Source organism: Grus americana, chromosome Z, assembly GCF_028858705.1.
Source record: "Grus americana isolate bGruAme1 chromosome Z, bGruAme1.mat, whole genome shotgun sequence".
Taxonomy (NCBI): Eukaryota; Metazoa; Chordata; class Aves; order Gruiformes; family Gruidae; genus Grus; species Grus americana.
Genome location: NC_072891.1, coordinates 86,733,321 through 86,859,878, shown reverse-complemented (window position 1 = coordinate 86,859,878; position 126,558 = coordinate 86,733,321). Strand labels below are relative to the sequence as shown.

At 45.1% G+C, this 126,558-nt stretch overlaps 2 protein-coding genes across 9 annotated transcripts; one reads left to right on the top strand and one right to left on the bottom strand.

Moving 5' to 3' along the window:
• Positions 1 to 8,514: 8,514 nt before the first annotated feature.
• On the top strand, positions 8,515 to 24,750 carry ERAP1 (endoplasmic reticulum aminopeptidase 1). The gene is made up of 18 exons (XM_054809627.1): positions 8,515 to 9,430; positions 10,021 to 10,159; positions 11,476 to 11,610; positions 12,182 to 12,302; positions 12,651 to 12,805; positions 12,952 to 13,065; positions 13,813 to 13,944; positions 14,456 to 14,587; positions 14,736 to 14,819; positions 15,243 to 15,400; positions 15,886 to 15,965; positions 16,258 to 16,441; positions 18,550 to 18,706; positions 18,797 to 18,981; positions 20,257 to 20,418; positions 21,346 to 21,486; positions 21,594 to 21,675; positions 22,928 to 24,750. Exons 1-18 carry the CDS (start codon positions 8,931 to 8,933, stop codon positions 23,072 to 23,074), a joined length of 2,808 nt encoding a protein of 935 aa, XP_054665602.1. The 5' UTR covers positions 8,515 to 8,930; the 3' UTR covers positions 23,075 to 24,750.
• Positions 24,751 to 25,529: 779 nt separating this feature from the next.
• CAST (calpastatin) lies at positions 25,530 to 85,508 on the bottom strand. Of its 8 annotated transcripts, none has more exons than XM_054809855.1 (30): positions 85,289 to 85,508; positions 80,168 to 80,233; positions 69,723 to 69,794; positions 52,533 to 52,592; positions 48,772 to 48,822; positions 48,375 to 48,431; positions 48,047 to 48,163; positions 47,000 to 47,095; positions 46,402 to 46,503; positions 45,545 to 45,625; positions 45,396 to 45,449; positions 44,724 to 44,816; positions 44,481 to 44,576; positions 43,937 to 44,035; positions 42,693 to 42,776; positions 41,646 to 41,693; positions 39,030 to 39,134; positions 38,630 to 38,731; positions 37,844 to 37,945; positions 36,723 to 36,806; positions 35,924 to 35,971; positions 35,659 to 35,754; positions 35,009 to 35,107; positions 33,700 to 33,801; positions 32,254 to 32,346; positions 31,352 to 31,405; positions 30,838 to 30,927; positions 29,129 to 29,208; positions 27,959 to 28,022; positions 25,530 to 26,908 (listed from the first exon to the last, which is right to left on the bottom strand). In XM_054809855.1, the coding sequence occupies exons 1-29, from the start codon at positions 85,337 to 85,339 to the stop codon at positions 27,965 to 27,967; spliced, it is 2,340 nt and encodes a 779-aa protein (XP_054665830.1). In that variant the 5' UTR covers positions 85,340 to 85,508; the 3' UTR covers positions 25,530 to 26,908; positions 27,959 to 27,964. The 8 variants fall into 8 exon arrangements, with proteins under 8 accessions (XP_054665830.1, XP_054665832.1, XP_054665831.1 ...); XM_054809857.1 differs by having other exon boundaries at positions 29,129 to 29,203; XM_054809856.1 differs by having other exon boundaries at positions 52,533 to 52,589; positions 85,289 to 85,499.
• Between the last annotated feature and the right edge of the window lie 41,050 nt (positions 85,509 to 126,558).

The following is a 126,558-nucleotide window of genomic DNA, read 5'->3' as shown; positions in this document are numbered from 1 at the left end:
GCAGGCAAACCTCGCTGGGCCTGCCAGCCCCAGCCATTACCTGACAGGCCAGGTCATGCGGAGCAAGGCTGCGTTTGTGCCTTGCATTGGCTCCCTGCACCCCACCACCCACGAGGAAGGGGATCGTGCAGGAGGCCCTTCCTCTCCAAGGGAGAAATGCTGGGGGAGACAAAGACGACTGAAGAGGCTCTCACCTAGTCAGTACAGTGATACCAGTGTGGTAGGTCTCAGGGCTCATGAGCATGTCCCAGGCACTGTGCCTCCTGATGTCTTCAACCAGGGCAGCACCACCCAGAGAATGGAACAGAGCTTGCATGGTGCTTACCACGCTCCTGCACGCAGAGCAAATTGTGGTCAAACGTGGAGCCCTGGCTCTGGGCCTGGGGCAGAGACCAGGGAGCATGGACAGAGCACCTGAGGAGGTGGACTGGAGGATGCTGGGCCTCCCTGTGCCAAGTGTCAGAGCTGCAGCAGCCCTGCTGTGTCCCCTTCAAGCCGAGGGAGATCTGGAAGACCACTGCCATGAAGAGCTTGTTGAAGAGTAACCACATTTGCTGGAGGGCACCAGGAAGATCTCCTGCATGGCACAGGCTACCTGCAGAAAACACGCAGGGAGCATTCTCACTGCAGAGATGTCCCTGCAGCATTGCCCAGGCCTGGGGGGGCTCAGGTGCTGTGCTCAGCTGAGGGAGGTGCCAGGGCAGAACCCGTGGTGGGTCTCAGAGCTTGGCTCCCATTTGTAGCACAGGCACGTGAAGCTTCGCGGTCTAGAGGGAACAGCCCAGCCAGTGCCATGGGTCCTGCCCGGCCCCGCAGCCTGCTCTGGCCAGGCAGCTGCCCTGCCCCAGGCTTCCTGGCTGCTGAGCAGGCAGGAGGCAGCGGGGAGAGTGGAGGACCACTGAAGGAAGCAGGGGCAGGCTGCCTGCCTGTGTGCCACAGGGCCAAGTGGTGCGCCCTGGGGAGGTCCAAGTTTGGGGGAAGATGGAGAGGAGGAGGGGCTGGAGAGAGACGCGTGGCCCCGGGCAGGGCGAGCAGGCCTCATCGAGACACTCACAGCCAGGAAATGGCGGCAGCAGCAGTATTCTCTCATGAAGCTGTGCTTCTTGGCGTCTTGCTGCTGGGCAAGCAGCAGCATCTTCAGCATGCTGTCCACGAGGCAGGGCTCAAAGGCCAACATGCTGCACATGGCCTTGGTAGTGCTGCAGAGCCAGAGCACACTGTCAGTAGGGCCACCTTGGCCACCACCCTTTCTGCCTGGGCAGGCCCCAGGGGTCCTGAGCTGCGCCTGAGGCTGACGGGCCACATACCTGACACAGTGCAGGGAAGCCTGCAGCAGGCCAGTGGTCACCTCCTCATGGGACAAGTGGGCCACTTGGAGAAGGGTCCTCCCCAGGATGTCCCAGAGCAGCCTCTGGCTGATGCACACCACCTGCAAATGGATGTTCCCCACAACCTCGTCCACCTGGCAGAGGCAGGGGAGTGGAGTGGGGTGGAGCGCAGCCATAGTCCCAGCAGCCACAAAGAACTGCTTCCTTCCCATCACTCTTTGCTAGCTTCAAAGGCTGCTTGTGAGGTGCTTCCAAACCCTGGAATCGGGGTGGGGGGAACAGCCCCCAGAGTGCACGCACACAGAGCAATCTGGCTGTGTGCTGCCTACCTTGGTCAGGTCCGAGCACGAGTCTCTCAAGACCACCTCCAGCATGTAGGCAACCGGCTGGGGGTCAGAGACCCTTGGGTGCACCATGTTCCTCACAACCATGAGGATGAAGTCGCTCCTCTCAGTCTGGAGGAGGAAGGTTCGAAATATCTGAGGGAGAGAGAGAGGGAAGGGGTGTCACACTGAGTGCCGGCGGGACACAGCTGAACAGCGGGGCCGGCTCTGGAGAAACCCAGGGCAGCGCTGGTCCCCTGCCACAGGACAGGTGCCAACAGCTGAGGCTGGTCTGGGGTGATTGCAGCCATGGGAGTGTGGAGAGGGAGCTGCCCTGTTGACTGAAGGAAGGGGGCAAGGGGACAGGGTCATGGTGCACTGGCTCTGCCGGCAACCAGAGCTTGCTGGTGGCCAGGATGGCCGGAGCTGCTGCGTGGGCAATCAGTTAAAGCCTTTGGCTACTCACTGTGGAGAGGTGGTGGGATCCTACAGCCTGATTGGCAGGAGGCTGTGCCATCCCCCCCCCCTCGATGGCTGATGCGCTGCTTCATCTGAGTGTCCTGCCAGCCCCATGGCCAAGACACCCAGCAAAGGAGGAGCTCATTACTATTGCTTCATCAGTGGGATCCTTGGGCCAGAAGGTGCTAGCGCTTTCCTTCTCCATTCGTAGCTCTGGATCCTCACATGCTGCCTGGCAGCCTGGGCAGGAGGGGAAAGAGACAGTGAGTGGCAGGAACAGAGAGCTGGTGACAGCAGGGGAGGGCATCAAGGAGAGGTCTGTGCCTGCCTCTCTGTTCTGTGGGAGCCAGAGATGTGCCAGGGTGGCAGTGCGCCCATTTCCATGGAGAGGAGGCAAAACTGCCTCTTAGGCTGCAGAAGGGCAGGAGAGTTTGGTTCGGCTTTCTGCTTGGGAGGAGAGAAGCCCGGGGGTGCCACTGCCACAGGCTCTCCAGCCCAAGGGTTCTCAGGTGAGGCCCCAAGCCGCTGCTGCAAGGCAGGCTGCCTGGGCCCCAGGGTTGGTGCAGCATGGCTGCACTCCTGCTCCAGCTTCAAAGGAGTTTGCTGCTCCTTCCTCTAGCAGAGGAGGGGGGCCAAGATGGTGCAGCGCCTTGCCTGGGCCCTTGTGACTGGAAGGCCCCAGCCCACCACAGCGTCTCTTACTCTGTCGCAGCAGAATGAACCTATGGAAGACGTGTAGTGCCTCCGCAGCAGCGCAGCTGATCTCCTGGTACTTCTCAGCACAGGACACGGTGAGGCGCCCTATCAGCTGCCCCAGGAATTTCAGAGGCTTCTCTTTGGAGAAGGGGTTGCCTTCTCTGAAGGCCTGTGGGAGAGAGGAAGGAGCAGTAACAGGGCCAAGCTGCGGCAGATGGGACAAAAGCCCTAACCTCCGAGACCGGGTCCTGGGCTGAGCACAACATGAGCCAGAGCTCTGGAGGGCTCTGCCCTGCACTGCACCCCATGGAGACCCAGCCTGAAGCAGCCATGTCAGGGCAAGGAGCATGCTGCCTCCTTGTGAAGGGAGCCCTGGAAGGGTTTTGCCTTCTCTCCCCGTGAGCCCATGGGACTGGGCTGCCTGGAGGATGTTTGAGCCCCTGAGTCTGCTGGTCCTCCACACCCGCATTTAGCTGATGGAACCCTGCGACTCCCCACCTCCACAAAAGGGTGCAGCTACGTGCCCTCCCCTCCTGCCAGATCCTTCTGGTGGGCTGGCACCACCCTGCCCAGCTCTACACAGCACGGGAAGGGAGGGCCTGCGGGGCTGCAGCAGGAGCCCTGGGGCCAGTAGGCTGGGGAAGAGGCCGGGAGTGGGCAGTGGCAGCGGGGGAAGGGCCTGAGAGCCCTGCAGGCCCTCAGCTCTGAAGCGGCTGGGCAGCAACCCAGGGGAGGGAGGGCTGCCAGAGCCAGGCCTGCAAAATGCTCCCATGGCCTGGGACAGAGCTGGCTCCCAAGACAAAAGGCATGGGAGAGAGCAGCTCCCAGAGACAGGGGGGAGAGACACTGGCACAGGGCTGAGCCCTGGTAAATCCCATGCCCTGCACCCAGGCTTCTCTCACAGGGAGCCCAGAGCTACCGGCTACTCTGGGGCACGAGGAAGGGGCGAGGGGTCCTGAGAGGTCATCTGCATTGCAGGCCCCTTACCACCAGCACTGAAGAGGGCATCAGGATCTGGCTCAGGCTGACAATCCTCCCCACAGCACTCCAGTGCCTGTCCACTTCCCGGGACACCATGAAGGGCAGCAGGACCTGAGAAGGGAAAAGCTGTTGGTGTGCCTTGGGAAATGATGGTGGGTCCCAGAGCAGTGGCTTTGCCAAGTGCCTGGCAGGGTTTACACAACGTGCCGCCAAGGCTTCCCCTGAATAGGAGGAAGGCCTGGGAACAGGGTCTGGCTGCCTTGTGACCTTGGGGACTGTTGCCAACAGTTGGTGACCTGCTGCTGTCAGGGAAGTAGCGGGATCCCACTCCCCCAGCCACCTCTGCCCCTTTCCACACAATCCTCCAAAAATGGCCACGTCCCCTCTCCAGGAGGACAGGAACCTCCATGGCGGCCTGCACCAGGGAGGCTGGGCTGCAGCCCGTGGCGAGGCCAGAAGAAGATGGCTTCAGAGCTGGGCTCCCCTAGCACCCTGGCCACATCCCAGCAGATCTCGACCCTGCTGTGATCTGGGGAGGAGAGCGTGAATGGGGCAGGCAGTGAGGGCAGTGGCTCAGCAGTGCCAGCTGCCAGAGCAGGGGGCCTGGGAAGGACACTCAGAGTCCTGCCACTGCTTTGGTTCTGGGCTGGGGGTGTGCATGCTCCAGAAGGTCATGTCTCTTTAGGGTCAGGCAAGGAAGGGAGCTCTGCTTGTGGAAAACACTTGACCTTCAAGATGTTCTCCCCTCTCAGGATGCTGGATATTGGCAAAGCACCATGCATCACCACCTCCAGCCCGCTGTCCAGAGTTTTCAGGATCTGTAAGGGGATACAGCAGGTTGCACGTTTGCCCCAGCCCTTCTTCCTTGCAGGAAGTTAGCTTGAATGCCTTCCCCCTGAGGGGGGCTTCAGCTGCCTTCTGGTGCTCGCGAGAGGCCTCAGGGTCTCCTTGATCTTCTTTCTTCTCCTGTTGTCTTCCAGCAGCCAAAGCCAACTGGGAAAACCTACACAGAGACTGACTGGCAGGCTCTTTGTAGCTCACCCCATGCTTACCTGAGCATTGAGCGAAGCATGTTGGCTGCCCATCTTCTTTTCTGAAGGAAAACAGAGGATGCTGTGGATGCAGGGGTAGAGGTGCTGGTCCAACAGGTCTTCACTGTCTTCACTGCAGGGAGAGAAGGTCCCAGTTGGATGCTGGGGCTTCCACATCCAGGAAGGTGGCTGCAGACGTCGGAGCTGGCAGTCCCCAGGGTGGTACCCATATGAGGTGGGGAAGGGATGTGTGGAGGCACCTCCTCCCTCCCTTGTGCTGCTGAGCCAGGGACAGAGGGCAGTCCTGGCCAATGAAGCCTGAACCCCTTTCTGTCTCTAGCCTCTCCACTCAGGGGAAAAGCCAAGAGGAACTGAGGAGCCCTGGAAAACCCTCTGCCCTCCCATCTGGCCCACCGATGAGCCAAGCGTGAGGGACAGCAGACGCCTGAATATAGTGCCACCAGGGTCCTGCCAGGATGGGAGATGCCTGGTTCCATGAGGCCCATGCCCTGGGGAGGCCCTGGCCCGGCCAGGGTCTGGGGCAGGTACCTCAATGCAGTGATGGCGAGCATGGCTTACTGCCACATCATTGCATCTACGCTGCGAGGGAGCTCCTTTTGCCACAGTACCTGGAGAGGGAGAACACAGCCGGGATGGGGCACAGGAGCTGCCACTGCCCAGCACCAGTCTGCAGGTTGGGCAGAGCCCTGCTGCCCCCGGGCCAGCACTGGCACCCAGAGTGGCCCATCACTCTGCAGTGGCCACATGGCAGGCACGGCTGTTCCCACGGAGGCCTGTCGCACCATCTTCCTGGGCACAGACGCCAAGTACTGTCCTTACCGCTGAGCCAGTGCTCGGCCAGCTTTGCTCCCTCCCTCAGCCCCACTGAGGGTGCCCTCAGCCCCACTTTCTCCACCAGCTCACATGCTGATCTGAAACCAGGCAGGTACCTGCCCTGCCACCAGGCTGTGCAGAGCGTGTGGATGGAGGCCAGAAACCTCACCTTCGAGGCCTCTTCCTGACAGTTGGGGAGAAGAGAGGGGGAGGGTGAGGGGGGCAGAGGCATGGCCAGTAGGAGCAGGGGCTCAAGGGCCCGCAGTGACAGCACGGGGGGCTGGGACGGAAGCAGCTCTGCACAGCCAGCAGCCCTCCAAGAGCCCACACACAGGCAGCAGACACAGCAGCACCCAGCTGGGAGCTGCAGGCAGAGCCTGGCTGACAAAGTCTGCAGTTACCCTTTTGGTGCTGTTGAGAAAGGCCAAGAAGTAGTCATAGACTTCCTTCTCCTCGCCCTCTAGCTGGCAGACGGAGACAGTAGGAGCTGCACCTGATTAAGAACAAGAGCAAGGAGAGCTGTAGGCAGGGGCAGGAGTTAGAGGGAAGAGAGGGGCCCTCTCTTGAGCCATGCGCCCGCAGCCCTGCAAGCAGCAAGCCCTGGGCCAGGGTGCCAATGCCCCATCTCCCCCAGGATGCCGCTGGCAGCAGGGTGAGAAAGGTCCCAGTGCTGCAACACCACTGCCTCCTGCCAGCCCACCTGCTTCTCCCTGCCCTGCTGTCTGCCTGGAAGCAGGAGGTGGTCCCCTGGGGTCCTGTGGATACCCATTCATGTCAGGGATTCTGGGGAAATGCTCTTCACCTCTTCCGCGTGTATGATGGGGCTGGCAGCGCTCAGGTCCTCACTGTGCAGCTCATGTTGCCTGGGGCTTTCTGACCGCTGATGGTCCTCAGCAGCCACCCCAGCCCTTTCATCCTGTGCCACCCTGTGTGCACAGCTCCTGTGGGGGGAATCACATGTCATCCCGCGGGACAGAGGAGAGGGGTGAGGGTGGGGAGGGGGCTGCCCACAGCGAGCAGCCCTACCCGGTGCTGCCTGGCTGGAGCAGGGAGGTGGTGGGGTGGAGGAGCTGGGCAGGGTCAGGGGGTATCTCCTGCAGGATGCCATTTTCCTACAGGCAGTCCCCACCCGCCCACCCTGGCCCCGATGCCCGCTCTCCTGCCCCCAGCCACCTCCAGAAGGGCCCAACTGCTGGGTCTGGGTTCCCTGGGGTCCCTTGTGGTGCTTGGCCCAGCCCCACATTCTTACCCAGTGGGGACAGGGGAGCCTTGGGGAAACACCCCAGCCCTGGGGCCATGATGTTTCAGGGCTCGCAGGGAAACAGGTCCTCTGCGCACAGGCAGTCCTGTACAAGCAGCTCGGCTCATGTCCTTGTCTCATGAGAGTTCTGGCCACCATGGGGCTGCTGGGCCGGTGGTGGGCATTTCTACCTGCCACAAGGGTAGATCCTAAAAGGCCCTATTGCTACCCACCCCTCAGCTGGGAGGAGCAGGGCATCTCCTGCCCCCCTTTGTGACCCTGGCTCTCCCAGGGAAGCTGACCTGCCGCTGGCTCTGGCCACAGCCTCCGGTCTCTCTGCACGCTTCCCTTGCCACAGGCGAGACTCCCCAGCTCTGGTGCTCCCCCTTCAGCCGGAGACCTGAAACCTGGCCATGTGGCTGATGGGCTTCCTCTTGCACCCTGCCCATGACCCATAGAAATATGTCCTGATCCCTGCGGTGGGCAGGGACATCTTTCATTAGATCAGGTTGCTCAGAGCCTCATCCAACCTGCCCTTGAATGTTTCCAGGCACAGGGCAACCTGTTCTAGTATCTCACCACTCTCATGGTAAAGAATTTCTTCCTCATATCTACTCTAAATAGACCCTCCTTTAGTTCAAAACTGTTGCCCATTGTTACGTGTCCTGGTCACGGCAGGGATGGAGTTAATTTCTTTCCTAGCAGTGGGTGTAGTGCTGTGTTTGGGATTTAGGATGAGAATAATGCTGATAATACACTGATGTTTTTAGTTGTTGCCAAGCAGCCAAGGACTTTTTTCATGCACACCCCCCTCTCCCCAAGAAATGAGGCAGGACAACTGGTGGCAGCCACCATGGAGAAGGCTAAGGTGCTGAACTTTTTTTCCCCTCAGTTTTCACTGGCAATCTCTCTTCGCACATCTGTCAAGTCCCTGAACCTCAGGGCAGGGACTAGGGAATGAAGTCCCTCCCATCAGAGGAGAGGATCGGGTTTGAGACCACCTGAGGAACCTGAACATATGCAGGTGTTTACTGGTATTTCTGACATTCGCTTGTGCCAGTAGCATTTGTGCTGAGTGGGGACAGGGCAAGGTAAGTCTCAGGTTTGTTCCCTGTCACACCACATGAATCCCACAGGATGATCCTTGCGGGCGTGAGAATGGCTGCGCTGGCGATTTTATGATGAACTCGTAGGCTTTATTTCTGAGCTTGTTTACAATAAAATTGACCAATTGGATACAAATATACTGCCTTACATCTGATGAGGTATTCCTCCAAATCCCACTGTGTTCAAAGCCTGTTCTTCAGCATCCAAGACTTTACAGGAATGATGCTGCATGTTAAGAAAAAGATTAAGGAAGAAAACATCTCTAAAAGTTTCTGTGATGCACTAGAATCGAATGTTTTAAACTTCTCAGAGCAGCAAGCAACATGTTCCCGTTACTGCTATTGCCTTGAGCAGAACAAGCAGTGACACTGAGGCCTAGAACATGTGGGGGGCTTACTTGCCTTTTACTCCTCTACTAGGAGAAAGGAACTACACTGCAGCTTTAACAAACACGCTTCTGTGTAGCGGTTGGCCAATCCATAGAGATATTCCGAACCAGCATGCACATGGATGTCGCCACATCCAGTGCCACTGACCTCCTGCCCCGGCGGCTCCGGGTCAGTAACGGGGCGGCAGTGCTTGACCCAGTCCGCTTAAAAGAGCCTCGAAGGGCCGGGGGGCAGGGGCTGCCTGCACGGGGGGCGCCGGCCTGGAGCGCTCGGCCTGGCTCCCCCGGCCTGGCTCCCCCGCGGGCCGCCCTCAGCGCGGGGCCGGGCGCGGCGGGCGAGGGGCCTGTGCTTTCGCTTTCGCTTCGCTCCCGCCCGGCGACAGGCGGTTGGCGGCCGCGGCAGCAGCGCTGAGGCCGGCGGGGCCGCGGGCCGGCGGCAGGGACTGGGCGGGTGAGGGGGTACGCGGGGCCGTGCCCGGCGGGGGGATTCCTGCGCGTTCTTCCCGTCCCCGGCGGGCGGTTGCCGGCAGCCGCCGGTCGGAAATGGCAGCGCTGCCCCGGGCCGCGCCATTTCCAGGCCCGTCCCCGGCCGCGGCGGCGGGGCTGCTGGCGCTGCTGAGCGTGGCCGTGGCGCTCGGCGCTGACCGCGGCGGCGGCAGCCGGTTTCCCTGGGACGCGGTGAGGCTCCCCCAGGACGTCATCCCGCTGCATTACCACCTCCTCATCCATCCGAACCTCACCACCCTGACCTTCGCTGGGACCGCCGCCATAGAGGTTACGGTCACTCGGCAGACCAGCGCGGTCGTCCTGCACAGCAAGCGCCTGCACATCACCAGGGCTGCCATCGAGGCTGGCAGCGCGCGCTTGGCACAGGAGGTGCAGGTGCTGGAGCACCATCCCCTCGAGCAGGTGGCACTCCTTGCCGCCCAGCCGCTGCGGGCCGGGCAGAACTACACTCTGAGCATCCAGTACCTCGCCAATCTCTCCGAGTCCTTCCATGGCTTTTATAAGAGCACCTACAGGACCCAGGAAGGAGAACTCAGGTAATGCTTTTTGACATGCAAACGTTTTTGGTAGTACTGTTGTCCCAAATCAGGCTTCTTCACCCAGCGTGCAAAGAGCCAATTAACACACAGAGCTGAGATGCTTTATTTCGTGTCTGCACAGGGATGGGTGCTGGGTGGTCACTCCACAGAGCTAGCACGCCTCGGTTTTGTACACATTTCAAGAGTGGAAGGTTAACTTTACAAAAGATTGTGATTGGATAAAGTTCTCATGTTATACGGCACGTAGGGCATGTGCGAGGGCTTGGGGCATGCATCTTAAACCATTATCACATTAACGAGTGTCTAAGGTAGGTTACTTTCAGGCAGCTTGTTTCAGCAGTTGGTGGGTCGGCTGATGCTTCTCTTACCTTAGTTCCATGTTTTAATTACAACTGTAAGTCTTCAAGGCCCCTCTGTTGGCCCCTATCAATTCCTGGCATTCCTTTACAGTCCTCCTTTGGCCGTTTGTTATCAGCACCAGTAGTTTCTTTGTAAATGTGCAGTTACTCTGTTTTCACACATCGAGGGGGTGAACACTGCGTGTTTGAAGGTGTGCGACCAAAACCCTTTTTTTTTTCCCCACTTAGAACGCTTGTAGCGACGCAGTTTGAGCCAACAGCAGCGCGAATGGCCTTCCCATGCTTCGATGAACCAGCCTTCAAAGCCAGGTTTTCAATTACGATTCGGAGGGAACCAAAGCACCTCGCGCTGTCCAATATGCCAATTGTAGGTGGATACTTTTAACGATGTGCTGTTGAGTGGTGGTCTTTGAAACAAGAAAGGAAAAGGAGAACAGAATTTCCAAGCAATGGCTGTTTTTGGGAATGGTGACCTGAACATTACCTTGGTTCTTTTATGTGCATGGTGCTGTTGCTGGTAGTCTTGAGACAAGGTTAGAAAGGAATGAAGAAAATAATGCATGGTGTGGGTTCCTGCTTCTCAGCAGAGGTGTGAGAATGATGAGCACAACATAGTCTACATAATCTTACAAAATGCTTTCCATGCTGATCTTAGATTTTAAGATTAATGATGAAATATATATAAATAAATACACGATTCATGTGTATTAACTTAATTGTCAGATAAGCAGGATCTTCTCTGTGACAGAAAAAAATACTTTGGACTTCAAAAAAAGGCAGAAAGGGAGGAAACTCTTTACTGTGATAGGCAGAAATCCTTCCCTGTGAGGGTGCTGAGGCCCTGGCACAGGCTGCCCAGAGAAGCTGTGGCTGCCCCTGGCTCCCTGGCAGGGTTCAAGGCCAGGTTGGATGGGGCTTTGGGCAAGCTGGGCTAGTGGAGGGTGTCCCATGAACACACACACACATACACGCCCGCTTATTCTTGGGCGTGCTTCCTCCTTCAGGCTCAACCCTAGGTGTCTCACAACAGAGTCTCCGGCGTCAGATTTTGTAAAATAATTAATTTAATTGAGAGGTGCAGCAGCAAGATCAGCCCGGGCTGGGCACCTCCAAAGAGTGGGACCCAGGACCGAGAAATCCCGGGACAATTACACCCTCGGGTCCCACATGCCCGCCCCTCACGCGCTGTCCGCGCGTCCCTTAGTCCAGTGGTGATTTTTGGTCTGGGGTCTCCGAACTTCTAGTTGGAGTCTTCTTCTGTGTCCAGGCAGGCTGGCTCTTATCTTGCAGATTTGCAGTCTGAGCCGAAGGTTGGAGCCTCCTTATCTTCTGGTCCTTGTGCACCCGCCCGCGCTGGCAGAACATGGAGAACTGGAGTCCCAGACTTGGAAGAACACTACCTAAACATTAGTGTGATATCAAAATACTTTTCCATACTGAAAGACTAAACACTGCACTCTACCAGCTGCTAGGAAAATTACCAAGAAAAACAATTCTACGGTGGTCTGAAGACTTCAGCAACTCTAGCTACTCATGCTAAGTTAAGCTAAGCAAACAGCACAAATCACACCGTATTATAATCCTAAGAAATTTATTCTAATTAAAGCTTACATATTTATGCAAAACAACTAATATCTCTCAATAGGTAATGCTACTGGGTGATGAGCTGTGCTCATTTTTTAGGTGAAGTCTGTGAATTTAACTCCCTGGCTTGTTGAGGACCATTTTGCTACCACTGTCAAGATGAGTACATACCTCGTGGCCTTTATCGTTTCGGATTTTAAATCCATCAGCAAAATAACCAGTCGTGGAGTTAAGGTAAATCTGTCATTTTCTAAGAGTTTGTTTTTTTTTTTTTATTTAAGTCTGTATGAATACATAATGGTTAACTTTTCAGTTAAATCATTGGATTTATATATCTCAGCATTTTACAGAAATGAAAGGAGAGAAAGAAATTGGTTTTGTAATTGGATGATTAGTTTGCATTCTGAGCTTTATTAGTTTCAAAAGTTTTTTGGCTTGCCTTTCGTATGCATTATATGCATTGGTAATGTAGTTGGTTTCATGTAATTAAAGGCAAATGAAATGTTTTCGTGGGCAATCAGCACTAAAATGAACCTGTGTCAGTTGAACGACTCTGACACTGGTAGGGGTGGAAATAGTAGAAGACTTTGTAGGGGCATAGCGGTCCTGGTGGGTAAGTTTTAAAACTTGCATTCCTAATTCTGATAATATTTTTCTGCAAATGTTTTAATAACTCCTGTATGAGAAGCATTAGGTACGTGCTCTAGTGTCCCTTTTTTGCGGTCATTTAAGTAACTGTGATAAAGAACAACTCCTGTGAGCTTTCGGTGCTGGCGCTGATGTGCTGCCTGCTCGTCTGCTGCAGATTTCTGTGTACACGGTGCCAGACAAGATCGACCAGGCTGGTTACGCCTTGGATGCGGCGGTGAAGCTTTTAGACTTCTATGAGGATTATTTCAGCATTCCATATCCTTTACCTAAACAAGGTAAGTGTTAAATAATTTGGTGTATTTGAGAACGTTGTTAATCTCAGAGAGTGAAATAGCACAAAATCGGTAATTTAGAGTATTAAGAGAGGGCCACGTCTGACGCTCAGGCTTTTAAAGTGGCTGCTTCACAGAACTTAAGGACAGATTGAGAAGCTCCACTGGGAACTGGAGATCCTTGTCTTCTGTACAGAACTTTTTTTTTTTTAAGTATGTTTTTGTGATTATATTTAAGAGAGCCCTTAGAAGTACATGTGGCTGTGTGGGAGCAGTCATCAAGTGGGTTGGGTGTGTGAGCAAGCTCTTTATTGAGTAAAATGGTTTTAATTATTTTAACGCTTTTTCTAGATTTAGCAGCTATTCCTGATTTTCAGTCTGGTGCTATGGAAAACTGGGGACTGACCACGTACCGGGAATCTGCATTGTTGTATGACCCCAAAAAGTCCTCAGCATCCTCTAAACTTTGGATCACTATGGTAATAGCCCATGAGCTGGCTCATCAGGTGAGACTTGGGGAGGAATAAGGAATTCGGACAGGCCTGCGGGGGAGTTGGGTCGATGGATCCTGTGTGGGTAGAGGGATCTTGGAGCTGTAAGCTGAAAATAGCTGCTTCAGAAGCGGTTTGTTTGGTTTGTTTTTTTCCCCCAGTGGTTTGGCAACCTCGTTACCATGGAGTGGTGGAATGACCTGTGGCTGAACGAAGGGTTTGCAAAGTTTATGGAGTTCCTGTCAGTCAGCGTTACCCATCCGGAGCTGAGAGTTGTAAGCAGCTGTTACTGTATTTTTATTTTAGAACTGCCTTCTAAATCCATTAATTAGTAAGGATAAAAATCAAGCAGATTTGTGCTGTGAACCACCTTTAATTTTCTGTTTGAGAGGATGATCTGATGTTACCTCTGAAGGGTAGGAATGTTGATTTAACTGTATGTAAATATTTTCAGGAATTTGTGATAGAAGCTAATGATTGTGGTAAAAGCCTATTCTCTTTTTAAGACATTTAGACTTGCAAAAGTGTAAAGAAATTGTTTTATCTTATTTCATCAAATCAGGTCAGACTTGAAAACACTAGAATCCTTCCACTAGCTTTAGCAGAAGTCGGATAAATGAAATTTTCTACCAAAATGAGATGAATAATGCATCTGGGCAGAATTCTGCCATAGCACTCCAGGGGCATGATAATAGGGAAATTCACCGGTTTTTGGTTGGGTTTTTTTTAATTTGTTTTATAGTTACTGACCACTCTGTCATCAAACTGTTGGAATGTGTGGAAGTCTTTTTGGAATTATTTTTAAGTCTCACTAGACTGAATATTTAAGTTAGTTTAGAACTCATTTGGCTGTCGTTATTGCTGTTTTGGGGTCTTTTATACTCTGGAATGAAAAGACAGGTATGTTTTGCTGTCTTTGTATGATTTAAAGATAATGTGGAATGGACGGAAACGTGAACAAGTAGGGATCCATGGTCGCTGAGCAAAACAGAGTGGTAATCTTTGGTTTTGCCTCCTATTAGGAAGACAGTTTCTTAAGGAGATGTTTTGATGCCATGGAAGTGGATGCATTAAATTCTTCACATCCTGTATCTACTCCTGTGGAAGATCCAGCTCAAATTTTAGAAATGTTTGATGATGTTTCTTATGAGAAGGTAAAATACATAACTGGTATTTATTTCAGTTGTACTCCTTGTACTATACAATTGTATTTTACTGGTTTCACCCCTAACACATGGTCTTAATGGGTTTATGACTTGAACAATTCCTTGTCCAAAACACCTGGCTGGATTCAAATCGCAGTTGCCTTTTCCGTTTCTAAACTTTATTTCTTCTACCTCTTCTGTATGAATTTAGTCTTAAACCATTTCTTTAGGTTCTTAACCCGGGGTGGGGGGAGGTTTCACTGGAGCATTGTATGGTTCTGGCTTCTACAGTAATTAAACAAAGAATAACATAACTTACTCAATCAGTGATATTTGTAAGAATAATGATCACCAAAAAAAAATGAAGTACTCTTTCAATATATGTAAAAACATAATTATTTTTTCATGAGAGACATACAAAAGTGAACTGTTGTGTAGATTAGTGGCATGCTGAAATTTTTCTGACACAAGCATCTTGCCAGGAGTAGTTTTGTAAATACTTTGTCATTCTTTTTTTCAGGGATCTTGTATATTAAATATGCTGAGGGACTACCTGACTGCTGATGTGTTTAAAGCTGGACTTGTGCAGTACCTGCAGAAATATAGCTATCAGAATACAAAAAACGAAGATTTGTGGAACAGCATGGCAAATGCAAGTATTCCTTATTCACTTACTTTTTTGAAATTTCATAACTTCTCATGAATAACATCTCTCTCTAATATATTATTCAAGACTGTGACCAGTACTTAGGATTATGACATCAAAGAGAGATGACCAAAACATTTTTTTTCCCTTTCAGATTTGCCCTACAGTAGGTACTGACAAAAATGAACTACAAGCTGATGGTTTTTGCAGGACAAGCCAACAGTCATCTTCAAATGCAGTAAGCATCTAGCTTTTTACCCATCAGTATTTAGGAGTTCGACACGTATCTGCACCCTCTCACATTACTGTTCTGTGCCAGGGCATTGATACGTGCACCTTCCAAAAGTGTTTTTTGTCACTGGAGCACAGTTCTAGGGAGGGCGTATGTTTCTTCAGTTCCACTGGAAATCTGTTTTCTCTGAGATTGGACAGAAATCCTGCTCCTGTGCCCAGGGCTGGCTGAGAAACAGCAGTACTTAAAGAGATGTCATTAGCTATAGGAAAGTGTCCACAAGAAAACCAGCTGGAGATGTCACGATATCCAGTTTCAACATACCTGTGTAGAGCTTACAAATGCCCAGCAGCATTTAGCGTTCTTACTCTACTGTCAGCGTACTCCCATTTTCCTCATGTGTCATCTTTTTCCCTCGCTGAAAACCAGCATTGGACTCAAAGAGAGACTCTTGACGTGAAGGCGATGATGGACACTTGGACACTGCAAAAAGGTTTTCCCCTGGTCACTGTCACGGTGAGAGGGAAGAATGTCCACCTGCAGCAGGAGCGCTACGTGAAGGGAGTGGATTCTCCTTCATCCACAGGGTAAACAAAACAGGGAAACCTCGGCATGTGAACCGCAGTGCTCTCCTACGGCAAACAGTGACGTGCTATAGGAGCTTTTACTGTTGTTTGCGAAGGAACGCTCCCTGAGCGGTGTGGCTGCGAGCCTTTCCCTGTGTAGCTCAGGACCAGTACTACTGCTGTCGCTGCACCCTGCCTGCTTGCCCGGGGTCCCAGTAGTGCCGAGCTGCACGGCCGGGCGAGCTGGGCGAGCCCGCGCTGGAGATGCACTGGTGGAATAAGCGGGAGAGTTCACGTTGTTGCGGCTTCAGTGCCAGTGGTGCACCAGGCAAACGAAACGAAAGGCCGCCAGATGCATCTGGCTCTGCGCTGGGGCCGGAGGTGTAGCGCATCCCGTTGCTGTTCCTGTGTGGGCAAAAGATACCGCTCGGCGGTTAGACTGGGAGAAGTTGGAGAAGCTTTTGCAAAGTTCTTTTGTTAAACAAAGCCCTTCTCTTTTGCAATAGGTACTTGTGGCACATTCCACTAACCTACATCACCAGTAAATCTGACACTGTTCAGAGATTTTTGATGACAACTAAAGCAGGTAATTTCTTTGACTAATTAGGCAATTAATTTATTCAAAGTTTGTTTGCAAGCCTTTTAGTTTTGCAGGGTTTTTTTTTCAGAATGGGGCACTGGAACTACTAGTACCAGAGAAGCAGAGAAGCAAATTTTTGTCAGCTCAATAATATCACTATAATTATCTCTTAATATATTCAGAAACGGTGTTTCGGTGTACTTTAAATCACAGAAATGAGAGGAACAGTATTATTGGGTATAGTACTAGGATGTGTTTGAATCAGTAAGAAAGAAAGGAGTTATGTTTTTGTTTCCAGATGTCATTATCCTTCCGGAAGAGGTGGAATGGATTAAATTCAATGTGGACATGAATGGCTATTACATTGTGCACTATAAAGATGATGGATGGGATCGTCTGATTAACCTTGTGAAACAGAACCATACAGTGATTAGCAGCAATGACAGAGCAAGTCTCATTAACAATGTATTCCAGCTCGTGAGGTAAGGCCGCCTGTCCTAGTCTGAAAAAAACACAAACTCTGTATTTCTGAGTGTATACCACTGAGGAAGGAAGAGTTGCTAATGTATATAGTATTGATTGAATTGGTTAAATAGACCGAGACCATATTCTTTTCTTGCTTACAGCAGTGTAAACCCAAGTTTTCTCTTGATTGCAGTGGATCTATCTAATTTATCTAGTGAAACATGTCATGTTCAATAAAGACATGCTAATGGAAGGATGCCAATGTGACATGATGGACTAGGATAGTATTTTTGCACCTAAAAAGATATTGGTGCTATTTCTTGGTTAGAAACAAGGCTCTGACAGTCATGAAGATGTGACGTGATTATGATTATGATTAGTCTTCATTCTGTGGATGTGCCAGACAAGGTTTTGTCTTAGAGGTGCTTCGCAGACACTTGTGCATCGCCTGGCGCAGAGACTAAAAAACCGACAGCTGTGGCTCCTGCTCTGAGTGTACGGTGTTCAAGAAAGAGGGTAGTGGGGAGACATGGACGATAATTAAGGTCATAGGAATTTGAGGTGGCAGCTCACAAGGCGATGTCAGCAGGGCTAGTCAACGTTTTCACTTGGACAGCAGAAGAAAGGTCTTTCTACTTTGAAAAGAGAAGAGTGAAGAAAGATTGCTCAGCATGTTCAAGGAGCTCAGAGAGGAAAGGAAGAAGGGACAATTAGAGGTGCAAATTGGGTTAAGCAGGGTTCGTTTTATGATGAGTGACTAGAACATACTTGTATTGTGAGGCAGAAGATGCAGGTGGATAAGGACAAAATGAGAACGTGTGCAGGGGGCCGACATGGAAAGGAAGCAGGAAAAAAGTTTCACAGAAGGATGAAAAAATGAACAGGGAGAGTGAGAAAAGACGACTGGCATTTTCTCTGTTTGCTCTTGGAAGAATATCCTGGCAGAGGTAGAAGAGAGTTTGCAAAGTCGGGTAACAACAGCAGAAAAGCAGTTGGGGGTCGTAGCTTTGGAGTTCCTGCAGGCCAAATATCTACACGCTGAACTGGAAAGGTGCTACCGAGGAAATGATCCCAGGTGTTGGGTTCCTCCTGTACGTCGGGTTTGTAGAGCTGTCCCGATCCAATATTGGGGAGGTTTCGATACGATCCCAAGAGCGAGATTAAGACACAAACGAGGTCAAATGCCGTATGCCAGAAACAGTTTTTATTATGAAAAGAGTAAAAAAAAAAGAAAGGTAAAGGTAACCGATAAGAGCGATAGGACAGGGCGGAAAAGAAAGGCAGAAAACCAAGCAAGACTCTGGGATAGAATTGCAAGAATAGTCACTGCCACGGATCCACGGCGTCTCGGTGGAGGGGTCCAAGTCTCTCGTTCTGCGATGGCGGATGAAGACGCGGGTCCACAGCATCCCGTGGACGAAGGCGCGGCGCGGGTCCACAGCGTCTCGGCTCGGAGGTCCAGCTCGGGAGAGTCCAAATCTCTTGTTCTGTGGCGGTGGGCGAAGGCGCGCCATCCTCATCTTGGCAGTCCCCTTTTATACTGGTGGCGGTCTTCACGATGGCACATACGACACGGCTCCCATGTTCCTCCACACGCGTACACGCAGTTCCAGCCCCGTTCTTCACGCGACCGTTACCTGACTCTGTGGTGCATGACCCGGCAAGGCGTTTTTTCGCAGCTTGAAAGTCTTGATGACTGGGCAATCGTCCTTACGACCCGGCAATCGTCCTTATCGTCCTTATCGCACTCAGTAGCTGGAGGGGTTTCCCGCTTGAGCAAGGCGATCTTTGAGAGCAAAAGCAATAGTGGGGAGAGGGCAGGAGGGAGAGGCTGTGCTGGGATAACCTTGGCACGTGAGAGGTGGGGGAGAAAAGTCCATCTTTCTAAATCATTCTCTTATGGTCCATTTCTTAGTTCAAAGATTAAATATTAGGTTTCACAGCTTATGTAGCTGCCTGACCACATTTCACTTCAAGAAGCAAAGTTAAAAGGGATTTGGAAATACCATTAAGGCTTTCCTATTTGTATACTTTTCTGAAAAACATTTGGCTTGGATTTTGCTTTTAAGTTTGCCTTTTAAGTTTAATTATAACTTGTTTTATCCCCTCTCTTCTACTTCCTTAGAATAAAAAGATTGTCAATTTCCAAAGCTTTTGATTTAACTTTATACCTGAAACATGAAAGACAAATCATGCCTGTACTCCAAGGTATGCATGAGCTGATTCCTATATACAGGCTCATGGAGAGGAGGGATATGGATGGTACAGAAAAACAGTTACAGGTAACATTTTAAATATCCAGAACTTTCTAACTCTGCCTGTACCCTGTAAAACACACTTTAAAATACATCTCTGTTGTTACCTTCTTTTAGGAGTATATAGTCAATCTGTTTAAAGACCTGATTGAGAAGCAGTCTTGGAGTGATGAAGGCTCAGTGTCAGAGAGATTGCTTAGGCACTCGCTCCTGCTGTTTGCCTGCGTGCACAGGTACCAGCCGTGCGTGGACAAAGCCAAAGGATATTTTACAGAATGGCAGAAGTCCAATGGAACCTTGAGGTCTGTTCTCTAACTATTACTATTTTTTCTCATATTCTGCTTAAATTACACTAGAGTTAATTTACGAAAAAGGCTAAACTTCAATCCTTTCAACACTGTGAAGTTGAACCTTCTTAGTTTTGCATCTTATACTTTAGCTTCCCAGCACCTTCACAGTTTGGTGCGGCATATGTGCCCAAACTAGCACATAGCTCATGTGGTACTCCACAGCTTGGGTTGTTAAAGATGTTCTGAAAAGTGAAAATGGCACGTAGTCCCTCTGTCACCGAAATCGGGGAATAAACGTCGTAACACCAATGTAGTGTTAAAAGGCAGGCGTTCTTTATTGCAGCGCTGGATGCACGGGGGACAGCTCCACCCAACGTGCATGCCAGGTAATCACCAATACACCGGTTATGTAGCATCAAAACATACATATTCATCGTTTTTCTCGGAAAGGGCAGTCCTGTGATCATCATTTCTTAGAATCCATGTCCATATTCTCCTCCCCGTCACGCATGCTCAGTGATTTGAGTCGGTGGTCCTCAAGGGTCTCTGGTGGTCGTCAGTGGTCTTGCACCCGTGTCCGCTGCGTGACCCTCTTCTTGCAGGCATGCGCGGTATCCTTGCTGTGGATGCACCTGTCCATACCAACTTACTTCATAAGATTAATATCTCCAAACCTATTGTTCAGTTTGGTAGGGACTGTACATGGGACATAGCAGCATTGTACCTTGCCATGGTCAGTGAGCTTCATGACCTATTACCTTGGTTACAAACTAATTATCTCAACCTGATCCTATAGTTTCTGTTTCACGGCCCCTATCCCACGGTTACACCTCGTTTATATGTCTGAAGATTGACCTAGACCTGCTGTAAAAAACTACTCTTTATGAACTTCACCTAATTGCTGTTTCTCATCATGACCTAAGAACTCCCTAAAACACCCTCCAGAATGTCTCTGAGAAATTGTTCTGGGCGGGCAAAGACCACCATATCGGTATCTGGGCATAACCATGAAAGGAATATACAAAAATGAAGGAAAAAAAAAAAAAAGGAATGATGAGTCCAGAATTTCTGGAAGTCATTTCCAAGGCAGGAACAATACTGAGATACAGCCTGAGATATTTAACTGTTTCCCAGCCACAGGGACCACTTTCTAATACACCTGAGGGACCAGTATTTTTCAATAAATTGTCTGCTACACTAATTGACATGTGACGGTGACATGGTTGTGTTTCTACATGGATTCCTAAACACAACCTGGAGAGTGACTTGGTATTCAACTTCTTGTAGCTTGCCAGCAGACGTGAAGACAGCAGTGTATGTAGTTGGAGCACAAACTTCCGAAGGTTGGGATTGCCTCCTTAGTAAATACAGACTGCCCTTGTTCAATGTAGAGAGAAACAACATTGAATTAGCTCTCAGCCTCAGCAGAAGTAAAGACAAACTTCAGTGGTAAGTAGTTACACAGGAGCAGAAATGTGTTTGGGGGGAATTTACGAACATTGAAACAGGAAATAGAATTATTCAGGGTCTTGTTTCATAGCTTTTGAATTTCATGATGTATAAAATGCTTTACAGAGTTAGTGTGGTCGGAGGAAGTGGCTGCACCTTTTCATTTCTGTGTTTGGGTGTCAGGAGTCAATGCGCTGAGAATTTGCAGTAGCAAATTAGGACAAAATACAATAAAACAGCTACTCAGATACCTTGTCTTTGCTTGTCAGACACTTCTTTATTTAACTTAGTAGTTACTTTGATTATAGGTACATATGCTGTACATTTCTCATAAAAAATGAGGTTTCCTGCTTTTAAGAGAGCTGAGCAGCACTGAGGTTTTCAGGCGTTCACTTCAAACTGCATTCTGTGACCATGATTTCTGCCATCTGAGGTGTGAGAGCATGGGACACTGATTCAGCTGCGTTCAGATGTCACTGGAGACATACTTCAGCTGTTTCATAATGTTGTTATTTATTCCCTGCGTTGCACTGCTGGTTGGACACCGTAGTCATGAGCAGCACTTGCAGGCCTGAACTTTCCACTGACACTTGGTGTAGAACAAAAACTTTTCTTACAGGGAGAGCAGTGAGGTTCATATTGCTTTGGAAATTTTGAGTAGGAGCAAAATGTAGCCTCATTTTTATCCTTTATGTTCAGAATGCAGGCCTGCCAAGTAACTGTTAATTGTGAAAGTAACAGAAACGGGGAAGACGGATGTGGCCAAGGAGTGCGTTGTGAAAAGCTGGAAGTAATAGGGCAGAAACAATGTGTCAGGACCTGTCGAAATGTGACCTTGCAACCGTAGTACCAAATACTAAGGGAATAGTAATTTGTCAGCTTTATCTACTGGTCTAAACAGCTTCCATTTCTGTTATTGCTTCTTAGGTTAATGGATCAAGGTCTGCGTGGTGACATCATAAGAACTCAGGATCTTCCATCTATTACTATACATGTTGCCAGAAACCCATCTGGCTATCATCTAGCTTGGAAGTTTTTAAAAGAAAATTGGGAGAAACTTGTAGAAAAGTAAGGAACATAAGTTGTTTTACTGCTTTCTCTACCCAATTGTACTTTAAAACTCTACTTTCTACAAAAGTAGACATTTTCTGAGTGTAAGTGATTCTTTTTGCCAGATTTGAACTCGGTTCGAATTCCCTAGCAGGCATTGTCACTGGAGTGACAAGTCGGTACTCGACAAGGTCACACCTTGCAGAGGTAAGCCATTCCGATTCTGGTTTTAAAAAATAGTTGTAGCATAACTGAAGTGAAAATTTGGATTAAATATTAACATGGTAAAAGCGTGACCAGTTATGAAGCATCAGGGTAACATCTTCCCTTTTTCTTGAAAAAAGATTATAGCGGTGATGCCTTAGATTATTCAAGGGAGAGCAGTAAGTCCAGGGCAAGGAGAAGGATGTTCTTTGTTTAAGCAGTGGGTGCAGAGTGTGAATGTTTGTCTGCTGAAGCATTCATGGTTTACCTGCCTCTATTGATATTTTCTACCCACTCTGGAAAGTAGTGAGGAAAAAAAAAAGTAGGTCTTTTCTTGAAGCAGATGGAAGAAAAATGGTGAAGGACTGAGAAATAAAGCACTGTTCTACATTTTTTGTTGTGGGGAAAGTTCTCCATGCTCCTGGATGTCATGTATGATAATCATTTTGTCTACTTATTCCACAATCTCTGTCGATGGTAAAAACCCCAGACTGGTCAATGTGCAGATTTAATGGCATTCTTGACAGTATCTTTTCAGAAGCTGCTACTTTTCTTGCCAGTTTAAAATTTTCTGCTTCAGGGCAAAACACAGGCCTATGTAATGCAACCATGTTAAATGTAAAATGAAGGAATATAGTTCTCAATCTTCATTTTGAATGTGGTGGACTCTCTTAGTGTGTCAATAGCAGCGTCTTGGCCAGTGGTGGCAGGGACGTTTCTGCATCCTGCCCAGAAATGTGGCTGCATCCTCGTTGGAGTCCGTGGGACGTATGCGTGAATCACTGGACATGGACTGAGTCAGCATAAGGTTGAGAGAGAAAATCCAGCAACTCCCTCCCTTGTATCTTATTTCTGTCTTTCTTGTACTTTGTACAAGTATTTGCATCTTGTATTGTACTCATCAAAGTGAAGTCTCCAAAAAATGATGCATTTAATTTATACAGTACGTACAGTCACTCTGTCCCACAAGGGTTTGTTGAATGAGCAGGAACTGGACAGATCCCCCCACAAGACATGGCAGCTCCTTCAACTGTGTTTTTTTATAATTCAATTTGAAATGTAATCTTCCTCAGCTTGTGAGATCCAGGAACTGTGAAACCTTTTTAAAAAAAACTGTTCTTGGGGTGGAGGGTGTGGGGAAGGCGGGTGGGAGACCCAAGGCCACGTTTGAAGGTCACAGATTTCTTGCTGGTCTTTCTGTGCAAGAGACATTGCTGCCTCTTCAGCAACTGCTCTTTCATGTTTTTGTCAACAGGTGAAAGAATTCTTCAGTTCTCTGGAGGAAAAAAGCGCACAGCTTCGTTGTGTCCAGCAAGCTCTTGAAACCATTGAGGACAATATACAGTGGATGGATAGAAATTTTGAGGAAGTCAAAACATGGTTGCAAAACAACCATCTGTAAATCAATGCACCTTGCTTATGTTTGTCAGAAATAACTGAAAAGCACTCAAAAGCTATGAAAATTCAGGGCTGGGGGGACAGCACATTCTATAAATTAGTTTCTTTGGAAGGAGCCATGAGGCAGCTTAATGCTGCTGCTCAGTGTTCTTCTCCCACGGTTGTGGTTTGCTGGAACGGGACCAGACTGTTCACCGACTGCTTCCACCAGGTCACAACCGTGGGAGAAAAGGAACGCTGTGCAGTGAACCGAGGCGTCGGGGAGGCTGACGATGAGAAATCTGGAAGGTACTGGGACACAACCAGCGGGAAGGATTCCACCTGCAGTCCTGCCCCTGCCTGCGTCCTCCCTGCGAAGGTGCAACTGGCAGCGGTTAACAGGAGTGCACTGAGGCTCTGCAGCAAAGCCATCATGGCACGTGGCTTCCTCCTCATGGTTCATGTTTCCAGGAGAGTAATTTTTACAAACATGTACCTCAGATCAAGCATCATATAATTAAAACCCCCCAAGTATCAGCTGTAATTAAAATTGTGTCCGCCAAAGTACAGGCGGCGAGGCCTCTCTGTGCAAGCTGTGCCGAGGTCTCGGGGCCGGAGGCGGCTGCGGCGCTGTGGATGCTGCGTGGTGCCGCGTCCCTCCGCTTCCATCCCTTCTCCCGGGAGTTCTGCCCGATCCCTTTTGCTGCCAGCGCTTTGCCTGCACTGGAAATACTCTTGCGCTTTTAGGTAACATTCAGGAAATCAGTACGTACATTTTGCATACAAAAAAAAGAAAGGTCAGTGAATTTCACTTTAGATGATTAACCATCAGTTTGTTTTAGCAGGAATTTCTGCTTCTAATGATCCCTTTTTCACCTAGTTAAAGGGCAATTGTTGTCACATGTACTCACTGACATTTAAAAGGACAATCATTCATAATGGTCTCTTAGCTGTAGGGTAGTGATAAGAATTGTAGGCTAATTGCTCTAAGGAGAGGAATTATTAATACCACATGCTGGGAAGGGACAGTTCCTTACAAAAGTCAAGTTTACATCTTGGAGGTGGGTTGTTTTTTTTTTTCTTAATAGACAGTTGTGAATGGCCTTCTCTGTTTACCTGCAGACAACTTTTATTTCAGTACTGAACTTTAAAATCAAAACAATCCAACTAATTACCACATGTGCTGAAACACACTTGATTTCTTTGCTCTTACAACCATGTCGTTGACATGATTCCGTAGTGTTTGCTTCCTCTTCAGCTCTGGCGTGTCTCAGTTTCCTCACCGATATGCCGAAGCGACCAGAAACTTGAAGAAAGATAAAGGCTTAGGGAAAAATGGATAATCTGGAACTTTTGACTGTGCCTTGCTTGCTCTTCTCTCCTCTAGAAATGACACCTGCCCAAGAATTTGAAACCTACTTCAGTGGGGTTCAGGAGGGCGGGTCAGTTCCGCTACTGAGGCGAAAAGCTTTGCCCCGATGCTGCTGAAAATACCGTTTCCTTTTGCTCGCCGTATCTTTTTCTATATGAGGCAACTTGTACCTCTTCACGCATTTAGGGAATGGGGATCCTGAGCAGGCTGTGTACCACATATGCAGCATTTTCTGGTTTTTTCAGGTATTGTTGACTGTTGCTTCCTTTGAAATGTTTGTAGAAATTGAGAGGCAATTTAACGAAAAATAAAATTTGTTTACATGATTCTAGATAGAGTACTTCATTTGTGTCACTTTGCACATTCATTTTGCTGTTGTGAGCAGTAATTTGCTTTGCTGCTTTCTGCTTTAACTGCTTCATTTTCAGTTTCTCAGCTTTGGGGAGAATTAAGTAGTATTTCTAGTACACCACATGCCCCTTCTCGCTCTGCTCTTCCTCTCCCCACCTTTTTTTTTAATTGAGGAAGCACCAATTAAATACATGGTATGTATCCGGATGCATCACAGCCCTCTACGGACAAAGAGAGCATGACGGACTGGTATGTCAGTGTGTCATTTCAGCACAATAAATGTCTTGGAGCTGTGTGAACTGACACTTGCACACTCAGACACACGTGTGCTGTGACGGAAGCGTGCTCACAAAACCCGAAGCACCAGGACTGAGCTGCTTGTTGGTGCAGTGCAGGGATGCTGGGCAGGGCTTGCACGCTTCATTCAAACACAGTGTTTCTTCTGTCACCTGATAACGTCTGTTAATCATTTGTGTATCGTACCTCTCAGCAAAAATCCTAACTGCAATTTTTCAGCAATAATCACTCTGTTTCTGAAAACTCTTGTGCTTACGCCTTAATCTCTTAGCTGCTTCCCTACACAATGGGAGTCCACAAGTTAAACTTGGTCCTAGTTAATTGTGATTCAGCTTTGAAAACCAAAGGAAAGGGGAAAAAACCCGTAGCTGCATCTTGATCAGATTGTGAGGGCCTTCATGAAGCATCACTGACAAGTACTTTGCAGGTTGTTTTTTTTTTATAAACACGTTATATTCAGTTTTAATTTGCCCACGTTTGGGGGTTCTTTATTGTTTCAAGGATTTCTTTGGCATTCCAATAGCTATTCAGATAACAGTGGTAATAAATGCAAAGTTACAAACATCATAATGCATTCTTAAAAACTTTATTAGTGTGACACAGGTTTTCAGTACAGACTGCGAAGTACAGTCAGAAGTCTAAATATCCCCAACTTAAATCTCCGGGCTGTCTCTGTCTGCAACGCTACATACTAGAGTCAGATTTTGGTATTGGTACAAACGTTGGTATGACCTTCCTCTGCAAGCTAATGGTGAAGCAGTACGTGTGTAAGGACATGCAAACAGATGTTCTGCAAGTTACGGAGACAGAGGAAAACATGCGGAGGCACTTGGCCACCTCAGTTGCGACAGCCCTGTCTGCAGCAGACTTACTAGAGGTGCCTGCTCGTGCCTGTTCTCTTGCAGAGCAGCTGAGTAAGAGATTGTTCCTTGCAGCAATAACTTCTGCCCCATTCTGCATTCCCTGCCAGGAGTGCGAGGAACAGAAGCAAGGACTAGAAACAGTGCAAAATTTAAAAAAAAAAAAAGAGTCCACCTGTTGACCTGAACTTCTCTTTGCTCTCTGCTAAGGCTCATGTACCTTCTTTATTTCCCCTTCTGTGATGGTAATGGTGTCAGTGTTACACCAGGATTTGTATTCGTTCAGTCCAGGAGACTCCTGAAATTATGAGATAACAGTACACATACAACAGGAAATTTAAAAAAAAAAAAAAAAAGTCTAAAATCCTTATCTGCTGTGGTTTTCTTGTTCTAACTACAGTTAAGGCAGCATCCAAAAACTGTTTTATTACTAAATGCGCTTGATGAAGCGGTTAATCCCCAGATTCTTGTTCTTCAGCTACCCACAGCTTACCTATGGTTTCTTACCAGGAACTGGCTTGAGGAAAGACTGCACAGCCAGGCTGAGGATAACTAAAGCTCATTATATTCCAGAATACTTAATACATTCACCGCAACGTTACAAATGCTAGCACATACAAATTCTTCTGAAGTTTACAGGCACTACGTGGAGATTATGTGCAAAAGTTTGCAGATTTTTTTTTTGGCATTGCTATTCATTTATGAAATATATTTCTTGCAAATATAGAGCATTCTTTCCCTCTGAAAACTGAAGAAAAATACAAAAAAGTAGAAGTATATGAGTATAATAAAAAGAATGGCTACGGAAACAAAAAAAACCCAACACCCTAGTCTACTACTGGAAAAAAAGAAAATGTGAAAAAAGTCCAGCCATCAAAAAACACCCAGAATAACCACATGCTTTTTGCATCAGATTTTGTTCTTCAGGAATTATTATCCTCCAACAGAAAGAAGATACTTTACATGATGTGTCAAGGTCCTGGGGAGGGAAGAAAAAGAAAAAAAGTTAAGGGTGCTTATTTCTTTAACTTGGAAAAAATTCACAAAGTAAATCTGGGAAGAAGTATCAGAAACATAAGTCTCTAGTGACAGAAATAAATTCTGGAAGACTTAACGTCACAAGAGATGAGGCGCTGTTTGAAAGTGATACTGCAGTGAGGGGAGCCGTCCACTGCAGGTACGCAGTAACGATATGTCTCCACCCTGCCCATTTGAAGTCGGTTGCCAAATCTGCACAGGGGATTTCTCTGCGTATAATTGCTCGTATCTCAGGAGCCAGCGCCGCGGACAGCCCTGCTGCCAGAGCTGGCCACACGTGGGTGGATGAAGCCGGTGCTGGACGTGCCCTTGCCACTTTCCTCCACACCCCGGGAAACACTCCAGCCTCAACCACTTGTATCGAGCATCAAAGTGTAGTTACGTGAATACTTCCGTGAACTAATGATGATGAGGAAAGGCTCCAATTACTCTTGCATTAAGGGTGTGACCAAGCTAGGCACAAAGAAGTAGGGGTGTCAGGAGAGCAGGAGCACAGGAGGCAGCAGTACCTGTGCCAGGGAAGCCCAGGACACAGCACTGAAACCTGCCAGACCTGCCTGCTTGGCTCAGGGGCCTTTTGTATCCCTTCTGCACGCTGTTCCAAAATTAGCCTGGTGCAGAAATAATGACATAAGCTCACTGTCCTAAAGATAAAAACAACCAGTTGAGATGTGCTTGGTCTTCATTACTCTGTAAAAAGGTCTCACTAGGGAAGCAGTGTGTCATGCCTTGGAATCTTTAGTGACGTGAACCTAAAGGAATTACATGAAGTAATTCTGTACAAACTGTATGGACAAAGACTGTGAAAGAAATGTAAGGCCTTTTCTGCCCAGCAACGCTGAAGTTCAAAGTCATTCCAAGTGTTGTGTCTAACAGCGTCTCTAACCGTGTCTTGGTTCAGTTAAAAGACTGTCAACAAAACTTAGCTTTAATAACACTAGCATGAGTTTTCTTAGAGGTAGTTCATAGAATAGAGAGGAAGAAATCTCACCCAATGTTAACGTTTAGCTTGTTTTCTGCTTCTCAGATTTGCTGCTGGAGGACTGTCCCCTTGCCTAAAGACCAAGAGAAGCATGAGATAGTAATAAACTGTCAACTAAGCTAAAATCTGAAATAAAATAGTGACAGATACTCATTGGAAGTCAGAGGTCAGACATAAATACGGTCTGCACTTGAAATACAGCAAGTTTAGCAACAGTATTTTTAACTTCTGTTGGGTATATATATTTCCATTTTTCCACCATCATTTACTTTGTTTCAGATAAAGAGGGGTGTAGCTGACCTCTTCATATCCTATTCCTCAACATCCTTTTACCCATGCTAGTGACCCAGTCACAACTCAGAACATTAAAGAATATGTCCTTCTGAAGAGGAGTTAGAGACCCCCCCCCAATTTTAGATCGAAAATTGTAAGACAGTTCTGTTGTTAGACAAAAGGCGTGTGTGGCAATTTCATAACAAAGAAAAATCCCATCGCTTGAAATGTGAAACATAAAATTTCCAGAGCAGATGTTACCATCTGATTCAGGCATCTACCTGCACATATTCTGTGAAAGAACGACGTGATGGGAAAAGTTTCACCCTTACCTAAATCCATTTTCTGTATTTCTAGATTTTTTTTTTGTTTGTTGTAAATATAGGAACAACTGCCTTCGTTCTCTCACTAGACTAATTCTGCATATTATTTATGACTATATGTATGTTTCCTTCATTTTTTTGAAGAAATTATGATAATAACTTGAGAAACAGGCATGTGGTTGAAGTAGTACAATCTGATCACTTTTAGAATGCTGCTATTTAAAACTGTCAATAAAAGAGGGAAGTGATGGGGATCCTGAGGTAGCTATAGGCATGTGAAGTGTGACTCTTAGATCAGCAAATATGGAACGAGAAGCCTGTGGAACACGCACTGAGCCTCCAGCAGAAGACCACACCCTCTCTGAAACATATTTTAGCCCCATTATTGAAAATTTCCCTTGAAATAGGCAGGTGCTTTTCTCCTATGTACATGCTTACAAAAATGGATTGTTCCACCTATTGATGTAAAATTCTCCCCAAAGTAATATCCATGTAATATGAATCCAAAACGCAGTTGGCCATCTTTCACGTTTACAGTGTATGGTAACCACGACTGTTCATATTATAATATGTATGTTTCTACCTTTTTAGGGTCTTTGGGTTTTCCTTTGTCCTTTGGGGTTGGTTTAGTGGTGATGGTTTCCTTTCCACTTTTGTCCTACACTCCAAAGAAAAAAAATAATTACAGTTACAAACAGCATAGAGAACTGATGGCTCCTACTTTGACAACTGCCATAACACATTATTTTAAATGTGTTTGGTAAGGTGGGAGAGTGTTCAACACAGGACACGTGCATGTAATTACTGCCCTTAGCCCACAGCAAGCTGTAATCCAGAGCGTTGTTTAATACTGCGGAGATCAGGGCACCAGAAAGCACACACAGAAAAAAAACCTGGTATATATGGACAGATTTTGTACGTGCTACAAAGCAATCATGTTGCAGCAGAAGATTTAGCTGCAAAGTTCACAACCAAATAAAAAAACCCCTGCACTTAAAACACCAATAGTGGGCCTTAAGCCGTCAGAGGATTTGGTGTCAGGGTAAGTGCTTGGGGAAGCGCTGCAGGGTCAGAAGAGCCATTTGGAAACACAGCCATTTCCTCCCAGGAATTACATCTGATCTGAACTTCAGTTCCAATCCTGCTTCTTATCTGCCCCTCAGGAGAGGAACAAACATAGCACACAAGCACTGATCACCATAATCAACATTTTAAGTATGGAAAAACTTGTAATTCACTCTTGGTAACTGCAGGTGAGGGACCAGGGCACAGGATAGAACACATCACTTACAGGATAAGAGAGGAAATGGCTAACAAGAGGGAGTTACTGGTTCTTAACCAGTTTGAGCACTGGTAGTAAACAAAAGGAGCCCACGATTTTTGCAGTGATATCCCAGTAGCTGCCCCAGAGCACCCTTAGGCTCCTCTGCCAAGGCGGCACGTAAGGTGACTGCAGTGGTACGGTGGATGTCTTCGAGCCAGGCAAGACCTCTCCCTCCGCCTTAGCTCAAGGTCACAAACAGCAGGTTAAGAGCAAGCAGAAAGCACGTCTGACTGATGGGGACTCCTCACACGTGGACCAAATCTCAGTCCCCTTCTCCATGCTCTTTTCCAGCACAACCATCCTTTCTCAAACACCACCCTTGTGTTGGTGACCTCCAGGTTTATGCAGCTTCCATTGCTACTTCATTTCATACAGCTTCACGTGTGCAGCGCTGTGCTGGGAAAAGTCTGACAGCTGTTTGTCAGCTGTGTTTCAGATGATTATATGACAAATAAAAGCTCCGTTTCTCATTATAAGACCTCTCTGTTCCATTCCTTTTTCACCTTTCCTGTCAGCTCTACTATTTTCCCTAAAAAGTCTAAAATTCCTTTCTGCTCCTAACATTTCTCTCTGCAAAATCCTCTTGAACTGTTTCTCAGTTCCAGCCTACACCTATCGCTAGGTAGTGCATGCAAACATTGAAGAAATATTTCTCTGCCTCTCTACGTTTTTTGGACACACTAATCTGTACAAAAACTGTTACCAGAATTCTCTGCTTAACTTACTTCTCCAAGTCTGTCTTACCTCTGTAAAAGACTCTAAATACCATAAACCTTCCTTCTTCCAAATATTTAGTGCACAGAAAGATGCATCAAACATCCATCCTGTAAGACACTACATCTGGACAGCATCTTCCAAAGGGGCTAAGCTCTCAACCTAAACTGAGCTACTGCAAAGAAAAGTGAGAAACTGTCACAGAATAGTCAAATCCTGTTTATTTTGCAAGTTATTAGCAGAAAATGTCCTACCTTTGAGCGCTGTGGTGTGGCAGGAGCCTTTGCGCAAGTGTCGAAGTCACCTGATAGGGCATCGATAGCTGCAGAGTCATCTGTAGGCTTCTGCAATAATTTTAATTCTGAAGTTACACAATATGCAATACTTCCCACAGTCAAATTCATGTTTCAGGAGTTTATGTCTGCTTTAATGATCCCCTTCTTAAAAAAAACCCCCACCATACCTGAGTTCTACACATATATTAGAACAGAGATGTCTATCTGAGGTTTCCAAGATACACAATTTCTTTGGGTACTGGACCTGAACATTCACAGTGTAGCTGTGCATAAAAACTGTATTTATTGTGAAGAGTTACTCTTCAGAAGTTTTACTGTCTGCACTGTTACTATTACCTACTGCATTCAATAGCATTTTTGAGACTTTGCAGTGAATCACACCTTGAGCCTACAATGACACTACTTCAAAAAAAAAAAAAAATGTGAGCACACAGCATGAAAAAAACCACAGAAAAAAATACCTAAATGTTACCTTTTGTTCTTTGTGTTTCACATCATCCTTTGCTGTTGGCTTTACTGGTTTACCCTTGGGAAGAAGAAAGATTACATCCTCATTTTGAACCGCTCAGATTACTTTTAAGATACAAGTCCTAACATATGACATCGGGAGTTTACAGATTACCAAGAAAGATGCACCATTCCGAACTGATTTCTTTATTTCTCATGCTATGTATTCAAAATCAGTTCACGATGTTTTTTCACGGTTAATTTGACTGCCTCTCAGATACCATCTTTCCTTCTTTGTAGTCCACTGGAAAAACAGTTTCCTGACCCAAAAAAAGATCAAATCACTGTCAGAGCAGCCACATGCTCCAGCGAATGGCAGTTTTACAGGGCTTTAGGTATACCACCAAGGTAATACTGCTATATACACTCTGTCCCCAAACCTGGAACAAAACTACTTGGCATGAATAAGCATTATTACCCACATTTTGCAAGTATCTGCTGTTTAAAAGCAGACTATACATCTTAGCTGTTTAAAGGGAGATGGCCCTATTTTTTTCACCTGGTTTTCTGGAGGACCAAAACCACTGAGCCAGTGTAACTGAATCTACACTGCTAAATCTCCAGGATTTTGATTGCTACTGGGTGGTTCAAAGTGATTTATTTTTTTCAGATTGTCCAATTTAAAAAAAACCAAACACACCTAAAATTTGTTTTCTTTTCTTTTTTGAATTAAATGCATGCAAGGACATACAGACTTACCCTAAGTATAGAATATTTACATGTTTAACTTTAATACATAAATATAGTACATGCATTTACTCATTTTTTCAGCTTCCCTGTTCTCCATCTAATTCCGAAGATGACAGACTGGCTCATATGCACAAATTTCTGGTGTTGCAAATAAGAACTAATGAAGTTTTTCCTTACCTGCTCACCTGACTCCAGAAGTTTTTGATAGTCAGGTGGGATAGTATCATCTCTTTCTCCAAGTTTGTCTCTGTGTTCAGCTTTAGCCTTTTCCTGAAACCATTTAATTTTTTTAACAGCTTTAATACTTATATTAGAAATATCAGCAAACAATAAGTCAGAGTAATCATTAAACTTAGGACAGATGCCTTTTTTAAATTTCCAATTTTAAAACTACTAGAAAAAACTCCATATACTTCCCTATGAAGTGTGTTTCAGGCCTGAAAGTTTTACATTTACTAGCACTCTATAAGAGCACATATTTAATAAGTTAAACATATACATACACAGCAGCATCCCAACATTTAAAAAAGTTAACTCCAATGTTCAGTTCTGCTTTTCAACAATACGACTAAAAGGAGTCATTCCATGCTTCTGCATCAAATCTCATCCACCCACTGTAGATTTAACCTAAAACTGACAGTTCTGCAATGTTGTACCTGCGAATGCATCTGAGCTACCTGTAGCAGAACCCAGGGCACTTATCCACCTCCCACCCAAAGTGAACAAGAGTGGGCCACACTTCTCAGCACACTTAGGAGCCAGAGTCAGTTTCAAACCCAACACAACCAGAAGACAGAGCACCACAAGCTCCTGAAAACTGCATCAAGGAGGGGAAGCATTTCTTCCTCTATGTTTATTTTTCACTTTATTCTGCTTTGATTTCTGGCAAACATACCAGAAACATGCCAAACAAAACACCTGGTTTACACACAAGTATGTTTTTATGCATATTGTTTAAGATTATTTTTGTATTTGTTAATGCAGACATTTTAATGCAACTAATTTTCTTATTAGCAGAAAGGCCTTTAAACGATGATGAATGACTGAATGAAGACAAAATAAGCAGAAATAGCAAGTTAAAAAAATGGGACTGATTAAATGAACTTGATATTTGTGGGATTATAATAGTCAAAGTTTGACAAAAAGGCGGCCACAAAATTAACTGTAGAAACAGAGCCCAGAGAAGACACCTGAAAAATAATTAGAATAATGACAAGAAAAGGTAGTGAAATCAATTATTGCAAATTCCCATAATATTGCAACACTTACCTCCAAGTGGCTACAGTATATTAACTAATTCAACATTTTTCACAAAAAACACAAGTAACACAGCTGATTGAAGAGTGCATGCTTAGAAGAGAAAAACATTTACGTGAACTGGTTGATATGCCTACATGTAGGACAACAGAAGAGTATGTTGTTTTTTTCTAGTAACCTTACTCCTACATCTGAAAATCACATGCCATATACTCCTACGAGTACGTAAGAAATATTACAGTACACCATTTAAAAAAAAAATCTCTAAGAAATAAGGTAAGTATCTGAGTTGGTTTCATTTTGGTTTTTTTCCTCTGTTTCTTCTTCCCCCCAAGATCGCACAAGTTTCAGAATGTCTTTTGTTACCTTTACTTTATCCACAACTGGTTTGTTCTCATCAGGGTCTGGTTCCCTCTGTCCCAGGGAATCTGACAGGAGATCCAAGGCTTCATCCATCTCTTTTCCTCCCTAACAAAGTATAAACACATTCGTGAACACAAATGAGCTGTAGAAATAATGTAATTCATCAAGCTAATATAAGTACTGACTAATGAACTGTCAGCTTCAGTGAACAATGAACAATCATCTCTCCCTTTGTAATTACAATGTAGTGCAATAGCTGGGGGAAAAAAAACCACAGAATATTTAGACCTACAGAAAACTTAATTGTAAGAAGAGGTTACGAAATTTGTTTTAACGGCTTTTTTTTTTCCTAACACATAAGCCTAGCTGACGTAATGAGAACAGTTCTATGAAAGGATTGTTTTTTTGTAATTGCCATTCATTTTGCAAACATCGTTATCACTGCAGATTAGCTGCTAAGGAAGTGTCAATCCAAATTAAAGCTTATTAACATTTTATCTTCAAAATATGTATGGTCTTTTGCTAATTCACACCATTTTTATTCAAACACTGGTTAGGAAAAAAAGCCCTTAAAACCAACCAAAACCCAGGTGGGAGGAGCTGTATATTCCCCTTTCAGATTAGGCTGGAAACACCAGAGGGAGCTCCCACTGCACAGACCAAAGTGGAGAAGAGAAAGGAGGAGGCGTGCGATGCTACCACCAAACCCAAGGAAGGGAAGTCCTCCTGGTATTACAAGGAGGTCACGGCACTGCCTGTCCTAACCTTGAACTCCTCCTTTTACAGGCTTAACAGATGACTTGGCCACTATGGTAATGACTACGCTATTATTCCTTTAAATGTCCTCATTACCTAACTGGGAAAAGAAAGGTGTGGTTCGGCTAAACGCCCAAGCCTAAAAATGGAACCACTTGCCTGTGGGTAACTACCCGCATTGACCCACAGAAAGGGAATGCACACATCCCCTGACGCCCTCAGTAACTCCGGAAGAATCAGCACATGACCAGGCGCTTCCTTTTCCAAGCGCAGGTGAGCAGGCTTCAAAGGCAGGTGGAAATACAACAGTGCGTGGAACTCGGACAAAGCAGACACACCAGTCTTCGCAACTCATTGAACTTGAAAGTGTCCAGAAACTCACACTTTGTTTTTTCCCAGAGTGAACATTTTCTTTCCCCCCAACAGCCAGTGTTAGCAATAAATTATTTAACTTTGCAACAGTGTATACTGGTAAAACTGGCCAGATCATGTTCCCATCTCTCTTCATCAATCAGTTCTTATTTTGAGGTAAGGATCTACAGAAGAGGCTGCTTACTGAGGTAGAAGCCAGAGGAGCTGCTGAGTGCACTGAGGAAACCGTAGCAGCAGAGATAACATCTGAGGAATCTGCGGGCTTTTTACCCTCCTTGGTTTTCTGAAACAAGATGCAGCATCATGACTTAACACAGTGGACTAAAATTATAAAAATAAGCATCAAATTCCATGCATCTGAAATACAATGCCCATACAGTTTATTTCTAGGACTTTATTCTTCTTAGAAGCTCTAGTTATTTCAGATTGAAACCCCTTCCTGAGAAGCGCCGTGCAACTTCTGCATCTCAGTTTGTTCACATTCAATCTTCCATCCCAACTACTGGTTTAAACCCTGGCATAGCTTAAGTCAGAGGCAGGAGCTAAGATTTCACCAAGCCCATCTATATTCCCAAGCAGCACTTTTTAAAAAATCTCAACTGCAAAGCATTACATGTGCAAGCAACTGGTAAAAACACATGACAACCACCTTACCTAGTTTTTTCTTACTATGAAAGTCTGTCCTGCTCTCCTATTAATTTATTGCAAAAAATATTTAAAATTTTTATTTATTGTATTTATAGAAAGTTTACATAAACTTAAGGGAAACAAAATATCAAGATTATTGAAACAATTTGAAAATAAAACAGATTTTCGGAAATCAAATATACTCACCTTTACTACAGTTGCTGTAGGTAATGGTGCAGATGGGGATGGAGAACAGGAAAACCCTTCTGTCAAACCCTCTAAAAGTTCATTTTCACTCATAGGCTATCATTAAAAAGAAAAAAAAAAGAGAGACTTTTAAGCCTTTTCATCTATTAAAAAGGGCAACATAGTCTACCTACATTTTTAAACTGAAGACTGGGAAACCTTACTGACATTTGAGTAAGTAATTCAAGAATGAACTGAACAGTATCTGAATATTCACTTTTTTTACCTGGGACTTTTCTTCAGGTTTTGGTAAGAGTGGTTTTCCATCTTTATCCTACAAAAGAAAGAACACCTTATATTAAACCAAGCAGTCCTCAAATGATCATGCAATACAAGTACTCTGACAGCATTCACTGAACAACAGTATTGCACAAGAAAATGATCTAACTAGTAACCTCTAGCATCTACTGCTGTTACTTAAGGTGTCATTTAAAAAACCCAGGTCCTGAATCTGAGTCCTGAGAAGTGATTCACTGTGTGGGATTCTGAGCTTCCCTACTTCGTGTTTTGAGCTCCTTGGAAATAGCCCAAGCAATAAATAAAATCCCAACTTCCAGATGGGTAACAATATTCCTGGATGCAGAGTGCACAAAGACCATGTCTTCTCATGCTGGCAGCTGTGGCAGGCGTTGCGCAAGTCTTGGCTATACCTAAGAAACCCACTTTGGTCAAATGAGTTGTGCGGTGATGTTTGTAAAAATACCGCCTTGAAATGTTGGGGTTTTTAACAGCTTCAACCAATCACAATTTATTTAGTTCTAAAATACAAAAAGCTAATGAAAGGCTCCAGTGCACTAACCTCAGGCAAAATTGTTCATGTGTAGGTCTAAACCACTTCTGTGCCTATGCAGGCATCTAATGATAGATGTCAGATACTCAGGAACTACAAACTGGAATTTTTATATACCATAAAAATGGCTGAACTAAACATCAACCTTTCAAAATGAAATGGAGTTTCAGTTTCATCCATATATTCTGAGGCATGAAAGGAACATTAGACTAAGACAGCACATTAAATAAATTACTTTTGCTTCCGTTAATCTGTACTCTGGAGGAATTGTTTCTTCATCTTCACCCAGTTTTTTGTGTTTTTCCTGTTTGGTTTTCTCCTACGAAGGCAAAATAAAAATAATATTAAGAAAAACAAATAACTACATCCCAACAGAAATGAATATGAACAAACTTTGAAATTACTGATTCAAATTAGTCTTTCTAATTCAATTCAACTACCAGACAAAAATCTCATGAAAATTAAAAGAAAGCCTTTTCTCTTGAGGAAGCCTTCACCTCTCTGCCTGTTTCTTTCTATGTGTATGAAAAGTTGCTCTACCTATTTCAATGAAGATCAACAACACAAATAGAAAAGCACGGACCAGTAACAAAATAGCATTATACCTCTGAGTCTTAACTCTTGAGGTTTTTTTTAAATCCACTCAACAGCCACCTGGGCTGCATGCAAAGGAAGGCTGAACAGAGAAATCAGTTGCCAACTTCAAAAAGGACTACCTGCCATACAAGTTACGTTGGAAGATGACAACTAAGAAAAGGTAGTAAAGCCAATTTGGGAACTTTTCTTTGATAGAATTCCAGCCCACCAGACAAGCTGTCCTCTATTTTTGGCTCCAGTCAATACCAAATGGCCCATGGCTTGGGGTAGCAAATGGGGGCATTCAGACTGTGACTAGGAACAGCATTACCTTAAACAGAATACATGTCTCACTTACTTACTTAAGTCTCCGTGTTGAAATAACAAGATCAGTGAAAAACACAGTCATATAAATCATCCCTAATTTAAAGAACTCATCATAAATTTGGTTCCTTTTGCAAATGGACCATCCTGTACGCTATCCCTGATGTGCATGTTAATTTGGCTTTGGTGCACCCGTAAGACACTAAGCAAATGCAGTTTTCAGAAGCTGAGGGAACTACTGTATGGTAATAGGCAGAATGATAAAGAAAATGTACTCACTGTGTTGAAATCCTACTAGTACTTCCCAAACAGAACACAACTGGTTTCACAAGAAAATTTTGTTATTTAAAAAAATGAAAATGTTATCTCTACATTGTTTCTAGCCTGAGGAAATACATTAACACTAAAGATGACGACATCAACAGTCTATGTTTTTAGATCTGATTGCTCCTTTACCTTAACTTTGTCCACAGCAGGTTTACTTTCATCTGGATCGGGCTCCCTCTTTCCTAGGCTACTGGACAACGCTTCCAGTGCTTCATCTGCCACGTGACCAACCTGTAAGGGTACCAGCATGGTGAAAAACAGTTCTTACTTTGGACTTCAGCTGCTGCTGAAGAAACCTGTTCATATACTGCACTGCCAATCACACATTACTTAAGGTAAAAATTGAGAAGTAAACTAAAAAACTGTAATAATTCTCTCCTAATTGTCTTCACATACTTGATATCTGCTGAGTTTAAGGCATAAGGAAACTCTCAGAGGTTGCTCTGTAAACAGGCTTCTCCTTTCCAAAGACTTACTCACAGCTAAAATGTTCCACAGGAGGGTTGTTCATTTGTTTTGTTTTTTAATAGAAGCATATATATTCTGAGAAGAGGTGCAAGAATGTCAGCCATTAATGCAATCTTCCAAACTATTCAGTAGGAAAATTATGATTTTCTTTTTTTGTAGAATTTTTCTTTTCCTGCAATATCTATTACATTCACAAACAGCATCCCTTTTAGAGCACTGAGAGCTAGAGTAGACCACAAGAACCATCACTTTGACTTCCTCTATTAAGGTCACTGACCTTCCCCGTTCAGTTTGTGCTTGACTTGGTTTTTTTGGAAAGCACTCAGCCTTTTTGCCTTACCTCTACAGAGGAAGAATATGCAAAACTGAAAGCATCTTGACAATAGACTACATCATTGCATAAATGAAGTACTGAGTTTTCCTTTAGCTCCAGCTAAGACAACTCACTGAAGTCACAGCTGATGGAGCTGAAGACTGCACAGTGCAAGCTGTGGCACGAGGGACTACTTCATCCTCAGTAGTTTTTGCAGTCACAGGAGCTGAAGGCTTCTGAAACAAAACAATTATACTGCATTTTACTGACTGTGCTCAGAAATCCAAAATGTATCTATTAAGTGTTTTGGTTTTTTTTTAATACAGTACAAAACAAGAAAGAAAAGTCTAAACTTAAAGGTAGAAACCCCTCAATTAAGGACTAAGCGCCGAGACTGCACGTTCCACTGAAGGCAACAGGCGGGGGAAAAAACCCAGAAATCTAATAAAGTAATTTTCTTGAAAGAATGGTAGTGTTATCCAGTCTTAGCAAAACTATCAGTGTCAGCATCTTCACTGAACTCAAAAGACATACTTTGGATGCGCTGCTGGGCTTCGATGGCTTGGATTGTACTGCAGGCTGTGCAGGGCAGGCAAAGTCTTTTGAAAATTCATCAACAAGATCAGATTCACTCAAAGGCTGCAAAAGAGACACATGTGGTATGGGTGACTCACTGCCTCTTTTTAATTTATTTTTTTCAACAGTTATATTTCAACTTCTCAGAAAGCAGAAACACGTTTGTAGCCTACATCAAAATAACCTTTCACATTTACGTGCAACAAAACAGCACGAATTTCGCAATACATAAAATTAAGAAAACCACTTTTCAGAACGAGTCGGTTGCTTTGTTACCAAAAGTCAGTATAATGTAGAGAACTTTCTGTTCAATACTGTTTACAAGGCTACTGAAAAGGAAAATGCAACCTCTTAATTAGAAAAAAAAAGAATGCTAATATTTACTAGATAGTATTTACTGTAACAGCATCATGTTATTATAATACTTCAAGTATAAATTACATACAGGCAGTGGAAAGCAGCACCATCAGATTACGGTTCTCCCATTTTAATTTTTTTTCTTTTTTTCCAGCAGAAGGAGAGTTCCCTCAGAGGTGGTGTCACCTGGAAGTCCTCTTAGATTGTACACTGACTGCTGACACTCAGTGGTTTTGACTGCACATGTTTTAGGGAAAAGTGAATAAGCTACAGTTTTAGTTCCCTACTGTGTGATCTATTACAATCTGTTGATACTATATGATCTAGCACTATGTGATCCATATAATTCTGTGATCTATCACTAATGCTCCTGAGATCCTTCAAACTACTGTTTACACCTAAATGTTGAAATCTTTGCTAGCAGCGATCGCCATTCACTTCCTATGCAGAACTTAACTGGTTAGGGCTCATTTAGTCAAATTCATAAGATGTAAAATGACATTTCTAGAGGAGAGTCTCTTATTTTCCCTCCCACTTTCCTTCCTTCGTTGATCAATGCCCCTAAGTCTTAATAAAATGTCTCATCACATAAGGCCCCAATTTTCATAACATCTGAATTCCTCTTTCAACCACTAAATCAAAAAAGCATGTAGGCAGTAACAACTCCTTTCACAAGAGTAATGCCACTGCAAGTGTTAAAGGTATGCAAAGTGGAGGCCCAAAGGAATAGAAGCCCTAGCTGAAATCATGAAGGAAGAACAACTTTGCATCACCAGGAATCAAGGAAGAACTGAAAGTGCTTGAAGGTTTTTCAGCTACTGACAGAACTTTGTTTTGCTGGTTTTGGTTTCACAGATCTAAATTACTGGTGATACCACAGGAATACTGGCAAAGACATCTTGATCAAAATCACCTTCTTCAAATTATAAATAGTGAAGTAGTGCTGAGAACAACACTGCAACGTATGACTGATACCTCTGTGATTCACTTACAGAACAACTACTCAATTATATTGGTGTCTCTGAGTGATAGAGGTGGAAAAGCACAGGAATACTTACTCTTCTACTAACCACTTCATTCCTTTGGCATAAGACCTCACGATTCTGAACTCATCTTCTGCTTTGGTTTAGTATTGGACTTTAGTCAAACTATGAACCAACCTCCCTTAATTCATGCCACGTTCTTCTTCTGGAGCTTTTCTTTTTTGTGTGTGTGCCATCTCTTTTGTGCTCCCTGTGAAACAAGAAGGCTTGTCTCCTAACATTAGCGCCTGGTTCCCTCCGAGCATAGCTGCTCTTTTTCCTGTATGACATGCTCGGCAGGTGTTCCTTCTGTGCAGCTCTCATACATCACCCACTCAAGACGATTGCATGTCTAAGACCTGACATGAAAATTTATAGAGATGTAAAGTCTTTTCATCACTGCCTTTGCGTTCATCCATATTTCAAGCTTGAATAATACAAATGACTTCAGATTTCTGCTAAAAGGGCACAATGTCATTCTTGCTCAGATTGGTCCTGACCTTCACGCTCGTTTCTGAAGAACAGAGGTTACCTGTACTTTTCCAGTTCTGTCAGCACTCCTCAACTCACAGTATTTCCAAAGTGAAGCACTCAGTTTCTTCAGCGCACAGTTCCTTTACTGTTCTTAATTTTTGCTTTCTTCTGTGTATTTCCAATTAACCTTTGGAACTTTTTCTTTCAATCTTTTCAATCTGTCTTGCACTTTCCAGGCCATGATGGAGATACTTTTTGCAAAGTTCAAGTTGTTCTTTATGATTAGGGAAATGTGCACAGCAGCTTTTTTCCTTCCAGTCATGTTCCTTTCTATATGATGACTAATGAGACGAAATGGTCAAGAAAACAAAAGATTTTCCTCCCTCGCCTCTCTCTGTCCTTCAACAGCTCCAACAGTCTTCTACAGAATACCTTACACTAACTCCCCATACAGCTTTTCTTCATGTCAGCAGTCATTTCTGTAACTCTCTCCTATCTTCACAATGTCTAAACCTTTTTCTTACTGTGAGCTCTTCATTCACAGCCAGTGAATTTCAATAAAACCAACTTTCACTTGACACTTCAGATCAGCAGGGTTTGTGCAAGGAAGTAAACACGCAAGCAGACCAAGACTTACATAATGGCGCAGAGAGAAGTGATGACAGAGAGGGAGAAAGCAGGGTATCTATTCACACTCCTACAATATTGTCAGTTTTCTAACCTTAGGTTTTTCTTCAGGCTTTGACAATACTGGTTTTCCATCTTTATCCTAAAAGTAAAGTAAGTATCATTGACATTTTTTCATTGTTAATAAGAAGCATCATACTCCATAATCACCAGCAAAATAACATAGGATGAATGATACACACAAGATTAAATCAGTGACATAGCAACAGGAATTACCCTAAACAGGGGGAATTCTTAAATAGCCAGGTAAGTGGATAAAAAAGCAAATGTGATGTCAACACAATACAAATGGGCCAAGAGACCAAAAAGCATTCATTCCTATCAGTATCAATATACAGGCAGGAATTAATTCCATAGTAAACCAGCAGGAATTCATTCAGCAGTAAAACAAGCTTTGAGTTCAAAAGACAAACTTTTGCCCTTGAACAAATAGGAGGGTAAAACCCCAGGTCTGCAGTCAGGCAGTCTTGAAATCTCTAAAAAGAAGGGTAAAACTGCTCCTTTCAAAACAGAATGTTAACACGCAGCTCCAACAAGGTCAGTTAATATAGCAACCTTACTAACATCAGTTACACCAATAAATGTTGCAAAATTTTTCAATTCTGAACTTTATGGAAAACATCTCAGTTCTATTGTTGTTTTGCTTAACCTTGACCTTGAAAGTTAAGCAAAACCTCCATCACTTGAAGTGACAATCTGAAAAAAAAGAGTGTAATTTTCATACCATTTTACAATAGTGTTTCAAGGCTACATTACAAAGTGATAATGAAGAGCACTTCTGTAAAGGGATGGATTTTACAACACTGAGATTTAATATCAGAAACAAGTATAACACCACTCTTGGAATGTGCGACCTAGGAGGATCAGATCCTTGCTCAGAACGCCTGAAAAACCCAGTCATGCCCACAAAGGAAGGCAAAGAAACCAGAGATTCAGAAAACACCAACAGGAGAAAGCCCTTGATTAAATACTAGTTTTGCTTGTTTTCTGCACATTATTTCCCTATTTCCCCTCTCTGTGACGAAAGACAGTGTCAGACACAGTGCCCTATGTACAAAGTAACGGAGACATGAAAACTTACCAACTCTGGTGTTAACCTGTATTCTGGAGGTATTGTATCATCACGTTCCCCAGCCTTATTTTCTTTTTTCTCTTTAGCTTTTGCCTTGAAAAGAAAGAACAAAAAAATCACTTAGAGAAATTAAGATAAAAAGTCAAAGTACACTCAACTTCACTATAAAGACTCTTCAGCCTACTGTTTGCATAAGTAGTAGCATCAGATAAAATTATTTCATGTATCAAGATATTAAAATTCCTCAATTTATTCCTATCAAATTTCTGTGTAAAATCACCATGGTTTAAGAATTAACACCACATGTGAATATGTCTGTATTATTTTAAATTCTAAAAAACTTCAGATACTATTGAGCCGTAACTTTGTGGCAAGTATTTTTAGAATTTTTGTGGTGTACAAAATCCTCAGGTTTCCTTGGATTTCACCACTCTGACTATACAAGCTGTAATTCTGTATCTCTTTCCATCACTCCTACTGAAACACAGCTTTTCATTCTCTGGACCTCCTTCACGAAGCAATGCATCTGCTAAGTTATCCAAAGACCCAGACTGACTGAACCTGCAATACAACGTGCTCTTTTTTTTTTTTTTTTTTTGTCAAAATTGAGCTGCAACATCTTCTCTCAGCAACAAACGGTTTTCTACTCTTTCCCTGTCATTTGTTTGCTCTGAGCTCTAAGTGAAGACAGGAAAATTATTGATATTAGTATGGTTATAGGCAGAGTTTGCAAAACTAAACTAAAAAGTGTAACATGCAAACACAGGGCTACGGTGTTAAAAAATCTAACTGCTGAAGAAAAACAAGAGTCTTAGAGTGAAAGGCAAGACCCAGATCAGAAAGATAACAGGGTCTGATGGAAAGAGGAGTACATGCACTAAAACCCCAAGAAGTTAATTAAAATCGAACAGCAAATACGTGCAAAAAAAAAAGCTTGCTATAAATTGTACCCAATGCTTGGGGAAAAAAACAGAGCAATTATAGCTAATACAGGGAAAAGTGTATGTATGTATGCTTGTATAGCCAAATGAAATGCCTATCATTTTCCAGACCATCTTACCATATTCTATTCTACCTGTATCCACTCGGTATTTCTTAATTTTCTTGCTCACATAGGACTCAGACATTCCTTAGGCCTTGGACATGAAAGTTGCTTTGTTATTATATTACACATTTGAATAGCATCTAACAGAGAGGACTCAGGATTCCACAGGAGAGTCTGAAAGCTGCTGTAAAACCGAGTAAGACTATACCTCTGACACCTCTACAACAGGGGTAAGATCTTCTTCAGGTTCAGGTTCAGGTCCACCAAGGGTATCAAGAAGAGCTTCTACTGCATCATCTTTAATTTCCTGTATTTAAAAAAATATGCAGATAATTTAATTATTTCTTTAAACTGACACAGGTTTTACCTTACGTATCTCTTATGCTGTATATCAAACAATCAACCAGCACCAGACTGGTCATTTCTGTTTGGCTTTGCCTGATTTCCTTAACATCACATTGCGGGATATGGCAAATTAGGTGATACGATTTCCTCTAGTCAGAAGAACCACAGTTATTCTGCAGAAGAATCCAGAAGGAAAATCATCTGTCCCACTAAGGCCGGACCTTTAAGGTACAGCAGAGTCTGTGCAATGACAACTCCTATTATTCCTATACTTTCTGTGATAAACAGGATTTACAACCGAAAATGAGGATGAGGAGCATCTTTACAAAATCAGGTATACGTAAAATACAACATGTGGTTGTAAATTTTAATTAGAAGTTAACTAGTTAAAGAATTACTATGTATACCTCTTTTGATTTCGTTTTCTTCTCCTTAGGAGGAACTGAAGTCTTGACTGAACTTGCTGCTTGTGCTTGCACGATTTCTCCTTCCTTACTTGGTTTCTGCGAGGGATATGAAATTACAGGCAAATTTGCAAAAATAAAAAGAAGGGAAAAATTGTCAAGATTATTTTAAAGTGAAATATTAAGATAATAATGGCAAAGTTTCATTGCAATAAAGGCATGCAATGGCAAGAAAAATATCAATACCTCTGTCAGACTTGTCTTTTCTTCAGCAGAAGCAGTACTACAGGTAAAGTCAGATGACAGGGCCTCTGCAAGCTCATCATCTGTCATTGGTTTCTGAGCAAGAAATTGCAAACTAGGTTATCATTATTAAAGTTCAAATAGCAATGCTGTCAAACCTGGGTTAAAATCTGAGTGTGCTCCGTGATTATTCACACAAGGACCTCATAAGTAGATGTTGTTGTCACAGAAAAAACAATAGCATTTCCCCTCACGGACTGTTCATTCAATAAGTTTTTATTTTTATGTTAAACTTATAAACAGTAAAATTAAGCTGGCTTACAGAATTCTCTTGCTAAGTATAGAAATTCAAGTGATCTTTGCTAAAGACATTAAAAAGATACTCCTGCACACACAGCTACTGTTTCTTCTCTTTGTCATTATTACACCCAATATCTCTATAGACATTTATTTGACTTATTTCAGCTTTGGTCAGTGTCCTGAAAATTCCTACTTCTTTACTAAAAACTTCTGTGACAAGTTCTATTTAGTTTTATCAGTATCTACGTTATCTGGCACCTCACAGCTCTCTCCCACTTCCTGTGATTTTTGGAACACAGGCAACATTTAATTTTTCCTAGGAATCCAATGATAATTGGGTTATTTTCACCTTCAATATAAAAAAAAAAGTCTTACTTCATCTCGTTCATCTACTTTCGGTGGGACTCCATCTTTGCCATCCCCTTTGCTCTAAAATGAGAATAATTTTGTAGTAAGTGGGAAGCAAAACCATACAATATGAAAGAAAACACACATTAATAATAGTATTTTTTTAACTCACTAACCTTCAACAATTTTACATACTCTGGAGGGAGACTACCTTCCCGTTTACCCATTTCTTCCAAGTATCTTGCAGATATATCTTCCTGTGAAAAGAATCCAGACATTAATGTTTTTGTACTCTTGTTTATTGAAATACATTTCTAATGTAGAGCTACCCACATTTCTAATGCAGAGCTATACTTCTGGAAAGAAAATGCAAAGGTCAGCTAGGTCAGAGGGCCAATCCTGGACCGTGACTATATAGCATCTTTCAGACCTAGGGTCATGCCCATGCATCTTGACATCTGGCAAAAGCTCTGCATCTCCACTCTCAGATTCCTTCTGCAATAACATAAGCCACTTCAGTGTCTCAGACCATACAATGTATTGCTGTACTTGGGTTGAATTTTAAATATTTATAAATTCCAACACTTTTATCACAGCTGAGTACTGCACTGAGCCTTTGAGTTTGTAATCTTAATCCTTCTTATGTTACTCTCCCATTCTAACTCAGAAAAGTATGTATTTTTCCCCAAATTCTCAATGTTTTACTCTTTCTCAAGTAGAAATGAAATCTCTGGGTTGTTTACACTCTCTTATACTTCCATCACTGCCTTTTGTAAATCCATTGGACAGCATGCTCTTAAGTCAGTTCAAAAAGCAACAAACTTTGTTGACATTTTACTGTTTTCTGCCGCAATACATACATAACTGCATCCTTTCTGTATTACTGAACACAACACTAAAATGCCACTGTGCAAACTATTTTACCTCTTAGCAGATCAAAGCAACAAATACTGGGTCAATGTAGTAGTAAGCAACTACAGACATGTTTTAGAGATTAATCTTCCAAAAAGTAAAAATTTAAAATGCAAAATACCGTAACTTCTGGACCAGTGTAAACAGGACTAGTAGGCACATCTTCTTCAGGTCCACCTAGGGTATCTATTAGGCTATCTAGTGCTGACTCGTCCATTCCAGGCTAAAAAATAAGCAAACCATTACATAAGTTATCATGCTGTACAAATTAAAAAAAAAATCTGAATCATCTGGTGAATCTGTAGAAAACTCCTGGAAACCAAGGAGCTTTCTTTCAGTAGATCTTGCGCTTGCCAAATTTTTCAGTGAGAACTCTTCTTAAACTCGTTCCCCAGCGTCAGTAGCAAGATCATTTGTATTTATATACCAGCTGACATACGTTCATACACACACAAACATAACTGAAGATAAAAAGTAATTAATTTTAGTTGCGGTGAAACTGATTCTAAGTAAGTCCTATTTGACAAAGCACAGATGACACGCCACTGGTTTGTTATCTATTTTTTCAGATAGTCCTTCACCACCATATATAACTACTACACAGCAATACTTCAGTAGTTACCAATTTATTTTTCTGAAGCTGAAGTGTTTCAGAGAGAGAATCGCTCTCTGAGACATTTTTATAAGGGAGGCATTAGTCTGGGACTGGGTTTACCAACCTCAGTACTTGATTTATCAGCTGCAGCAACCACACTTGCACTGGCTGCACCTGCACCAGCTGCACCGGCTGCTTTGGACATCTTCTCAGACTTAGGCTGGAGAAATAAGAGAAAAATTAAGAGATAGCTTTATTATATGGCCCTATGTTAAAAATTGTAGAGACAAAACAAAGTAAAACAGAGATGTTCTACTCAGGCATGCATATGTATTGTGCCTCTTTATCTACGCTTTGAATAAAAAAAGATAAGCTGGTTCTACCTACTGGCTGAGTGGTCTGGAAGTTGAGTAGCTGCAGATTGCATGATACTGAGCCCAGCCTAAAACATCCAACTCTGAGGCCGTGCATATTTTTTTGGACTCAGCAACTGGCTAATGCACCTGCACAGCATCCAGATCCTTGGGCAGAGAGAGCTACCATCTACCTGCAATACTGTGGAGACATACTCTGTTCCCAGTGTGATTTTGCTGTGAGAAAGAAAGCATGCTATTTTTAGTACTCTCTTCCTTTTACCTTGCCAGTAAGAGAAATCTGCAGTGCAGAAAGACTATGAGACCCCTTCAAAGTCTCTTTTGAAAGCTTTCACTTACACCCAATAGTTCTCAATACACCATTAATGCCAGCAGCAAATACTGCGCAAATAGGTAGGGTGAAAACTGCTTCAGGGAGTTACCTGCGGGAGCCACACCAACACAAAACAAACTTCTGCATTACTGACATTCTCATTTACTGCAAAAAAAGTGGGTTGTGGTAGAGCTGCAGGAGTCCCTCATGTTACTCTGGCCTTGTCACCCAGACAGGGAGACTAGAAGACCAAAAGATCTAGATCCTGACTCTACTACACACTTTTGCTCCAGCTTTTTCTTGACTTGCCCCTCTGAAATGACCCCTCCCCAATTTTTTCCCCAACCTTTCTCTTTCTAGTTGTTTTCAGAGTCTTGCAGGCAGGGCACAGGGGCTGCGCTGCTGCAAATGGATAGCCTGCTGACCTGCAACAACCCCTACAATAGCATAAATAATAAAAATTTGATTGCTACTTCCACTGTACCTTTGCTGTCTCTATGGAGGTTGCTTGTGGAGGCTGGTCAGTTTGAGCTGTTGTTACTTTTCCTGTACTATTTGGTTTAGAAGTTGCTGTCGCAGAAGGTGAGGTTTGGCTTTTTGCCTGTGTAGAGATAAAGTATTATCACTACATACAGAAATACTTATGGGCTGGCTTTGTTTGGTTTGGTTTTTTTTTTTTTTTTTGGAAGGAAGGAAGGAAGGAAGGAAGGAAGGAAGGAAGGAAGGAAGGAAGGAAGGAAGGAAGGAAGATACCACAAGAAGCCCTCATTAAAAAAAAGAAAAAAGAGAGAGAGAAAAAATACACCACTTACACCACTGGGTTCCTTTTGCTTCTCCTCAGAAGGCTGTTTATTTTGAGAGTCTGTTGGCTGTGATAAAATAAAAAATTGAGATGATTTACCCTTACCACCATTCAATGCTATGGAACATGATCTACACTAGTTCAGATAAGCACAAGACAGATTTAAAGATGGTTAGCAGAACAGTTCTTAAGCTTTTGTGAAGCAGTAAAGCATGTTGACTGTTCCCCTAAAACAAACACTGCATTTCCACACCTGTCAGCCCCTACCTGTTTTGCACACAGGAATGTTACTAATCACACGGCAGTATCATGTGGCACAGTAATAGCAAAGAGTTTACCCTATTTTTTCAAAGTTAGTCAAAGACCAAAGTACAACTCCTTGCTAAAGGTGAAAGATAACTATTTACCTTGGTTGACTGCATGTTTTTTCCAGATTCTGCTTTGGTTGTTGGTGCAGACTGAAATATAAGCAACATATATTCAGATAGAGATTAATATGCTTGGTTATTTCTAAGGGGTCAGCTTAAATAAAGAAGAATATTGGACGTGTTCGCACTCATGAGCACACATGCTATATAACTAACATACAGTGCTTTCATCTTGCAGTTTACAACACACACACACAGAGTCCTCATATGAAGGCTCAAAAGAGAGGGAAAGAACATGTTAAACAATTAACAGTTTGCTTTACACCTGAAAATTTTCTGCAGCCATGCCACAAAATTGATTCTTGTGATTCACTTCAAGTTAAAGCTGACCACATAAGAGAAATTTGCTAAAATCATTTACCATTTGTTTTGCAAGTATCAACCACAGACACTTGGTTGGGAAATCCTGAACATGCATAAAACCGGAAGTGCCAGGGTGTAAGCTTGGCAAAGGTCTCAAAGCCATAGACGACAGTAAAGAACACAACACCACACACAAGGAAGTCACAACAGGTAAAACACTGATAGAGAGAGAGGACAAAAATTTCCCAAACTTCAAAGCGGAGAAAAGATTTAAAATAAAATTTAAAAAATCCAAAAAACCACTTAAGCTCTCAGATTCACCCCTTGGGATTTTCTCTTGACGTCTAACCTGATTAAAACACGGTACTTCTCAGTTTCAGTCATACTTTATATGCTCCAACTTGTACATCCTCATTACATGACTACTGTATGGTTAAGTCGAAGACACGCACATCCACTTGTGTACCTGTACACTAAATAGCCCTATATTGAAAAGATAATCCTAAATTTTCACATTTTTTAAGCTAGAAAAGGTTGGATGTGCTTATGTAACATCTAAAGTACAGTGTCAATCAAACTGAGATGTCCTTTGGCAGCAAGGCTGCGAAGGAATGCATCAGAGGTGCAAGCATGAGGTTCAAGAAACACAGTTTGACTTTTCCTGCTGTGGGACTGCTGCACGCTCAGGACTTTAAGTACTCAGCCTTTACAGCACAAATTCAGGTTTTCCTTATGTGCTTTTCAGAAGAAAAGTAAACATACCTTTTTTGTAGAACAACAAATATATTTACTTGCATTTCTGTCAACACCCAACAACAGCTGTAAAGAACATAAATTCAAATTCTCAGCCTGCCAAACCAGTTATTACCCACTGCCTGCCCTTTTTTTTAATATATATTGTAAGTATTATTTTACTAAATACTTGATGTATTTTTTGGTGTAGGGTATGCATTATTCATTATTTTTGTCTATCCTTTAAAATGTGCAGAATTGCTAATACTGCAAATTTATCTATGACAATGATGAAGAATATACGGACTCATGGGTAATGCTTTGATTCAAGACTTATGTACACATGAAGACGCTAAGGCCACATTAAAACAGATGATCATGAACACAGACATGCTCCCACACAGAGACACATATCTATTTAGATACACTTTTGGCAATAACAAAGTTCAAATCCAATTTAAAAAAATTATTACTAGCCAAGTCAAACCAACAATTTTAGTATGAGACCATACATTCAGTCACCCTTTAAATAGAGTCAGCTGCGAGCAGTCCCAGCCTGAAGCTGTAGCTTCAGTTTACAGCATACACTGAACTCCTACAGAAAAAAAGATGTTTCTCCTACCCTTCTACTGCCTGCTCCCACCTGCACTGTGCCAGTATCTGAGAGGCCATATTTTAAACTGACTCAGGAAACTGAAAAATATCCTGGAAAAGAAAAATAATACTTTTTAACTGGTTCCCAGTTTACAGTGCAGTTGCACAAATGCGTGCAAAAGGAAGAAAGCTGAATGGGATCTGTTCTCAGCACCGGGATTCCTCCATTGCTCCCGCAAAAGCCACAGGGTGCCTCTCTCCACCCTGGTCCTCCAACCTTCCCACCTAACCCCTGGGCCTTCGCCTGCACAACAAGAAGTTCTACATTCCTTTCTCCTTGCACTAACTCATGGCTTTCTCAGAGGGCCATCATCTGATGGTTAATCTGACACAAAGGATTCACATACACAGAATGGAAAGCTAGAGAGGGGTCCAGAGCACATCTAAGAGTAGTCGCACGCTAGAGAGACTCTAAGAACGACAAATGAGACCTGGTTATAGCAAGCAATTAGGAAAGCATTGTTAATTTGCAAGAAATTTAGGACTAGAAATGAAAGTGACACAGCAACCTTATTTCTTTTCAAAGAACTCTACTGTCAAAATGCAGATGACTTCCTTAATCCAGCAGGAGGAAGCTATTAGTAATGCAACATACATTAAAAGAACACATTACTTGTCTTACACTTGCAAATGCAGGACATTGTTTCAAGGGGATTTGTGTTTACCAGTCTCACAGTGCTGAAGTATGTCTGTGCCACTCTATTTTTGTCTCATCTTGTAAATGCCAGTTTTAAAGATCTGATTAGAAATTTACCACATTGTTCTGAGAGTTATTTCAAATTTCAAGTAGGGAAAGACCGTAACTATTTTTAGATAGCTGTCTGGGTTAAAGCATATGGAGAACAGCATCAGTAATGAACATGACACAAATGAGTTTGCTCACAAACATAACAGGAAGATGGAACTGGAGACTTGCAGATACCTTCATTTATGAGTAATGATCGTGCGCAAATGGAAAAGGTTTAATTGTCATCCAGCTCACTGCTACTAGTCTTACATGTGTGCTGGAGGAAAAGGGTTTTAAAAGGTCAAGGGGAATGTAATGGCTAACTTCAAACAAAGAGCAGAGGGAGCTCGAATGTTTTCAGAGTTGCATGCTACAATGACAAGAGACAAACAGATCAAAGTTGCAGCAAAGAAACTTCCCATTTGATAAAAGGAAAAAAAACCACCGTAATGAAAGCGAACTGGCCACCCAAGATGTGGTGCAGCCTGCACTTGCAGGCATTCAGTTTGCCTGGTGAGGCCTCGAGCAGTCCGATTTGCCTGCAGAGCTGGCTCTGCCTGGACTGGAGGGCTGGACCAGATGATCTCCAGAGGCCGCCTCTAACCTCACTACTCCAAGCCTTCCTAACCTCACTACTCTAAGTGTTCCTTTACTTGCACTTACATGAGGTGCAGGCATCCCTACGTTGTACCACTGCACAAGTCCCTGCTGGTCTCTAGTTGGTATTCAGTATTTTTGTTGGTCTCACTGTTACCATTATGGAAAATGAAGGAGGGAAAGAATCATTAATCATTTGTTTAAACAATATACGTAAATTCTGTTAGGCAACAGAGGCGTAAGTGAGGATTATGACTCTCTTCTAGCAAGTAAAGCAGACAATTGATGACACAGCTTTGACATTAGAGAAGTTCTAGTCAGAAGACAAGACAGAACAAGCATAAAGGACAAAGGGAAGGAAGCTGTCAGACAAAGATATGAGATTAATGAGAAGATGCAATTGTACCTACACTAAAAGCTGAAACTTGTCCTGAATTCTTTGAATATGTGAAAAATTATCATTAGGTAAATAACCCTGTGATTACACTGGGGGGAGCTGTACACATGTCACAAAGTCTGGCTGAGCTAAAATTAAAATCAGTATTGCTGTCATCACATCCTCTGAGAACTTTATATAGCATTTTTTAGATACTTTTTGAAGAGGAAACTAAGCTGCAGAGAATAAATATGCAAAATAAAGTTACTTGGTATCGGTATTAAAAAATAAGTTACATTGCCTCATATATGTGTGCTTAACTGCAAGCATGAGTTTCTCAGGAATTCATACCTTTGTGTCAGATGGCTTCATCATTTGTGGTTTTGATGCATCCACAGAGGGGGACTGCTTCTGAGAGAAAAAAAAAAGGCAAATTAATTAATTTCACCTTTGTTACACATAATACTATTAAGCAAGCATAAGCAACCTGAAATCATTAGCATGAGATATCCAGCTAAAAATTAAGAATAAATTATTATTGAAAATTAGAGTTATCATTTTAGATCTTCTGTCTTGCCTGTATTTCTACAATGCAAGCATGTAGGATTTCGACAGGGTGATGCCCATAGATCTTCTCACAGCATTTTGTTTTTTCCTCTGACATGTCCTGAAAGCAAATTTCATATCAAGTATCAAAACACACTCATATACTGCTCTCATACTGAAGCACGTATAATGACTGTGCAGAATTCTTCCATGTTTCTTCTTTTTTTTTTTTTAAGAAAAATTGTACTTTTGGATGTACTAGTTTGTCACACAAAATATTTAATACTAAATTAGCAAACTGAAATACGTTGAGAAAAAAAGGAATAAATAATCTGTATGTAACACACACACAAGTGTTTGTACATATCATGCAACCCTTTCGGAAAAGTTGCAAATGACACAGTCTGTTTTCCTAGCTTCAGTGAAGTTAATCTGAGAACAGCACGTTTTAGTTCTGCTGTGACTGTATCAAACCTCAACACCCAGAAATGAATATTCTATTTGTCTCATCAATACTTTACACAGATGCAATACTACCTCTCTGTTCCTGCTTTATGTTCCCCTGCTCAAACCTGTATTTGCCATCTCGATCACAGCAACACATTCATAATTTACATTTAAATTAACAGCACAACTTATCGAACTGTCTAGATTCTCTCTTCATGTTTACAATGCCACTTGCTGTATGAAAACATCATTGTCTGCACGAACTCGGAAGCCATATTACTACTCCATACCTGCGCTAACTTCTTACTTCCACACAGAACACGTTCTCCTTTCCGTAACTTTTCATAGCATGTGCATTTCTCAACAATAAGGCAAAAGTTGTACAGAATTTAAAAGGTACACTATGACAACGACAGCATGCTCTCCCCAACAGCGTGTCTGGTACGTCGGACACCTCAGTTAGGGGTCCGACTACGTTAAATACGTACTAGAGAGAATTTGCAATTGTCACACTACAGAAATGTAAGCGAATACTATCTGCTTCCATATATGTATATATGTATAGATTGATTACATACTATACGGGAACTTTTGCACTGGTGGAGATGTGCACAGGTATGTATAGAACCTCCCACGTCAGGACAGGGAACAATTTTAAACAACCTTTTTATATATTTCCACCACCACCCTCAGGTAATCTGCAGGCAACACCATATTTTTCTTAATTTGCCCTTTAATAGTTTTTCCTTTCCTTTTCTTTCTTATCCATGAAATTAATCTGAATTCCTTCTACATGACTAACAAGTAGGTATCTGTTCTACACCTTCGTATTAGTCACCCTAGTCCCTGTCCATTTAATAAAACCAGATCGATCTGAGCCCTTTTCCCTTCCTCCCCTCTGAAAACTCCTACCAAGCATTTTTCTTAAAATACACTGAGAAACTCTTTCCCAAGTTCTACCACAGCAGCACCGCTACAACCTGCAGAGATTAGCGAAAACCTCCCAAAGGAATCAGCTGCTTCTGCTTCCCACCCTGTCCGGCCGGCTGGTGGGAACTACCAGAAACTAAGGGATGAGGAGTTTAAATGCTCGTGGAGGAAGAGGAGTAGTTTGAGGACAGAAAACAGTTTAAGACATGGCTGCTGACCAGCAGCTACAGAGAATGCCAAGCCATCCTCCCTGGAAACACTCAGGGCTGATTTGAGGAAACAAACCCCTGTCCTGGGGAGCCAGGGGGCAAGCGGGAAGGTGGTGGGGAGCACAGGGCACCCTCCGCAGTGCCAGACCATCACAGTGCTGTGCCACCATGACCGCCTGGCTCCCTTGGGGGCACGGTGTGCCTCGCTTCATTTACAGCACTTTTTGCCTGAATTCTGCACTGTTCAGGGCCTGCAATTTTCCACTCTCTCCCCCAAAAGAGACACCTCCAGGAGGAAGGGGGTCCTGGTCCTCCCCAGCCCGTTAGTGCTTGGGGTCTGCAAACCACACCGACACATCGACAATGCCAGAAGCTGCCGAGGTCCAGCCCCTCGTTTGGTAACCACCACGCAGCCGGTAAACACCAGCCTGACTCCGGGGGACTACTTTTTACTGCGGGTTGTTCTGCTTTTCCTCTTCCGAGGAAGCCAGCCATGCCCAGCTGTTAACTGGCCACACTTGCTGCAGCCCAACAGTCGGACTGCAGAAGGGGTGAAGAAACACACGGACGTGTGTCAGGCACGGAGGTAAATATTAAAACGCTGCCTAGCAACCGGCATAATAACCGCCTGACGCACAGCTCCCACAGCGGCTGCGGCCTGGGCAGGCACACCCTGCTCGCGCCTGGGCTGGCCAACCCCCGCGGCGGCCTGGGCCAGACACCCCCTCACAAAAAGGTTACGCTGCCAAACAGAAAAGCAAGAACCAGGAGAGTTCGACTGGCCCTGGAGGCAGGGGCTCAGCAGATAAAGCCAGGCAGGTGCTCGTGCAGACAGAGCCAAGTTTTTGCTGTGTTGTTAGGGATGCCCCGGAGGGCAGAGCCGACAGCGGATGGAAAAGTGAGTGTCATCCTGCCGCGGCTGCACCCCCGCGGTCCTGCCCGACAGAGGCATGGGTGTTGGAGAATGCCTGCCGGCCATGGCCTGCGGGGAAGGTCCTTGCGAGCGAGGGGGCAGCCGGGGGTCCCGGCCTGGGGGACGGCAGCTGCACGGCTCTCCAGAAAGCACCTCTGCGAGCTGGGAGAGAGGCAAACTCCACGGCAAAGCACCCAGCACCATGGCGGTCACCAGCTGGCGCTCACGGAGATGCTCCCTGCACAGGAACCCACCAGCAGCACGAGACCCCCGCGGCCACCGCAGGAGGGGCTCAAAGGACAGAGAAGAGGCTAGAGGTTAACGCTGATGAAGCAGTGACTGCTACCTGTTAATTACCCCACCGTGCCAGCAGAGCTGCGGGGTCACAGGCCGTGCTCCCACCAGCCCGCCTGGCAGGCAGGACGGGCACAGACAGACAGAGAAGCACCAGAGCTGACCAACCAACCTCAGATGCTCTTGGCCGTGAGCTTTCCAGAAAGGGCTGGTGAAGAGACTGGGGATCTAATTTGGTAAGAGAAGGAATACCCTTAGAAACTCATTAGTCAAATTAGCGGGACAGTCACAACAGCGAAGAAGTGGGTTAGTAAAACAAAACCAAAAAGTCTACCAAAAATGGGTTATCTAGTCTCACTGTGTGCACCTCAGAAACCTGGAAGTAAAAGGTAAGGTGCAACAGGAGAAGAAAACAGAGAAAGTAAAGGTGACAAACATCAAGAGGACATAATTTTAACTATTCAGGGAACCAGATGCAAATGCCTATTTGCAAAAAGAAAATGGCAGGTGAGGAACTCCAGGAGAACTTTCAGTTATGGAAAGCTGGAAATCATTGAAACTACCCCATATGCAATGTAGTAAGAGCTATCGTCAACTAAAAGTATGGATTTTGGAAATTCCTGGAGAAGATTCATCAGAGCGCAGGAGGTCATTGCCCACCCTTAGAAAGGAGCAGCCAGGTAACAATGCAGCAACCTTTAGAAAGAGATGAGATGCTGAACACATTTACCGAGCAACCAATACAGAAACACTTAAGAATAAATACCAATCAACAGATCGGTCAAGAATAAAGCATGTAAAGACAACACAACACTCAATACACTCAAACATGGAAATAAGACTGATGGTAAGAGCAAACGGACCTCCAGAGGAGGACATGCTGTCACTGCAACTTCTCATTGTACCTGAGGTGACATTTTCTCGAATGAAACGGGGATGTTGGTGTGTAAGACTGGGTTACAAGCTTGCTTTCAGCCAGCTTCCAGCCTGAGCACTCCAAGGGCTGGAGGTAGGTTGAAGGACATCAGACACAACAACACAAAAACCCAAAAGCTAGGCAATACAGACAAAAAATATGTAAGGTTACAGTGCCACAGGCTGAGATACTCTTGCCAAAAACAACCAAGGAAAGAGGAATCCAAGACAAAAGTCTGTTACCATGACAACAAAAACATAAAATAGGGGAATAACTTTCCATCTTTTTGGCTTGAGCTTCTATAGGTCAATGGCTAGGACAACTTTGTCCATCACACTGCACTACAGATGAATAAAGAAAGATCTGAGGACAGGTTCAGGAAAAAAAAAAATTAAGAAACAGAATGTACAAGGGACTTAGTGACATGAAAGCAAGATGGCACCTGCTGTTTTGCCCTCTGGTCAAGGAGCCAAGAAAAAGGGAAAAGAAGAAGAAACTGGCTTATTCTGTAGCAAAGAATCTCTTGAGTCAGAGCTCAAAGATCTTCCTTGCCCGGAGAGGAGCTGCTCCCTTGCAGAGGCTGCCCGGATGAACCCAGCACTTCCAGCCTGGGCAGCCTCTGGCCCAGCTTCTGTAAATATTTTCTGAGTGATCTAGCTGTACTCAGCCTAGGACAGAGTACGCCCAGAGCACACCTGAGTGCTCCTTTGGGCTTACACACCTTACATGCAACAACTTGGGACTGCTTCTCAGGCTTAAAGCTAACATCAACTTTATTATTCCAATATTACCAATTTACAGGGGTACTTTAACAGAGCTGTGCAATGCAAGGCAAAACCTAATCTATCTGACTACAAATGGTTGCTTCTTTACCTGAATGGTTCTGTTACTAAGCTTTAATTAACACTGTTTGTAAGACGTGGGCAGCAAATGCTCTTTAGAGAACTATTGTGAAAAATAATGGTTTATTTTCACTGAAGTGTAAAATACCACTTGAGCTGTTACAGGTTAAACCTCTCACTTGCTTTGATGGCTTGTGTTAATGGCTAAGGCCTCCCCAGACAGACAAAGGCGGTCAGCAGGCAGAAGGTAGGCAGAAGGTACAGCAAGGGAGGTGCCGAGAGGCTTCCAGCGTCTCACACGGCGCCGCACAGCACGCAAGCAAAGCAACGCGCAGTCCTCTGAGTACATTCGCGCTGAAGAATCAATACTGTGATCTGTGGCATAAACACAATTCCATTAATTTTCAATTTAACCAAGTGGAGCTGCAAGACACAACATGAGCCGACATCTCTCTCTGTGCGTATGTACAAATGTATATATATAAATATATAAACATATGTATTTAAAGCCACACAGCAGCTAAGACATGCAGTGATTTAAAACTGGACCAAATGTAGCACTGATACTGTCTCCTTATATAAATTTTATTATTACAGTATCTATAACAGCTGAGTTAAAAATTACAGATTTGAGTGCTTCTGTGTCATTCTCCATTCCAAGTAATTCTGGAAATATCCTATTATTTTCTAATCACTGTTCTTATACATAGTTCTGCTACTAAGTTGTTAAGAAAAACACCTTTTTTAAAGAAAGATTAAAAAGCCCCACACAACCCAGAGAACAATATTTTTTCCAAGATTTCAGACTCTCAGTTAATTTTGTGGCAGTTTAATATTAAAAACCTAATGAAATGGAAGAGCAGGTTCCAGTTAGTACCTGTATATTATCCAGACACTGGTATATTTACATAAAACATTGCTATTATACAGGCCGCTATGTTGTCCTGTGTGATGACTTCCTTTGTAGAAGTAATCAGCACGATTTCTTTTCTAAACAGTTTAGATTGCAATTTCTAATGACTTACTTTGCCCCAAGTGACTACCGGCACGCCCCTTTCATTTCTAAAGGCCATTATCATTGTCGAAATTCGCAAACACTGCACGTTATAAACAAAGCCTACTGCCCATGCCAGCTACTGGAGGGGGTAACCCTTGGGGGAAGAGTTACTTTTCCTGCAGCTAAATTCCAACTCCTTCTAAAGTTCTTTGCTAATGTTGTTACTGTGATGCCACTGAGCTCATTACAGCCCTGACTCAGAAAAGCCCCCCAACTTTGCCCTGGTTGCCATAGAGCAAACCAAACCTAACAGGATCTAATACGTAAGCACGGAGACACATTTGAATAGGCAGTTTGTTGAATTAATTTTGTCATTCAGTTCTTCAATATACATGGTTTTAAACAGCCATCTTAAAAAACCCCCAAAACGACAACAACGTCTAGGGATGCTTCCTGTGCTTTTAACATCTGACAACCTTCAAGCTTCACACACACTGTCCTCCTAAACAACAGTAAACTAATAACAAATAGTAGGATTATGTTGGTGCTTCCTTTCCAGATCAGAAAGTTGATTGTAATAAATCAGAGAAAAAACCCAAAGACCACTGGTAACATAGGACTGTGCCTCTCTGCAAAACTCAATTGAAAAGATGATCCGGGTTACTTCGGTGGAAAAGATTAACCCTGAAACATTATTCTTCTGCAATTTTCTCACTACACAGAATAAGTATTTGCAACAAATATTAATCTATGCCCAGAAGCAAGATCAACCATCATTTAGGGATGCTAAAAGAGCACATAGGAAATAAACCCATTTTCTCATGAAACAAAAACATGACAATTTTTTTTAAGAGACTGGTTTGAACAAAGACATTGAAAAGCTGATTAACTCATGAAGCGTTTTTACAGCCTCAAGTGCTGCTAAATTTATTGATGAGTGCAGCACGTTGAGCCAGACAACTTCTGTAACACAGACTCATGCTTACTGTTTTCTTCTATTTTGATGAGTAAAATAAAATTTCTGTCATTTTGGCACAGAAAAGAAACTTGGCAATATTTAATCACTGAATTTTATGTATCAGCTGAAGCTGATTAACCATACCACTCAAATTTAAAGTAATAGGTTTTTAAGCAGTGTTTTTTGAGATAACCTACTTGCATTTGAATTTGGTCACACTAAATCAAGTGTTATCAAGCACAACCTGTCAATAGGATCAGTGTTATATTTACCGCAGTGTAGAACAAGGCTTCAGGACACCTAGAAACTTAATCATCTGTCAAAGCACCTTTAGGTTAGATGTCTGGTTTCAGATTTCTAGATTTCAGCAACTTATGTCAAGCCCAAAGCTTAATACTGGTATGTTTGTTTTTCTTTAGTCAGTATTAAGACTCTGAAACAGCTTTATGCTTGAACAAAAGGGGCAGTGAAAGACAGCTGACTTTAAATAATTTTTGTACCATATGACTCTTTTCTTAAAACTTCCAGCACCTCAGTTTATGCTTACTTATGTGCAGAAAGTTAGGGATACACAGAAAAATTTCAAACTATCCTAGAGCTGATGGCAAGAGGCACTATGCATTCATTCCACTACTATCTCCTACTGCGTCTAATGCTGTGACAAGTTTTTTTGTTTGGTTGTTCACTTCGTTTGGAAGCAGAGGAAAAGAGCTGCTAGTCGGTCACACAGCATGCACAGTACCTAAACATGAAGAACCTTTACATACACACAGTTCGATTCGTGGGCAGAAGAAGTTATTTAGACTTAAGAATGTAGCATGGCTACTGCTCTATAACCTTTACTATACAAGGGCAACTTCTATTTAATGTCCTTTCATGACTATCGCAAGTGATCTGGAAAGAAAACCAGTATATGTCGAGCAGGGTAACAGAGTTCACCTGCTGCCTTTAGATTCTGCGTGCATGCAAACAGACTACCACTTTAATGTCACAGGCTAAACACTCCTCGTTTCTTTTAAATGAAGCTGAAAGCAAAGACTGCAAGACAGCTCAGGTTTTGTATCCAGATTATACCTCTCCAGCATCAAATGGAGGCTTTCCTTCACTGGAAAAGTTTTTCAACTCAAAACATCAGGCAACTAAAAGCATTTTATTTTGAAACTTACTTGGCATTGTCAAAGACGTTAATTTTATTGCCATTCTGATGAAAAGTGATCTCAGTATTTGCACTTGATGACAGAATGGGATACCTAACTTGAAATTTCCCTCGGCTATGCATGGGGAAATACTCAGAAAAAGCCACACTTTTGAGCATCAGGTAAAACTCCTCACTGGGCATACAGAAGTGTCATGAAGAGAGTTCTGACATCAATAATTTGTTTTAAACTCCCCATTCTTATTTCTTCTTAAAATGCACTCTTCAATTACCTCCTTTTGGAAACTTCCTGCTTCAACAACAATAAATTCTACAAGTTGGCAAACACTGAAATTTCATTTTCGTTCAGTCATATTCAAATATTAGAAGCAGCGCACCAGTGCTGTCACCACTCTTCTCAGGTTCCCACTCTGCACAGCAGAGCATGACAATAACGTACGAGCTGGTCGCTGCTTTCCCTTTTTGTAGACAGGTCAAAAATCCTCCTTTCAGTTCTAGGTCCTGCAGAAGGTTAGTATTTAGGTGCAATGACTACAGCTAACTGTTTCAATTTCTGCATGTTGTTTTAAACACCAGAATGTTCCAAAGCCATCTGCAGCAGCAAACTGAAAGCCAATAAAAAAAAACCACCAGGAAAACACACGATTAGGTGCCAGCCACATGCCACAGAGAGCTGCTGAGCACAGCTAGGATTTGTGTCACTTGGTCTGCAGTACCACCGAGGGACAGCGTGCAAAGCCCTTCTCGGCAGAGCTGCAACAGAAACGGGGAATTACAAACAGAACACTGTTCTTTAAAGAGGGGTTGAAAAAGATGGAGATGTTATGTAAAAGAGGACTTCATCTTAAGATGGAAGATCTTTGAGGTTATGCGCTCGGTTATTTTTATTACAATAATCAAACTAGGCAATACTCGAAATGGGCAGTTGGCAGTCATAAGAGCTAGTGAGTGATACTCTGAGTTAGAAATTGGATTTTTCACCCCCAGGATGCAGAAACAAAGTATTATTCATGAAGCCACATGAACTGACACACACATTGTCACAATGGCGCTGGCTAGCAAAATGAACAGAAAATAGAAGGATAAACAAAAATCACCAAGTCAGGGAATTTGATACAATTTTGGTTTTAAAATATAATCTAAGGATTACACTGCATAACCTTCAGCTGTGTTGTTGGGATTTGTTCTTAGATAATTTTAGAAAAAATCAACATTGTTTTACTATTCCCACTTAAAAAGAACCAGATTGGGGCATTTCTTGCTTCAGCTCTGGTTCTTAACCCAGTATCTCTGAAAATTGCTCCAGAAGGGCCCTCTGCATGCTCTGGAGGAATAAGCACATCACTGTTCAATGAAAAAGTATAAAATCCTCACCTTCGTGAGGCCTCGTTCTGCCTCACAGAGGCTTCCTTCCTGGAAATCAAAAATGTGAGTTTTCTAGTCGGTTCAAGCACTTCTACTAAGCAAGGCATAAGGGCAGGCACAGAGCTGACGTCTTCCAGAACCAGGAAGGTTTCTGAGCCTTAAAGCTCTCCCGAGGAGCTGACCAAGCCACGGACCTCCCTGCCTCCCTACGAGGTTCTTCCTTAGGCAGAAGAGACCCTGGGCAAAGTCCCAGGCTCTCCTAAGTGCAGGTTCCCCCCCACCCAGGAAAACAAAGAGCAGAAATGATGGGAACAAACACACTGAAGACCAACTCACTGAAAAAGCAGCTCCTTTACTTTCGGGAGACAGAGGTTTCTCCTCTACCCCCATTCCCACTCCTCCAAGAGCCACAACCTTCAGGGCAACCCAACTGTACTGAGATTTCAAACTGGGAGTGTCTGCTTAAGTTGCAAAGCTCCAGAAGTACAGCTGTGAGAAATACTGAAACTCCAAGATCAGGAACAGACCTTTCTGTGAGTTCTACATACCCCACGTATTTAATCACTCCCATAAAAAAAACCCTGCAAAACAAAAAAGCACTGTTTTATACAAGAAGCTGACAGCAACAACTAGGTTAGCCTAGAAAAGAAGGTATCTTATGCAGAAGAAATTATTATCCAATTATTTTATGTCAATTAAAAAAAATACAGCATTGAGAAAACCAGCGGTCAAAAAAAAAAGGTAACAGATCAAGAACTCAGCAAGGTCTCTGCAATGTTCAAGAACTCTGTGTTATTTAACATGCAATTTTCACTTTCTCCAAAGAAGAAAAGAGAAGGAGGGATGACACTGATAGTGCCACTTGTCACATGAAGATAGATCTTGTTTTGTCAGTTTGGTTCTGGGCCAAACTGAAAACACTCATGATTATGGATCAGTAGTTTTAGTTTACAGTAACTATAATCAAATAGTGGCATAACCTAAGTAACACTTACCTATCTAATTTGTACTACGACAAAACCAACAATACTACACAATTTATTGAAAAGTATTCTTTTTTCCCCATATGTTTGCTGTATCTCATATTTTAGCGTCTTTTAGGTATAAAGTATAACAACTCTTGTTGCCAACATGTTATCGATAGCTAAGCACACTTGAACCAAGAAGTTGCTCTTACAGATCCCCACACCCTGACTATGCAATATTCCGCGTGTGCCACAGGCGTACTGAGCTCTGCATTTGTATGCCGAAAACCTGATACGAGTTTTTGAAGCAAGAACGGTGTGGGCTGTGAGCAATGAAAAAAAAACAAAACAAAACCACCCAACCCCAAAACAAAAATATAAATACAGAACAGCTTAGACACTGCTTTAAAAGTTTGCTCTTCCTCGTCCCTCTCTTCTTCAAGACTGCTTATGTCACACAAACCTCTTGTTGTGTAACACATAAAACATGCAGTCTCACACAGCCTCTGAAAAGACTGTTCCCAACATGCTAAAATAATTTTAAAAGCCAATCCACTTTACACAGCTAGCCCTGGAGTGCTTCCAGCCTGCCAGTGACAGGATCATGTCAGAAGCCCTGCAAGTCAGCAGCTGTGTTACTTCAGCCCACAAAACTCCCAGAAGAGAAAAAAAAAAAAAACAAAAACAAACCAACAGAAACCAAACGAACTGCAACACAAACGTCGATCAGCCCAAAGCAGAGGCAGTAGGAAAGCAAAGCCAGTACGAACAGCTAGCTTACCCGGGACACGCGTGCCTTCTGCTTCCAGCAGGAATGCCAGGACACGGCCGCTCTCGCCCCAGTGCCGGAGCAGGCTGTGGCGGGGTTTCGGGAGGCGCTGGCCAAGCCCTGGGCCAGCGGGCGTGCGGGCGGCGTGCTCCCCACCCAGCGGGCACGGCCGCCCCACCTCCGGCACCAGGCCGGGAACCCCAACCAGCCGGTTCAGGCCCCGTGAGAGCGCGGGTGCGGAGGCGTGCGGGGGCCCGGCCCTCTGCGCCGCGGCACCTCCCGCGCTCGGCGTGAGCGGTGGGTGGGCAAACCCCATCTCCCGCTCGCGGGTGGCTCCTGGACGTGGCGTGGCAGGGGTCCCACACCAGACACGGTGCACGCACGGAGAGTCACGCGCCGGAGCAGGGACGGAATGCTGCCAGGATGGCGTAATGCGGGCACCCGGCTACTTTTAGCTTTCGAAAAGCCGTATTCGCCTGCCACCTTTTGAGTTTGTAGCACTGGTGCTGAGGGAAGGAACCTACTCATTTCCCCTCAACAGACTGGTATTTTTATTAGAAGCCTGAGGGACACCCCCTCCCTAAATTTGGACTGATTATGCAGACTCCCTGAGTACATAAATGTTATTAATCAAAAGAAATTGAGGTGGTTGGACCTGTTAAGGCCACAGGAAATTGACTGATTAGGATTATTTTAAAGCATAACAAATCCAAATAATTTATACTGATTTAGAAGTTAAAAGGTGCTTCTTGAAATACCAATAGTGACCCGCTCTTGAATTTTAAATTTTTTTTTTGCTATGGAATCAAGTTCTCAATACCTGTAGTATGGGAGGGGATTTTTGTATGTTTTTTTTTTTTTTTTTAAAGAAAAAGCCCCCATGCCACTAACAAAACCTGCAACTATTTTTTCATAGTAGCTTCTATGCCGCCCTTTATCTCAAGGGAACAAGAAACAAAAGTCAGCCCTAGAAGGGAAGTAGAAAGGGGAAAACGCCCGAAGACACGACACAGACCGATAAGGAAAATATCCCTTTTTTGAGTGGAGTACAGAACTTTTTTTTTGTGACATTATCATGTTATTTTGACCAGTGCATAGCTTTAGAAGTTGCAACTTCTACAATGGTCTCCAAGCCAGAGGCTTCTTTTACTGCCCTACTTTTCAAAGATGAAAACTACCTCGGGTGACGGACACCACATCCCATAACGTTACACAAAGCCAGCTCTTCCACACAGCAGGCAGCTTCTTTACTCCTACAGCTTCCAATTGTTAATGTTTTGGTCTACTTTTAGCACGCCTCTGATACCAAGAACACCAGCACTGTTCTCCATGCCGACACAGTTCTCGTGATTTTCACATGCAGGGCTACGCGCTGGCAACCGCCCCGTGATTTGCCATGGTCTTGCTGCAAAACACCTAAAAATTGCGGATCTCTGTGCCATGACACACATCTATGCTAACCACAACATGAAAAGGAAGTTATCAGATAATCTATTCAAATATTTTTCTGAATAACCTCAAAATTTAGAGCTAGCCCTTCCGACCTTCACAGTATGACTGGAATAAATTCATGCATTTCCGTGGACATTCCCAATCAGTACAGTGATTTCAGATGCCTTCTACTCAAAAATGCCTTCCTTCACAACAAAGGTGTCTCTGCCAAGCTCACAAAATAAAAATGTGTTGACAGTTAACGTAGGTGTGTAGCAGGAAAAAAAAAATCCCAGCAAATATACTGACAGTAGGAATCACTTTTGATGACAATCTAGATAAACTCGTGACAGAATTTTCAGTCTGCTGCAGAAACAGTAGGGACTTCATTCAAAGACATTTAGTAATTGCTTTTTTTTTTTCCTTGTTGTTTTCCTGTTTGTTGCACAAGAAAGCAGATTGAATCCCCCTTTAAAACAGTGTTAATTTGGACGCCAGCTGAAAGTAACTAACCTTAACTTTCTTAAATCATCAAGATCAAGAACTTTCCTGTGAAAATATTCCAGATCGGTCAAGTCTGAAGTAAAAAAAATTCTTACTGAATTTCTACTGGTTTTGAATTCTTCCATCACTGGTTCAATAAATTGTCCATGAAAGTAATATGGACAAAGATTCTCAATTCACTAAGCTACAGCAACCGGCAACAAAAAGAAAATAATTATTCATTAAAAACTCATTAAGAGTGATGCCAAAAAATCTGCTACATAAAAAAGCAGCAAAACTTCATTTGATATCAACAGAATTACCATATAAGAACACAAAGAAAGATAGCTGGATCCAGCTGTGTTCAAATATTAGGGACTTCTATTAATAGCTATGATTGAACACTGAGCTAGAAATTGGCTTTCCTGTTGGCTATGGAACTGGCAAAAACAACTTAAAAGGCTGTAAAAGAAAACACAGCAGCGCTGGCAGGGTACATTCCGCAGAGGAAGGAGGTTGGTTCAGTTTTTCCTCTTCCCTGCTGCCTGCTAATTAGTAACGGTAGCGATGACCTCCTGGTTTGTGCACCCTGGCAGTTAACATATACATGGAAGAGTCTGCTTGTGAGCAACCAGTAAATATTCCTGATGATCATAACCTCACCTGAATCTAACTTTTCACTCCATTTATCTGACAGGGTACTTACCACAAGGCATGTGCTTACTGAAAATACCCTGGTACAAAGTAACAGTGAAACAAGACTTCACATCAAAGGAAGGAAAGGCTTGTGATAGAAAGGAGTCAGAACATCTGTTTCAGTTAAGTATCTTTAAATTATTCATTTAGATTTGAGTCATAGAGAAACTGGGCACATCGACGTTGCCCAATTAAGCTTCCTAGGTGCCCTTATGACAGAGAACACAAAAGCCGTGCAGATATGAAAGAGAAGAGAGGCAGCACTTACTCCTCATACCATGCGGATACACATGCAGCTGAATAAAATCTCCGTAAGAAGACACTGAGCAGAAGCAGTAAGTAAATACTGGCTGCAATGCCAGGAACCGAAGAGTGCAACAATGACGAAGAGCAGGGGGATAAAAATGAGCCACAAAGAATGGCAGTTCAGATACACAGTGCAATGAAAATGAAGCCAGACAGGCAAACGCTTGCTCTTAGCAGTAGTCCGCATTACAGGATACCATCACAGGAAAATTAAACTACCCACGTATTAGCCAGGCATTAAGCAACGACAAGCATTCATCACACGCAAGTTCCTCTAACTTAAACTCAGAAATACAGGCGACCCAAGGACAACACAAGCCATCAGTTATTATTACTTACTAACTGAAGGAAAAATGACTTAGGCCATAACATAGAGGCAGCAAAAAACCCTCTGGCTATTCAATTTAGAGAAGTAATTTCACTACAGGGTAAGAGTAGGTTCAAAAAATGAACAGCTCTAGCTGGAGCAACTGAACTGCCCCTCCTCATCCGCCTCTTCAAAGATGTTAGACATTTATCTGCGATAAGGTACATTAATGAAAAGCATTGTTGACCATCAAAATTATTAAGGAATCAAAAGAGATTTTGCACATAGGACACACTAAAGCTACAGTGGGAAAAAAATTAAAGGAAGAAACAGCAGTCCCAAAGTTGTCTAAAAACCAGTGGAATATTTTTGATTGCATTAAAAGATTTGATTTATTTTGGCAGCAAAGGGGAAAAGGTTGCCTTGCCTTTTCAAGAAATACTTCCTTTCCTGTAAAATTCCTGTAAAAAAAATCCCTCCAAAATTTCTCTTTTGAATAGGTACTTTTAGAGAAAGAGAGAAAAAGAAGGGCAGAAAAGAATACAGCTAGCCAAATGGCTTAAAAAAAGTCTGGGTGGCACAAACTACAAGAACAGAACAATAAATCTCTGAGTTTTGCTCTGTTTTAAATAGCGCTACAGGGTTGCAGGAGGTTGTTAAAATTAAAAGATGTAATTAAGAGACGTTTTAGTCTAACTGAAGAAAGGTAGTCATGGCTGAGCAGGAACTAAAAAGGTTAAACTTAAAATAGCTATTGATTAAGAGTCAATATTAGACAGCATGAGGGAAGTATTTTCATAGTACATAAACTTTACCAATAAGTATTCTGGAATGTCACAGAAACTGGAGAAGCACCAATTACTGAATAAAATACACAGCCCAAGTTGTCATAACCTAATATAAAGCAATTCCTGGCAATTACGTCGCATTTTTTCATGACACTACCTTCCAGTTCTTACGCTTAACAGCATCACCAGAAATTGTACCTTGCACACTTAAAACATATAATTATAATAGGAAGAACACATACAGGAAAAAAGACTTAAAGATGTGCTAGTTAGCAAATTAGATGTGAGCTTCCACAGAACTATGCAGCTGGCGACTGACAGACAGAAAGATTACACTTGAGACCATCCCACCCTGTATGGCTGTCATGGAACTACATGTGGACGACTACATCCAGCTTAACTAGCAGGAAAAGAGGCCCTGGTAAACTGCAAGGAATAGAAGGAAAAGCAACAAAAACCTTGGGCTGTCTTCAGTGACAGACAAAAGCACTGAAAGGGACAACAGGACTTATATCCTTGTGTCCTCCCTCATTGAGTGGAAAGGAACAATAATTACTTAGGTAGCACAGAGGTATCTTTAAGAGTGTTGTTTTACAAAAGCATTGATTAAGAACATAAAAAATCCCATTCAAAAGCAGAAGCATTTCCTGCGGATAGGACCTTTCAAATGATGGGGCATCTCCAGATAGGGAACACTGCAGTGGATACACTTGGCTCCTCACCGTACTTTGGTTCAGGCTGACTAAGGAGCAACCAGCCTCACATCCTGGGGGTGAATCAGTGAGCTAGAAAGCCCCTTGCTCACGTACAAGGGACTGAAGGGGTCTTGAAAAATGTTTTGAAAGGTGGTTTTGAAACCCAAAAGTGCAAGATAACCAAGGCACAGAACAAGATACCACAGCTAAAATGAAGACATCTATCTTGTCTACACTACTGACCAGCAGCCAGCTACTTCGCCCTACAAATACTGCCATCAGGATGGGCCCAGCTGGAGCTCTCCCTGAATGGCAGCCGGACTGCATGGCAGGTGACCCTCTTCTGGAGCAGGGACACCTCTCAAGGTCCGAGATTCCCTACCTCAGACTAAGAGATCCTAATCCACAGTGGAGAGATCCTCGGTACGTGACTGAGAGCATGTTGAGTTAATACTATGAAACATTACTAATCCATGTAGCTACTCAATATTATTATAAACATTGTATGGATAATGCCATTAGACATAAAACCAATGACCATGTCTGAGACTAAGATTGGACCTAGCTGCACCTAGGCTCCATAAGGAATTTAGAAAGCAAGGGGGTCCACTCGGAACCTCGTGACTCAACGGAAGGGTCTTCCTTACTCTTCGCATCTCTGGTCTCTCTGTGAATCCTTCTAACTCAATTTTCCTTTGTATGTTCCTTCCATGCAGTAATTAATAAGGTGAACCCTGCCATCAAACTTACTGAACCTTGTCAAACCACTGTTAAACTTTGCTAAATTCCAGCAAACTTACTGAACTCTGTCTAATTATTATTTTACCTCAGTAAAACATATTGCTGCTTCTCTCTTTTGAGTGGGGTGCATTCCACTCATCTGTGACAAATATGCACCTAACAGTGATTACCAACTGCAGCCATCAGTTCACGTCCGATCACCATCGGAAAGTGTATTTTCAATGACCTGTTTCAATACTCTGCAAGACCTGAGCACGCTTCATGTGATCCCCGCTTCTCTTGGTGGAGTATCAACTGCACTCCAATATGAAAATCATCTTTATAACACCTCTTACACTAACTTCCTGAACGGCTGAACTGCTCCAGGGGCTATGAAAGCAAAGACAGTTGGTGCTTCCAACTCATCAGGTCTTGCTGAGTAAACAGAATCTAAACATACAAACAATACCTACGGGTGAAAAAAAGAACCACAGCCCCATAAGTCATGAAGTGTGCCACTGATATCAATGGGACCGGGATTTTTTAAAAATAAGTAGGAGACTAACAAAGAACACACAAAAGGGGAAAATGTTACCAAGTCTATTTCCTCAATAAGTCAACACTGACATTCTGCTGATTTGTGTTCCTCTCTCATTTCAATTCACTACAATTTCTAGCAAGACATGAAGAGCATCTCAGTGTTGCTGAATGCTGGCAAACAAACCATTTTCTAACCCACTCCAGGGGATGAAGTCATATCATATCCTCTTCATTTTTAAAAGAGATCATTTCCTTAAGTATGCATTACCTTAACAGCAGAAGGTGCTCCACTTGTCTGTGTTTTGGAGGGTTGGCTGACATTAGCACTTGCTGATGACTTCTACAAAATTAAAGACATAATAAATGTCAGAAACGTTGATGAAGAAAAAGAAAAGCTAAGTAAAACTGTAAAAAAAAAGTGTATTAAAAAAGGTACACTATAAAAATGTCCACTAGAATGTCTTGTGCAAGGCAAGTCATCCAAAAATAAATTCTCCTATGTAACTTTACTTCACGCAGACTCATTTCAGTCAGTTTTGCCCCGCCCAGAATAAGCTGAGTTCTCTTGTACTGTTTTATGGATGACATATAAATCTGTGCTATTTCCTGTGGCAGAGTGACTCTACTGCAATTAACAGTTAAAGCAACAGTAACCATATATACTTTAATGAAATCTATCAATGAAAATAAGGTGGATAAGGTATTGCTGTACAAATATAACTTGAATGACAACACAGAAGGGAATATTACACCTCAGGCAGGGAAGTAAAGATGTAAAGGTAGGGGCAAAATGATGGCTTTTCGAGTTAATAAATATTCTCGCAACTCAAACAAAACCATTACATCCCCTTTGAACCTCCCGTTTTTGATCAATGCAATACTGTCATTATCAAGTACCACTAAGTACTGCTGCAAAAACTCAGCAGCTGCTGAAATCACATCTACTGAAGACTGGCAAAATAAGCCGTTAGTAATGAACATAGCAAAAAGCATCAGATTTTTGGAGGCAGCAGATGGGTAAGACCTATTAATTTTCTCTGATAAGTGGAATCTCAAGATTCAGAGCACAACTAAAGCATTCACATTTTAATTATTCTCTACAAGCACGGAAGTCTGCAGGATGACCAGAGATTCAATCAGCAAACTTGTATGCAAAGTCAGAAGCACCAGTTTTCAGGGACAGTAGGTACTGTAACAGACTGGGAGACTCAGAGACCTCTGTCATTAAGGTAATTTCCACCGCCTGTTCTAATTCTGATTTAGCTCCAAAACCAGGAGCACATCTGGCATAAACAAAGCTGCACATTCAACAGTCAACCTCCAGTCAGAGCCTGGGGCAGCAGGCCACCCTCTGTGGCCATTTACATAAGACTAACATCACAAAAATGTGGCCCAATGGTACAGACTGTCACAAAGTGGGATATTTACAACAAGGATTTCATGCTTAATATTGGCCACACTGAAAACAACAACATCCAGTTAAGATTTCACAGTATGTTGCAAAAACCAAGCGTAACAGTGATTTTTCCTGTTACAGGGATGTTAGAGTAGTGTGGCTGCCTCCACCAGCCCCTCCTGCACGGCTGCTGAAGTCGAGTGCTGCCCAGTTCAGACCAGTACTACCCAGTACAGGCCTGCCCAGCCCAGAAAGCCCACCCAGTGCCCGAGGACGCGGGGTCTCTGCACAGCCTGGGGGATGTGGTTGCAAGTTCAACCAGCAGCAAAGCCGAGCACACATCCCAGAGACACAAGGACACCGGCACGGCTGGCCACACTGCTGTCAGCATCGCACACCAGCACCCACAGCCACGTCCCCTCGTCTGGGGCCAGCAGAGGCAGGAGGTCAGTAGTGCAAGCACACACTTGGCACTCTCTGGGCTCATGAGCACAGGCACAGTCGTGGGTTCCCCGAGCACCAGCACAGTCCCTCTGCCTGGACCCTGGCCCTCTTGTTACAGTAAAACCAAAGTGGAGAGGGGCTGGTGCCAAGGGCAGGGAGTGCCAGGCCAAGGGGAATGGCCTGAAGCTGCAGGAGGGGAGATGGAGATGGGATGTGAGGCAGAAATCCTTCCCTGTGAGGGTGCTGAGGCCCTGGCACAGGGTGCCCAGAGAAGCTGTGGCTGCCCCTGGCTCCCTGGCAGGGTTCAAGGCCAGGTTGGATGGGGCTTTGGGCAAGCTGGGCTAGTGGAGGGTGTCCCTGCCCATGGCAGGGGTGGCACTGGGTGGGCTCTGAGTTCCCTGCCCACCCAAACCAGTCTGGGGTTCTGGGATTCTATGTAAAATGTGATATGAATCAGGTTGTTGTGCTGCTGCAAAAGTCCATTGTGTGGCCCTACCCTGCTGGTCTAAGGCCAGACAGGAAATACCTAAATAATGTACCTTTGTCTGATAAGTACGATGTGATTGTCAAAAGGTAGAAGCGTAACTGATATATTGCTAGTTTTACCAGCAAACCTTGAAGAGCCGCTGAGGATTGCCAAAGGAGGTGGAAATTGGGGGAAAGGTAATTCGAACATGGGGAGACCGCGACCACCGACCCATGGACCGCCCACCCTAATCACACCACTGACTTAAAAGAAAATTATGAGGCATGTGCACTAATTTACCCAGGAGGCGAAGGTTTATTAACCAATCATATAATGATAAATAATACATCTGTAGTAGAAACATGAATATGTTAATATTAAGTGTATAAATGACCGTTCATTAGATTTGGGGTACTATCTTGGGACAGACACTCATATCTATGCAAATACGCCGTAAAATACCTCTGGTCTGTGTGTATATTGGCATATTGCACACTGGGTAAACGAACCCCCAGTTTTGGGACAACACTCTGACCCCACCACAGGTCCCCTGCTCACCAGCTGGTCCAGATTGGTGCTTGCTGCAAACACACAGCACTCACACACTCGTCCCAGGGGCACCCCATCCTTGTGGGTACCCCCAAAGCCAGCACAGACCCCTCCATCCACCTGACACCCCTGCCCAGACCTGGGACCTCCTACTCACCCACTGGTCCAGCTTCGTTTGCCAGTGAACACCCATGCACACCCAGCTTGGGGAGGACACCAACACTCGCTCCCCGGCACCAGGCACTGGGCTGGGGGCCCTGCAGATCGCCCCATCAGCTGGCACCGTCCCATCGACCCCCCCAACATCCTGGACCCTAGGGCTTCCAGCCTCACCAGCTGCACAGTCCCGGTTTGGGGCAGTTTCTGGAGAGCCCATCCACTGCTGCACCTAACCAGTTTTGTTTTCTGGTTGTTGCTTTCGTTGACGTTAATTGCTCAGGTTTTATGTCTCTGCCCATCTGTCTCCCTTCCTTTCCATACCCCCAGCTGAGAAGATAAAACACCTGCATGCTCCACACGTCCAACCAGTGCCACTAGCTGGGTTTGTTCTTAACACAGCCTCCTTCATCGTATGTCAGTCAGGTTTATGTCGGTATTTTCTTCTGGTGACTCCTTTAACCAGATTCCCTTACAGGAGCAGACACTCTCCTTTCACACCCTTTAACACCCGTGGCAATGAAGATTCCTAATTCCATTGAGAGAGCAGCAGTCTTCCAGCCCTAGGTGACAATGCTTCTGAAGGCAGGCGACAGGGCTGCAATGCATTACAGACAGTGCACAGAACGGCTTTTATCTCTGATATAGTGCACTAAGGACTCAGTAATATGCATTATCCACAAACGCTTCAACTTTTAAATAAATTACTAAGTTGTTGATGGAACACAAAATTTTAAGTGCTACCTTTCCATTTTCAAAAAGAAAAGGGAAAAAAATCATCAAAAAAGAGCAGACCTCTGAAGAACAGTAAGTATTCAGGATATGCCTTCAATATCACAGCTCTCAATTTCCACCTCAAGCTGAGCTGAAATCAGTCTTTGGTTCAGGACCTTATTCACAACTTACCTCTGGACTACGTCTAACATAACTGCGATGCTCTGAAAATCCACCAATAAAGTACTGTTTTGCAGAAGGAGTCTTTATGACACCTACCAACATACTAAAAAACTTCAGGCATAAGGCTAGCCTTCCGCCTCACTCTGAACTAGAAAAAAACCTAATCGAGTGAAATAAATCCTTGTTCTGAGCATGAACTTATATTACTCAATTAAACAGTATTAAGAAAAAATTGTTAATGCAAACATTGCTCTGTTTCATGGTAAGTGGAACAGCCATAGAGACACAGGTAGGAGAGAGCGAAGAAAAAGCAGCAAATAAATTCTTGTCTGGCCCAGAGAAAGACTATCTGGAGATAAGCTACATGGAAAGTTAAGCCACCACATCAAATCAGTATTCTTTACTGAATAGTGACCACAATAGCCTAAGTAGAGTAATAAATTTTAGTTCTCAGGGTCATCTTTCAACAGTAACTTATTCAGTATCTACCCTTTAATACATTTGTAAAAGCAGAAAAATTGGCCACATCATGCTCCTAGGTTCATCTTTCTTTTACGCTTATTAAAATAATGATGTTATGTGCTTCCCAGCATCCTCCCCACAGTGCTCCCTCCAGGCATCCCAGCTCTGACACCCTTATCAACGAATGCATCAGAGCTGTTCCCATCTTCTCCCCCTCCAAGGAATGGAAGAGTATTCTTTTTCTGTGACAGTCTCAGACACAATCAGCTGAAGAATCACCTTGCAGCTGTACTCACATCTTGCTTCCCAAAATGATAACAACAGAGCTAATGAATTACCAAAGCATAGCTTCTTTACGAAATTAATTAGAAAAATCAAGAGCCTGCAGAGAATTGTGTGTGAAGGAATAAAAACTGTGGCATACAGGTACTTATAATCTACTATTCATTATTAGCAGTGGCTTCAAAACAGAAAGCCAAAACACTGTTTCAGAGTGGAATATTAATTCCCCCATGTTTAATAAAAGGGACATAAAATACATATGTATTTTGATATGTAGATTTTCCAACTGAAGACATGCATTAAGACTGGTGTCAAGAAATACGGATTAAATGTTCATTTTGGACTACAACATTCAAGCCTTCACTATAATATTGCAATGAGAATGCATTTGGTACAGTTGTTTTAAGGAAAAAAAAAATCACATGAGAAAAGAATGTGCAATCTCTTTTCTGGAAATGCTTTTGACAAACATAAGCAGCATTTCAGCTTCCACCTTCCAATCTTTCATTCAAGAATTACCTGAGCAGCAACCACACTCTATTTCCTCCTATGGTGGGAAGAGCCTCACATCATAACAGCTCTGAACAAGTACCAAAATTTAATTGAAATAAGGCTATTTTTCAACTACTTTTTGCATCTTAGCCAAAAAGAACCAAAACAGAACAGGAAGATGGGAAGCAAGCCAGTGCTGTATTCCTCAGAACCCCTCGGCTCCTCCTCCGAGGATGGATCCTGGCCACGCTCCCCTGCGGACACCAGGTGCAGGGGGAAAACAAACAAACAAACAATGCAGTTTAAAATAAATAACTTGGTACCAAAGTAGAAAGAAACCTCACAAATGCTCCAATCAAAGTTACTTCTGCACCTCCACAATTCAGACCAGCAGTGGGCACCCCAATGGATTTTTACCAGTCATGATGCCTTTACTCAGCATTACGCCCTGGGGCTCTCGTAACTCCAGTGGTTTTTCTGGATAAGGAATGCTGCACAGCAAACATCAAGATTAAAAGCTATCACAGAAATCCTGATGTTAGAGCAAAGAATCAATTCTAAAAGGACAGTAACGCTTCAGCGTCAGTTATCACTGTCATCCTTTCACAGTAAAGAATGTATTTCCTGTTAAGTAAAGAATAATGAGCTGAGCAAGCAGCACATATTTTGTCTACACTGCTGTAAAGCATGACTTGAAATGGCAGGATGCGTTAGGGAGGGTCTTGTTTCATACTATATCTGGTAAAACACTCTAAGCTGAGGCTTCAAACTCCCAGAATATATGGCCCTGTCTTCAATGCCATGTTTTTACATTCAGACACCAGCAATGCACAGGCTAGATTTTTAATCTGATACAGACGCTCTCCTTGGTATTTCCCTCTACAACAGCAAACAGAGAATAGAAAAATCTGGTGTTTCCAGATTATGTGCAGTTAGTAACACAAGCATGAAGCCATTTAAAACAGAGTAGGGGGCTTTCAGAGCAGAATCACACACCATGGGAGTGTCTGGTTTGCATTGATCCTACAAATTACACACATGGTTATGTACTAAAGCATGCTGTGCCCCCAGGGGCAGCCCTCTGAAGGGGCGACACTGAACACAGCGTTCAAGAACAGGACAGCAGGACCAGGCCTGTCTTACTGAGTCCAGCCGAAGTTTCACACAGCCCATTTCCCTGTCCCTGGCAGTAGCCGACAGCAGATATAACAGAAAACAAAATCAGTCATGTAGAAATAGTTCAAGTACACGTTGACACACCTTCCAAATACATTCACAAATACGAACAATTTGTGGCCCAGGGACTTCTTAATTTCGGTGTATTTTATAAACTGTCCTGGGTTTCTCTTCAGTGATTTTGTCCCGTCTCCCCTTGAAAGTATATATATTTTAGCATCCAAAAGCTTCTAGAGCGCTAATGCCTCTAAGTGATCTGAAATGGGTGGAAGGGCACACATAAGCTGAAGATGATGTCACGATAAGGGGTAAAGGAAAACCACACCAGCTGTCTCTCACGTGGTAACACTTTACAACCAAAATTCCTAAAAGCCTTGGAACATCAGGAGGGAAGGAGAAGACAAGAAATTTCCTATTTCGTACACTTTGCAATGGCGTGCTGCAAACTTGTTGACTCGGGACCATGATGTCAGAAGACAGTAAGAAAACAGAGGGACAGATATGGGAAAACTGCAGCACATCACCCACTTTTACTGGGTGGCAGGTGCATCCCAGCTGCAAATATATGCAACAGCTTCAAGTGCATGAGCAACCACCAATTCCAACAACCATCATTTCTTTTCTGTTAACATCTATCACACACATCCACAAGGAACGAAAACATTTCATTAAAGCTGATTTAGATTCTCAAGAAGTGTCTGATTCTCCTTAGAAAGTGAATTCAACAAATGTAAGGTTTTGAAAACCAAGACATAAAGAATTAAGGTATATCCCTGTGACTTGAACTTTTGTCCTTGAGCAGTGCCCAATACAACCATAACACAAGCTCAGTGACACCTTCACTGTCAACTACAGAACTGCCTACATCTTCTTTCAATTATGTATTCTAACACAACCGCGGCTTCCAACTCTGTCCCTCCAGCAAATCTTTTGCCTGTTTCTACAAGGCACCATGTACAGATACACAATCAGTTGCTCATCACTAAATCGGCAGAGTATGTGTATCTGAACCTAAAACTGACCATTCCTGTTGCAAGCAGATCCCCCAGTTTGTCTTGACTTGAAGCTTGAGTAGCACTGCTGAAGTGAGACAAACCAGAACGATGGTATCTTTCCTCCACTAACATACAGTAGGTAATGAAGCGGAGGAGATCAATCTTTCCAGGAGCAACATGGCCCTGTGGAGCAGGATACCACAGTCCAATCCCTTCCACAACACCTCTCTCCCGTGCTAGATGCAATGGCACTGAGGATGAGTGCAACCAAAGGGGTTCCAAGTAACTACCATAGGCCTGTGAAGGACCAGGGTTAAAGTAAAATGGGTATATAGCTTTAAGGCCACATATTAGGTTTTGTTTTCGGAAACCGAATAGGCTCTATTTAGTATGCCAGAAGGAAGAGTTGGAACCTTAGTACTGCGGTAGGCTTTATGTTTCTGGCCACTGTGTAGAAGAGGCGAGAGTGGGCCCTTGGGAAGAGGAGCAGGGAAGGACTGTGTTGCATCCTCTACCTTCCAGACAGACAGCCATCAAGCAGAACGGAGGTTGCTGGAACAGCTGCTGAACTCACCTGCTGTCTGCCTCCTCCAGCCACTCAGCAAGCTCTGCCTGCGCGACTTCAGTGTCAGCCACTCCAGCGCAGTAAAACACAACAGATTTCAGAAGCTTCATTTTTAAGTGAGGAGCAGACACAAGACGCAGCTTGGCTGGACTACGGACAGCATGCAGGAAGGGAAGCCGGCTCCATGATTCAGAGGGAAAGGGTCACTGCCTCCAGGGAGTTCCTGGCTTCCCCTCTGAGGACGCGGTTTATCACACAGCTGCGTGCACCAGCCTAGTACCTGGTGATCTGGTTTCTTTCTCTCCTACTGAGCAGCTGGGTGACCTTAAGTAAGGCAATTCCAGCTGTGCTTCAGCACCTCCCTTTCTGCACATTTTATCTACATCACTCAGACAACGCACCTAGTCTCCTTTATACAACGCTTTGAGATTGAAGGATGAAAGTCCTGTATGATAGTTAAGCAGTAAGTCACTGGAAAATTAAAAAGTTAATACTTCCTGAAGAAACAATTTTATGAACTAATGTCTGTTGGTAACATTGTAAAGTGCACATAATCCCTGCTATGATTGTATGTAATTCCAAAATATAGTGTTACTAAATAGATCATCTCCACACTGGTAATTCCTAACTCTTTCAAAGCATTATTGTATTTTATTGTATTATGATGCTAGAAATGGAAAAATCTTATGGAGTCATTTAATCTCCCCAGCACCTCTGTACAAGTGCGTGTCTTACCAAGCAGGTTTCTAAAACCTGCTGTGTTTTATTCAATCTATTTTTACGTCTTCACAAAGGAAAGGCTTAAGAAGCCTATTCTATACCTTAACAGTACTCATTTTGAGCTGTCCTTGATGTCATGGCTAATTAGTATCTCCTACTCAAGCCTGTGTTAGACCTCTCCTACTTTTACTTTCCAAAGCTTTACTCTTGTTCTCTCACTCCTTCAGGACTATATATCCAAAGAATCTGACAGAAGGAGTAATTTATTGTTATTTTTAGTGAAACAAGGAGCATTTCCTTTCATTTTTCCCTTCAATATGAATACAAACTCTTCAAAGACCTTTGTATTTCCTTGTCATTTTTATAAGGCATTACCAAACCTTTTCTAGAAGGGAGGTGAGGAAACTCAATATTCTAGACAAGGTTGTCCACAGTTATCTACAGATAGATTAAAATTCTGCTTAAAAAATTGAAGACTACAGGAGTAACCTCTGACTTTTAAGCAAGAAAGCAACATTGCAGACTCTTGGGAAAACTGTACAAATATTTTGAGTTGCTACTTCAACTGCTTAAAAAATCATAATGTTTTGGAGGTAGATGTGAACCATGGTGGAGCTAATGCCTAAACTAAGGCACTTTTAAGCATTGCAAAGTCAACGGAACAAGTCAAATACACAAAGACATTCACAAGAGGAAACATACACATGGTACTCTAAGGACTCAAAAAGCAGAAGCATCATGACAGTAAACTTAGTAACAGCCTTTTGGTAGCTAGAAACGGATCTCAGCGAGAGGTCAGAAACAGCACCTCCACAACCCAAACTACAGGCTTTGACTCCCACGCTTCCCACAAAGAAGTCAGGACTTCTATATTAAGAACAACAACATGCAGTCAAAGAATTTTGCACTAAGCTAAGAATATATAAAAGAACAATGCTACTTAAGAAAAAACCTAAACTGTCTAGAGAGGAAAGGAGGACTATGTTCCCAGGCTAGACAAGCCTTTCTTGGTATTCAGACAGGAAAGAAGGGTAATTGCTTTAATCATCTGCTTCAGAGGATGGTAATAAAAGCGTTCGCTGGCCTTGATTTGCAGTGCCGTAAACACACCACAGCTTAGACAAAGTTATTTTCCAAACAGCTTCTGCTATGAACAAAGTATCAGGCACACCTCCTTCTGGCTTTGGTCTATCAAGGACTGGCATTTGAAGCCAACAAGAAGACAACTCGTAACAGATGTTTCTAGAAATTCTTCTCTTTCTGAGCCCGCTGTTAGCCTTCCTTGGGGAAGCACCACTCCTGCTCGCAGAGGCTGCTGGGGAACCAGCCATCAGTACTGGCACTCGCGTCCCGCCTGGGACAACACCTTCTCTTTGTGTCACCAGCCTGACGCCAGCAGCACGCGAGGACCTACCTCCGAGGGGATAACAGGGCTTGGTGCTGCTGGGAGAGAGCCGACCCCGCCAAGTGCTCTGCCTAACACTGCCCACACCCCACGCGGCTTCCGACTGTTAACAACAGCCGCTGTGCTGACTGTAAAGTTGCTTGTGTAAACTCAATGTTATAACCCAGCAGGCACTCCTGAACTGTAAATACCGGTTCTGGGGGAGGCAGTATCTTGAAAAGTACACATTTTTTTCTAAAATACAGCACTGACCACATATTTGCAAGTGTGTCAGGAGATGGCCCAGACATGCAACATCTAGGTATGAATTTGGATTTGTATCGTTGGAAGAAAAGCCAGGATGCAGGCAAGGTGGAAGGAGTCACAGCGCACTCACTTCATCCGTACTTCTGGACAGTCAAAAAACCAGAACCATCGGATGTGTCCCAAAGTGTATCTGCACTGCAGAACAGACACATCCACTGAGATCATTCCCACTGATACTAACATAAAGTGCTTGTGAAAGGATGAGCAGAGCAAAGAAATATTTTCAGTAGGCTGCTCAGCAGCACAAGACAAACCAATACATACCTGGAATGAATAATGAGTAACTACGGTCACCAGTTAATTATCTGAAAACTACCATTTTGGTATCAAAAGACAAGAATCTGTACAGGAGGAAATAAATTACCAGTTTTCTTCTTAATATGTTCAAACACATGAATTTACCTCTGCCACTTCTGCGTTCTTCTCTCCAGATTTGGAAGAAGCTCCACTTGCCTTCTTGTCACCATGCTGTAAGTAGAGAAAATAGATGTGTAGCTATTAAGATCTTAAATTATACCTTCTGTGTAGAGAAATTCCCAAATATCTTAGTGCATGTGTGATTCCTTTCACCTACCACAAGTTTTTCTTCTCACTAATGGACAGGATTTCTAACTGACCTGCTGAATAACTTCAAGTGAAATCACAGCTGGGAAGTCATGACTTCCAGAGGACTGAACATAATGTGATTGTTCCTGTGAAAAGTTCTGGAAGATATTAAGCTTATCACCCATTCCTCACCACCGCAGCACTCTCTGATACTTGCTTCGGAAACGCTGTTAGTCCCCGAGGCTTCAGCAGAAACTGAATAGCTCCCAGAGAGACCAACACATGTGCAATCATAAGCGTCTGCTCCAACATCTGAACTTTCCTCAGACACATTAAAATGTTCATTATGCCCAGCCCTCCTTACCTGGAAAAAAGCTGTTATTACGATTTCTAGAATTCTGCTGCTGATATACAAAAAATAAATGCTGTAACAGGTGCACATCAGGAAATACAGTTCTTCCAGGTTTCCTGCATCTTTCATCCCCTCCAAGACTTTAAACCTCTTGCTTTCATCTAACCTTATGTGCAGTCCCATTTGTTCCCCACATGCGACAATGGATAGAAAGATACAGTTTGTTCAGCATGCACACTGGCTTCCAGCGCATGTTTTACTCTCTGCACCTCTGAAAACTGGTGAATACAGTCCTCAAAAAAATCTCCCTCAAAAGCGTATTGTTTAATGCTTAGAATAAATAAAAAGTAAAAAGCAAGAAGGTTTACCGTGAATATAAAAGGCAACATAATATAGCTATTACCTAATATCTCAGCTAGTGTAAGTTCCCACAGCAACAGAGACATCTGGGAATAAGGATTTATTATGCCTGGTTTGTTTTGTTAAGTAAAGAGAGGAGATTATTTTATACCCATTTATTCCCTTCTGCTAAGAGGACTGAGCAGCAGGAGGTAAAGTTTGCTAACCCACTAAGGTAACGAGTTCCTGCAGGTTTTTCTTTACATGGCTATAGGGAGAAAGCAATGATCCATGTATCACTGTTCTGTCTTCAACTGGAATGTGTTCAAGCACATCAGCAGACAGGGTGGGAAAATACTATAGCTGAATGAACAAATAAAACTAAAAGTAAAAAAAAAAAAGCAGGTGTCTAATCTGTATCCATTATGGTGGTACATGACCAAAATTTCAAAAATTGTTTTAGACAAACTCTAATAATTCAAGTTTTTAAAATGGGTTTGGGCATGAGTAAGATACTTGACAAGTTTTAAAATTGACAATGCTATTCTCATATTCCAGTTGTGCCACTTTAGAGGAAAAACAGGCCCTGTAGGATATCTTTTCAGGAAACTGATGAACTGATTCACTGCCCCATAATAGCACTTCCAGTATAGACACAATTAACCCAGTCATCTGTGCTTTTTACTGCCACAATGAAAGCACACCACATACATTCCAATAAAATCAATATCAGTGAGGGTGCTCTGGTGACAAAATGCTAACTCCAGAGCCAGCACTGCTATAAGGCTCAGGAGCTACAGCTCCTGCCCAGCAAAACTCTGTCAGGGCTCTCTCTCTAAACATAACACTCTAAAAGCCAAGTGCTACCCTGAATCCAGCTAATTCAGCCAGTAAAGCAAGCACATCTTTCTGTGCATTGCATGCATTTTATTGGTTTTATTAATTTACTGAGTCAAATTTGGACATAGCTTTAAAAAAAAGCAACTCCAATTAAAGCCCAGGTATTTTTTTTTTCTTTTATTAAACCAAGTCACAGAACACAGGAGCCTTCTTTAGTTCTTACTGAGTGTGCCAGACTTTTACCAGGGCCAAATACGGTGTTACCCTTCCTCCCTAAGTCCATCTCCTCGTCTTCACACCAAGGAAACCCGCACCAGACAGGACACGTCACCGACAGGACACCCAGTCCCAGGAGTACGAAGAGAGGGATATGTTGTGTCCCAGCAGGTGGATGAAGCTCGGGGTGGCCCTCGCGGGTGTCAAGGCTTCTCGTTTGCCTGCCTCAGCACACACCGCTCCTGTTTTCCCACCCCCAGCGGTCTGTGCTGCCTGCAGACGGCAGGACGAGGGGCTGGCAGGATTCCTGCAACCACCTTTCATGCAGAATAATCAACTCCACGTCCCTGAAGGACCCCAGGGTGGCTTCGCTGGCCAGAGGACAAGGAATGGACCAGGACAAGGACCACAACTTGGCCACTCCTAAACTCAAGTTAGAGAGAGATTAAATACATGCCATCTTCCCTCCAGAAGGCAACGTCCAACGGCGCCTGTAATAGTGGGACTTTGACTTAAAATATTATTTTTACTGTTAGGAATGAAGCATGTATAGCCCAACCAAAGTAATTTTTCCAGTAAGCTGGTGCCACGCACTGTGTACAGATTACGTGCTGATACTCTCTGGCCTCAGGTAGTAAAACAGCCTATGAAAGTATTATCTCACTTGAAAGTCCGCCATCCTGAGGAGGTAGGGAAAGCACAGCTTACTAATATACCTTCTGCGAAGGCCATGCTGGTTCCCTGAACAGCTGATGCTTAAGATATGAGAAGGGACCCTGTTGCAAAAAAGCCCTTCAACAGCTTTTTTCTGCTCTGTATTTCCAAGCTTTGAACCTCTAGTAAAAAAAAATACATATATTTTTATATAAATAAAATAAAGCCAATAAATTAATCTGCTTAGCAAGAGACTAAGCTCAGGTTTTATGGGAGAGTTGAAGTTACATTTCTAGTTTAACTAATGAGCTAACAACAATTCCTTATAGCTGTTGTTGGCCCAAAGTATTTTCCAACTTTACCAACTAAAAATAAAACACGCAAACCCACCCATAATCACATCTTCACAAAACACACAAAAAAGTATCATAAACAAGGAAGTTCATCCCAAGATCTCCATCACGTTCTAGAGTGCACAAAAATGTCACGACACAACTGTTTTATAGACACACCTTTAATGTGTGATTCAGAGAGCATTCATAAAGCAGAAAGTAACTGGCCTAGGTGAAAAGCTTAGAGCAACACACTAATAACTGAATGCGCAACTGCATTCTCAGCCCGCGCCTGCAAAAATCAGACCTCGACTAAAGGTCATGCTTCAAGACATTCCTTCTAAACCTCGGGAGCCCCATCAGTGTTAACGAGCCTTTGGTTCAAAGCCATTGCACAGCATCTCAGAGGACTGCAGTGACGACACACTCGGTAACTGGGTGAGAAGGGAAGTCACTGGGTGAGAAGGGAATCACCCTTGCAAGATTCTCAGCTGAAGTCAACCAACTTTGCGTTACAGATATTAAAGGAGACTATCATTTTATGCAGATAGGAATCTGGCCTTCCTTTTCAGTTGAAACTGGGAAGAAGATGGAGATTTTTGATGCTGCTCAGAAAGCTGCCAGATGCAAAGAGGTATCAGGGGAACTACAATCCAGCAATGTAAGGAATGGACAGGTGAAAACTAGATTCTTTGTACGGCCATCCCATTCTGCTTTAAATACACCGGCCAGTAAAAACCTTGGTAGAAGCAACCAGTGAATCTCTTCTGCATCTGCTCCTCTCTCCCACCTTTTCTGCTTTCTACTCATCATCCTTTAGACCAGAAGGTCTTCCAGGCAGAAGCCGCCCTGTGCGACACACGTGCGTGGGACAAGAGAGGACTCCAGTCTGACCCGGGGGCCCCCAGGTCCCATGCTGCTGCCAACAACTGTAACGATGGGTTTCCAACGGAGCTTCCTTACCTGATCACAGGTAGTCACGTTGTCTTAATATCTTTTCTTATGCTGGATTCAGTGACCCAGGGCTACCGAGGCCTTTAACATTCATGTCAGCACTTAATACAGCAATGCCCAAACCATCCTCCTTGTGACTTGGTCACCTCCACCACACTGCATCACTGACGTGACTTGAAAACATTACTAAACACAGATCCAGGCTACGTAGAGCAATTTAAAAGTACAGTTATAAATTCAACAGATTTCATCTACCTGATTGTAAGTGATGTTTTCCCTGAAAGCCAACTTACATGATGCACGCTTTCTGACAAACTTTAACAGAATGAAAACTTTTTTTCACTACTCCATAGAGACGCCAACTGTTTCCTGATATGACTAATAAATTATAGAGAAGACTTTTTAAAGCAATCGCAGGTTCGTCACAGTAATGAGTAGCAACCTAAGTCTAGCCAAACCGCAGGGAGCCATCAGAACGCCATGGTTTCCTTAGGGAGTATTTGGCAAGCGACGACTATTCCTGGCAACTCCACCACCTACCTGCAGCGAGGAACACGCTTCTGAAAAAAGGCACACTGAGGAGTTTTTTCCAAAACAGAAACAATCCCATGCAAATTCTGCCTTATGTCGCAAATTGCCGTGTTTTGACTGAGCGCTACAGTTTCATCAGCTAGCGAGCCTGCATTATTCAGAAGACTACGAAAACAGCCAACAGCCCGAAAAAGCCCAGTTTTTAGTGTCGCTTGTAAAAGAGCACGGCGGGGTTACGGCAATACTTCCAGAGAACACCAAGTTCTCATCTGACCCGCAATACACTACGCAAGCCTTTAAAAAAAAGCGCCGATTTGCCTCCGGTCACCACAAAATCCTTTCCTTATCCCTTCTTAAGCCTTAACGCCAGAGAGGGGAGGGAGCCCTCCGCACCCCTGCCCCGCCCGCCCCCCGCCCCCCCGGGCTCCCCCGGGCTCTCCCGGCCCCGTCGAGGCTCGTTCCCCGGCCCGGTCCCCACGGCGGCAGCCCCCTATTTACCACGGTGTACCACCACCGCGCGAAGGCCATGGCGCTGCCCGCTGCTCCTCACCGCCCGGCCTAGCACGGCCCGGGCCGCGCCCCGGCATCCGCCTCCGCCCCAGGGCGGCACCCGCCGCGACAGCGGCCTCCCACCGCCGGGCACCACGGCAGGGCGGCGCCCGCGGACCCGCCGAGCCCCTGGGGCGGCCGGGGCAGCGCCCCGCCACCGCCCCGCACACGCACCCCGCCGCCGGGCCCCGCGCCCCCGTCCCACCTTACCGCGGCCGGCGCGGCGGGGGGAGGCTGCCCCCCTGTCCCGGGCTGCGACATGGCGGCGGGGCTCCCTGCCGCCGGCCCCCGGCGCTGCTGCGGGCCCTGGGGAGGCCGAGGAAGCGGGAGGGGCGGGGGGGGGGGGGGGGTGTGTCCGGCGAAGCGGGGGTCGGCGGGCGGAGGCGCGCAGCGGTCCCAGCACCACAGCCGTCCCGCTCGGCGGTCGGTCCCTCCCCTTCCTGCCGGGGCCGGGCCGGGCCGGGCCGGGGGGGGGGGGCCCGCGGGGGGAAGCGGTCTGCAGCCGGCCGTCGTGATTCGGGCCCGGGCTGAGGCTGCTGGGCGGGTACCGGGCGGGAGGCGGCGGCCCCCAGCACCCCTCGCCCTGCGAGCGCCGGTGGCAGGAGGACGGTCACTCGAAGCAAGAGTAGCGTTTCTTTAAAAAAGGGGGTTTGGGGGGGGAAAAACCGCACACTTTCCTTTTCCTCATGAGAGTCGGTCCGTCAACCTTTGCCCATGGAAAAGCGTTGGGTTTGGACACCCGCAGCTGGCGGCTGCTGTCAAGGTGGCTCCCGCCCGGGTCCTGCCCCATCACCACTTCCCCGAGCTGGCGGCAGGTGCCTGCGGCTGCCCCGGCACACAGCTCCTCACCAACGCTGGCCTTGGCCATCGCTGCGGCCCGAAATGGCGCGAGTGGCAATGGACGCCCTCCCGCCGCGGGAATGCCCTCAGCCTTGAAGTTCTCTGAGGCCACCTCGGTAAAGAAATGAAGCAGAGCTGAGTGGTGCGGCAAATGTTCTTGAAGCATTCTGTCAAGAACGATGTGATTAATAACATGAAGTCAACCCCCAGTGGAAGGGGTTCAAAATGCAATAGTTGCCTAATTGTGTGTAGGTCCACATGCGGTCATACACAAAGGTTGTGTGCAGGAATGGGCACCGTTCACCAGCTTTGTCTTGCCCAGCTCTTTGTAAAAGAGAAATAGGCGTTTGGGGTGCTAGGGGGTCCCAGGTTTAGGCTGGCTGGGTGGAACAGCCGTTGGATGAGCTGCATTGCTCCGAAGAGGCAGCGGCAGCAGCGGTTCCTGGACACGGGCACATGCGAGGAGTCCACGTCTATCAGGGTGAAGCAAAAGTGTCCGAGTCTTCAGGGAATGCTCGCCACCTAAGCAGCTGCTCCCTGCTTCCTCCGGGAAGAGGCAGCAGGACTATGTCACTCAGTGGGAAGTCTGTAAACCCAATTAGTGCTCATGCCTCGTCCTGTCACACGGGGAGAAGGAGACGAGTGGGTGAGCGTGAGCCCCTCCAGGCCTTGGGGAATGGCTTTTACCTCCGGAGAGGAAGGGCGGTTCAGATGCGTCGTTTGCCTAAAGCCCTGCTCTTCCTTTCTAGTTAGCTCCATGCAGATTTATGGCTGGCCTTTGAAGTGTTTCAGCCTGTGACTTGTCTGGGCTTTGCATTCCACTCAATGGGTGACCTGCATAAAATTTTAAGTCATTGGCCTTTACCCGAGCTCTCCATTGCATCCGGCCATGGAAGTGCAAAGCAGTTACACGGGCCCAGCTTACGAGGCTGTGCATTTCAGCAAGGTGCTCCGGAGGAGATGAAGGCGAGGGACGTGCTTTGTGCACGGCTTTTGCACAAGGCTCCTGCGTGCTGTTTTATCTGGGGTCACTCTGACAGGTCTAACAGATTGTACTGCATTCCTCGGCTGCGGCAGCGGACCCTCCCTGCTGACACGGTGCTCCATGAGGCCTTCAGGGTGCTTCACCCCTCTCATTGCTACCTGCCTGATGACAAGCTACTGGAGCGGACAGTAATTGATATTGTGGAGTTGCACAGTAACGAGGCAGTAATACATGAAATCCTCGGTGAAGTTGGTCTGTATCATGCTGGGTGTTGAGGGTTCTGCTGATCCAGAAGCACACCAATTCTGAGCTCTCCTAGTTAGGTATATAGCTGAGATCTGAACGCTGCGTAGCTGCAAGAAGGAGCAGAGCTGCCCCGGGCGCTTGCTCCAGTTCCCGCAGCTGCTGCCTGCGTCTGCAGTGTTTTGGGAACCGACAGCTCCAGCCTTGCAAGGAAATCTTGCTTTGGGGCAAAGGGGTCGGCACTGTTGTTTCCATTAGAAGGCTCCTCCAGTTTGCCGCTGCTTTAAGAAACCATTGTTTATTGGCAATTTCTGCATAAATTTATTCATCAGTAGTTTAGATTACTTTTATATGTAAAAGATGTAGACAGCACGCATTTAGCAGGGGATTGAAAAGCAGATCCTTGTTCCTCTAACAGAAGTGATCTGTGCTGACGGGTGCGTGAGTCAGCCTTTGAACTACTGCAGGCCGAAATACCACTGCAACAGTTTGCTCATTTGGGTAAAGATTTGGGTATTTGAGTGGAGGAGTTGCTAGTAATTATCCAAATCAGTCTGACACTTACTATCTTTAATCAGGAAAAAATAGTTTTTTCTTGCAGCTTTCAGTAGCGTACAGGTGTGTAATTTCAAAGTCGCATTTGTGTTTTCTGTTGCATTTTTCTACCTGTTCCTTGACAGCATCTGCAAGTGAACAAACGTGCTAAAGCCTGCTCAGGTTTTGTGTGGCTTTGGCAGTGGGGCTCTGCACAGCGCTGATCAGAAACAGATGCAGGAGACGATGGATAGTCCAGACACACCGTTTGCTCAATGTATATTGGCTGGAGCAGCAGCAGGTGGCCAGGTCGGGAACACAGGTTCCTTACTGCGGTAACGCGTGGTGTAAGCAAGTATTTAAAAACATTTTGTATGCTTTTAATAGTCATTTAGAGATATGTTTCATGGATATATTTACATTTACATTTAATTCAAGGTACTGGGAGTCTAAAATTGGAATCCAGAATCACAGACTCATCTTTCCCTACCACACTCTGTCTCCAAAGGGCACCACTTGATTTCAAATGCCTCTGAATAAAAAGGTGCTCAAAATTCTGGCAGGAGCGGATGAAATTTTTGCCAAGCATACATATTTTATTAGTATAACTTGCATAATAGTACTACTGCAAGCTTGTGAGTCACTCACCAAATTTACAAAATAAAGTACAAAATCTCTTGTGTGATTGGATTTTCATCTAGGATAGTTTAAAAAAAGCCTAAAAGTAAGTATAAAAAACAGTCAAAAAAGTTGTTTGTTTAATCTCTTTCCTCCTCTTTTTCTGGTTTACCAAGAAACTTGTCACAAGTTTTTGTTCTGTTCTCTTCCTCCCAAAACCATCAGGATTTGCTTTTTTTTAATCTGATGCATGCAGTCCCACCCTGTTTTAACACACCAACAGTAACAAAGATGGACAAGTACATGCCATTTCTTCTTCTACTGCTTTTGTTCACAAAGTGTTCAGTAAATGGAAATGGGAATTTTCGGTTATGGAAATCCTGTTTGTTTGTAAGAGAAAATAGTTTGATAGTATCCTTGTTCTGTAAAGCAATAATTCAGATCCTTGCTCTTGAGAAGAAAGGTTTCTTTCTGTATATATCAACACCCATATTTTTGTACATGTCACAAACATGTTCTCTTTTATCATATATACGTTACGTCCTCTGCTTGTTTTAGTGTGGTTTGAAGATTTCCTGCTGGACTCCATCCCACTGCCGAATGGAAATTTCCTTTCCACAGACAGAAATCCCAAGCTTTGACACCAAACAAGAGAAAATTAGAGTTGATTCTATAGTCTTCCGTGGAGTTTTGTTATTTTGTAAACCCCTTAATACTGAGCTGGACTTTAATTAAACAAAATTAACTTGGAAATTAACTTTGAATAATTACTGGACCTGAATTTGGGTGATTTGTAAAAGAGTTTTTATGTATCCATATGTTCTATTTCATTACACTGAAGTAGAGCGAAGCCCAAAGCTTCAGCAGAATGTGTCACATACAACCGTCAGCAAAAAACCCCATATGTTATAACCTTCATCGTGCAGGGCTTTGTCCCCCACCATGTGTTTGGTCCTCTCCTTTCTGCACAGCCAGTTCCTCCTGGGGAAGCCAAGCAGCGCCGTCAGCTTTGGGAGTCAGCAGAGGTTCCAGGCAGCTCAGGTGAGACCACCGTATCCCCGGAAAAGCTCTAGCTGCTGATTCGGAAACAGTTTAGACGTGTGCTTCCAACCACTGACTTGTTTCAATATAAAAGCGGCTTTTAGCAAATCACTGGCATTTCTCTGGCCTGGATACAGATACAGACAGCACAGCATGAGGAGCTGGGCGTCACCGCGATGAATGTCAAACATTGCAGCTATGTAGGAGTGGTAACCTGCAGCTCTTCTCTGCCTGCTGCTCTTATCTACAAAGAACTTTCCTGGGATGAGGTATATTATCTCAAGTGTAAACTAAATTATGAAATTGCAGCAAAATGTGTATCCTAGACAGTCCTGATTCTTATAAATCTGATATATAAAGGTTTATACATAGGAAAATGACAATACCATTTCTCTTGGATTCTCAAACTGTAGGCTTAGCTGAGTCTTGAAGTAGAAACTGCATATAAGGAAAACTTTGGAGACCTCTGTGTGAGGTTAGACAAAAAAAATCTATGTGTTTAGAAGTAAACTTTAAGATCTTTGTACACTGGAAAGTCTCAAAATCAATAGAAAATCATGCCAATAAAATAGAATCAATACCTTTTAAGCACAGTTTACATTTTCAACATGCAGAATTTTGTAAAATGATTTTATTTGTATTAGTGCTCTATCTTGCAAATCATAAAACCCACTGAGGAGATTAAAACTTTCATGTACTTGGACATTTTCTCACTTAATCTCCATCTGCCACAGAAACAATGATTTTCTTGAGAGTAATAGCATTCCCTCCAGTGCCACGCCGCACTTATCCCTAATCATCAAGGTGCGTGGTGGTGCCCTCAGGGCAGTACTCTCCTTCAGATTAAATTAATCCTGAGATTCTTGGTATTAATAGAGACTTCACAGAGGAAGAGTTATGAAGAATAGCTGTGGTTTTCTAAAATGCACCCTGTAAAACAAGCTAAAAATTGTTTGTATTGGTTTACAAAGATGCAGTAATTCATTTATGTGGGTGACTTTCGAGGAGACATCCCAGGGTAACGAAGAAAAGGTTTTACGTGACACCACATCTCTTCTTCTATTTCATTTTATGTGTTCTTTTTCTCACTGTCTTACCCATGCACAGATACACACGCAATTAGGGCTGAATAAGCACAAGACAGATCAAAGTATAGTTGACGGCTAATCCAAAAAGCAAAAATAAAACCAACACTCCACTACTTTATATATGTTAAGTACATGCATACATACATACATACACGTATGTCTGTCTCAAAACTATTTTGTACAAGTATATGATGTAACGCACCATATCGCTAACCAGCATTCCCGCGATTCCCAGGTAAAATAAAAGAGTAATGACTAAAGACTAAAAAATAAAGCAAAACAGCACTGAAAGCTATAATTAATTTACACTGAACTTACACAACAAAATATTAAGGTTAAGACAGAATTTTGATAGAAACCTTGGAGAATCTCTAGGGCCAGGAAAGGGAGAAACCCAGCTCCTCCACCTGCCTCTGCTCAGCCTTCCTAAGGGGTAGCCACCGCATAAGCCTTTGGTTGGGTACCACTTGTAGCTACTAGTGACACAAGCAGCACGCGGTGGCCGTGACTCTTTTAATTCCACAAAAGACAGTCATTTTTGTGGCTGTTCCTTGGGGCCCTATGGGAGCACGCTGCTGGGAGAGTACTGGACACTACCGCTTGTTAGACAACACAAAACGCTCTTTTGCCAACCCTGCTAAGTATCTTTTTTGCTTCCCACAGGTGTTTTTAAAACTACTCCCTGATGCTGTGTTGGCTGGGCAATGATGATGCTTCTCATATACTTTCAGCAGCTGACTGCGAGATGAGACATCGGTAATTACAAGAGTACTTCCATAGTATTTCCCTTTGCATTTGTGACAGGTTATGGAAAAACCTCTGGCAAACCAGAAATTCCTGTTGAGAGAGAAGGAAATTGTAGCGCTGGGCTGTGGCAGCTCTCGTCAGTTGTTGCACACCCGCCGTTCCTGCAGGGCTGCAGCCCCGGGGGTTGGTCTGCGTTTCTGGGGGAGGCTGTTGCCTTTGCTGCTGCTGAACCCGGGCTCAGGAGGACTGAGGGATGTCTGGGGCACACAGCGTGCTTGTAGAGGGTAAAGGCGTTCACCCTGAGTTTTGTTTATGCACAATACGTTTCTGATCCGATTATCGAGATTAAAAACAGGGCTATATCAACAATGAAGAAAATTTTTTATATAGCTTGTCCTCTCCGGTATGCTGACCGTGAGAAACCTAATTGTGGTTTTCATCCAAGCATGTACTCGCATGTAATGGCATAATTATTTGTGCAAAATGCATTTGTATGCAGACATGCACATTTGTGCATTCATATATACACTTTAAATACACAGACACACAAATAAGTTATTAATTACACTCCGGAGTTAGAAAAAAACATTGTCAAACACTTTGCCAATCACAGTTGCATGGCATGCCTGGAAACGGCGCTAAGAGCAGACAATCCTGTTCCCGAGGAGAGCCTTGCATTGCTGAGCGATTGCAGATTGGCTTGATCAGGGTGGGTGGATGTTGTGCATTTAACAGCCTTGTTAGCGTCTGGTTTGTCCTGTGCTTAACTTGATTAACTAGTGCCTCATCCAAAAGTAAGACTAACGTGTTAAAAGCTGCATTAATATTAATAACCACATCTTCAAAAAATAGCTCTGCTTACAGCGTGACATCCCTGAATCCATTATTGCCATCACATCCCTGCTCAGATGTTTTCTCACTTGCGTGGCTCAAGCTCTTCTTCGTCACTGGGACTGCATGCTCTCTGCAGAACTGATCCTCACAGGTCCCTTCTTAGGTGAATTCTATAATTTGTGCCTTCTAAGAAGCACAACTTCCAGTCAAAACAGCAGAAAGGAAGTGAAAGTACAGGCTGGTACAGAAATGTTTTATGGAAAATTGCAACACTGCTTCACAGGAAATTCTTTCCTGTTTCAGAAGTGTGAGGAAATAAGAAACTGGGATTGATCTGAAGGGAGACATGGGTAAGATGGAAAATATTTTATATGCCGTTTCAAAGGCAGTAAACATTTTTCATAAATTAAAAAAGAAAGCAAATTGAACTAACGTTGAGCGGAACCAGACATAAGCAAGCACCTGGAAAGAGGACCAGAGCACTCAGTGCAGCTTGGCTTGACATTACTTCAAAGCAAGTAAAAAAACCCACCTCACCTTTTTCCTTGTTTCATTGTGCACTGAATGGATCACTCCCAGCTCGGTAACTATTTTGTAGCTGCACAATATCACAGTAGTATAAACCATTGATTGTCCTGAGCAGCCCAGCAGCGGTGACAGGGCGAGAGGTGCATCGCTCAGGGTTATCCCTGCTTGCGGCGGCTCACCCTTCCTGCTCACCTCCTCTGAAAACAGACGCGGCGTTAATGGAGCCAAAGTGTGGATAACTTCCTCTCGGCACGCACCGCTCTCTCTGGGGAGTGTTTTCCCTTTCTATTTTAAGCTGTGCGTTAGTTTCTTGTTTGTTCTGAGATGCGCGGTGGGGTAGCCCTGCATTGGGTAGCATTGCAACAAGACCTGTTTCCACGCGTGTTCAGGACCAGGCATCGGCGCAGGAGTGCGGAGGGCTTGGTTTGCATCAAACCGCTTGGTAGAGCAGCCCAGCACGATTTCAATCCAGCCAGTGTGTGCAAACCGTTACAAAAGCTAAGAGACTCCTCAGTGTGCCACAAAACCCCGGATCCGTCATTTCTGCCGAGGCAGGCTGATGGAGCAGGAGATGCGACGCTCCGGGCTGTGACCGCCGGCACGCTGCGTGCGGGTGTGCGGGTGCCCTTTGCCGTGCGGCGCAGGCTGCCCGAGCCTCCCGGGGCTGGGCGACAGAAACTCCGTTTGCAAATACACAGCGACTGTACAAACGTGGGTGGACGGCACGTGTACGGGGGCTGCGATATGAGATACGCAGGAACTTACATTTCAGGCTCATCAGTGCTAGCACATCTTGGGCACGAAGAGCCCCAAATGTTGCAAAACTCAAAGTATTTCAGGTCACCGTGAGGCAGCAGAGCAGTAACACCAGAGGGGAAGTTCTCTGCATGAGGCAATGCGTTTGCGTGGTGTGGAGCGACTTGCAGCAACGCTGCCCAGGACAGCTGCACCGTGCCCAGGCTTGTGCTGCCAAAACTGGACCCGGCTCATGGCGGCGGTGTGCTCTGCCCCCTCCCCAGCCCCCTCCCCGGCACCAGAAGCCCTCCCCTGCCCCCTTCCCAAACCCCGAGGTGCCCAGGCTGCCTCCCCATTCCTGGGACATGGGGCAGAGAAGCCCCTTGGCGGGGGAGCGGGGTGGATCGCACGCGTGCCCCGGTGCCTGCTGCTCCCCTCATACCTCTGCTGTGAATCACCGATGACAAATCTGTCCTGCTCTGCTCTCGTGAGGCCCCAGGCCAGCGGCACAGCAGATTAGGGGTGGAGTAATAAGCTAAAGAATTAATGTGTAATTATTAAATGTGGCAAAAATAATGGCTTCGAGTGAGAAAATGAGTGCTCCTTGCTGTGCGACCCTGAAAACTGAGATGAGATTTTTGCAAACAGCGTATGAGCACGAGCGGCCACCTCCTACACCAGGCACTGGGGAAATGAAAATCCTGCTCTACTGCTCAGAATTTGGCGTAACCAGAGGAAATGTGGTTGCTTGTGCTTGCCAGGGAGCTGCTTCAAACCTCACTCCAAATAATGCCTTCCCACCGCCCCAAGTGAGTTTTAGATCAAGTCCAAAAAACATTATTTCTGCAACATTAAACTATGGAAACAGTAGTTTACATGAGCCAGGTCCAGATATCTGCATGTGTGAAAATCCCCTTTCCCCCTTGCAGGGGAAAAATTGGGAAAGAGTGTATAAATCAGGGCACCAAAGTCCATTATCCTTTTAAACAAGGCTCCAGAAAGCTCTGCAAGCACCACATACTGCTGTCAGAAGATACTGGATCCTTTTTAATAGACCAATTACACCCAAACCCGCTGTCAGTAGGTTGCTAGTGTGCTGGTATTTGTGGTGAGCAAACAGTTAAGTGCCAGCGTGCCTGTATCTGTGCCGTGATGCCCGCAGACATTTCCTCCACATCCTCTGCCTCTGCTGCCAAAGCACATGGTCTGCATCGAAAGGCAGGGACATGCTTCACATGCCAAAGAGACATAATCCCCCGTCCCTGGGGAACCAGCGCACTCGAGGGGAGGGGGAATAAATAGAGCCCACAAAGCTGGAAATGCAAATGGTACTCCCAAAGCACCGGAGGGCTTGGAGAAATCATGACAGTGGTCTGAGACGGGGAGCAGTGTCCCCTTTGCTCAGCCAAGCCCTGCTCTCTCCGGGCGATGGCACGTCTCCGGGGAGAAGTTTGTGCCCTGTTTCCAGGGTTTGCTGTAGTCAGTGTGTGGCTGCCAGCTGATTTTCCTCCCTCTGACCGCGATCCTGCCGTTCTCCACTCCTCTCTGTGCTCTGGTGTGTTTACTGGCGGCAGGGTTGCAGACCAGATCTTGAAGAGATGCACAAAGCATGACTCACCCGTGGCACGGAGCAGACTGTTGCCGTGCTGAGTTGTTCAACCCGAACCTTCCTCTCCCTACCCTGACTCTGCAGATGAGCTGGGTCCCTCTGCACAGACCTGCTGACGTGACTGTGCTTGTACTCCTTGTTCATCTTGTTCGTCTTCCCAGACGTCTTGTGCAGAAAGGTTCACAAGAGCCGTTCTGGGTCGGCTCTGGGTTTCTGAGCATAGAGCAACAGCGTCTTTGGGGTGAGCTGGACTCTGCTGCGCTTGGGGAGGGATCTCCCACCCATCAGTGGGACCATGCTGCCTCGCATCCCCATCTCCCTGCCACGTGCCCCAGGGCTCTGTAAAGCACCCCAAAAGCCATCAGCTACACCACAGGCCCAGGAAATCCCCACCTGAGGTACCCTCGACTTCCAGGGTTGCAGCTGTCTGTTAAGACCCTTCTAGACTTTGCCAAAGAAACTTCACCACAGTGCTTTTCACCTCTTTTTGGACTGTTGGGTGCTTACAAATGTCCTACCGGCAGTGCAGGTTCTTTCAAGGTGACGCATACCAAGTTTGCTTCTCCTCAGCCTTGAGTCCTTCAGAAGTGGCCCATGAAGTACCCTGGTTCCAACCCCTCCCACCGGGAATCAAAACGGTGTCAACTAAACGTCGTTTATTTATTTGGTTAAACAATGTTATTAAACACTTTTTTCTGGTACTGTGATGACATCTGGGAGTTTCAAGCACCGCCACGTACTGAGAAACATTCAGAGGTGTGGCAGAAGGACAGACCCCGAGGAGTTTAAGCTGTAAGACCTGGACAGCCCTTTCTGTTGCTTAAAATGGCTCCGAACATCAGCTGCATGGTGGCACCACGCTGTCCCTGTCCCATGGTACGTGTGGCCCCATCTCGCCTCTGCTCCCCTTCAGGATGCCCGGTCGGACACGGGCTTTGATTCTTGCTGCTTCTTCTCGGGGGAACTCCCTTTGCCCCGCGGGCCGTGACTCATTTCCTCCTACGGTTCGTCCCGTCCTGCGTGCTGCCAGAGCTGCAGCAGCAAAACTTGTTAAAAAACGCGTGAAGCTATCCCGTTGTCACAAATCTTGCCTTTGTTTCCACAGTAGACAGAGACCCTTGTCTGTAGACACCTCAGTGAGGCTTTATAGGCAGCCTGATAAGTGGGGAAAACCTGAAAGCTGGAGAAAAAAAATCCGGTTACCTGCATATCGTGCCATTTTATAGTCCTGTTGTGCAAACATGCAGAGAGGCGCTGGCAATATCAACTCAAAAAGTAAAGCAGCCTCACACTCAGTCTCAAAATGTTGGTATAAATTACCATGTGAGGCGGTGGGGTGAAGGCAGACGTCTCCGGGCCGGCAGTGCCACCCGACGGGTCCTTGCGCTTCCCCGGGGCAAGCTGGCAGGGGGATCGGGTGCACAAGACCCCCCAAACAGGTGTAGTACAGCAGAAATTCAGTGTTTGTATTTTTCTAGATATGTGATCCTTTCTTTGCCAAAGAAACTGATCGTTTCTGGGATTGAAAACAAGAAAATTTTAGTTATCCTCCTGCCTTTCTTAGATTGATTTTCACCTGTCACTCAGATACAGTTTGTGTCCTTGCTTATATCAATTTTGGGACAGAAGGTGGATAAAACTGAGAGGTAGGAATCATAAAATTATGCAATCTCCATTAGCGTAACTAAACCCTGGGATCTGGCTTCCTACCAGTATAGGGGAAAATAAGGATTTTTAGAGTGGATTTTTTTTCAATTCTGCATCCATTTGAATAAGCCCACTGGTGAAGTGCCAATGATTTTTTGTGCCTCTGTGAAAAGTTATTAGACCCTGCCACATCCGAAGAGATGCTCGTGGATGCTGCGGCTGGAAGGAGGGACTGCTGTCATGTTGGGCCTGGTGCACGATGCAGCAGGCTTGTGGGAGGGTACAGAAGTGGCAGTCGGGCTGCAAAGTCAGTGTCCGGTCGTGTGACGTTTGGAAACTACCGCTCCTATGGATTTGCAGTGCTTACAGCCAAGAAACAGCACAGTGCTGATGACTCTTATCAGATGCATCCTGTTTTTTCAGTCTTCGACTGAGTTTTAACAGATAAGACCTGGCACTGTAGCGGTGACGGTGCACTGCTGTAAATAACAACACTGAATAAGTGAACAAACTGAATAAAATCCGACCCAAATTTGAGGAGTGGTTCTCAAGGTTGAAAACTCCTTGGAGGGGATGTCTGCGCTAGCTTTTTTATCTGCAGGGTTGCAGGTTCAAGACTGATTGCAATTACAATCTGATGCACAGGGAGAGACAGTTCTTTCAATATACATGAGGACATAGCTGAAAAGCCAGCAGTGCAGAGCCTGCTGTTTGGTTTGGGTTTTTTTAATGCATTTACTACTAATTATAAACAGGAGCTGAACTGGCAGAAGAGAGATTAGGTCATGTTGGCAGAGTCTGTTGGTTCATTCCTTGTTTTCTCTTGAAACACTGAAATGTGTGCTGATGAGGTCATGGTTTTTCTTTTATTTTTCTTTTTTCTTTTTCTTTTTCTTTTTTTTCTTTTTCTTTTTTTCTTTTTCTTTTTCTTTTTCTTTTTTCTTTTTCTTTTTCTTTTTCTTTTTCTTTTTCTTTTTCTTTTTTCTTTTTCTTTTTTCTTTTTCTTTTTCTTTTTCTTTTTCTTTTTCTTTTTCTTTTTCTTTTTCTTTTTCTTTTTCCTTTTCCTTTTTCTTTTTCTTTTTCTTTTTCTTTTTCTTTTTCTTTTTCTTTTTCTTTTTCTTTTTCTTTTTCTTTCTCTTTCTCTTTTTCTTTTTCTTTTTCTTTTTCTTTTTTCTTTTTCTTTTTCTTTTTCTTTTTTCTTTTTCTTTTTCTTTTTCTTTTTCTTTTTCTTTTTCTTTTTCTTTTTCTTTTTCTTTTTCTTTTTCTTTTTCTTTTTCTTTTTCTTTTTCTTCTTCTTTTTCCTTTTCCTTTTCCTTTTCCTTTTCCTTTTTCTTTTTCTTTTTCTTTTTCTTTTTCTTTTTCTTTTTCTTTTTCTTTTTATTTTTCTTTTTCTTTTTCTTTTTCTTTCTCTTTCTCTTTCTCTTTTTCTTTTTCTTTTTCTTTTTCTTTTTCTTTTTCTTTTTCTTTTTCTTTTTCTTTCTCTTTTTCTTTTTCTTTCTCTTTCTCTTTTTCTTTCTCTTTTTCTTTTTCTTTTTCTTTTTCTTTCTCTTTTTCTTTTTCTTTTTCTTTCTCTTCATCTTTCTCTTTGTCTTTTATTTATTTTCCTTTCCCTTTCCCTTTCCCTTTCCCTTTCCCTTTCCCTTTCCCTTTCCCTTTCCCTTTCCCTTTCCCTTTCTCTCACAGCAAACAGCTAAAAACTAATCAATGACCAAGAGATTCCTACGTGCAGCTGTGCGTGCACACACTTCATCCCTAACACGATGCTTTTGCTTTCTCACTGAAGAGAGCCAAGACAAGCATTCTGGCAGAAGCGCACTCTGGAGTGATGCTGAGCCTGCCGAGCAGCTTTGGGGAGTGAGGCAGAGCTCTGGCTGGGGCCAAGGAGACCCTCGCTGTGCTTCTGCTCCTGTGGTGCCCAGAAGGTTTAGGAGGGGGCAAGCATTGCTCTTTCAGTGCCAGGTGCTGGCCAGGAGCAGGCTGGTTTGGATGACTGTAGGACAAGGTCCCTCTGGAGACAGGGCTGTAAACCCTGTAGTCTAAATAAGTGCTCAGTTCTTTCTCTTTGTGTGGCAGCCCTGGAGGACTTCCATTAAAACCTGCATTTCCTCCACAGTGGCAGCTAAGATATATCAAAAGGTTGTCCTGGCTCCTGGAAGGAGGATGTCTGGTCCCCCAATCCAAATAAAAACCATCACTGGATCACTGGACAGACCTTTTCATACCGACTGACCGTTCTCAGTTACCATATTAGAAATGTGGCGTTATACTCTTGGTCCTCTCTTCATCCATTTTTTTTTAAACTAATCACTGCTTTAAACTGTGTTTGAGTGATGGCATCAGCTACTATCTGCTCCATGTCATCAATGAAGAGAAGACCTTGTGAATTACTGTTATTAGCAGCTGACATTCTATGTCAGGTTGAGCATCACAGCAGAGCACAGTCTTTTCTAAAGAGCCTGTGCTTACACCATATCCTTAAAGGCAAAAAGATTATTAAAAGCGTAAAAGTCAAAAAAAGATTATTTTCAATCCATTTAGAAATACATACAGATTATAGACTGCTTTAGATGCGTGAATTCCTAGGCTCTATGGCAGTAAGGAATATTTTTCCAGGGCCCTGCCTTCTGACGTGATTTGAAGCTGTTTCGAGCATTTGCCCAAGGTGACCAGCAGCACTGAAAACCCTCTGATCACATTGTCCTTCTTCTCTGTGTGCCTGGAGGACTTCTGGGGTTGATTTCCCCTTCTCCATCATTCTTCATCAGTAGTTTTGGGGAAAACTGGCCATCCCCAGATCCTGCCCCCAGGAAGGATTTCTGGGGAGAAGCAGTAGCCACGAGCTGTCCTGCGATGAAGGCATGGCCAAGGGATTTCCAGAAGCAAACAAGCCAGGAGATGGCTAGCTGACCGGTCAGCCAGTGCAAGCCCAAACTGAGGAGTGACACCGAGCATTAATTTTTCTTGTGATGCTTTGTCAAAAGCAGCAGACTGCTGTCCCCAAACCTTGTCCCACCTGACCATTAGAGGAGCAGTGGCAGGGACTGTCTACGTGATGTGAATACCAGCTCACAGTAGAAAAGCTGTGAACGAGGGGAAGAAAAAATCCTCTTGTCCTAGCTTAGTGTCAGACCTGCACGGTTCTCCGGCTTCCTGCGGTTTTGGGATTATTTCTGTTCGTTGGTACGCAGGGAAGCACCTACCCTGGGTCGGTTACTGCACTACCGTACGAGATGTGGAGTCAGCAGGTCTGGGTGAAAACCAGCTGTGGTGGATGAAGGTGTTTGACACAGTTACAATTTGGTCGATTCAAAATTTATTAATAATATAAGGTAAATCAAGGGTGGAATTTTAGCTGCACTCAATGACTGACTAATTTAAAGATTTACAAGTAATTCAGTAAAATATATTATGATCAAAACAGTGACTTAATTGCAGATTCGAAGATGACAAGATTCACACTAACTTACTGTATCTTAAATCAAACTATATAGAGATATTTATATATAAACATAAAACATACAAGTGCACGCAGACAGAAATATTTGGGCCCGGTGATATATGCCACCCACACTTCCAAAGGCCAATGTGTATATTTAAACACGTACGTAGGTAGGGAGGTGGATGAAGGAAGCTAGCTTATAGTTAAAATTTCCCTCTTGGCGTTTGGGGCAGATACAGTGCTTTGGCATGGCTCCACGGGCGATGGTTGGGGCTGGAGGGGGCCGGCTTCGCCCTGGTCTTCCGTCGGCAGATGATTCTCGAGGGGTTTGCCCTGAGAGGTGTCGCAGTTCGGGGGAGATGCTGGTCACAGCCCGCGCGACCCAGGAGGGCTCCACGGGTCTCGCTCAGAATGGCTGTGCGCAGGGCCCGAGATAACTGACCTTTGTCAGGTACTTCTCCACTCCAGCCCAGCTCGGATGGCAAAATATTCTGGTACTTCCCACCAGTTGTGCAGACGCAAAACTTTCCTGGGCCGCGGCCCGGGTGCGGGTGTACCAGGCTGTCAGGAGGCGGCCGGTTGCCAGTATTGTTCCCAAACAATAAGGGAGCAGGAACGGTCATGGTTCAGGCACGGATGTCCCAGGCTGTTCCCGTTCCCAAGCAAAACAAGAACCGGGCACGTTAAGGAGGTGCCTGAACGCTCTGGTCTGCTGCCCAGGGATGTGGCCCAGAAAAGGGGGGGAGTTGCACCAAGAACCGAGCGGCTCGAAAGAGGGGGGGGTGCACCAGCACACGAGCCCGGGGAAGCACGGGATGAGAGACGGGGGTGCATCAGCTCCCAGCTCCTCCACTCTTGGAGAAACAGACAGCCGGAGATACCCGCCTGTAGCAGCCCTCCTGCCCTAGACGCGGGCAGTGCTCCTCCGTGTGCACCCCAGGGACCTCTGTGATTGCAACCTGGAGGTTACACCTCTCTGCTGGCGTCCGCCCCGCCAGAGTGAGCCTTGCGACCTGCAGAAACAGCGGGTCGGTGTGAGGGATGCGTGTTTTGCATCGCGTGCCGTCCTCCCTTCGCACGCGGCAATGTGTCTGTCACCTGCCTGCTCTGTACTCAGCGTTAATTTATTTCCAGTAAAATGAAAATTAAACACACATTACAAAAAATCTCAAGCGTGAAACAAATCTGTGTAGACTTTAATTTGACACATCAGAAAGTTTTTCAGGCAAGACCAGGAAGACAGTATCTGATTAATCTAATATGCAAATATAAGCCTGTTAGCAATTCATGCTATCAAATATGAATAAGACAGTGACAAAGCTGAGGTTTATTCCTGGATGATGTGAAGTAATTCATCTCATCCCTTAAGAAACATTCAGGGAGGCACTGGCTCTGCTGAAGGGGGACTGAGAGGGGTTTGCAGAGGGGAATCTCAGGGTTTACTGAGAGGATATTTAAAGACAGTGCACCTGCTAGACAGGCCAGAGCATCCTCTTCCTCTCACCCACGAATGACCAGTAACGGGGCATGAAAATAAATGGCTGTGCATGTCAGAGGGATCTGTGCTTCCAGCCTGAATGGAGGTGGATGCTCTAGGAGAACCACGGTCCTGGTTAGGATGTAGCCTTTTCCATTGCATTTTTCTTCATCAGATGAAAGGATTTCCTGAAGTTTTGCCTCTTTTTTATTGCTGGTTGATGTTGATGGATGTTAGTTTTGAATCCCCACTGCTGTAGTGTTGGCATCTTCATATTCCTGCACTTTCTGCCCCTCACCTGCAGCAGAGTGATCTCCTGTTCCTGCCCTTGGTCCAGGGGCCGAAATTCCTGCCAGGAGCCCTGGGTCAGTTCTCACTGCTTTGTGGGGGGGTCGGGGCTCCCCCTGTTCAACCCTGTAGCAAAAAGAGCTTCATGTGAGAGATCAGCATGTCCAGAGAAGGGGCCGAGGCAGAGAGGATGGGTAGCCCATGGGTCGCAATGGCAAAATACCGCATGGTTTTCAGTCTGGGTAAACCGCAGTGATTTTACCGACCTTCGCTAGGAGCAGGAAAAGTGACATTTTTGATCCGCCGATCATTGGCACCGATGGTGTTTTACATTCAGCGGTGTCCCCATCCCACACACTGGATGTGCCTGTTCTGAAAGACTCCGTGTGAGTGCCATGGCAGTTTTCATGGCACTCAAAATCTTTAAAAAAGCAATATTTAGAAAAAAAAAAGAATAAAAACGAAGCATGACAATCTCAAACATATGCATCGCCGAAGGGTCAGCAGCATACAAGGCTAGGAAGCACAGCACAGGGGAGGAGCAGGCCTTTCGCTGCCTTGTGACACGGGGGCTCTTTTCCCCTGTTTGTAGCACAAATTCTGGTGTTTGCTGTGAGGAAAACCACGTGGGTTCCCCTTGCCGGCATAACCTTTCTTCCTCCCTTTTTAACTAAGTTTGAAAGGCTCAGGAGTGCATGTGAAGGAACGGGAAAATGAACTAATGAGATTTGAATTAATTACTTTTTCCTAGGGCTCCCTCTGCATGTGGAAATTAACGTTTGACCGCAAAAGCTGGGAGCCCTGGAGCCAGCAGTGGCTTTTCGGGAGGTCGGAGCTTCTCTTGCCCTTGTCCACCCCACAGAGGGTGTTGCTGTGGCTCTGGCTCACAGGCAGGGCAGGCTGCTGACTGGCATGCCAGACCTCATCTTTTCCCTTTTTTTTCCCCCAAAGCGGCTCACCTTGTAGCCATGGCAACTCGCTGCCAGGCGCAGGCAGACCCCAGAACTGGCGCTGCCCGTGGCTTCCCACCCGCAGAGACCTGCAGCATCCCCTTGAGAGCCACAGCATCCCCTCGTCGGCTGCAGCGTTCTCTTCATGGGCTGCAGCATCCCCTCGTCGGCTGCAGTGTTCTCTTCATGGGCTGCGCCCACCCCCCCGCATGTGCTGGCTGAGATGCCCAATTGAATCTGAGCAGGGAACAGGACCATTCTGCTCAGAAGGTCTTCTATCAACATTTGGGCTTGCTGCTGTCACAAACAGCCCTGTGCCACAGTCCATATGCTCTCTGTCTCAGAAAAATCTCCCGTTAAGATGTATATTCTGGGGTGAAAAAGAGATTTGATCCTGCTCCAGCAGCAAGCTTAATGGCGTTAAAGGGATGGAGTCATGCAGCCTGGGATTTTGCTCCTAGGCTTTTTGCTCTTGTTTGTTATTACAGACATTTGTTACAGCCTGCACTAGTTATTGCATTGTCCTTTACGATACCTTCTTATTACGGCAGCACCCTTCCTTAGTGAAAATTTCTTAATGATGAAAACTCTCAGTTAAGGTTTCCAGAAAGTTTCTCTATTTGTATGGGCAGCCCAAACCCTTTCCTTTTGCCTTGAGTCCTCCACCTGAGGGCCTGAGGAAACAGAGGGCACAAGAGAAAAGCAAATTCCCACGCTCTCTTGATCCAGACAGCACCTTCCCAGGGCTGCGAGGGGAACCGGGGGCTGCTCCCTTTGGGGGGGCTGAGATGGTGGGTGGAAATCACAGCCTGGTGCGAGACGTGGCTCCATCTCTGCCGCACCTCCTGCAGTTCAGCTCCTGCTGCCAGAAAGCATCACTGTAACGAGGAGCTGCGGCTCCAGAAGTCTCCACGCTGCTCCCTGGGGAGCCGTTCCCGCTTTGCTGGAGGAGGCAACGCCGCGCCTGCAGAGCAACGCTTTCCGAAAGCCGGCAAAAAGGCTGCGCAGGAGCCTCGGAACTGCATTGCTCATAGTCTGCAGCGCTGACATTTCTGCGTGCCCAAGTACCCACCCCTGGGTTTCATCCAAGCGCTGTTCACGCTGATAAAACGATATCCCTGGAAAAGGGCAAATCTCCAGATTCAGACATCCGTTAGGACAGTAGAGATGGGAAGGGGAGACTGGGCTGCCTGAAAAAGAGCTGACACTTGTAACACAGGCAGCAACCCATGGGGTTACTCCAGAGGGAGGAGACTGTGGGCAGATTGTGCCACCGCGTTGAGCAGAAGAGGGCTGTGCCTTCTGCCACGGCGCTGTTTGTGTCTGGCGAAGGTGGGCAAACGAACTGCGATGTATCTGTGGTTGTAGTCACCAGAGCCATGCGGTAGTGTGAAAACATGTTGTAACTATATCATGCCAGGAAATAAAGTCTAGTCTCTGCTTAGTGTAAAATAACTTGTTTTCTTAAATCATCAATAAGCTTGATCCTTGTTACTTTTTATGGGTAATTTTCTTTACGCTTCTAGACTTTCTGTGGCATCACTTCTGTTTAGTGACTGTTAAGAGATGTAAGTGCTCACTGCTATGCAAAAGGAAAGGGGAGGAAATCATAACCATCATTCTAGTGCAAATGTATTGACTCCATTTGAAAGATCGGTGTCCAAAAGTCAAACGAAAGCTGGCATTTTCCCTGAGAGGCATTTGACCTCAGTGGGTACAAACATTATGCCCATCAACACTGGTCCTTAATATAAAAATGGAATTATCACCTAAACTATAACCTCACAAGAGATTTGTTTTGCAAATAGTTCAAAATAACTCAAATGAGATCTCAGGCATTTTTTTCTTGGTGAACAAAAGAGAAAACAGCTGCAGCGATGAATAGCCATATACGTTGTCAAGACTAGGTGATACCAACACATTGCTGCACCACACAGGCTGCTCCCCCAGAGTGACTGTAACTCCGGCTGTCATCACAGTTCTCATTCCACCTGTCAATGCATTGAAACTAAATTTGCATGTGCAGCAATGTGCGTGCAGTGACGAAACCGATTCTTTCACTCTGGTTGTTTTGGTGGTTACACGAGAAGCACCAATGTCATTGCAAGTGAGGCACCTGGACGCAGAGCAGCCGTATTCGGTCCTGGTTATATGCCGTTTTCAATGTCTGTCCCTCTCTTGCAATCTGTAATGGTATCTAATCTTTAATACATGCTACAGGCTTTTATTGCAACTGTTCAAATGCTTTGAGGACAAGGAGGTGCGGGTATACATACGTAAGGACTTTTGAGCTCTTACTGCACTGTTTGCATGTTCTCCTGGAGAGAACAGCTGAACAAGAGCAAGCCCGCCAGCGATAAGGGTGGTCAGATTCCAACGTGAACGCTGCTCCCCTTCGCAGCTGGTTCATACCCCTTTCTAGCTCCTTACAAATGCAACCCAGCAGAGTAACGCGTGGAGCAAGGGTGACACTCCGTGATAATCTGGGAGAAGTACAGGGGCCTTTTTTTGGTTTGGCTGTTACCTCCTCGTGGGCCAGGGTCGTTACAAACCCACAACAGATGGATTTTTCATTGTGGTTCAGGGCCAGGTGAACGTCCTCCTCCTCCCAGCGCCTGTGACTGCCCAGGGTCAGCACTTCAGCAGGAACAAGCTCAGTCCCACAGGCAAGCGAGAAGGCAACACGCTGGCCAAAGCACGAGCGCTGTTCATCTTAGCAAGGCTGCACGCTCTCTTAAGGAACAGAAAAGGCAAATTTAAAATTTAAGACAAATTTTCTCGAGTAAAGCCCAGTAAAACAAGTTGCTCCATGATCCTAGGAATGGAAGGTAACTTATTCTGTATGAATTGGTGCCTTCTAGTTCATTCTTCCCTACTGACTTACAGTAGGATTGCAGAAGGACCCACCTTGCTAGATATCACGGGATGTCTATGCTGAAGATACCATGAGACACATCTGGAGAGGCTTCAGCCTTTTGGATACCAAAATGCCTTTCTGAACATCAACCAAAGTTAGGAGAGAAAGTAAGCAGAGCGTCCTCTAGTGCCTTACAAATCGGGAAGTCTGACAGTTTTCCTTTCCACTAATACCAGTTGTAACAACGATTGAGAACAGCCAGGAGTTACTCCTAGTGTGGTCAGTCTACACGGCCTTCTGCCACTGGGTCTGTTGTGCAAGTAGAAAAAGCCTCAAGTTTCACAGGATTCAAAGCTCTTTAGGAAACTAGGCCAGAAACACAAGGTAGAATTTGCTGTAGGAAAATAATAGCGCAGGAAACAGATGCTTGTAGTAACGGCTAGTATCGTGGACAGGATTCAGCCAGTGTCCAGCGTTGCTTTGGGCATCGGCTGTCTTTTAGAGCAAGCTTGAACTGGCATTTTCACCATACACGACCTCCCTGGGTCTTTAAAAACAGCAGGTCATAGAGCGTGGCTGCTGTGACCAAAGGTGTGGGGGTTACATCTGGAAATTCAGCAGCCCCCCGACCCGAGAGTACAGACATGTATGTGTATGCCCCCCCACGAAAGGGGCCGTGCTGCTTCTCAGCATCCTGGCTGAGAAAAAGCCCCCGAGCTGCTGCAGCTGACGATGATGAAGTAGAGCTGCTCATCTCTCACAGCAACACGAGTCTGGTGTCTGTCCGGGAGCTGCAGCTGAATGATGTTGCCTGATTTCTATCATTTGCAGAAATACAGAGGTCTTTCTGACACAAAAAGGGCATCAATATGTGGGAATATCTTCCCTTGCATAAACTTAATTTTGGAGGGGTTTTGCTCACATCAGGATGAGAAGTGTGGTATCAGTCCTCATCATGCCTTCCCCTGAAAAGAGGAGGCTTTCCTAAATAATGTGACATTCATACTGATTGTATAACTGACTGCTGTGCCTTTACTCTGTATCAGCTTTGCATTATTAACCATTGCAGGTTTTGTTGTGAAGCTTCATCGATCGTTTACATCTTGCAGAAGCAACACAACTGGAGAGTAAAGGAATTTCACCACCGGGTCTGCCAGTGATTTGCATTTTGCAGCTATTGGGACAGTAGTGCAGAAAAATTTTATCCTGAAATCCTTTCCCCAGGGCTCCCCACTGTTAACCATACCCTTATCTCTTTCAGCACCAAATATTTTATTGAACAATCCCAGCCGATATTGTGCTATATTTCCTTTCCAACTTCTCCGCTTTAATATCTCCCATTATATATCACTATTTTGAGTGGTTGACACCAAACTGCAAAAATTTTTCTTTATCCTGGAATGGATCTTTGCAAACACTCCAGACTGTTGTTGGAAATACACCTTAAACTATTCAGGGTTTTTTATAGAAGGTGTAATCCTGGAAGATTGAAGCTATTAGCTCCCTGCTGTCATATCTTTCGAAAGGCGATCATTTTGCTAAGTAGGAGCAAGAATAATCTGTTCTACTCACCAGTCTTTTTTAATCAGTGGGTATGTTCATGGCTTGTTAGCAGAGCACTGTCTGCCTCTCTGCAAGCTGTCAGCCTGCCACCGTGGTTTCTTCCCCAGCCCTTTCCCTAAACCGCCGTGGGAGAGCTGTTTAATTAGAGTGGCTGACTGTCCCGGAGGTTATGTGATGAACTTCTCTGCTGCGTGCAAGTGAAAGGACACGGCTGTTTCACAGGGATTGCAGCAGCCTTGAATACAGCCGGCATGATGGGCAAACAGCTTTTCTGTTAAAAATGGGCCGTTGCGTTTGCCTCCCTCCCGTTTTACTGGCGGCCAAGCATCTGAAAATAAATCGGGCGGATCAGAGGAATTTCAGCAGCCGGCAGGGACCGTTGATAATGTCAGGACAGCCCCTAGTCGTGGTCAGGCTTTAAGGGCCAGGCTCATCCTGGTCCCAGCGGACACGGCTGCCGAGTTTCAGTGGGGACCTGGAGAAGCCCCGTGCTGGGGTTCGGCTCTGCCACCTTTGGTGCTGGGGTGAGTGTAAGCACCGAGCAGTCCCGCTGGCTACGGCTGCATCCAGCCCTGGCAGAATGTCGTGAAAATCTCCATGCTGAGGAGGACTTACCAAGCCTGGTTTGCTTCTTGCTAAGCCTGGTTCAAAAAGGGGGTCCTTGCCTGACTGAAGCCAGTGAGAGGTTTGCTTCTGAACTGATGGAGGCAGGATTCTAGCATCGTCCTTCAGGCCGCTGGGATACGTCTTCCAGCACTGCCTATTGCCTCTGCTGCTCTTCTGTTAATTTGCCTTTTGCCTCAGCGCCATTTAATGTTTGTTCCTCTCTGTGCAGAAAGTGTTTCTGCCCAGTAATCCTATTACATAATCCATTCCGTGCCTGTTTGATTTATATCGCCTCACATCTCCCGTGATCTTCTGCAAAGCGGCAGTCAGATGTCTGCCGGCTTGTCCAACCCTATTCTCTGTTCTGTCAAGCTGCAAACGTGTCAAAAATACCCGTGTCCTTTCCTACCCTTTCCAGGCACGGTTCAGGCAGAGCTACAGGATCTTACAGAGCACAGCCAAATTGCACTTGTGCCATGAAAAGGATGCCCAGTGCTTAGCGCAGGGTTGCAATCTCGAGTAAAACCGGCTCTGTGAAATCCCTAACGCACACCCCATTGCCTTCAGGAGGACCCAACAGGAACCACTGCTGCATTTCCTCTGATGTTTTCTCAGCACTGCCTCTGAGGCACGGTACTGAAAGACAGTTTTCAGTGTTTTATAAAAGCGTCTATAGAAAATTAGGTTTGGAAAGTTCCTCTTCCCCGTGAGATGTTTTATTCCCTGCATGCTCTCTTCGTGAAGATACCGCTGCAAGCATCTTTGAGAACCTGGCCAGAAGGGACTGAATTACTTTACAATCGCTAATTTTCCTGATTCGTGCCTCAGCAGCACAGACAAGCTGCCGGAGCCGCCTTTCCTGCCCGGACTCTCTCCGGAGCTGGAGAGCCGCAGCCCCGACCCCTCTGTCCCAGCCTGGGGAAGGGGCTGCGCGTCCGGGAACGTCCATGTGCTCCCATCTGCAGTGGAAGGATACCTGCCTCATTTGAATAATGGGTTAATTAGCGCTCCTGTGTTTACAGTGCTCCATTTCTGAGTCTATCAAAGTCTGCGAAAGCTTTGTCATGTGCTCTAGGGGGATCAGGAGGAGGCATAATTTATATAAGATAAGGAAAAACAAGACAGGAAAAAGAAGAAATTATTCCAGACCAGAAAAAATTGCTATGACCAGTAAGAATTTACTTTTCTTTCTTTTTTTTAATTCCTATATTCAGAAATGGTTGGGGGTGGGGTGGGGTGGTTTGTGCCTCATTTTCTCTCCTAGCCCCACAGAGCGCCGTGCAGGACCCAGCACCATGACAGGATGCACTGGGTTAATTGCACAAAGGCTGGGGTAACCTGGAAGAAGTGTTATCACCAATTTCTTTTCCTGACAAATAAGTGGAAATAAATAATTCAGCAAAAAAAATCACAGAGAGCTGGATTTGTCACCATTCCTTATAGGGCAGGCTTTTAAAACACATAGTACTTCCTGCTGGGGCTGGATGGAAACTTGCTGTTGAAATGCATGAAAACATGTTAAGAGTCCAAGCAAAGGTATTGGGTTGCACCTCCAAGAGCTGAGGGTGCACTTGATCCCACTGTCCATGGCACCGACAAAGATGTTGAACAGAGCCAGTCCCAGTACCGACCCCTGAGGAACGCCACTCATCACTGATCTCCACTTGTACATTGAGTCATTGACCACAACTCTTTGAGTGTGACCATCCAGCCAATTCCTTATCCACCCAGTGGTCCATCCATCAAATCCATGTCTCTCCAATTTAGAGACAAGGATGTTGTGCGGGACAGTGTCAAATGCTTTGCACAAGTCCAGGTAGATGATGTCAGTCACTCTTCCCTTCTCCACCAATGCTGTAACCCCATCATAGAAGGCCACCAAATTTGTCAGGCATGATTTGCCCTTAGTGAAGCCGTGTTGGCTGTCACCGATCACCTCCTCATTTCCTACGTGCCTGAGCATAGTCTCCAGGAGGATCTGCTCCATGATCTTGCCAGGCACAGAGGTTTTGTCCAAACAGGGTTTCTTCACATGAAAATAACTGTGAGTGGAGTCAATAACATGTTACGCTACAGAAGAGACCTCATGAAGTTATTGCATAAATGAGAGCTGGTTAATTCCATGTGAGCACGTGCATGGCACTACCCTTGGGCATCGCTGCAAGCACCGTGCCTGTGGGCAGCCCCAGAGCCCCCCATGCCTCTGCTGGCAGCGCGGGCTCTGCAAGGCAGGGACCACAGATAAGGAGCATACGGGGCAGATCTGAGCAGCAAAGGGCTCATCTAAAGGCGCTAACCGAGAACCCAATATTCGTAAACGCAGATAACTGTTTGCTAGAGTCTAGTAACCAATGTCGGGAGCACCTCTCTTGGTGTGAATATTCATGACGCGCACACTGGCCGTACGCCGGCTGGAGCGATGCACGGGCTGCTTGGTGTGTGGGCAGCAGAGCTGCACCAGGATGCGTGGGAGCCACCTGTGAAGACAAGAGAAGGTGCTGGGTGTTGATTGCCTTGTGGGATCTCTTGAACCACAGCCCAGGTCAGCCCCCTTTCACCAATGAGTGAGAGTGAGGGCTATCAGATTGTCTGGTTTTAAGCCAAAACATGAAAATCAGAAGTTAATTTGTCTTCTCTAGCCCGCCTATGACATTTCAGTGGAACAGAAGACCTTTAGGAAGGTATCCTGGCACCATCTCTTCAAAAAAATTGCTCTTGACCAGGCAAATAACGGCAGTGTGTAGGGTCAGAGGTAAATTAACTATGTTCCCAGATATCATGCTGCATCAGCATCTGATTATCACCTTTGCCATTCCTTTTTGTGCCAAGGCTATATATTATGCAAACTATCCAGGAAGTTTGTTGTGAGAGCAGATGTTCCCTGGCAAAAAGATAAGTATATCTAAATGCTTTCTAGGGGCTTTCCTCTTTATTCGGTTCTTTTACAGGTGGTGCTACAAACCCGTTTGTGCAGTCAGAGCTGCAGCTGTACTTGCAATACTTATACACGGACTAGTTACAGCGTGAAGAAGCAGAAACAGCAGGGAAACCTCATGGTCTGGCGCAGAGCACGGGACTGCCCGGGTTGTACGGCTCCCTCCTTCCCTGGCTTCGTCCTGGCTGCCGAAATTGGTACCCTGCGCTACGCAGCATCTGCTGCAACGCTGGGCTGGGTGAGGCGGGAGCCTGGGCTGATACCAGCTGCAGAGCGGGGAGAATAAGCGTATTAATCAGAACAAGAGATGCGTGAGTACATCAGTCATTCAGCCCCCTTGACACAGGGTCGGTAACACAGGGATGATCTCAGACAAAAGCAACTTACATTACCTTGAAAACACTGAACTGACAGTCTGAGGCATAATTTCTTGTTTGCAGAGATAATGTCAATGATTGGAATAATCATCGACCCGATCCAGCTGGAAAAGTAAACACTTTATTTTCATGGCTAGAGCTGTGTTTGCTGAGCAGTAGCACCTGTGACACACTGGAGGATGAGCTCACACCCATGACAATTTTCTGTTCCTACTTCTATTGTCCTTTGCAACGGAAGCTCTCACCTTTGTTTTTACTATAAATCCCTTGTAGGAGAGAGATCATTCGCAGTTCTGACTCAGACCATTAAAAGCATATTGAGAAATAACTTAGGTTTCCCAGAAGGCTAATTTACGTCAGCAAGCAAAAAGATAATCGCAGTCATAAATCTTTGTCCATGCCCATATCTCCTGATTGCTTTAAAAATATCAGGACAATACTTGCTATACCTTAACCAAATGCAGTACTTTGACTGGTTTTTCCTAACATCTGCACTGCATGGTAGTTATGCTGCTTTATAGCAGCCTCATTTCCAGCGTGCTGGAATTAAACATGGTCTGTAAATTATGCATGACTTTTTAACATTCATGAATCCCATCATTTTACTTTATTGATCAGTTCTTTCCCATAATTGGCAACAACCCGTGAGGAAGTGAATGTTCTACATCAGGCAAATGGGAATTTTATTGATGTAATATTGGGAAAGCAACACACACGCTTAGCAAGTGAAAATGTCGCTATCCTTTACATTTGTTTGAGAGCAGAATCGGAGTCCTCCTGCCCACATTTTACCTGCGGTCTTCATGGGGGTGAAAAAAGCTGCTCTATTTAATATTTATAGGGAAGCTAGGATATCCACCTAGCCCTCTATGACATTAATATTAATAAAGGCAACCATATACTTTCCTTTCCTTCTATTAATATTAATGAAAATGAACACGTATGTCAACGTAGGGATTCTAAAGTTTTCCGTTACACCTTTTTTCTTAGGGCTGGCAGTCAACCTTTCCTGCTCCCGATCCCCTCGTCTTCACACACATTCCAAGTAGACACGCGTGGCCAACGGCTATGCAAGGCTCTTCTGCTGACCCCCCCACGCCCAAGGCACGGCAGTTCCTTACACTTCAGCATAAACAAACCTACCATGAATAATCTGGTTAATAAAGGCTGTGTACTGAAATAGAGCATCTGCCCTCGTGTCGGTTATAAAGCACAAGATGCAGGACAGATGGACAGCAATGAAAGTCGATGGCTGGAGAGGAGCCACAGCCACACCTCTGCCATCCTTGTCCCGAGATCATGGGAGAAGAGAAACCAATCCCTTTTTATCAAGTGCAAGCCCAGCCCTCAACAAGATAAAATCAATTTCATATAAAAATGGTCAGTGGTTCGACATGATGGCACCAAACCCTTTACTGCTCTCAGCAGCGAGGGCAGCCAGCCTTCCTGGTGGGCCACGCAGCAGGCATTTTAGGTGGTCCCACAAGGCTGCCAAAGAACAGTCACGACAACAAACCAGTTGCCCATGTTGATCATGACCTCTCATGACTCCATTCGTGTATCTATGGAGATAAAGACTCATAGTTTGAGGGCAGTTAAAGGAAATTTAATTCTCTACATGCACCTCCTAAATCGCGTAAGTGTGTGATTTGCATTCATTGCATTCTGCTTTGGGAAAATGCCTCATTCTGTTGTATACTTTGATAAAAGTGATTAGTGCAAGAGAGTCAATTCTGCGTCAGTTATTGGGTGTACGTAATTAGATCAATTCGCTCATTTGATTTCCTGCTCATCAAGGAAATTTATGCTTGTTGAGTGGTAGCGAATTTGTGTCCACCAGGAAAATGAAGAGATTTAGATTTATTCTAATAACATCTTGGACCAAGGTGAAATTAACCTGCAGAGAAAAATGAGTACTGCTCTAAAACACATTCATTTGAAGTGTGCATATAGCAAAAACACTCCTTGTTAAAGCATAACTTGCCTTCTACTCTTCATTTTTCTCCAGGGTGCACAATAGAAGAAAGAAAAAGACCTCAGGGCTTTTTTATTTTTTTTTTTTTGAACAGCTTCAAAATAGTTGAAAAAAAACTTTATTGTACTCTTAGAAGGTCTTGAATGCTTTCACTTACACCTCATAAAAAGTACAAGTCTCAGTAGTTTGTAGTAAAATAATAAAAAAGTTACCAGGGAAAAAAAGCCATTCCCCAGAAATAATAGAATCCCAGAACCCCAGACGGGTTTGGGTGGGCAGGGACCTCCCAGCCCACCCAGTGCCACCCCTGCCATGGGCAGGGACACCCTCCACTAGCCCAGCTTGCCCAAAGCCCCATCCAACCTGGCCTTGACCACTGCCAGGGAGCCAGGGGCAGCCACAGCTTCTCTGGGCACCCTGTGCCAGGGCCTCAGCACCCTCACAGGGAAGGATTTCTGCCTCACATCCCATCTCCATCTCCCCTCCTGCAGCTTCAGGCCATTCCCCTTGGCCTGGCACTCCCTGCCCTTGGCACCAGCCCCTCTCCAGCTTTCCTGGAGCCCCTGCAGGGACTGGAAGGGGCTCGAAGGTCTCCACGCAGCCTTCTCTTCTCCAGGCTGAACCAGCCCAACTCTCTCAGCCTGAGGTCTCCAGAGCAGAGGTGCTCCAGCCCTCACAGCATCTCCGTGGCCTCCTCTGGACTCGCTCCAACAGCTCCATGTCCTTCTTGTGCTGGGGACCCCCGAGCTGGACGCAGCACTGCAGGGGGGTCTCAGCAGAGGGGAGCAGAGGGGCAGAATCCCCTCCCTCGACCTGCTGCTCACGCTGCTGGACACGCAGCCCAGGACACGGTTGGCTTTCTGGGCTGACAGCGCTCATTGACGGCTCATGTTGAGCTTCTCGTCCCCCAACACCCCAAGTCCTTCTCCTCAGGGCTGATCTCCATCCATCCCCCACCCAGCCTGTAGCTGTGCTTGGGATTGCCCCGACCCGCGTGCAGGACCTTGCACTTGGCCTTGTTGAACTTCATGTGGTTCACGTGGGCCCACCTCTCCAGCCTGTCCAGGTTCCTCTGGATGGCATCCCTTCCCTCCAGCGTGTCGACCCACCACACAGCTCGGTGTTGTCAGCAAACTTGCTAAAGTTTGCTAAATAATTCTAAAAGGAAAGTACAGGGTGCATCTAATGGCCTCGATGGCAGAGAGAGCTGGTGTTATATATCAGACAGATGAAGCATTTCTGCAAAGATCCTGGAAACCCACAATATAGCAGATTATAATCCTAGCAATAAAGTAAAATGGCAAAGAAAAGTATAGTCTCTAACCTTTCTATTCTAAGGTATCTTAGCAAATAAAGTATACCATCCAGAAACAGGAGGGCTACAAAGGAAACAAAGCAAAACCCAACTTCTGAATTTTGGAGTTTGCGAGCAGTTATTAGTAGTGTCATTCTGCAACCTGGCACCGTGTGCACAGTCCCAGGCACAAGATTTATAGGGGGACTTTTTTGGGGGGTCTCAAATCAAATGTAACTTTGGCTTATGAGAAAACAATTCTTTATTACGTGCCATGTGAGAAAACATACGTCTTGATCTTTGCATTTTTGGGAATGCAATGACGATCTAAATGAATTACTGACCATCCTCTTGGATGCGGGGAATTAGAACAATTTGTTCCTCAAGTACCCCTTTTTCAGTTGGACTACCTGACATTACACAACCACAGCATCAGAGTGCCTCACCACGTTGTACACTTTTTCCAACATGTTTGATCTTTATAATAACTTTGTGACTATTCAGAACTCTTCATAAATATTTAATTCAAATTATTCTGCAGCCAAAAGCACCAGGGAAGAATCAGAAAGTGACTCACTGTTTCTTAATCAGAGAAGAGTGACTAGGCTGCTCTGGCGTCGCAGTGGGAGAGGGTTATTGGTGCTGATTAAATCATCTGAGGATGGATCCCATGTGGGCCACATCCTGGCTCGAGCAAGTGGATAGCCATGCCGCAGCGGTGTGCACCGAGCATCTGGTACCTCCCTGCTACAATTCTGGAGCTAAATGCACAGTTAGTCTCGTTCTTTGCATGCAAGGCTTTGTGATTTTTAAAACTTTTTTTCAGCAGCAACCGAACCCCTCGGTTCTAGCACAGGAAAAGAATAAGGAGACAGGTGACTTCTTTCCAGTCTACCATTTTCGTTAGATAAATGCGTATAGGTCAGAGCACCGTAGGTTCGATCCGTCTTTACAGTTAACGGCTGACCCTGCGAGGCACTTTGCCGTCGATGCGCAGTCACCAGGTTGCCTACCTTCCAGGCGCTCGGTATCCCAAGTGCACCCCACAGACTTAAACCACGCTCCTCAGCCAGGCTGGACAGACAGTGCGCTCATATCTGCTTGGGAAACAGGAACACATTTAATTTAAAACATCCCGTGGGATAGAAAAAAGTCTTTCTTGTACCATCAGCTAGAGTATTTGTGAGAAAACAAGCACCACCTGTATGCTCTAAATTAGCACAAATAACTTTAGCAGTGAAATAATGGTAAAAAACAGCAGGAGTAATGTATTTCATTTTCAAGACCTTAATCATGATATCATGGATGGAAATAAGAAATAAAAAGCAATCACACATTAAAATAACTGATAGTTCATTAAACACTTTGTGCAAGGTACAGCCGTTCCTGTGTTCTTCTGGTACAATTTAATTGACTTCTGTTTATGCTCATATTTTTCTGGAATTTGTTTTCATTGATTTGGTGGCCTATAGTGAATTTATCATGCTTGGTTAATTGCAGGAAGGTTTTAAAATAATATCAAGTATTAGGTTTACATTTTGAGCTTAGCCAGTTAAATGAAAGTAGGTACCCTAACACCTGCGGAGGTCCTGCAGGAAAAAAATGGTGAAAAGACATTTTCCTGAAATGACACTTTCCAGATACAGCTCCTTTGAGGTGTGGCTGTCCACAACCTGCCTCCCAGCCCAGAGATCCAGGGTTTCTGTAACAGGTGGAGTTTCCTCAGGACATGGGGCTTTACGTTTCTTTGAATGTACATGGACTTGTTCTGCTCCCACCGAGAGGTCACCAAAGCCTGCATGAGGGCTCCCATCCCATCCCAGCCCATCCCAACCCATCCTGTCCTGTCTCGTCCTGTCCTGTCCCATGCCATCCCATGCCGTCCCATGACATCCCGTCCCACCTCGTCCCATCCCATCCCGTCCCACCTCGTCCTGTCCCATCCCACCCCATCCCACAGGTGAGAATCTTACAGCCCACATTCACTTGAGCCAGACAGAGATGGATACGCTGTGAAACTGCTTGGGAAATGCTGCACTTACTGTTCATTTTAAAGTAAGCAAGAACCCTTTTCTTTTTTTTTTTTTTTTTTTTTTTTTTTTCCTAAAAATACAGGTTTGAAGATGGCAGCAGGTCAGGGAGTGCTGCAGGACACCAAGCCATCCCCGCTCAATGCTATGTCTTGTGAATTGTTCTTTAAACATTCTTGAACATGACTTTAAGATGGTTTTAGCCATCTTTTTCCACAGTTTGTGAAAGTTTCTACTCTGTAACACCATAAAGATTTTATTGAGAAAATGGCGATGCAAAGGACAGCTGAAAAATGACTAATCATCATTACGTCAGTCTCTTTGACTTATCCTCATTACATTACCCTTACTTTTCCTGCATTTCAAGATTTTTCTCTACTTCGCATAGTCTCGTATCAAATTCTGTCTTCAAGCAAAAGTTTGAGCAACAGCCCAGCAAATAAGTGAGGCTGTGCTCAGGTGTACCTTGCTAGAGTAACCATATATTTCTCTTTTCGGGTAGGCTACATCTTGAGTTGCAACACTACCCTGGCAGTTACGGCTGTTGGGTGACTATGAGTTGCTTTCGCAGGTCTTGCAAGCCTGCGGGATGCGATCAATCCTCAGGGAAAGCACTGAAGAGTAAATTCAAAATCAGTTCCCCTTTTAATTTTAAATTAAAAGTATCTTCACTGCACGGAACTGCACACCAAATGAACCTCCACAATCTCCTGTAAAATACCATGTTTATGTGTGTAACTAATATTTTATGACCCTGTCATTAACACTTATGGCTAGTGTGTCTTCAGGCTACTGTAACAACTCAGATGGTGCGTAGAGAAGTGCAAACCCTTCAATGTGGGTGAATGCTTCATGTGCAAATTAATCCTTAACTTGTTTTATATCTGCTAAAAATCTATTTAGTTCGATGCTGTATTTTCACCAAGACTCGTGACGTACTGCTGTATGACCTCGCTGTATACTGCTGTGTCACCTTGATGAAATGGCCACAAAAATCAAAAGAAAATTATGCTTTTCGGATGCCTTGAAAACACAAACATTTCTTTTTCTTGTAAGACTCCAGGAGGCAGAGGAGCCTGAGCAGCCAACACCCCGCAAGGGCCGGGGCTGTTTTACCAGCTGAGAGGGTGGCAACTTTGGGGGCAGATCAGTGTCTGACCTCCCGAGAGGCTGTGCCACCGCAAGGGACGATGGCTGGCACCAGCACCGGCCAGGCAGAAGCTTTTCATCCCGTTTGTAAAACTGAGGAGAGTGCAAGCCCCGAGGAGACGGTGGGTTTTGAGCAGTGACTTTGCTCCCGCCTGGGCAGGAGCCTGCGGGGAACGCGTTCCCAGCGCGGTCCGGAACCTGCCCGCCCGGGTGCTGCTGCCTCGCCGCTGCCCGAGAGATGGAAATTGATTTATCGTCCCTCGGTACGGAGCGCGGTCTGTCCCTGCCTCACGCACGTTCAGGTTTCCAAAGCTCTGCAAGACCCGAAGCAAGAAAGTAAGAGATAAAGTCAAGATAGTGCTGTTTTATTCCCCAAGTCATGCCGAAGGGGGAAGAAAACCCACGTTATAAATAGCTGCAGGCAGAGGAGAAAGCTGTTGTGCTCAACGCCAGTTTTATGATGCTGAGGTGAAGCTGGTATGAGTCACTCCTATAACTTACATGGGCATGACACAGACTTTTGACATTCAATATTTTCTTTTTCACTTACCAAAAGTTATAATTACCCCCTGAGAGCCCGGATCCGCTTTCTTTCCCTATCATTTAGTCCCTTTATGTTTGGCACTTTGCCATTTTTCCAGCGTGCGTAGTCCATCTGGGCACTCTTCTGGCCGTTACTGCGCACACAGCTGAGTGTTCACAGGATTTATAGATTTTGTTCAGTTCATACCTCATATTGTCCTTGGCAATTAGGGACCCAGGGAGTCAATGCACCAGGTCACAGTCGCTCACACACTGTGCAGCACAACCAGCAGCGGGATCAGAGCGGCTGTACATCGAATTTGGGCTGTGGGAGCAAGTCTGTGTTTAAGCTCAACTTCCTTTTTAACACAGACTGCTTGGAAAGAACCGTGATATTTAAGAGAACTCAGAAACAGGGTGGGGAAGAAAAGCTGGGCTTCTTTCACCTATAAAGTGCACCCGGTGCTGTCCCTATGGCTTGCTAACATTTCTAAGCAGAGTGTTGTGTCTTAAAAATAGCACTGCCTAATTGTATTAGAATGGCCTGTTTGAATAAACTGAAGAACAAGCAAGGAAAAATATTTTTCGTTTTTCCTTTTTTTTTTTTTTTAACCTCATCCTTCTTTTTATACAAACCGTTACAAAAAAGATACTTCCTACGGTATTTTTCCTTCCTTTCTATGGGTGTACATGCATACCTGTGCATGCATGCGTGCACACACAGAAATGTACATTTTTACAGTGGCGCGTAGCATCATCCCTTGCAGATGTACGGTGGACGACACTTGGCAGACGAGTCTTGCAGTACGCAAAGACTGGTAGGGTGTGTAGGAGCTAAGACTCGAGCTGCCCTTCCAGCGAAGCCGCTGTAGCGCACGGACGCAGAGCAGCCCTGGGGAGGAGGACAGGAGCACTTGGACGTGCGCCGGGGGCTGTTCCCTCTCCCACCCCGCGCAGGCACATCCCGGTTCTGCCGACCCGCTGCCGACACTTGCACCAACGCGCCGCGGCGCCGTCCGCACGGGAAGCCCACGGCACTGCCCGCTCCCGGCTCCGGGTGTCCGTATGGCCCCAGCACAGAGGCTGAAGACGGTAAAACTGGGTGACGAGTAGCACCGGGCTCCGGGAACAAAAACCTCTGGAGACGTAACCTGGACGTACAGAGGGTGCCCCAGCTGTCAGCGCAGCACCGTGCCCCCGTACGGACCTGCCGGGGGGGTGGGTTTACAAGCTTGGGTCTATGAGCCAGGTTCTCGTGTCCCTCGAGGACCCTTACATCCCTCTAAAAAATGCATTTCCCCCGTTTTAAGTGTGTTTTCTTTATCAGAGGGGTGTTTACTTAGTGTTAAAGAGATGAAGATTTGAGCTTTCTTAGCCCAGAATTACCTTCCTGCTACTTGCTTTAGGGGCAGGAGAGGGTCCTGGCCCAGCCAGAGCATCTATCTGCTACTTCTTTCACAAGGGAACAGTAAAAATAGGCAACCGAAGGGGTTTGCGATTTTTTTACTGCATGTGGAAATACAGAATATTTCACTTACCTTGTCAGCCTTGAAGACCAAGCTTTCCAGCAAGAAAATATCACTGGTCATGAGGCAGCACTCGACTACCAACAAATCACGTGTAGGTAGCGCATGCCTGGACTGCATATTGCTTTAAAACAATTGCTTGACTCTCGTTTTTTGAATTATTTTAGGAAGGGACATTCTCCCTGAGAGAAACACATCCTGTGCACGGACTGACGCAGCTTCGCTCTCTTCTGCTTGCGAGCCCGACTTCTCCCGGTGCTCGGGCATGGGCTGGGCGGACGGACACAGACAGGAGAACCATTCCTTTCTAGCTGCTGGGGTGCGTCATCTGTGCCCCACGCCATCACCCAGCAGCAGCAGGGGGTCTCTGAAGACCCCTGGGTTTTATTTTCCTGCGTGAGTGGAGCGAGCAGAAAGAAAGGGGAGCGCTGCCGGCTTTAGCACGAAGCTGGCGAGTGCTGGGCTGTGTGTTAGAGCTGCTCTGCAAAGACGCCGAGCACGGTCTACAGCATCAGCTGATGCTTTTGCAGCCCAGGCGAGGATGACATTAATAAATGATGAAGAAGCAGATTTCAGGTGTGTCCTGGTGGGCAGCCTCTGCGAGATGGGCAGCTTAAGGGATGGGCTTTGGCAAGTCAGTTCAATTTTCTCTGCCTCTTTATCCATGAACGATGGATTAAAAAAAAACGCAGTTCTTTTGTAAAATGCCTTGTAATATCCATTACTAGTAATACCTATTACTATAAAGTGCTCTGTGAGAAGCACGGTGTATTGTTATCTACAGTTCTTTTTTTCTACCTAGGACTTTCACGATAATTTTTTGTTCCAAATAATACTGCCTATTTTAAAGGACATTTTGAAGCTTATTTTTCTCATTCTCTACAAAATTGTCCTTTTAAAATGCTTCTTTCCTTACAACAGAGTATTAGAGTGCTGTGTGCATCAAGAATACGATTGACATATTCAGTGGGATATTTTTAGCATAGTGGAAAAAATAAAATCTTGAGAAAGGTCAGTTCTTTCACTGTGCTAATTAAATTGCTTTGGAAGGAGATTATATCACGATGGTGACCAGCAAACTCGCCAGAACATCGCTCGGCAGCCTGCAGCAGGTAGCCTTTGTGAGAGGGCTGGTGCGAGAGCGCTGGCAGAGACGGACAAACAGGCTGACAGATCGCCCGTGAGTCATTCAGCAGATTTCTTTCTTTGATGTTTCCATTTCACAAAGCAGGGCAAGCAGACGGATCTCTTAGAAAGAGATCATTTTCACCCTCTTTTTGTAACATTTCCTATTAACTAAGTGCAGCTTTGTATACGTGCTCTGGAGGAGCAGGACCTGCCGTTGAACAGGCGCGTGCAGGGTGATGCCTGCTCACCACGGCCGTCAGCGAGCCTGCGCTTGCGGACACCGTGCTTCCAGCACAGCTTCTGAAAAAAACGGGGATGCCCCGAACCAAGGATGAGATGGCAATTCCCCCCCCCCCGCCCCGGCGTGACGCAGCCTGCGTGCAGTTCACAAGAGCTGACCGCATCCGCGCGTGTTCTCGTACCGCCGCTTTCCCGGGTGTAGTCGGTGGTGGCACACCCAGCTTTCAAGCTGCTCATGACCGAACTTCTCATCTTCCCGTTGCCGCCCGTGTCGCTGCCTCCAGCACCTTGTGTTGCCAGAACGGCCGGGAACAGGCTCCGGTTTGGGGGTTTTCATCTTCCCTTATGCGGGGGCCGTGGCCAAGGGCCGGCCGCTCCTGGGGAAGCGCAGCAAAGCAAGCGGCTCCGCAGCCACCGCCGGATGGGTTCAGTCATCCCTGGTCCCACCGGCCCGAACCGGCGGTCGTGCTGGGCTTCGCTTTCCTCTCTGCCATCCTCTGTGCCTCCACCATGTGCGGTGTCTCCTTCCAAAACTGCCTGCAGCTCTGCCCAGCCACCTCGTCCACCAAGGACTACTCCAACACCCACCCCGCACCCCGGCTGTCGGCATCGCGTGGCTGCCGGCGCCGGCACGGCTCTCCTCCCGCTTTCTGTCCAGGGACCGAGCACTTTTCCGAACACACTCACTGATCTCCTGCAGAGCCCTCTGGCAGCTTAGCAAAGCCCTTTGTGGCTAACGACAATTTTGGTGGTGACCAGTTAGTGGCACGAGGGCTGTTCACCCGCCCAGCCCGGGGACTGTCGCTTCCCAACACGGGTGAACACGTCTTCACGCTTCCATGAGCCGACGGCACAACTTGCCTGGGACGTGTCTGTTCGGTGGGGGGATCCCCCTCTGCGGTGGAACTGTCACCATCTTTCAAGACACAGATTTTTAATAAATATCTGCACAAAGCATTTTAACTCTAAACTAAATTGCTGCTTTAAATACAGCAATTAAGAAGATGAAGGGGGGGAGGGTAGCCTGCATATCACAGTAAATGTCATATGCTTCACCAGAGTTCCCGGGGGGGGGGTGTGATGAATCCATGAGCAAAGGGGTCTGTGGAAAAAGATCAACAGAGTGAAAACCAGGCGCGACAGTCGGGGACCCAGCAAAGGGAGGTTATGGCTGCGGATCCCAAAGGGATTGATTGGGACTTCATTTGGGAAGATTAGATTTAAGATCGTGAGTTACTCGCGAAATACTTGAATGTATTATATTTAAATTCAAATAAATTGCCCCGGTCTTCAGAGCTGCTGGCAGTCTTCGTGTTCCTGGACAGAAACATGAAGGAGCCTTCTGAAGGACATGTCTACGGGTGAGCTTTCACCCCTGGGAACCGTGAAGCATCGCTGCCAGCGTCACACAGCCTCTGTCCACTCCAGACACCTTCTCCCAGAGTTTCTGGTCGGGTGTGCAGAAGAATCGCAGCCCAGCATTTCTGAGAACGTTTCACAGCCGCAATAATTACATGGTGAAATGCAAACTAACAAGCTGCATCTACTCAGTATTAAGGTTTAATGATCTGAGATTTAGTCTTTGCTTCCCTGCAGGGCAGCAAATTTCACCAAAATCATGCTTCAATAAATGCAAAAACTGTGATACACAGCCAATGCAGAGTGCATGTATGGAAAAAAGATTCTTTTCTTCTTCCCCATTATCTGAGACCAGACTTGCCTGAGGCGAAGTGAAGAGACAGACTTGCCCTCACCTGTGATACAAACCCCGCTCTGCTCCCCCCAGGGGTGTTTTTCCCCATTCCCATGCCGCCTTCACCAGCTCTTTCCCACCATCCTCCCCATGCTTTTCATGTGGGTGAGACGATGCTTCCTGGACGCCGTGGGCCACAGCACACAAAGGACTCGCAAGCCAACGCTTTCCTTTTGAGTCCTCTCCATGGTGCCGCTTCTTACAGCAGAGCCATGGTGCTTCGTGCCCCCTTGGTCCTGAGCAGCTGTCTCTGGCTGGACCTTCCCTCCGGACCGTTACACACTGGGATAGCCTCTGTGTTTGCTCTTTTGATCTCGTTGGCATGCATCTCCCACCTGCCTATCGACGGTGGGCTCCTCTCGAGCTCCCCAGTGCCGGTTGGGTGGGTGGCAGAGGACAACAAGCTCAAATGGCCAATGCAGGCAGGCACTTGGCGGCCAGTCTGCTTCGATCCAGCTCAGGTTATCTTCACGTCCAGGTTTTGAGCCTTCTCCAAAGCTACACACATGTACAATGGTACGGAAGGGACAATGCGGTTTATCAGAGTACGCGGAAGGTGACTTAGTATGACAACAGAGCTGCCATCCCTGTGGAGTGTCTGATGATCCCACCTCTCCCACGTCACACCGCTGGTGGCAACGTGCGCGTAGAGGCTGGTTCAGGTCATCGTCACCATGAACCTGAGCAGAAAGAGATTCAGTCCCTCATTCAGTTTGATGTCGGTTTAAGGAGACTTGCCACTTCACAGCAAGCCTCAGTCCCTGTTTGGGGTCACTGGTGTCGGACACTTACATGAGATGGCAAATCTGAAAGCCCTCCGGCAAGCCCACAAGCTTGGAAAACACTTCAGAGTACGAGCTCTAACCATAAATGCAACTGAACCTTTCAGGGAGGGTTCTGCTGGCTATTTTTTGTGAAAGTTACCTGAAAGCACTGCTCGCTCTTACCTTCCTTTAGTAGCCACTGCACGGAGCGTTTTATTTTCATGACCATGGACGTGATGTGCACCAATGGGATGTTTGTACAGGCATCCAACCAGCCCACCTTACCTGTACCAGCTCCGTGGGAAACGGTACGCACACTCAGACCTCCCCGACAGATCCAAATTAATCATCTGGAGCCTGTTAGAGCAGAAAAAATGGGTGGGAGAAAGGAAAAATTGTTTTTTCTGAACACTGAGAGACCTGGGTTGCCTGGGTAGAAGGGACAGGATGTGCCTTGGCTCCACATTTTGGAGTCCCATCAAGCACCTAAAGGAGAAGCGGATCCCCCTTCTCCTGGAGTGCAAACCCTCCTGTCAGGATATCTGTATTCTGGAAATACACTGAAGGTTTCTTATTATGTCGTTTCTGCGGCTGTTTGTGTGAGTAAATCTTGTAGTCAGGCGATGCGTGAATAGTTTGGCACATATAATTTACTCAATGCATTCAGATGCGGTGTCCTGAATACTAAGAACTGTGCTCTCATCACTGAAAAGGCCTGATGTAAAATGCTGGTTTTCTCCTTTTTCTTGGTAGTTGGGGTTATATGTATATCTTGCACTTGTGTGTATGTTTCAAATGCTCTGTTTTTTTAAAAAAAGAAATAATCTAGCCAGACTTGCAATGAGACAACTGTCCTGGCAAGTCAGACTCCAAGGGGAAATATGGAAGAGAAAAGGCAGCTCTGGACTGAAATGGATGCGTAATCTCTTGCCGAGAGGCTCGAAGAAGTGTGGTCTGTGCCGCTAGCCTGAGGAGACAGAACATTCAAGGTTTTTTTCAGCTCCTGGAGGACAGTGCCGGATCTCTATCACTCACATCCAATTCTGTTCACCTCTATCAGTGGCGTTGCCATTAACATGAGAGTGCCCAGGGCTCCCTTCATTTGCACCACGGTAAATCAGAGGCAAATCCACAGAACGATCAGAGAGTCAGAAAAGAGTACAAGAACCAAGCCAACAGACTTTTATGAGAGCCTTGATCTTTACGTTAGATTACTCTCTCTCTAATTTCATTCTGGGATCATTCCCCTTGGATTTATCCTGAGGCACCGCGTGCCCTTGGCTCAGCCCCATCCGAGGACGCAGCCTGACCGCCCGGCTCGGGGGAGCCTCTCTCCATGGGTACCAGCAGCTCCGATGGATGAATCCTGTGGGCAAACCCTTCACCCTGCAGATGTCCGGGGTACAATCTCCCGGTGACTTTGGAAGGGCTCTGCTCCCACGGCCGTGTCTGGTGACACTTCTGCTCCCCATCCCTGGGGAACAGCTCAGAACGTGTTTGCATCCACGCTGAGAAATGGAGGGTGTTTAGTATGCAGAAAGCTTCCCTTCTTTTTTTTTTTCCTTTTTTTTTAATTAGAGAGCCGGAGAGCACTGTAATGCTGAGCAGCTATTATGCCACAGCCTGTCAGCTGAAGCACTGGCAGGCGAGTGTCTGCGGGTTGCATCTTGGGTTTGCTGATAGGAACCTTGCACAAAGAATATCTCCTGCCTTCATCAGACCCTCTGAACCAGCCTGCTGGCTGGGAGATGGGAACAAGGCTCACGCCGTGATTGCAAGCCTCCAGCTCCTGCTGGGGAGCAAGGAGGATGGGAATCAAACCCTGGGGCTGATTTCTAATTGGGAAGACAATGAGACATTTGAAACAAGATAGCTGCAATTAGGATGAGAGGCACTCAGAGATCAAGAGAAATGCTTCTTCATAAGAACAAGCCGGTGCTTCTCTCAAGGGGAGCGTGGGGGGAAATAGCCTGCTTGAAATGGACTGGCTATATCAATTAGATGGAAAACTCAATATACGGACAGAAATCTTCTCCTCCTTCGAGCTCGCAACTGGTTTCAACAGAATAAGGGCTCACTGAAAAAATAAATTAATATTATTAATCTGGTACCTTGCGTAGCAATAAACAACTGCTATTTTTCTCTTACCTTCATGTTGGGAACATTACTTTTAACTACTTTTATATTTTTCAAAGATTTATGGAGGAGCATGGGGCCACTGCAACATTTGAGGAGGATGGGACAATAATGAAGAATCCGGTGGTGGAAGTTTAATGGTCTGCCAGGCAGCTGCTCTTCCAGGTCTGCAGTCACAGCAGGGCTGCTCACATAGAATCATAGAATCTTTAAGGTTGGAAAAGACCTCTAGGATCATCAAGTCCAACGGTCAACCCAACACCACCATGTCTACTAGACCATGTCCCAAAGTGCCACGTCTACACGCTTTTTGAACACCCCCAGGGATGGTGACTCCACCACCTCTCTGGGGAGCCTGTTCCAATGTCTGACCACCCTTTCAGTGAAGAAATTTTTCCTATTATCCAACCTAAATCTCCCCTGGAGCAATTTGAGGCCATGGAGATGCTGGCGGTGGCCCCACGTCATGCGGATGGTTGCTGTCCCTGGCTTGCTTCCTCCACCCACCCCTTTCTTCTCAAAGCACGGTCAGCCAGCTCAGAAACGTAACGGGGCTCAGAGGTGCTGCTCCCCCAGTGCTCACCCCTGGGAGTGGGGGAGAAGGATGAGACGTAGCTATTTGGTTGTGGCAGATGACAACTGAGATCAGGGCTATTACCAAAATTTCTGGTAAACAAATTGTTCCCAAAATCAGTGATAAAAGGCATCCTCCACCAGCACAAAGGTCTTATCAGAAATTTCACTTCACCTTCCTTATTTCCTTTGGTGATAATTTTAGTCTTCCATGTTTAACACAGTCTGCAGGTTGCTGATATCTATAATTTTCCCATGCCACTTCAGTCATAACACAGCTTGGATGTGACCTGTTCATCCACAGGAAGCTGGAGATGAAATTTCAAGCATTTGAAGAATACTGCTTCAGCATATGCTGAATGCAGAGCAGCTGACATTTCCCTAAAAGTTACTTACAAGCAGCACTAATTATCTTATTTTTCTGAAATTTTATGAGTGGCGTCAATGCT

Bases quoted from the DNA above. Each gene is read 5' to 3' on its own strand.
- CAST (XM_054809855.1), bottom strand. From the start codon at position 85,339: ATGTCGCAGCCCGGGACAGGGGGGCAGCCTCCCCCCGCCGCGCCGGCC. The intron at 80,234-85,288 runs GTAAGGTGGGAC...CTCTACTTACAG, and splicing joins CCCCCGCCGCGCCGGCCGCG to CATGGTGACAAGAAGGCAAG. The intron at 29,209-30,837 runs GTAGGACATTTT...TTTTCTTTGGAG, and splicing joins CCACACCACAGCGCTCAAAG to TGTAGGACAAAAGTGGAAAG.
- ERAP1 (XM_054809627.1), top strand. From the start codon at position 8,931: ATGGCAGCGCTGCCCCGGGCCGCGCCATTTCCAGGCCCGTCCCCGGCC. The intron at 10,160-11,475 runs GTAGGTGGATAC...CTCATTTTTTAG, and splicing joins CGCTGTCCAATATGCCAATT to GTGAAGTCTGTGAATTTAAC. The intron at 15,401-15,885 runs GTAAACAAAACA...CTTTTGCAATAG, and splicing joins GATTCTCCTTCATCCACAGG to GTACTTGTGGCACATTCCAC.